This window comes from Narcine bancroftii, chromosome 4, assembly GCF_036971445.1.
Source record: "Narcine bancroftii isolate sNarBan1 chromosome 4, sNarBan1.hap1, whole genome shotgun sequence".
In the NCBI taxonomy this organism is placed as follows: Eukaryota; Metazoa; Chordata; class Chondrichthyes; order Torpediniformes; family Narcinidae; genus Narcine; species Narcine bancroftii.
In genome coordinates this window covers 250668833-250813011 of record NC_091472.1, presented here as the reverse complement: position 1 = coordinate 250813011, position 144179 = coordinate 250668833, and the positions used below count along the sequence as shown (strand labels likewise).

Below are 144179 nucleotides of genomic sequence, written 5' to 3'. Positions count from 1 at the left end.
CATGTATAGAGAAACATCCTCAGCTCAATACACATTTGCATTGAATTAAAGGACAAAGCATCTACTTGATCCAGTTCAACAGCTTCATATGCACCCATAGCCTCTGTTCCCATCACAAATGTCAGATTGACTTCACCAAGTGTGAAGGTGTAGAAAGCAACTGCCCCCATGGAATCCCAGGTAGAGTTCAGAGAATCTGCATGGACCAAATGGCACAAGTATTCATGGAGATCTTTAACATCTCCCTGCTACAAGCTGAAGTTCCCACCTGTTTTAAAGACCACCATTATCTCAGTATCAAAGAAAAACCTCAATAACTACTGCCCATTTGCATGGACATCAATAAGTGATTCCAAAGACTGGTCTTGACTCAGATTAACTCCAGATTCAATCCACTAGGACTTGCTGAAAACTGCAACTGGCAGACATTAGACATTATCTCCCTAGCCCTGCATACAGCCCTGGATACCTTAATGGCAAGGACACCCATATCAAACTCCTATTTACTGAGTGCATCCCCGCTTTCCACACCATATTCCCAAATAAACTCCTGGACCCAAGTCACAGTATACCCCTCTGCAATTGATTCCTTGACTTCCTGACTGGAAGACCACAAGCAGTGAGGATAGGTGACAAAGCTTCCTCCACAAATCATCCTGGTCACAGGTGACTCATAAGTCTGTATGGCAGCCCTTTACTATAGCCCCTATACTTCAACTTCATTTATAAATATGCAGATAACATCACTAATGAAGTACAGATCTCAAAACAAAGTTACAGAGTAAAGGAGAGATGGAATCTGGTATCTTGGTGTCAAGACACTACCTCTCAAAAGCAACAAAATGAAGAAGCTGGTCATTGACTTTAGGAAGTGGTGCAAAGCACTTGTCCTGGCCCAACAACATTGATATAATGGCCAAGAAAGCTATCAATTATGTTGCAAGCCTAAGGAAATTTATCATGCCTCTTACAATTTTTAAGGCATACCAGGGAGAGGGAGTGACCATTGAGAGTGAAGAGGAAGAATAAAGGACAGGAGAAGCTAAAGAGTTGGAACAGTTATAAACCAGCTAGAAGTGGAGGTACCCAAAATTAGAAAAATCAATTTTCATCACTTAGGGTTTAAGGATGTACCAGAAAAATAATAGTTTAATCAAGTTTATGTTTAGCCTCACCCTGGCAATTGAGGAGATGGAGAACAGACATGTCTGTACGGGAATGCTGCAAGGAATTGAAATGATTGACTCCTGGAAATTGAAGTTCAGACGGATAGGGAACACATGATTTGCAAAAGCAGTCTCCTAATGTTTTCTTGTAGAGGCCTCATAATCAGCACTCTGAATGTAGGAGATCATGTTGGACAGCATGCTCTGCCAAATCTGGCAGGTCGGTTTGTATCCCTGGATGTAGGCAGGGAATAGATATCTAGAGACATCACTTGCACTTTCTGCATTTTAGTATTTATCTTTAACAGAAGCTCAACACATTTACCTAGAAAATAATTTCAGAACATGCATTGAATCTTTAAGACAAGTTTCATTCCTGTATGCAAAACTATTTAGTTTGTTGGACATGGCAATGAAAATGGCCATTAAATTTCATGCTTGTGGATACTTTCCAAGCTGGAATAAAACCACAAAATAGTTTCTTTTATGTAAAAAAAAATTTTCAGCTCCAAGAAGCAGAGTAGTTACAGGTCCCTGGTGTCTCTTCTGCTCCTCAGTAAAATTGTACCTCAAGCATCCATTTCCTGCTCTATCCCTGCAGCCCTCAATTACTTCAGCTATCTCTACCTTGAATTTTCTTAACCACAAATTACTTGTGGCTCTCGGGGTACAGGGTTCCAAAAGTTTCAGATAACAAAGGGGAAAACACTTTCAGAACACAACTGGCCAGTCCTTTATGATGGCATTCCACTCATTGGTTCTAGATTTTCCCACAAGGAAGAAACATCCTCCCAGTATCTATTGCTTTAAATGTGATCATCTCATACTCCCAATTTGAGGGCAGACCTACCCTGCTCCATCCCTCATCCTGGGACATCTCCTCCCTTAATGATTGAGCCCAAAACTACACTCCAATCTCTTGGCATTGCTTCACTATAGCCTGCTACAGATACCAAGAGGTCTTACTCCTTTAACCCAGCCCTTACACTAGAAAAATCAACTTACAACTCAATAATTCTTATTGATCAAATTTTCTTTTCCCAAGACAAGGGAGTGGGATGAAGATCTATCCCAAGGCCTCTTTGTCGATGCAATCATGAAGGCTGCTTGCCAGCAGCTACACTTCATGAGTTTGAGAAGATTCAGTACATTTCCAAAGCTCTTATAAATTTCTACAGATGTACAATGGAGAGGACTCTGCTTGAATCACTGGTATGGAGGCCAATGCACAGAACAGGGAAATACTACACAGAGTTATGAACTCTGCCTGCACCATCATGGACATCAGTCTTCACTATCAAGTACATCTACAAGAGACAGGGTCTCAAGAAAGCAGCCTCTATCATCATCACCCAAGCCATGCCCTCCTATTGCTTCCATCAGCAATGAAGTACAGGAGCCTGAAGACAAACACCCATCAGAACAAAATCAGCTACTTCCCCTCTACAATCAGATTTCTGAATGGACTATGAACCACAGAGTCTACCTCACTTTTGTACTGATTTATATACAAATGTAATTTATAGCAATTGTGCATCTGTAATGCTGTTGCAAAACAATGAATTTCATCACTCATATTTATGACAATAAATTCCAATTTTAATTCTATCAATTAGGCAAGATAATGGCAAATAGCTACATTATTTTCAATGAATATTTATTGATACAGGAATAAAAATTGATTTAAAGATGCAATGCCAGTTCTGAAATGGTTTTGTGGGTAAATGTGTTGATGTATTCATGAGGGCAATGGAGTTGGTGCTGTCAGCAGGGATTTCAATAGACAGTAGACAATAGACAATAGGAGCTGGAGTAGGCCCTTCGGCCCGTCGAGCCAGCACCGCCACTTTACAGATCATGGCTGATCACTACCATCAGTACCCCTTTCCAGCCTTATCCCCATAATCCTCAACTCCTTTGCCCACTAGAGTCTTATCTAACTCTCTTTTGAACATAATCAGTGAATCTGCCTCTACCACCCTCTGTGGCAGAGCATTCCACAGATTCACACTTCTCTAGGTAAAAAAATGTTTTCTCATCTCTGTCCTAAAGGGCCTACCCTGTATTCTTAAACTATGCCCTCTAGTCCTCATCTCCCCCATCATTGGGAACAAGTAATCTGACTTCACCCTGTCTATCCCCCTGATAATTTTGTATACCTCAATCATGTCCCCCCTCATCCTTCTAAACTCCATCGGATACAAGTCCAGTTTTTCTAGCCTTTCAGCATATGTCAACCCCGCCATCCCTGGAACTAACCTTGTAAATCTGCGCTGCACACCCTCTATAGCTAGTATGTCCTTCCTCAAAATTGGAGACCAGAACTGGATGCAATACTCCAGGTGGGGTCTCACCAGGGCCCTGTACAACTGCAGAAGGGCGTCTCTTTTCCTATACTCCAATCCCCTCTTTATGAAAGCCAACATGCCATTTGCCTTCTTCACAGCTTTCTGAACCTGCATGCTAGTCTTCAGTGACCAGTGAACAAGTACTCCCAGATCCATTTGCTCCTCCCCACTCCCTAGCTTGTCTCCATTTAATACTCAACTTTCCTATTATTGCCCCCAAAATGGATAACCTCACATTTGCTTACATTGAACGTCATCTTCCATTCAGCAGCCCACTCCCCCAACCTGTCCAAGTCCCTCTGCATTTTCCTGACATCCTCCTCACACCCCACACCGCCACCCAGTTTCGTGTCATCTGTAAATTTGCTCGTTATTAATAATCCCCTCATCCAAATCATTTACATAAATCACAAACAACTGAGGACCCAATACCGATCCCTGCAGCACTCCACTCGTCACATCCTGCCATCCTGAAAAAGACCCGCCTACCCCAACCCTCTGTTTCCTATTTCTTAACCAATTTCCTATCCATGTCAGCACCTTACCTCCAATACCATGCTCCCTGATCTTGCCCACTAGTCTCCCGTGCAGTACCTTATCAAAGACCTCTGGAAGTCCAAATACACCACATCCACTGGCTCTCCCAAGTCCACCCTCAAGCTTTTGCCATGATCCCACTAAAAATTTTTTTTTTTAAAATTAGAGCTCCTAGGATCTAAGGCAAGCTGGTTATACCAGATTAAAATAAACTTGCTATCAAGAGGAAGATGGTGAAGGGTTATTTCTGTGATGAGCTCATTGGTGTCCAAGGTTTGGTACTTGGAAATCAGTAAAACAGATGAATGCAATAGTGAACACAGGGGCCATGTTTCTGAACTATAATCCAGTTGACCTTTTCATGCAACAGGACCAAAAAAAAAATCACCCAAAGGATACAAATCCATAATCTCTCGTTTAAAACATTACTTTCCACTTTAAACTATTTTTAAATCATAAAGTTTTCTTCCCTTTTTGAAAAAAAAGATGCCAGAATTTGGCAAGCCTTCCAAGGCAACTAACAAAGAAAACATTTGAAAACACAAATACTACAAGACTACATCTCTGCTTCACAATTATTGCAATGAACCAGAGATCCAGACCAAGTCATAATGGTATAAAAAGTTATTTAACCTATCAATTTCATGTCATCTCCCAGATAGCAATCCTGTCTTTATAGCCCACTAGTTTCCTTTGAAATTGTCAATTGCCTCTGCTTTCATCGCCTTTGCAGGAAGCAAGTTATTATCACGTCCTCAGACCTGAAATCTGTGCCCTCCTTCTATCCAAAAAAAGAGAAAGAATTGTTGACATTTCAGGCCGGAACTCAACTTTTTGGACCAGAACTCTTCATCAAGATTGAAAATTCTTTTTCTCACACTGATCCTGTGCAACCTATCGAGTTCCTCCAGCAGATTTTTATTACTCCAGGTGCTAGCATCTGCAGTTACTTCCCACAACCACAAGTCCTTGAAAGTGACATTGGAGCAGAAGTTCCTCATCTTTGGAATCATTCTGGCAATTCTCATTTACGCTCAAGAACCTTCACGTCATGCGGAAAGGGCAAGACGCAAGATTTGGATGCCAAATTCTAGATGCAACCAAAGCAGTTATAAAACTCCTTCGCTTTTTAGTTTTCATACTGTTATCTTATTTTTGAAGCCTAAAATCCATCACAAAACATCCTGCTACTCTCAAAAATCAGGCACAAACTTGATCCCTCAACAACCCCACCCCAAGATCCAGTGTTCCTGCATTCTTCAGAACCAGTGCTAATAGACTTGCCACTAACTCCAACAATTTTTATGGAATCCTTCTTAGTGGACCCAAGAAAGTAGCTATTCCACAGAAGCAATGCTTGATTTTTGCCTCTGGAACATCCAATGAAAGCAAATAACTGCAGAACATTTTTTTTTTAAAAAAGCATCAGGCATTGAATAATTTGGGGGGAATAAAACAGCATAGTGAAAAAATGTGAAGTTGACAATAATCACCACTGAACTGCAGCATTTAAAATGGAGCTCGATAAACATTGGAAAGTAAATAATTTGCAGGGTAGCAGGAAGATGCTGGTCAAATGGTACCAGGCTTTTTCAAAAAAATCAGACAAGACAAATTGCTTTCTAGGATTTATCTTCTCTACCAAAATAAACCTTTTCTTCAAATTACTTTGATATAGCAATTTTGAATACATTTGCAACTTATGTAATGTCTATTTAATATTTTAAGAAAATCTGCAATTCTGGGCCAGAACACCAGAAAGAACCTTTGTATAAAAGGTGGAATTGTTAGCGTAATGGCCAGCTCAACGCTGTTACAGCACCAGCCACCAGGGTTCATATCCAAGGAGCTTGTACCTTCTCTGTGTCTGCATGGGTTTCCTCCAGGCACTCTAGTTTCCTCCCACTGTTCAATGCATACTGGGAGCGCAAGTTATTTTTGGTGTAATTGGGTGGCATGGGTCCAAAAGGGCCCTGTTATCGTGCTGCACATCTAAAATCATCATTTAAAAATTTCATCCAGTTGAATCTTTGCATCAAAACAAATGGAAAGACAGAATTGGTGCTCAAGTGTTGATTGGAAAAAGAGTATCTATCTCTTCTTTAGTAAAGCAATAAAAATGTTCCAGTACAACTATAATTGTCATCTTTTCACAAGTGTGATCGGTTTGATTATTGTATTTCCTTAATTTTTTAATTGCTATTAAGCAATAAAAATCTTTAAATGCATTTTACCAAAAACATTAATTCTGTTTACATTTACAGTAACTCCAAATGCCATATATGCTGGCATACAAGTCGACCTCCTGAATTTCCACCTAAAATGTAGGTTGAGCTACACTTGCTGTACAAAACGATCTCAAGCCTAGCACTTACCACAGACCAGTGGAGTGCCGGGCAAACTTCATACACTAATTCACAATATTTTTAAAGCAAATTACCCAGTAAAGGATTAAATTTTATTAGCACATTTTAAAATAAACCATCATCAGCTCCTTTAACAAACCATTTCAAGCCTGTTCAGAGCCGACAGCAGTCGAGATGGGCAGATGGACCCTGTTGGGGAGCACTGACACTTTGATGTTAAAGGCTCAGATTATATAGTTGACACAAGGGAGCACTGAGATTTCACTGTAAAGATCTGAAAAAAGATGGTGCCTCACAGCAGCAACTCTTTGCAAGAAGCTCTGATGGGAATAATCAAATATTCCCGTTCAGAACTTCTAAAAGTCAAAAAACCAGAAACACAAAAATGTTAAAGTTAAAAATAAATCAAACTTGCCTGTTAGTAGCAATACAAGATCGCTGGCAGACCTCGGAACTGGTAGAATCAGCAGTCTGTCAGGCTGTGGGACATTTAAACAGCTAGTGCTCAGGCAAGTACAGCATCATGGGAGTTTAAAAACAGCCAGCCATCAGGCCATTTAAACTTTGTGGATGTTGCAAACAGCAGATGCTCAGTAGTTGTGGAAGTCAAGTAGTTTAGTTTATTTAAGAGAGAGATTGGTAGGTTCTTGATTAGCCAGAGCATCAAAGGATGTGGGGAGAAGGCCAGGCCACCCCCTTTACCATCTTAATTTGGTATTTGACTCTTCATCTTGCAAGGCATCTCTTGTATGTAGGTTAACATGGCATGTTTCTAAATAACATTCATTATTATATCTTTGACTAAATATTTAACTTCAATAATTTCCTTTCTTTGAATTAAGTTAACAATTTTTTTTTTTTTTTTTTTTAAATGTCTTTTGAATATATTTTCTTGTTTACTCGCTGGGTAAATGCAATTGATCTGTTTTATTTTAAGTAAACTTTTTCTCATCTTGCAATTTTAGTATATCAAAGATCTTGACTTGCAATTTCCCCATTGGTAACGTTTATTGGAATGCCTACTTTAAACAGAGCTCACCCATTGCACTGCAGGTGAGGCTGTAACAACAACACATCCTCAAGCCTCCCCTCTCCAGCATACTCCTGGTAAATGTCCAAGCCATCGAAAACAATCTAGACAAACTTTAGCCAAGATTGTTTCTACAGAAAGCAGAGGGACTGCTATGAGCTCTGCTTCACTGAGTCAGGCTCGTACCCTCCACTCTTGGCTGCGCTGTACAAACAGAGGGTTTCTCAGTTCATCAAATGGACTCCCAGCACCCTCAGGGAAGGCAAGAGGCAGAGGCATCTGCTTCTTAATCAACACCTCAAAGTGCTTTGACATGGCAGTCCTAGCCAGCTGTAGCACCACAGACCCAAAATGAAGAGCTGTCCCTACTATTTATCATGAGAATTCACATCTTTACAGTCAGTAGTCCACATGCCATCAGAGGCAAAGGTGAAAACTAGCACTAGATAATTTTTTCACCAAGATAAAATGTATATTGATTGCCCAATAATAGGACCTAAAATTCAGCAATGCCAAGGCTCCATTCCTTTTAGATCTCTGCAAGAGAAGCATATTCAACTGAAGTAGTTTGTTTTGCCAAATATAGGAAGAGATAATAGTCAAGGGAATCAAAAGACAATGGGGATGAAGACTGGAATTGCATAAAAAGGTACAAAAGTGTGGGTAAAATCATTTTAATAGAGTTAATATGACCAACTAAAGAACCACCTGGACAATGTCTGCTTAAATTGTTTTAATAAATCAAGAAATGTTTCCTTAAATAAATGATTGTGGCTTTTGGTGATTATAATTCCCAAGTTAAACTGATTCTTAACAACCTTAAAAAGGATATTGCCATAGATAGGTATTAGCATAGATACATGTTTTATATTGTTTTGGATTCAATATTTTAATATTGGACCACTCAGTTTGGATTTGAGGTCTGCTGAGCATTTTCTGTTATCTTTTATAGGAACAGCACTTCCTTTTTCTTTAGCTAAAGTTAACAGAATTATATACAACCCTGTAGTAAAACATTCCTTGCATATCTGGTTTCAATTCAGGAATTTTTTTTTTAATTTAAAAAATGTAGAGTGCGTCGAAAGAACCAAAGACTTGTTGATCAAATCGAGGGTTTTATTAACTAAAAGCCTGGAGCATATCACATGTAGGTCAATCAGTCCAGAATGACCTGTTTGGGTAGGAGCAATCCTTTAAGACCTGCCAGTAGGTGTGGCTATGCTCTCAGCCAATCACAGACATCCTACACTACCATCTGTACATATTCACATTGGTGATAGAATCTGTACAATCACAAAAAGGTTTTTACTTATCAAGTTTTATATCATCTAATTATGCATTTCCCCCTTCATATGATCCAATGTTTGTTAATTGGTGTGATAACAGTGTTCAGTATTTTCAAGACTTGTTTGTAAACAGTTGTCTCACGTCTTTTGAACAATTATCAGCCAAGTTTAACTTACCAAATTCACTTTTTAAAAAAAATACTTGCAGATCAGATTTTTTTTGTACAGGTTCAGTTACCAAATTTTCCCATGGCTTGTAAATCAAACATGCTAGATGCATTTTTCAAATTACAACCTTCCTAGAAGGGTTTAATAACCTTTGTGATTTGCTTTCAAAATCACACCAGGTTTCCCCTCAATAAGATTAAAAGAGCATGGGAGTATGATCGACAGTTTTCTGTCCCTGACAAAAAATTGGGATTGGATTCTTAAATTAGTTAACACTTCTTCACTATATGCTCAACATTCTCTTAATCAGTTCAAGGTTGTACATCAGATTTACATTTCTGAAGACGAATTATCCCATGCATTTCCTGATCTAAATCCCCAATGTAATGATGGAGGAGCAACCGTGATACACATGTTCTGGTCTTGTTGCAATCTTGAACCTTACTGAAGGGAGATTTTTGTGTTTTGTCAATAATATTACATTAATCTTGAACCAAATCCTTTAACAGCTTTGCTTGTAGTGTTAGATGATATTAACAAGCTAGTTTCGTCATCTGATCATGAAGTCATAGTATTTACAACTCTTATGGCACAAAGAGCTCTCCTACGTAGACAGAAAGATCCTACTATTACTCAATGGTTATGTCATGCCTCAATTTAGAAAAGGTCAGGTGTTCCACATTGTATGTTAATGCTAATTTTCATAAAACTTTCATGGACTATTTTCATGCTCTTTAAATCAGTCTTGATTATTGAATTTATTAATGTACATGGTTTTTCCTTCAGTTAGTAACATTTTATTGATTCAGTAGAACTATATTACCTTTAATTTTAGGACAAAACGTCCTTTTTTCCCTTTGGTAGGGGGGGTTGAGAGTTATTGTTTTTTTCTGTTACTTTGCTATTTATTTTTTAAATGTATTTATAGTCTTCATATTTGGTAGCCTTGTGTTCTCTATACAAGGTGTGCTTGTTATATAAAACTCAATGAAAAGATTGAAAGAGATAAATTTTCAATTTCACCAACAGCCTTGAAATGAAATATCTTGAATCATTGTTCATCATAGCCAAAGACTTTGATCAATCCAAAATCAGAAGTGTGTTATTAGAACACCATTAGCACACCACCTGTCCTGGGGGCTCCAACATCCTCAACCCCTGCTGCACAATCACATTCCACACCCACATCTTGTCAAGTCAGACCACCAGGCTCTACTTCTCTCCTATTTTACCACAAGAGGAGGCGCAAGGATTGTGGTGAAAGTTACACTTCACTGGTCTGAAAAGATGGATGGCATCCAAAGCAACAACTTTGAGTTGTCAAGCTGGTCTGCATTAAAGTACTTAGCAATCAACCTTGACAAATATACCACTGCCATCATTGATTTCATCAGCATGTGCATGGAAGACTGTACCAAAAAGGAAAATCCATTGTTTGCCAACTAGAAACCATAGTTGAACTGAGAGGTTGACACATTACTGAAGACCAGGACTGATGTGTTCAAGTCAACCAACCCACCTTAAGATATTTTGATATGACCTCTACACAGCCAGATACGCCAAGAGGCAGCATCAAATAGGAATCCAGACAAAACTTAGATATCCTGCAACAATGACAATACATGCACACCATCACAGGCTACAAAGCAAAATGAGATAGAACACTAGGCAATAGTACATGTTCCCTCAAGGACTCAACACATTCTACAATCGCTCCAAACAGGAGACCAATGAGTTTGCAATAGTCTCTACAACAATCTCATTGTTGAGAATGAAAACAGAAAGTGACTAGCTTATATTTTCCTTGTTAGTGGATTATTGAATAAACCTCTGATTAGTAACAAGGTGATACCTTTCACTTCAACACTATACCCTGCACTTTTGTTGTCACACCTTTTATTTTTGCATTACCTTCTTCACCACAGAGATTCACTTACCTGGATAGCACACAAAGCAAAGCTTTTCCCTACATCTCTTTGCACATGATAATAAATTGAAATTCATTTGGAAGAAATTAAGAACCGTAAGATCCTACTGCACTACACACATCTAATTATGCCAAGTATTATATATTTGGACAGAGTAACAGAACATATTCCATAACCAGCAATAGTGGAATAAGGATTCCAAAATTATACGATCATAGAAAACATTTCTTTTATAAGTCACCAAAACTGAGGAAATAATACCATTCTTAATATAGATTTGAAATTTTCAATGCATTAATAATATTTCTAATGAAGTGGTAGCTTCAAATAAAATCGAGAGCCGAATAGTAAAATTTCCAGATAGCAGTTTTCCAACCTAGTATTTTTTTTTTAAAAACCAATGCATTTTGACTCATAATCAATAAGTACTGAACTTGTTCATCAACTATTGCCAGTGGCTGTGTCATTGCAAGTTGTTTACATACACTTTACTAAAATTAAGAGTGAATCCAGCTACAGAACAAATCATTCATACCACAATATGTTATTAAAGCTACCAGACTTATTTGAAGTTACACCAATCTCCAAAAAAAAAAGCCATTTGTTAGGATGTTTCCTTCCTGTGGGCCTTTGATACAAAACACTATTTCTCTATTTTTGTGCCACAATCATTATCCTTAAAATTTCATTTCCACCTTAGACAAAATACCTTTTAAATTTTGAATAACTTACCTGAGAATCAGCAAACTATTTTCTCTAAACCTGTTAGTGCTGCATAGTTTTAACCTCAATGCTTTCATTGCACAATGTGCACCTCTCCTCGCTTGGTTACGCATCAGCTGTGATTCATTACTGATCATTATTAGAGATATAATTACTCTTAGTGCCGACATCACTCACTGAACTACAAAACATTTACTAATTGTGTCAACAATTGTTCCTCAATTGTTTCCCTTCATTAATTCATCCATCTCATTAATTATATGAACATTTTCACCAAGTGGAGATTCCAAAAGAAATGAAAACAAGGGACACCTGACGGCTGTGGCAGGGCCTAAATGCCATTACCTGCTAAAAAAAATCAAATCCAGTGAAGTAGCAGATAGCAAAGCTTCACTTGCAGAAGAACTTAATGCCTTCTACATCTGATTTGATGACATTAACAGCAAAGAACCACTCCTCTGCACCCCCCACATCCCCTAATGACCTCATCCTGTCTGTATCTGAGGATGGCCTGCGTGCTGATTTAGGAGAGTGAATCCAAGCGAAGCATCTGGCCCAGATGCAGTTACCTGTCTGGCCGAGAATTAAAAATCTGTGATGACCAGCTTACCAAATTATTCATGAATATCTTCAGAATCTCACTCCAGCAGGGTGTGGTACCCACCTGTTTCAAACAGGCATCAATCATTCTGGTGGCTAAGAAGAGTGCATTAACATGCCTTAATGACTATTGACCAGTAGCACTTACATCATCAGTGATGAAATGTTTTGAAAGACTGGTGTTGAAACATATCAGCTTCTTTTTGAGGGGTGACATTGATACATTCCAGCTTGCCTATTGTAGAAACAAGTCTATGGTGGATGCCATCTCATTGGCTCTACATAAAGCCCTAGAACACCTGGACTGTAAAGGTGCTTACATCAGAATGCTCTTTATTGACTACAGTTCAGCATTTACCATCATCCCCTCAAAATTGATCAGCAAACTCCAGCACCTGGGGATCAACACTGTGTTATTGGATCCTGGATTTCCTCACCTCCAGACCACAGTCAGTGAGGATTGGTAAGAACATATCCTCCACAATCTCCATCAGCACCAGAGCACCACAGGGCTGCCTTCTTAGCCCCCTGCTCTGCTCAGTATGACAATAACATCATCCACAAATTTGCCAACAATATCACGGTAGTGGGTTGTATAAAGGTGATGAAGCAGCATACAGGATGGAGAATGAAAACTTGGCTGAATGATGCAGCAACAACCTTGCACTCAATGTCAACAAAACTAAGGGGCTGATTGTTGACTTCAGGAAGGGAAAGCCAGAGGTGCACAATTGAATCAGAGGTGGAGAGGGAGAGCAAATTTCTTGGGAGTCACTATCTTGGAGGATCTTTCCTGGCATCGTGAAGAAAGACATCAGTACGTCTACTTCCTCAGGAGTTTGTGGACATTTGATATAACACCAGAAACCCTGGCAAATTTTGGCAGATGTGTGGTAGAAAGTGTGCTGACTGACTGCATTATGGTCTGGTATGGAGACACCAATACCCCTGAGCATAAAGCCCTCCAAAATGCAGTGGACATAGCCCAGGACATCACAGGCAAAACTCCCCACTATCGAAAACACTATCATCGGAGAGCAGCAGCATCAAGGATCCACACCACCCAGCACATGTTCTGTTCTTGCTGCTACCATCAGGAAAGAGGTATAGGTGCCACAAGACTCGTACCACCCCAGTTCAGGAACAGCTGCTACCCCTCCACCATCAGACTCCTCCACAACAAACTCAATCAGCGACTCTTACTTGTGCACTTTATTGATTTTCTTTTTGTTCTCTCTGTATTGCACAGTTTGTTTGCATTTGTAATCTGTTTACATATCTGCAGTCCACAGTTTTTTTTTTGCACTATCGGTAAGTGGTAATTCTGCCTGGCCCACAGAAAAAAAGAACCTCAAGATTGTATGTGACGTCATATGTACTCTGACCATAAATCTGATCTATTACTTTGTCTTCATCAGCTGTTTTATTTACTTGATTTCACCCTGTTAATCTCCTTGTCTCTGATTTCTAACCTAGAGTGTGGTTCCAGGCACTTCCTATGTAAAAATATCTTGTTATATTCCAATAGCATTTCAATGAATTGCCTTCCGATGTCAAGTCATAAAGAGTCACAACTTCTTGTTTCTTTCCCAACAACATGTTAAAATCCATTTGTTGCTTTTCAGAACTGATTGTCGAGACTCAAGGCTACAAATTAAAAGATTATATTGTTCAAAAATGAGGATTTCAACCCTCCTTTTAATTATATTATTTAACTTCATGAGAGCAATTTATACCCTTAAACAATTCCTAAACCTACCACTTTTCTGTATCTGGATCCTTTGAACCAGTTTTAAAAAAACCACAGAAGGTTTTATTTCATCCTTCAACAAAATTCCGAAATGAGATTTAAAACAAATAATGTTATTCCATATAACATCCTCCCTTGACTGCTATTTTGTTTCCATATCTGACTCACATGTTTGTGTTGGAATTTTATTTATTGTACCTTACTTCTTCAGTGGTGTTGACATATTGTTCTTGCCCATTCTCCCTGGGGCACAATGCTTATTGGCTGCACCTGGAGAAGTTTCTATCTAGCTCAGCTACAGGTGCAAGTTTATTAATTGAATACCAAGCATTGCCTTCCACTGGGGGATAAATGTAGTCAAGAAAACCCTGTGAGGAAATAGTTGAACCAGAATTCTCAATTCAAACTTATTCTATCTTTTTCCCTAATCTCACTGTAGTCTCCTCTAGCATAGTGAAGCATTGATACTGACTGCATTGCTTCATTACCACCCTTGTCTTTTCAAAGTCAATTTAAATATAGAATGCCACAAGACAAGCAGAATTACTTCTGTGTTTGACAAAACAAGCAGAATTACTTCTGTGTTTGACCTTGTGTAATGTTCATGTGTTGTCCCAACTCTTTCATCAAAGTGGCAAAAGAAAGTTGGAAGAAAATAACAACCAATACTGCTTTTGATGACTGATCACAACACTTAACTTCCCATTTTGGTGCAACCACTGTTTAACTATGTATTGTATGAGCTGGCCCTCCCCCGAATCTGTGTCTCCTCCCTCCTGTAAATCCCTATTAAAGGCTGTTACACTCAAACTCCTCCCTCAGTACCTGCCTTGGAACTGGGCCAGCAACATGTGAGATGTGTTGATGTCTTTGTGGTGGAACATGGTACTGGTGGCATGTCCTCATTGGGCTGGTCAGGCTGGCCCGCTTTCTGTACTTGTAGCCCTTCCCCATAAGATTCCCTAATAAAGGCCGAGAGCCCTAGTTTCCTCCCTTATACCTGCTGGATGTGAGCCAGTAGCATGTCTGGGTCTTCTGATCAATAAAGCCTTTGACTCTTGCTTCATGTCTGCGAGTGGTCATTGATCATGCCACAATTTATTGATCAGAATCTTAAAGTGCCATGGACAAGGCAATCCAACTGGAGAAGCTGAAGATCGGTCCAAAGGAACCAGAGGCCTCCGTAAAGTTTGATATGGCTACACTGTTTGAAGGCCAACCTGAGGTGCCACAAAATCACTGCCAATAGTGCTCTTCGCAGCGGAGGGCCACTGAGCGTATCAATTAATTTGCAACTGCACTAAATGCGAAGAGTCAATGGCCCTACTCTGACAGCTGTATGGAGTTCTGAGGAATGTGATGTACACACGCTTCCAGCTTGGCTCCCAATGCCAGGGTCCAGGTGAATCGGTCGACGATTTCGTGCGGGACATGACTGTGGTGACCTACCAGGAGGAGTTCATCTGCGACAGGCTAGTCACTGGATTCTTCCCCCATCAAATACAGGAATAACTACTGGAGAAAGGTAATCGGTCCCTACAGAAAGTGGTGCAGATGGCCTGAGCAACAGAGACTGATCAAACAAATGCAGAGGCCTACTCAGCAGGCCACGCAGCTTCCAGATGGGGAGAATGGGTGGGTGCCATCTTGGGACTCAGGGCCCCTGACTTCCTCTGCCACCACTGACCATGAGGTACAACCACTGCGGCCAAAGCAAGCACTCACAAAAATACTGTCCAGCCGTAGTGCAGCCCTGCTTGAACTGCTGGAGGAAAAGACACTAAGCCCTTTTCTAATAGAGATGCGTGTGGACCGTGACCCGCGTCACCATTTTGGGCCGATACACTTTCATTGTCATTTCCATTTGCTGGGAACCAGAACTTCAGACACGGCAACACAGAGGAACATCACATCTGGCTTCATTTCCAGACTCCAATACATGTGATCCATGGGGGCGGCCATATTGGTGGCAGCTGACCCACTGACTAGTTGTCTCTTTCTTCTGAAATAATCATAAAAAATTACTTTCCCCAGAGTAAATAGTAATATAAGCTAATTATCATTTAAATGCAAGCTGCAAAAACAGAATACATGTGGTGCACAGATTGTGGAGAGAAATTTGTTTTTGCACCTAAAATTAAACACAATCCATTTACTGCTGGCCAAATACATTCCCACCCCGATTTCTGTACACAATGAAAGTTGTTAGCTATGAATATGGTCATGGCTTAGTTCGACTCTGTTTACTGACTACAGGAAAAAAAGTAAAGCATTTACAAATGTTGAGTTGAAATGGCATGGGTGAGATTAATAAGCTTGTGGCATCTTCAATTTGCACATTCTGCAAAATATTTTGAGAACTTTTTATCATCTTGAAAGAATAATTCAGTAAGCGTGTTACATCGCAGATCAGCAGCTGTAGAAATTCACCAAGACAGTGTTATTGTCTTCTTTTAAAATATATTTATTAATAACTACTAATAATATAGCACATTAGTTCAATCAAAACCTACGATGTGCTAATATACTTGTGTGTGTGTGTGTGTGTGTGTGTGTGTGTGTGTGTGTGTGTGTGTGTGTGTGTGTGTGTGAGAGAGAGAGAGAGAGAGAGAGAGAGAGAGAGAGAGAGAGTGAGTGAGTGAGAAAGACACCCAAACCATTACAGCTTAGGCACAATTCTGGAAAGTCATTCCAAAGTTCAGCCTTAGAAATCCTCTGTTGAAACGCAGACTCTTAAACTGATGTCCAGAAGTAATCATGAAGGAGGTGGAAGGGACTGAGTGACCGACCGGACTACTGAAACCTCAGGAATCCTTGTCAAGTTTCTTGCTGAGAAATATCCTTTCAGATGAACAGTTGCCACAACTCCCCTTTCATTTCATAGAGGAAAGAAAATGTGTGACTTCCATGATGCTTCCACAACCCAGGCATGAGTCCATTGAAGTGTCCCTTCCTTTGGTCATGGTGTGGTTCAATAATTTCCCTGACAGGTAGAATCAGTCATATTGTCCATTTCAGTCACTCTACCTCAGTATCCCATGAAACGGCTGGTGGTCAATAATAAAAATGTTGTTTCCTTCAGTGTTCCACAGACATGACTCTCTCACCTTTGTGTCTTTGGATAAAGCAACAAATGTTCTTTCTCCAGAGTATCAACTTTGGATACAGTTTGTCCTAGATGTTGCCACCCAGTCTCTCCACAGCTGTGAATGGTTGCAGCCTGTACTAGCCCTTAAAGTGATATTCACACTAAATTTAATGGGAGCTCATAATAAGTGTCATAACTTTTCAAACCTTTGATTCTAAATGTTTACATGTGGCTAACATTTTCAGCCCATATTAATATAAAACTAAATAAATTTCGAATCAACGGACTTCTATCAAATTGTGAAGCCATTCAATGTATTTACAATCATTAGGACATCAGTAATGAGGTACATTGTATTCTAGTTCTTTATCATGTAAGTCATCAGTTCAGATCAACTCAAATTTGCAACACCACAAAAAATAAAATAGAAATATGGATTTCCAAGGCTTATTTTAGTTTCCAGCCAGCATCCGTTTTGGTTATTTATTCCCATTGAATAGTAAGGGGTCCGGCACTAAGACTCTGTCTTGAAGGAAGTGCCAACTTTTATCCATATTATAATAACACCAAAAGGAGCACTCTCCCACCCAGCCCCTTTGATTTGACATTGGCTTCATGGGTAGAGCCAGAGAGTGGTAGTAGATGATTACCTCTCAGACTGGAGGCCTGTCACTAGTGGCATGCCTCGGGGATCAGAGCTGGGACCATTGCCTGACCTGAGCTAGCATTTCCACTGACTCCATTGCCAACCATGGGCTGAACCTTTGCTGGATCACACTACCCCTTCTCCCCCACCATCACTCCACAACATTCCCAACAACACATTCATACTTCTCTCATACTCTTCATCTCCTTCTACTTCTCAACCTTTCATCTCACTTCCGACCTTCCTCAACTACTCTCCCTGATCTCCTCCAACCCACTGACCCCATTCTAACCCATGCATGGACTTCATTATCCCCTCTAACCTTCCCCTCTCTGAGACAGAATGCTCTGTCCTCAGAAGAGGCCTTACCTTCATACCCTTCACCCACATCTCAAAGAGTGCCATGCAAACCATGGACACAATAGAAGAAGCATTTGGTCTCCATGCCTACTTCTTCAAAGAGGATTCTCCACAAACCACCACCCCCTCTCCCAACCCTGCCACTGAGGATCCCTCTTCCTCCTCTTGGATGCCTCATTCTGGTCTTCTGCCCACTGTGGATCTTTTAATTTCCAACTGCCACTAGACTTCAACTGTGGCAGCTTCACCTATTGAAATCATATGATCTCAGAACACATTGCCGTTAATTCTCTCAGCACCAATTCCAATCTCTCTATCAAAGCTGCAGACAAGGATAGTGTGTTGTAGTCTGGCATACTGATCTCAACCTCACCAAGCCCCGACAGCTCTCAAACACCTCCTCTTACTTACCCCTTGAACAGGACCTCATAAAGAAACATCAAGCTACCATCTCCTGCAACATAACTGACCTTATTACTTCCAATCACCTCCCTCCTACAGCCTCGAACCTCATTGCTTCCTAATTCTGCACTGTCTGGTTCTACCTCCTACCCAAGATCCACAAACTCAATTGTCCCAATAGACCCAATGTCTTCATGTGCTCCTGCCCCACCTAACTGGTATCATCTTACCACTTCTCTGTTTTGTTCCCTTTGTGCAGATTTCAGATCCCTGAGCTTGGATGGCTTCATTTTCACCATGGTGTCTAGTCTCGAAACATAAATATTTCCCATAAAGTAGGCCTCAAGGCTCTCTACTTCCTTAATAATAGACTTCATCAGTCCTCCTCCTCCACCACCATCCTCTGCTTCTCAAACATATAATTGCCCTCAATAATTTCTCCTTTGGGTCATTTTAATTTCTCCAAGTCAAAGGTGTAGTTATGGGTACTCCGTGTAGCCCAGCGATGCCTGTCTTTCCATTGGAAAGGCTTCCTGATTCCATGATGAGCTCATCAACTTTATTCACTTTGCTGCTAATTTCCATTTTGACCACAATTCATTTGGTCCATCCTTGGTAAATGTCTCCCCTTTCTTGATCTCTCTGTTGCTATTTCAGGAGACAAACTATCTAAACACAGCTGTTGTAAACCCACAAACTCTCAGTTACCTTGACTACACCTCTTCCTAGTCTGTCTCCTGAAACGATTCTATTCTTGTCTCTCAATTCCTCCATCTCTTCCCCATCTGCTCCCAGGAAGAGGCCTTCCATTCCAGGTTATCTGAGATTATCTCCTTCAGAAAACATGGCTTCCCCTAGACTGCCGTTCACTCAACCCTCACTCTCATCTCCTTTATTTCCCACACATCTGCCGTGACCCCATAGACGTAAAAAAGACAGGATTTCCCTTGTCCTTACCTACCACCCACCAGCTTCTGTATCCAACATGTCATTCTCCAAAATTTCTTCTACCTTCAATCCCACCACCAGCAAACACATCTTCCCCTCCCCTCTCCACTTTCTGCAGGGATTATTCCCTCTGTGATTCCCTCATCCACACATCGCTTCCCAACCATCATCCCCTTGATACCTACCCTTGTGACCAAAACAAGTGCTACACTGCACTTACATCTCCTCTCTCACCACTATTCAGGGCCCAAAACAGTCCTTACAAGTGAAACGACAATTCACCTGTGAATCTTGGGAGTCATTCACTGCATCTGGTGCTCCAGATGCAGCATCTGTAAGGTTTTTCCTGTTACAGCATACAGAGTGAAGGTGCTCAATGAAGCAAAGATCTTACAGTGGCCAACCACTTCAATTCCATACATCACTGCCACATTGACACATCTGTCCATTCCCTCGTGTACTGCTAAGTTTCAGACACACTCAAATTGGAGAAACAGCTGGATTCAGTCTCCGCAGCACCAAACCAGATGGCATCAATAGTGATTTCTCCAATTTCCATTAACCTCCTACCTGAGTCTCTCTCTTTCCCTCATCTCATTGTCTCCCTCCAACTCCCCAGCCTCTTCATCGCTTATCAGATTTCAGATTCATTCTCAGAGTAGATAAATGACATCACATACAACCCTGAGATTCTTTTACCTGTAGGTGAGGCAGAATTACCACTTATTGGTAGTACAAAAAAAACTGTACACAATATACACATGTAAACAATTTAACAAATGTAAACAACTTACTGTGCAATACAGAGAGGAGAAACAAAACACAAAAGATTCCTTAAATGAGTCCTTGATTGAGTTTGTTGTTGAGGAGTCTGATGGTGGAGGGGTAGCAGCTGTTCCTGAACCTGGTGGGCTGAGCCTTGTACCACCTATACCTCTTTCATGAGGGTAGCAACAAGAACAGAAGTTGTGCTGAGTGGTGAGGGTCTTTGATGATTTCTGCTGCTCTCCGACTGCAGTGTTCCCCATAGATGTTCTCAATGGTGGGAAGGGGTTTGTCTGTGATGTCCATTACCTTTCACAGGATTGTACGCTCAGCTGTATTGGTGTCCCCATACCAGACCATGATGCACACTTTCCACCACACCTCTAGAAATTTGCCAGGGTGTCCTATGTCATACCAAACTTCTACAAACTCCTAAGAAAGCTGATGTGCTTTCTTCACGATGCCATTGGCATGATGGGTCCAAGAAAGGTCCTCCAAGAGAGTGACTCCCAAGATATTAAATTTGCTCACCCTCTCCAACTCTGATTCCCCCAATGATCACTTAGCTCTCTGCCCTCTACCTTCTCAGCTTCTTTCTCTTTGACCCTCCCACCTATATCCACCACTTACCTCTGAGCCTGTCCCCCGCCCCCATTTTTTTTTACTCAAGCGTCTGCCTGATTTTTGGTACTCCTTTAAGAGGGCTCATGCCCGAAACATTGACTGCCTTTTGGTTTCTTTGGAATGATAAATGACCTGTTGAGTTTTCCAAGCACATTTGAAAACTGAAGAAGTAGTCTGGCATGCTGGCCTTCATCAGATGGGTTATTGATTTGGGATGTCATGTTGCAGCTTTAGAGGACATTGGTAAAGCTGCAAATGGAATATCATGTGCAGTTCTTGTCATCTTATGATAAGAAGGATGTGATTACGCTGGAGAGAGTACAGGAAAAATTCACAAAGATGTTGAAAAGACCAGTGGGCTTGAGTTATTAGGAGAAACTGGGTAGGCTGGGATTGTTTTCCCAGGAACAAAAGAGACTAGGGTGCCTTGAAGAGGCTTACAAAATAACGAGACAAAATAAAGATTCATAATCTTTTTCTGAGGATAGAGCAGTCAAAAACTTCAGGCATAAATTTAAGGTGAGTGAGAAAAGATTAAAACAGCACCTGAGAAGCAAATTTTTCCACAGAAGGAGGTGGGTATTTGGAATGAGCTACCAGAGAAAGATTCAAGATTCTTTTAATGTCATGATGTAATACTGTGATAGTACAGAATACTATAACCAATGTACATTTGTATATATTTGCATATAGCTGTTGTGATTGGCTGAGAGATGTAGCCACACCCACTGGCAGGTCATAAAGGGCTGCTCCTAACCAGACCCAGGTCAGTCTGGACTGGTCGACCTTGGTGTAATACGCTCCAGTCTTTTGCTGATTAAAGCCTTGTTACCTGTTAACCAGACTGACCTGGGTCTGGTTAGAAGCAGCCCTTTATGACCTGCCAGTAGGCATGGCTACGTCTCTCAGACAATCACAACAATAGCTGAGCTGCAGCCTAAAGTGAATGTGGTATACTCCCGTTACCTGTTGGCGTCCAGAAAACAACAGCCTGGTGAGTCCACAGAAGAGTTCGTCCGGTCCCTGGTCACACTGGGAAAAGACTGTTCGGGGGTACCCACGGCCACTATATCCCTAACCCCGTGCGTGGAAGAACTGATTTGAGACACCTGTGAGTTGGGACTGAGGTCAGATTATATCTGGCAACGACTCCTCAAGGAGGATCCACTCCCACTCAAAAAGGCTATCGACTTGATCAGGACTTTAGACTTGGCCCAGCGCCATGCGGTGTCAATCACAGGCTATCTCCGTATGTTCCACCACGAGGGCCTTCGGACTGGGACTCAGCATCGGGCATTACCAACCCTACCACGGCTGCAATTACGCCGACAGCATTATCGAGATGCAACTTCTGAGGGCAGTCCAAGCATTTGCGATGCCTCTGCCCCATGAGGGGTCTGTGTGTTCGGGCTGAGGGAAGAGGGGCCATTACCAGAAGGTTTGCAGGTCCCAACCGCAGCATGCGTTCCAGAGGAGCTTCCGGCGCTGACTGCATGTGCAGTAAGGGGAGCGCCATCATTCCCAACCTCAGTACCTTGGCCTACTGCCCCGATGACATCACTTCTGACTGCAAACGACTCCACTTCCGCCTTCTTCCTCATCGAACACTGTGTTGTCAACATGGAGATCGCCATCTTGGGAAGGCCTCCCCACCGACGACGATGATGAAGGGATGCCTATTCTGGCATCGGTGACTCTGAATCAAGCCAGACCTCACCCGATCTTGAACTCCATGATGCGGATTGAGGTGAATGGGCATAAAATTAACTGTCTTTTTGATAGCGACAGCACGGAAAGGTTCGTGCACCCCGACGTGGTCCAGAGATTCTCCCTTCCAGTCCGACCCATGACCGGGATGGTTTCAATGGCTGCAAGGGACCAACAGACCAGTATCCGAGGGTATTGTGGATCGTCGCTGTCGGTGGGGGAGGGAATGTTATAACGGTTTGTATTGTTAATTATGCCTCGCCTCTGTGCACCAATCCTCCTGGGCGTCGACTTTCAGAGTCAGTTCAGGAGCGTGATGATGGTGTTTGAATGCCCCCAACCACCGCTGACCATCCACAACCACCAGTCCCCAGCACCATCTGGTGGTCGCAGCACTCAGCCTCTGGCACCATCCTGCGGTCTCAGCTCCCAGCCTCTGGCACCGTCCTGCAACCTCTCCACTCTACAGGTGCCCCCCGTCACTGTTCGCGAACTTCACCCTGGATTGCAAACCAATCACCACCAAGAGTAGGTGCTATAGTTCGGAGGACATGCAGTTCATCCGGGCTGAGGTTCAGCGACTCCTGTAGGAGGGCATCATAGCCCCTAACAGCAGTCCCTGGAGGGCGCAGGTCCTCATGGTCAGAGGTGCAGGCAAGCCTCGGATGGCAATTGATTATAGTCAGACCATCAACCGCTTCACCCAGTTGGATGCATACTGCTACACTGGATAGCCGACTTGGTCAATAAGGTCGCTAAGTACAGAATTTTTTCGATCATTGACCTTAAGTCGGCTTACCCCCAACTCCCCCTCCATCCAGCCAATCAAATCTATACGCGTTTTGAGGTGGACGGGAAACTTTTCCACTTCTTGTGGGTGCCCTTTGGGGTTACTAACGGTATTTCTGCTTTTCAGAGAGTGATGGTCCGGATAGTGGAGAACATAAGCTGATGGCGATGTTCCCCTACCTTGACAATGTCACCATCTGTGACCATGACCAGCAGGACCACGATGCAAATCTCGCAAAGTTCTTGCTATGGCCAAGTCCCTCAACTTGATGTACAACAAGGACAAGTGCATGTTCAACACGGAGCGCATGGCCCTTCTTGGATGCATTGTGGCAGCAGGTGTTATTGCCCCCGACCCAGACTGCATGCAACCCTTCATGGAGCTCCCTGTCCCAAACACCCTGAAGGTGCTTAAGAGATGCTTGGGGCTGTTCTCATATTATGCACAATGGGTGCCCAACGACGCCGACAAGGCCCACCCTATAATCCATACGACCACCTTCCCATTATTGGCGGAGACCCAAGCTGCTTTTGACCAAATTCGAGGAGACATCACTAAGGCCACGATGCATGCCATAGATGAAACTGTCCCCTTTCAGGTGGAAAGTGATGCTTCCAATTTCGCACTGGCTGCCACATTAAACCAGACAGGCAGGCCAGTAGCATTTTTTTCCTGCATTCTGCATGGTCCCGAACTCCGGCATTCCTCCGTCGAGAAGGAGGCTGAAGCTATCGTTGAGGCGGTGTACCACTGGCGGCACTACCTAGCCAGTAAGAGATTTACCCTGAGTGGCCTTCATGTTCAATGCCAAACAATAGGGTAAGATCAAGAACGACAAGATACTGAGGTGGAGGATTGAATTATCCACCTACAACTATGATATCTTGTACCGGCCAGGTAAGTTCAATGACCCCCCCCTCCCCCGTACGCCCTATCCAGAGGGATGTGTGCCAGTGCACATCTTGACCGTCTCCAGATCCTACACGACAATCTATGTCATCCCGGAGTCATGAGGTTGTACCATTTTGTCAAGACACGAAACCTCCCGTACTCCATAGAGGATGTCCTGTCCATGACCAGACGCTGCCAAATCTGCGCCGAGTTTAAGCCTCACTTCTACCGGCCTGAAAAGGCACACCTCATTAAAGCCACCCGCCATTTTGAACGACTTAGTGTCGATTTCAAGGGCCCCCTCCCGACCACAAATAGGAATGCCTACTTCCTGAGTTGGTGGACGAATTCTCCAGGTTGCCCTTTGCAATTCCCTGCCTGGATATGATCTTGGTTATGGTCATCAAGGCCCTGAGCAGTATCTTCACTCTGTTTGGGTACCTCGACTATATTCATTGTGACCGGGGGACCTCGTTCATGAGTGAGGAGCCTCGACAGTACTTTTTGGCCAGAGGCATAGCCACCAGCAGGACCACCAGCTATAACCCCAGAGGTAATGGCCAGGTGGAAAGGGAGAACGGCACTATCTGGAAGGCGATGCTCCCAGCCTTTGTCCTGCCAAAAGCTCTCCACGCCATCTGGTCATTACTGTACACAGCTACTAACACCACCCTGCATGAACGCCTCTTTGCTTTCCCTAGGAGATCGGTGAATGGTTCTTCCATCCCTCCCTGGCTGACAACCCCAGGGCCGGTTCTGCTTCGGAAGCAAGTCAGGGGGCCATAGGGCCATAAGACAGACCCACTGGTTGAAGCAGTGCACCTCATACATGCAAACCCTCAATATGCATTTGTGAGGTACCCGGATGGCCACAATAACACTGTGCCAATACGAGACCTGGCAAGGGCTTGAGACTCTGAGTCTGCCTTGCCGGCTGCTGACCCGATTGTGCTGCATCAGAGTTTGATCCTGTAGCCTGAGCTGCCTGCCTTGGAACCGGATGTCCAGGCATCTACTCTCCAGGCAGCAGTGGAGGACCCCCCAGCACTCCAGGAGTCCACCGCTAGCACCCAATCTCAGAGAGTCCCTACAATGGACGCTCCCCTGTTGGTCCCCTCTCTGGAGGAGCGCCACGACACGCTGGTTCCATGGCGGTGCAGCAGACAGAGGAAGCCGCCCGTGCAGCTCAACCTCTAGCCGGTGAGGACATCTGCTTCTCCCGCCCCTTGTAATAAGTGTTAATATTGCAGCTGTTGTCCTTACTGTATTGTTATTGTTATAGTTGCTGCTGTTATCACCCCTGGTTTTGTTGTCTGTTTTCCGGTGTGTTCCATTTTTTAAAAGAGGGGGTGAATGCAGTGATATGATTATATGTGCTGGTTGGCCCGCCCTCCGGGTGTCCTCTTACCTTGGCTCCACCCTTAGTCCTGCCCATGTGACCCCGGGCCATAAAGGTCGAGTCCCCTCTCCTTCCCGCTCATTCCTAGCCTTGGACCCGGGCCATCAGTCTCTAGTAGAATAAAGCCTATCATTCCCCTCAGCTTTTATCTGTGTCATTCTTGGGGCTACTGATAGCGCCCAACAATACAGGTCACACAAAAGCCAATACTATTTTTAATTTCCATGTCAGCGACAGGACCATTTATAGCACTCTTGCCTTCCAAGTCCATAGGTTGCAGATTCAAACTCCCAGAGATCTGTCTGCAAAATCCAGGCAGGAATGCAGTTACAGAAGTGAGGTAATGTTGGACTGTTGGAGGTGCTTTCTCTTTCAGAGATGTTAAATGGGGCCCCTAATCATGGTAGTAAATGGCCGGGGCACTATTTTGTTCTAGAACAAGGTTATTCTGCCAAATATCTTCTATCCTCATCACTGAAACTGATTATCCGATCATTATTTAATGATTATCTTGGGGATTTTGATCTGTAGAAATGGAGATCATTGTTCCCAAGACAACAATTCCAAAGCAGTTTGTAGAAAGACATAAAAAAAAGCTTTATAAACACAACTCCTTCTTCTCCACCAACAAGTCATCACCAGTTCATCAGTATCTGTGTAAGTAAAAACATGGGGCACCACTAAAGTCAAAACATATGTCTATTTGGCATTGTCAAAGTTCAGACAGTAAATGCACGAATCAGCAAAAATAAATGGAACAGATACTCAGGAATAACTTCCATAAACATTCTTTACCTTCAACAATTCTTCTAACAGCCAGGATAAACGTGCTGCAATTGATTTATTTTTTTAAAAGCGAGTAGGTAATATTTATACAGCTCAGCTGGCCGTTCCCTTCTGAAATATTTAGAGAAGGATTTCAACTTTGAGAGTTCCAATGTGTTTCAGCTTGTTACTTATTCAAAAGATGTTGATGCCATTGTAAACTCTTTACTCAATACTGGTGGGCATTGGGAACAAGGCCTAAAAATTATTTGCTTTCACTCACATTTTTTCCTTTGATTGCTTTGTTATAAATAATTAAATTCAACCATGCACGATAGTGTAAGATGTTAAAGTGATCGGATAAAATCCTGCCTATAATTTAATTAAATTTCTAGTGCAATGAAATGAAGAAAAAAAATCTCAGGCCACATCTTGGATCTTTTTCAAAGTAAATTATTTGACATTTTTTTAAAAATTATTCTCAGTTCTTGTTTAAAATGCAACTAAAATGGCCAAAATATGATGAATTTTCGTGTTTTTAAACTTGCCATCAAAATCTGTGCAAGGGGAAAATATTATCTTAACCATGCTTGCACATAGTCTGAAAAATTAATGAATTTACCAGATTTTAAACACAAGCCATCACCATACTAATTGAAACCCATTTAAAAATATTATAGTAAATGATCAAATTACTTCATCTGAGGTTCATTTGCTTGAAATGTCACATTTGAAATGTGAATTGCATTTGAACTACCTGTGCATTATTTCCTCTGTTAAAGACAATGAATAGAGCTAGTATGTACAGAAATGTCAATATTTGAACAGTGCAGCAACAAACAGAAGATGGCACATTTGGAAAACTTGGCTCTGGGTGGAGTTACAGGCTGTTTCCTTTTTAGAGACTTGTTGGCAGTAGTGAACAATAAAGTAATGACAACTGTATGGAGTTAGTCCATATTTATAAATACAAAGAAATGAATGCATCACCCCATGCTATCATCCTGGTCCTATAATCAATAAACAGGCAGTTCCAGACCATTTTTATGTTTAAATACAAAAAGTGAAAGTGATGGAAATAGTCACTGAGTCGGGCAGCATCTGTGGAGAGTGCAACACAATAGATTTTCAAGTCAAAACTCCTTTTTAAGAACTAGTAAAGAGAGAAAATCAATTAGTTTGCAGGGTGGAGTGATGGACAATGGTAATATTTGTAACAGAATGAGGTCAGGGTAATTATTAAGTTATCCAGTTGGGTTAATAAGAATTGTGTGAGAGAGAGAGAGAGAGAGAGAGAGATCGTAGATAAAGGAATATAAAAGTTGTGAAATGCTGATCTTGAGGACATAACCCAGCAGGTTGAGCTGTGCTGGAGGAGAGAGATACAAATTGAGACAATATTTCAAATGGGTGATCTGCAAGAGAAAGTTTCCCATGTTTGACCTTAAGGCATGAGACTTCATCGAGTCTGGAGACAATATAGTGGTCTTGTATACCCAGTTATTCTTGTGCTGAAGGAACCAGCCCAATGTCTGGAAGGAATGCTTCTATCACAAAGTAATAAAGCCTAGAAAGATCCCCTTGAACCTATCCAGTCCATGCCAACCTTCAACTGTCCATTTACACCAATCCCACACTCATTCTATTTTATTCTCCTCATGCTCCAATCAACAGCCCTCCTGCAGATTCTACCATTCTAAACATTTGACTGTAGATGTCTACAGATGTTTGTATGGAGGACTTTTCAAAGTCATCTAAAATGGGAGCAACATTGCTTGTCCAAGTTCAGTGTTCATGACAAACAAAGATAATGTCAGTGATAGAGTGCAAATTCTTTGTTCTCTCCAACTCTTCATCTTCTCTGCAACTAAAACTATCCACTTTCTAAATGTTCCCAATTTCAACAAAAGGCCATCAGTGTGGACTTGAGCCCTCATCAACTTTAATGAGTATATGAGCTCAGTGACCAGCTGCATAGGCAAGAGCATTGTGGATGTTAAAGTGATCAAACACTACATCACCAGGACAAATCAGAAACCATGGCCAGATGCAGAGGTTCAAGCTTTGCCCAGAGCTTGTGATGCTGCTTTCAGGTTGGGTAACAAGAAGGTATTATGATCAGCAAGGGCTGAACTCTTCCATGCAATCAGGAAAGCAAAGTAGGGGTACGCACAGATCTTCCAGACACTTGAGTGACACTGGCAAAATGACACACAGGTGGCATGGTGTTTAAACCATAAATGACCATTAGTCAACCCTGCAGGTCAGCAACAATGATGCCTCCCTTCCTTAGAGGTTGAATGCCTTTGACACACGCTTTGATGAGAAAAACAATGAGACCCTGCTTCCACTGAACTTTGAATAATAGAATCTCAAAGTCTCACGTCCATTTCCATCCCAATCAACAATCTATTAATTGTCAATTATTTGATTGATTTTGAGCTGAAAGCAAAAAAAAAAGTCAATTTTAGAATATGTAACAAATCTATTAGAATGAAAATAATATATATCTCTAGGTCATATCCTTCTCCATATATCAATCAAGTTTAAATCCTTCATTAAATATAACTAAGTTTTAGCTGCCTTAGATGTAACTATTGTTCTTGATGATTTATCCAATAAAGGATCCAAACAAAAATTAAAATCTCATCCTTTTAAAATATTTTCATGAGCATCTGCTAAATTCAAAAAAGTATCTTGTATAAAATTTTTATCATCTATATTTGGTAAAAATATATTTAAGAAAGTCCATTCCTCTGAAAATATTTGACAATTTACCATTATATCTCTACCTGCCGTCTGTAATCACATTTTGAATCTTAACTTGTAGACTTTTCTTAAATAAAATTACCACTCCTCTAGCTTTAGAATTAAATGAAGAAAAAAACTACCTGATCTGCCCAATATCTTTTTAATTTTAAGTGTTATTTTTCAGTTAAATAAGTCTCTTTCCAAAAAGCAATATCTACTCCCAATTTTGGAAATATATGACAAAAAAAAATATTTTTATTTTCCTGTTAATCCCATTAATATTAAAACACATAATCTTGTTTTTAAATTTATATTTAGTTATTTGTATCATTACACAAAAAAATGAATAAAATATTAATCAAATATCCATATCCAATGATACAAAAAACTTTTATATTTTTTCTCCCCAAGTCCCCTCCCACCCAAAAGAAAAAATAAGAAATACCTACCGTCTAATGTACAATAATACTAGCATATACAATCATTAATTATTATTAAAATTTCTGATTAAGAGGAGTGGATAAGTTAGAAGAGGAGAACAGAAAATTATTCATAAAATCTATATATGATTTCCAAATACTATAAAAATTTTCAACTTGATTCTTCAAACTAAATGCAATTTTTTTCCTGGAGAACCCTGAGCGGGAAAGTTTTTTCGGCAAGACACTGAAGTGGCTGGTTGTCCATCGTACAACAAATCTCTCTCTGAAAACCGACAAGAACTTTTCTGAGTGGTAACCATTTACCTTTCAAGCACCAAAGCCTGGTGAACTTTATAAATGTTAAATTCCGTGCAAAGTATAAGAATTGCCTGCAACCAGTGAACTTGGAGGAATGAGAAGTGAGATTGGACTGTGAACTAAAGAACTTTTCTGAACTTACACACACATTACATATATGTGTGCTTAGAATTAGAAGGGGGTTGAGTTAGGTTATGTCAATAGTGATAACTTAAAGTGTGATTCTATTTTCATGTTTAAAGATCATTCAAAGTAACTTTTGTTTAAGTAACCATTTGTCTTGGTGAATATCTATTGCTGCTGGGTTTTGGGGTCCTCTGGGCTTGTTACAGACCTCATGGAGATACGTCCCAACATGGTGCAGAACCCGAGTAAGTACCATGGATTTTGTTGTGGGGTGGCACCGCAGAAACCTCCCTCTTCCTGAGGGACAAGAGGGCTGACACAGCTGATCTCCTGAAATGGAAGTCTGGTCCACCAACCCATCATAGTCATAGTTAGTCCTGCCATTTTTGATTATTGATAGTGTTGCGTGGTCCCAATTCATTTTCATTTGAGAAGGACTGTCATTTTAAGAGAACAAATCAAGCTGAGTTTGATTGTTTGACTGTGAGCAAGCAGGCTGAAGACAGTATGTTCCTAAACTGGATACAGATGAAATGAGAAGAAACCCAGGTGCAGAGATTTGTACAGATTCAAGAGTCAGTATGCAGTTTGAGTAGGGGCCATTTTTTAAGGGGAGCAGCACAGAAGCAACAGCTCTTTGAGTTATATTGTGCTGAAGTGGCTTCGTGTGGCCAAAGGAAAAGTCACTTTGAAAGGGACTTGTTAAATCCCATTGTGGCAAAAAGAGACTTGTTGAATCTCATCATGGTAAAGGAAAAGTCATGGCTGAAGGGACTCTTTTAAGGAAGCACAGCTGTGGAGCAGAGCTCTTGGAAGTAATACAGTACTGAAGTGCCCTCATGTGTGGCTATAGACAATTTGTCTGATTTCTCCATGTTTTAGGGGAATGAGAATACCACTCTATGACCAAAGGTGAAGGTCACTGTGAATGGCTGACCCATGGAAAGGGTTCTGGAAGAAACACTGCAATTCGGCTGACCCATGAAAGGGTTCTGGAAGCTTTGTGTGCAACACTTGCTTCATGTCTCCTATTGCCAAAGTAGAGGGGAGATTTGGTTGCCACTTGTCTGAAAAGGACATTGGTCTGGAAGCACCCCGACAAGAATTTTGTGAACAATCTGTCACCCCAGTCTCTCTCACCTATTTGGTGAACTTCTTTGCATCCATCTAAAGCCTGCATGCTGCATTGATTAAAAACCTACATGTCAGCATTGGATATTCTGAGTCTATACTTTGAACTGCCTTTCCAGAATTAGGCCTGAGCTGTAATGGCAAAAGCATCACACACACACACACACACTCAAACACAAGTATATTCATGCATAGTTGGGGGTTAAGTGTAGAAAGTTTAGTTAAATTAGATAAGGAGTTATATTATTGTTAATTATTAATTAAATATATTATTTTAAATATATATTTAGGTTCATTTCTATACCTGCCATCTGGTATGTAACAAAAGTAAGGAAGATTTACAGCATTTTAATTTTGAGATGTCAGCAAATCTTGATTCATTCTAAATTCTTTCAGTTCATTTTGGAACAAAACAACCAATTCAATTTGGAGCAATATTTCACGGAGTCCATTACAGTCATGGAAACAGCCTGTCTGCTCATCAAATCTGAACCAGCATCAACAGGGAAAACGTGCGAACATAAATCATTAAAGCCAAAGGGAAACATCCAAATCAATAATACATTGTTACCCTGTAGTGCGCGTCGAAAGAACCAAAGACTTGTTGACCCAAACCAAGGCTTTTATTAACTAAAAGACTGGAGCATATCACAAGTAGGTTGACCAATCCAGAATGACCTGGTCTGGCTAGGAGCAATCCTTTAAGACCTCCCAGTAGGTCTGGCTACCTCTCAGCCAATCACAGTCATCCTACACTACAATCTGTACATATACACATTGGTGATAGAATCTGTACTATCACATACCCATTCAAATTTGTGTCACTTTAATCAGAAATAAGAAATTCAGCAAAGTTTTAGTCAATTTCATAGTCATTTTATTTTGAAATCTCACTATGCTACTAAGATTTCATGGTAAAGCAATGACATCATTCTGTGCATTAATCAAAAACAGGAAAGGTTTCACGTTGCATAAATCTATTAAACCTTCACTCAAAAGGAATCTGATGATAAGTGAGAAAATGTTATTTTCTAAGGTACCTTATCAGGTAACAATGGAAATCTGCCTGTGTTTTTGATGACCTTTGGAATGGTAAGATCCAGCGGTGAGAAGCATCAGTTATGAATCCTCAGCATCTGGGAAGACGTAGACACATCATAGAACCTCAGGCTTGCTGTCGTCATGAGAGAAAGACAAGTCTAATTGTGATAAAGTACAGAGAAATTCTTTGCAAGGGCAGCAGAAGCCAGTTAAATATATTTTTCCAAACTTCCTTAAGCCTTTGACTCTGTCAACCAGAAGGGCTCATTGAGCAAACTCAAATTGGCAACCTGCAGAAATTCATCCCTATTCTACCTTTGCTTCAGTGATGGCATGTAAATCATGAGGTTGACTGACAAACCACAATGGAGCCAATCTGAATGAAGACCAGTGTTAAGCAAGGCTGACTCATTTAGGCAGTAATTGATTTTCCATTTGGTTCTTGATGCACTTCACCTCTGATAATTTTCCTCTCAATATTCAGAACTGATGGAAAACTGTTCAATCCACCATAAGTACATTCCAGAACTATAGCCATCCCAACATCAATAGTCAGTCTGCAATCAACACTTGTTCGGAGGCCAAGCTCCAAGTCATTGTGGAGTCACTCCTTAAAACATACCAGAAGAAATAATGAAATTAGAGAGTACAATCTACAAATCCACTGAAGTTCTTGTTTGTTCCAACTACAAATGTACATAAAATTCATTAATAAACCATAACTATAGATTTATAAATAAATATGTAAGAGAACCGTACTCTCATTATCCTTAAAGGTTTTTTTGTACCTTCAAAAGAGAACTCTACCCTCCCAAAATAAAGATTTACAGTGGGTCTCATGGAAATTAGGACAACTTTCCTTTCCTCGGGACCCATTTTTCAGCTAAAGCAGACATCGATGATGAAATTCACATATTCAATGTATCAGAACAGCCAACTGAGAAGAAGGATGTCTGCAGATGAAAACATTCAAATTTATTGTCAGAGCACATACAAGGCATCACATACAGCCTGAGATTCTTTTCGGCATGCCAGACAGAATTTCTACTTATCAGTCACTGTAAGCTGTAGAGAGAAATGTAAACAAACTGACTGTGCAATATATAAAAAATAATGAGTCTTCTGTTTTGGAGTCTGGTGGTGGAGGGGTAACAACCGTTCCTGAACTTGTTGGTACAAGTCTTGTGGCAACTACGTCTCTTCTCAGATGGTAGCAGCGAGAACAGAGCAAGTTCTGGGTGGTGCGGATTCTTGATGATTGCTGCTTCATGCCCAGATGAACTCAATGCCTTCAATGCCTGATTTGACCACCAGAGCAAGGAAGAATAGCTGCACACCTCCATGACCCCTGATGACCCTCCACTGTCAGTATCTGAAGATGATGAACCGGCTGCCATCAAGAGAGTGGGGAAAAAAAAGTGACTCCAAGGAAATTATTCGGTCTACCTGGCCGAATACTGAAAACCTATGCTGACCAACTAGTGGATGTCTTCAGCATCTCACTCCAGCAGGGAGTGGTACCCACCTGTTTCAAACAGGCCTCAGTCATACCCAGTCCCCATGAACAGTGTGATAGCCTACCTAAATGATTACTCACCAGTGGCAATCACATCACAGTGATGAAGTGTTTTGAGAGGCTTATGTTGAAGCATATCACCTCCTGTCTGAATGCCAACATGGATGCCTTCAAATTTGCCTACATCAACATCAGGTCTATGGCAGATGTTGTCTCACAAAACCCTGAAACACCAGGACAATAAAAGTGCAAGCATCAGGACACTCTTTATTGATTACAGGTCAGCATTCAATCATCATTTCATCAAAATTGGTCAGCACACACCAAGAGGTGGCTATCAATACCGACTGTGTAATTGGATCCTGGATTTCTTCACCTCCAGACCCCAACTAGCATGGATTAACAAGAGCATCTCCTCCAAAATCTCCATCAGTACTGGAACACCACAGAGCTGCACATTTTGCCCCCTGCTCTACTCACTTTATAACTCTGACTGTGTGGCTCAGTAAAGTGAGAAGAGTAAGGGGCTAAGTACGCAACCCTGTGGTGTTCCAGTACTGATGGAGATTGTGGAGGAAATGTTCTTGCCAATCTGCACTAATTGTGATCTGGAGGTGAGGAGATCCATGATCCAATTACACAGAGGGGTGTTGAGTCCCAGGTCTTGGAGTTTGTTGATTAGTTTTGATACCTCAAACCAGACAGGCAGCAATTATCCCTGCTTTTCTTTATATTTCTGAAGCTTTGGCAACTTGAACCAGGCAGTTCAAGGAACTATAGAGACATTACTAACTCTTATTCTTCTCCAGAGAGTTGATGGTATCTTTCCAGAAACCACTGGAAAAATAGCAAATTGACATCACTGTCTTTTCCCAGGAAAATATCCCCAGCACTGAGGCCCTAACTACACTCATTTGCTTTCTTTAGGCAGGCCTTATTGTTCACATGCCAAACAGACTCTGGAAATAGGCAGTCTTTTCCAAGCTGAAATCACAGAGGCAGAGAAAAAAAAAAATCAAGGATGTTGTCACAGCCTCTCTGAAGATATGTAAAATTCTCCTTCCCTCTGGGAATTCCTGACCCATGACCACTCAAAATGGAGAAAGATTATTTGAGACACCACTGAGAATTACAAGTCTGTGCATATAGAGGCCAAGCATAAACAGCAGTAAGTGCATATCATTTCACTGGCTATCTCTCACCAATTCCATCAGTCACCTCTTGCACTGCATGTGGAATATTCTACAGCTCCCAGATGACCTCAGCTACCTCAGAACCCATAAAACCAGAGTGGAAGTAATTGATCCTCATGGAGAAAAATGTGACAAATACATAATAATCATTCACCAAACAGTGTTCTCTTGTAGGGCTGTTTAAGCTCTGCCCACATAATAGCTGGAAAAACAGCAGTGGTTTTAAGTTTAGTCTGCCTATCTCAGAAAATGCACGTTTCTGAATGTCCATGCCTTTTAGAAATAATTTAAAATGTTACAATTAAAGCGATTAAAAAAGTAAAAATGTTTTAACAAGTAAAAATTAAAGCATATAAATTCATTTGAAACACCAGTCAACAATTTAAGAAAACATTCAGTTAAATTCATTTTAATCATCCAACTCTTAACTTGGCCCCTGTTTCCACTTCACTGAAACAGATGTTACTGTTCCTGCACTTAGCCTTAACCTGACATGCTGGAGAGTGGAGCACATTTGCTGCCCTCTGCTGCAATCCATGAGAATTCATCTTTACAACAAATACGCAAACTCTGCAGGTCCAACAGTGTTTATCAGAGTCAAAGATATGTAACCAATGTTTCAGGCCTGAGCCCCTCATCGGGATATGAGCAAAAGGTAGGCAGGCACCTGAATAAAAAGATGGGGGAGAGGGGAAGAAGGGACAGGGGGAGGAGCACATGCAAACTGCCAAAAGGCCATAGGTGTGGACATGGAAGGCAGAAGAGAAAAGCTGAGATTTGATGGGGGCGGAAGGCTGTTACTCTGTGAAGGCAGAGCTGGGGGAAAGGATAGAGAGAAAGTGAGAGAGAAAGAAAGGGTGGGGAGCAGGAGGGAAGGAGACAAAAGTATAGGGAAAGAGAGATGGGGGTAGGGGAGCATAAGGTAAATAAGAGGAGTTGGTGTTAATGCCATCTGGTTGAAGTGACCAAAGAGAATATAGGTAGTTTCTTTAATTTGCAGGTGGTTCAGTTGGGCAATGCACAAGACCATGGACAGACCTTCTGGTATGGGAATGAGGTGGGTTGCCCTGGGAGATCTCTAGTATTACAGTGGACAGTTCGAATGTGATTAACAAAGCAATCTCCCAGTCTATGTCCAGTCTCTCCGAAGTAGAGGAGGCCACAGTGGAAGCACCAGATCCAGTAGATAAACCCCTGCAGATTCACAGATGAAGTGTTGCTTCACTTGGAAGGACTTCTTTGGACCCCAAATGGTGGTGAGGGAGGAAAGTAGGTGCATACAGTGTTTTCTGCAGTTACAGGAGCAGTTACAGGGTTAGGTACCAAGGGGACAAGTGGTGGGAAAGAAGGAGTGGATGAGGGAGTCAAAGAAGGAACAGTCCCTGCAGAAGGCAGAAAGGCGAGGATAGGGGAAGATGTATCTGGCAGTGAGATCATTTTGTCGGTAGCGGAAATTGCGGAGGTGATATCTTGGATGTGGAGGATGTTGGGGTGGCAGGTGAGGACAAGGGAAATCCTGTCCTTGTGCATCTGGTGGTGAGGGAGCCACGGTAGATGTGATGGAGGAAATGAGGGTGAGGGCTGAGATGATGGTAGTGGAGGGGAAGCCATGTTTTCTTTGAAGAAGGAAGGCATCTCAGATTATGGAAAACTTTGCCTGAGTCAAATGTGCAAAATATGGAGGAATTGTGAGAAAGAACTAGAATCCTTACAAGGAACAGGGTGTGAAGAAGTGTAGTTCAGTGGTACCAACTATGGTAGTTGGTGCATTTGTAGAAAATGTCTGCCAGGAGATTTTCCCTATCCCTCTGGCTCCTTTCTCCCAGCTCTACATTTGCAGAGCTACTCCAACCCTCCCAACTTCCTGATCAATTCTTAGCATTTTTTTTCTTACCCTCTTATCCAAGTCCACTGATGATCTCTTTACTATTGGCCTATGCTCCTCCCCTGCCTTTTTCTCTATCATTCCCCTAGCTTTTCATTTCAGATGCCTGCCTGCTTTTTGCTCATTCCTTGATGAAGGGCTCACACACAAAATTTTGGTTATATGTATATCTCTGCCTCCTCTGAATGCTGCAGGGCCTGTTGAGTTTCTCCAGTATTGTGTATTAACTACAATCAAAGCATCTGCAGACTTCCTTGCTTCACTCTCATCTTTACCACCCTCTGCTGTAATCCATGAGAACTCATCTTTAATCTCTCCCTACAACAGGACAAAGTCCCTACTTGCTTCAAGAAGGCCGCCATGATACCAGTACCGAAGATTTGCATAACAGACCAGAGCAATTACTGACTGGTGGCTTTGACATCCCTCACAATGAAGTCCTTTGAGAGGCTGGTCATGGTTCACATCAACTCTCGACGACCAGTCAGCCTTGACCCACTTCAGTTTGCCTCCTGGCCAAACAGATCCACAGCAGATGCCAATTCTCTAGCTTTCCACTCGGGTCCTGTGTTTATCAACCACAGCTCTGGCTTCAAAATTATAGTCCCCAGCAAACTCGTTTGCAAGCTTCAGACTCTAGACCTCAGACGTCCCCTTTGCAAAATCACAGTCAGTGAAGATACATCATAATCCATGATTACACTAAATGCCCCCTATCTCGTTGTCTCGTTGTCTCATTGTCAAGGAGATAGACAACAGACTCGCCAAGGCAAATAGCGCCTTAGGAAGACTACACAAAAGAGTCTGGAAAAACAACCAAATGAAAAACCTCACAAAGATAAGCATATACAGAGCCGTTGTCATACCCACACTCCTGTTCAGCTCCGAATCATGGGTTCTCTACCGGCATCACCTACGGTTCCTAGAACGCTTCCACCAGCGTTGTCTCCGCTCCATCCTCAACATTCATTGGAGCAACTTCATCCCTAACATCGAAGTACTCGAGATTGCAGAGGCCGACAGCATCGAATCTACGCTGTTGAAGATCCAACTGCGCTGGGTAGGTCACGTCTCCAGAATGGAGGACCATCGCCTTCCCAAGATTGTGTTATATGGCGAGCTCTCCACTGGCCATCGTGACAGAGGTGCACCAAAGAAGAGGTACCAGGACTGCCTAAAGAAATCTCTTGGTGCCTGCCACATTGACCACCGCCAGTGGGCTGATATCGCCTCAAACCGTGCATCTTGGTGCCTCACAGTTCGGCGGGCAGCAACCTCCTTTGAAGAAGACCGCAGAGCCCACCTCACTGACAAAAGACAAAGGAGGAAAAACCCAACACCCAACCCCAACCAACAAATTTTCCCCTGCAACCGCTGCAACCGTGTCTGCCTGTCCCGCATCAGACTTGTCAGCCACAAACGAGCCTGCAGCTGACGTGGACATTTACCCCTCCGTAAATCTTCGTCCGCGAAGCCAAGCCTCAAGAATGTGCAATCTGTCCCCTCATATACTTCGACTATCCCCATGACATCCCCACAGTTAAATACTCTTCCAACCATCTTCAAATTTGCAGATAATCCTGGGCCAGGAATCAAATAAAGACAAGATCGAATTCAGGCCCAAGACTATTACAATGCTAGCAACATGGGTTCATATCTGACACTGTCTGTAAGGAGTTTGTACATTCTCCTCATGACCACATGGGTTTACTCTGGGTGCTCCAGTTTTCTCTCGTGTAAAGGGTTTATAGGTTAATAAGTCACATGGATGTAACTGCGTGATGCAGGTCCATGGGCTTGAATGGCCTGTTACCATGCTCTACCTCAAAATTAAAATTAAATTTCAAAGAAAGAGAATGAAAATCTAGTGGCATGGTGCCAGGACAACAACTTCTCCCTCTATGAAGAAAATGAACACTAACTTCAAAGGAGGGTAAAGTCCACATCCTTAATGACACTGAAGTTGAAAGTGTAGACAGCTTCAAGCTCTTAGGAATAAATATTTCCAATAACCTAACCTGGGGAAAGCGCATTGATATGACAGTCAAGAAAGCACACTGATGTCTCTATTTTGAAGATTGAGGGAAGTCACTATCCCTCTTGTCCATCAAAAACTTCTACAGATGCACCACCGAGTGCAAACTTACTGGATGCATCACATGGTAGCTGCTCTGCTTAAGATGTGGGAGAAGCTACAGAAGAAATAGAATATAACACAAGCATCTCTCCCCTTTGTGGACTTCATCTGCATCTCCCATTGTCTACTTCTTAAGAAAGCTTAAAGATGGTGAAAATGTGCATCACCAAGCTTAAAAACAGGTTCTTCCCTGCTGTCATTAGCCTCTAAATGAATGTCATAATAGTGTTTTCATGTTGCCTTTTCTTGGTGCTAAATGATCTTCCTAATATGATCCTATACTCTGAAAATTATGCCCTTCATACAGCAATATAAAATCTTAAAGATAATCAGTTAGTCTGTTTACAGAAGAACCATTCTCACTGTACCAGGTATTTAATGACAAATAAAATTAAATTCCAAAGTAAGTTCAGCCAGCAAGATCAGGCTTCCACACCCAGAACCTGATTGTGCTTCACAACAGGTTTTGGTCCATTATATAAAGAGGGGAGATAAAGTGTGTAACGTGATTGATGGTATTTGGAGACTTGTGTGGAGCACAAACACATTTTTATTAGTTTAAAATTAACGTCTGGTATCTACGATGGTCTTCAGGTAAATTGGAGATAAGGCGGGAAAAAAGGGTTATTTGTGGGATCGATGGGGGCAGAGCCCAGAGGAGGAAGGACCAGTCATCTAAGCTACCCATAGCAAATTCCAGTTCACTGCATTAATCCCTTCCTTCAGAAGAGAACCTGTGGGTGAAAACAGAGACCACGTTCATCAACACGAGCTTTTAACAATTATTTACAAGTTGAGTCTGTCTGGGAGCCTGGTTATTCTGAACGAGCACCTTAGTACTGGTGGACTTTGCTCTTCCAGAACTTCCTGTGCTGTGTCTTGGACACTGGGAGACTTAAAGGGGAACTCGGGGGTCCTGGATCCAATAGCAGCTCCATTGGAATCATGTCATCTGGAACCCTGCATAGGGTATTTAGAAGCTTGAGGCCTATTGTGGGCATTGGGACCTCAGTTCCTGAAGGTCTCTGATCGAGACAGTGTCCTCTTTGCTGTCCGGGTATGCCACATAGGCATACATCGGGTTTGCCCGACAGACTTACACCCAGTGTCCCCTCTTACTACTTCCTGAACACATGGAATCCTTCACGGGGCATCTGGCCCGGGGGTGTTTGACCTGTCCACAGAAGTAGCATTCCTGGTTGCATGTGGCCACGGTAGTCAGTACCAGGGATAGCTGTGCTCCACAGACCTGGTCTTCCGAGAAGGCGTCGCTTTCGTTAGAGAAGATGTCTGCTCCCAGTTAGGGCCTGTTCAAGAGATTTCGCCAGATTGAGTGTACTGGCAAGGTCCTTCTTCCCCAATTCTAACAGTCACTGCCTCACCTTGATCTCACTCCTGCCACAAGTGTATCCCAGATTTGCTCTTCTTCTCTCACACAGGCTGAGACTGCTTCATAGTCTGCTGTGAATGTTAGATGAATTTAGGGGTAATTGATAATGCTTTAGTACCTGCCTGTCCCGCATTGGACTTGTCAGTCACCAACGAGCCTGCAGCAGACGTGCACATACCCCTCCATAAATCTTCGTCCGCGAAGCCAAGCCAAAGAAAAGAAAAGTATCACTGAAATTTGAAGTAAATTAGATGTTTTCTTTTATCCTCATGGAATATTCTGTCCTTTTGTTTGTCTAAAGGATTAGGACAGGAAACTGAATGATTTTTCAGATGATATTTCCAGCATCACAAAATGATTACAAAATTACAATTATTTGGCTGGTTAAAGTGACATTAATTAAGAAGGTCAGCATAATCTTCTATATTGAATTTGAAAAGTCACTTCACTTGCTGTTGGAGGGAATTTAAGGAAAATAAAACAAATTTGTCTCATTTAAAGTAAAAATAATTTATGACACACGTTTATACACAGCAGACAAGCAAAACAGCAGTAATAGCACATGAAAAGTGGGTGGGGGAGGGTATGTCAAAAATTCCCCAGCTGAAAATTGTAGTTCCCCATTGTTCAGGATCATTGTAATTTAAAGACTGTGATGCTATACCTATTTTCTGAAGTTCGTGGTGATCATCGATCTGCTGTGCTCAAAATATTTAAAGCAGTTTCACTTAAGAAGTTAATTTAAATTATTAACAGCATAGTGCCTTCCACATAACAGGGAATTATTTAATAATTCTGTCCATTGTTACTTCAGCAATAGAAATACAGAGCATGCCTCCGACACACAGAACACTGATTTTATGAATTATTACTCTCCCTGATTTACACAACAGATGTAATGATGTAAATTCAGCATTCAAGTTAGGATGAGATCAACTCCAAACACACTTAGCTTTGACAATATGCAACTGAATGGATATTCAGGACACATTGCACTCAATCATTCATTTTAGTTTTTCCTTTGAAATTCTATATTTAAATTTTCAGGCACAACATTTAATGTTCTTATTTGTCACTGCAATAATTGATTTTGCTTAAAGTAGCTGTTTATTTGATTGATATATGAAGTTTAATTGAAAAATTTACAATATGATTTGACTCAATATGTTCACACTTTAATAACTGCTTTCACCACTTGGTCATTGTTCGCTTCTTATTGGTACCTTTCACCAGAACTTGGTCTGCACTGCAAAATGTAAAGTAACACTGTGTCCTCGATGTCAGGTTCAATTTAAAATGCTAAATTCTGCCCCATATTTATAATTAACATAATTGCTTTGATAATATGGGATGCTTTCAAAACATATTTGAGAGGGCAGTTCATTAGTTAGACTGCTAGAATTAAAAAATAATATTTGATTGAAAGTCAGAATTTGAAAAAAGAAATTGAAAAGTTAGTAAAAGAATTTCAAAAGAACTCTATTGAAGATAATAAGATACATTTATCTAAATTAAAAATAATATATTATATTTTGCAATCATATAAATATGAAAAAAATTATTCAAAGATCGAAACTGTTATTATGAGTTAGATGCACATAAGGTTTTAGCTTGGCAATCAAAAATAGAACAAGCATCAAGAACAATTCAAAGATTTAGAGATTATTTCAAGAAATTAATGAGGAATTTTTTAGATTTTATAATGAACTTTATACATCTAAAAGTAGACAAAACACTGAGCAAATTGATTTGTTTTTGGCTAATTTCAACTTGCCATCATTGACTGGGAAGGATATTAATGACTTAGATAGTCTTTTTACGGAATTGGAATTAAAGGAAGCACTGCAATCAATGTCCCTGGGTGAAGATGGGTTTACAGTAGAATTTTATAAAGAATTTAATGATTTGTTGTTTATGGTTTATATGGAAGTTTTGAAGCAGGCAACTGAGATGGGTTCATTTCCAGAATTGTTTTCGAGGGCGTTCATTACTATTATTCCAAAGAAAGATAGAGATTCATTAAAAGTGTCTTCTTACCGACCAATATCATTATTAAATGTAGATTATAAAATTGTTCCAAAAGTATTAGCTGATAGATTGGCTAATTATTTGCCAAAATTAATACATTTTGTCCAAGCTGGATTTATAAAAGGTCAATATTCAGTTGATAATGTCACTAAATTGATTTCTATAATTAATGCTGCTAGACAACAAGTTAATCAACCAATGATAGTGTTGTTGATGCGGAAAAAGCTTTTGATAGGGTTGAGTAGAAATTTTTATTTAAGGTTTTAGAAAAATTTCAATTTGGACCATTCTTTACTACTTGGGTTAAAGCTTTATATACTAATCCTAAAGCACAAATAATGATGAATTGTCTGATTTCATCAGCTTTTAGATTATCTTGATCAACTAGACAAAGTTTTCCTCTTTCACCAGCATTGTTTGGTTTGGTAATAGAACCTTTAGCTCAAGCTATTAGGCAAAATTTGGACATTAAAGGTATCAAAGTAGGTGAACAAGAGTATAAGATTAATTTGTTTGCTAATTATATTTTAATATATTTAACATATCCTAAAGAATCTTTGAGGGTGTTGCAAAATTTATTAAATCAATATGGCAGACTGTCAGGTTATAAGGTTATCTGGGAGAAAAGTGAAATATTGCCGATATCAAGTGAGGATTATTTAGATTGTAGACAGATTACTAAATTTAAATGGTCTGATAAGATTAAATATTTAGTTGTTATAGTTAATAAAGAATATCAGGACATATATTTTGAATTATATACCTTTATTGAACAAGATTAAAACTGATTTAGAGAAATGGAAAGATTTGCCATTAACTTTAATTGGGAGAGTAAATTGTATAAAAATGAATATTTATCCTCAAATACAATATCTTTTTCAATCTATTCCATGTGTGATCCCGAAGAATTTTTTTAAAGAATTAACTAAAGTAATTCAATTATTTTTATGGAAGGGTAAATTATCTAGGGTTTCTATGCATAAATTAACATGGTGATATGAATGGGGAGGACTTCAATTACCACATTTTCAAAATTATTATGAAGTGACACAGTTGAAATTCATTAATAGGTTGTTTGATGTTCAACAACTACCTGTCTGGGCTAAAATTGAATTGGATCAAATTTCTGAAAAAGAAATGAGTCAATTTATTTATAAATGGAATCCCTTATTGTTACAAAAATATAAATTACCAATATTAAGACATATACTGGAAATTTGGTAATAAGCAGGATCAACTTATAGGCTCTAAAGGGAAAATTTCAATTAAATCATCATTGTATCAGAATAAACTAATTCCGTTTTCTTTAAATAATCCTTATTTGAAAAATTGGAAACTGAAAGGAATTAGTATTATACAAGATTGTTTTGAGGTGGGTAAATTTTCTGCATTTAATAGATTACAAGAGAAATTTGGCATTTCTGCAAATTCTATTTTTGCTTATTATCAAGTTTGAGATTTTTTGCGAACACAATTTGGTAAGGATTTAATTTTACCAAGTCAATCTAAATTTGAGATTTTAATGGTTGACAAGGAATCAAAAGGATTTATATCAGATGTGTATAGGTTGCTGCAAGAAAAGATGGATAAAGTTGGGCTATATAGGACAAAAGAGAAATGGGAGAAAGATTTAGATATTGAATTTTCTTGGGAGGAATGGTCAAATATGTGTATTGATAGTGTTACAAAATTAATTAATGTGAGCTATAGTATGGTTAATTATAATTTTATTCTTCAATTATATTTGACTCCTGAGAAGTTGAAGAAATATGGATTTAGTCTAACAGATTTGTGTTTTAGATGTGGAGAAAGATAGGTACTTTTATGCGTTGTGTATGGACATGTAAGAAAGTTAATTTTTTGGGGGGGAAAGTTATTAAATTTTTGAGAGATTTATTTACAGTCAATTTGCAAATGGATCCAATTATGTTTTTATTGGGTTATATGAATGCTGTTATTTTGGGATTGGCTGATAAACCACAATTGGCATTTTTGTGGTTAGGGTTAGCGGTTGCAAGAAAGTGCATAGCGATAACTTGGAAAAATGATGTGGAATTGAATATACAAAGATGGCATAATGAACTGCAATTGTGTTCATATTTGGAAAAAATAACTTATAATTTGTGAAATAATTATTGTTTTTTTGTTAAAATGTGAGGTTTATATTTGGATTGTATGGCTATTAATCTTAAATAAAAGTTATGTAAAGAGTTGGCATGTCGATTAATTAATTTTAAATGAATAATTTTTTAAGGCTCTGAGGGGTGGGGGAGGAAGTTAAGATGATGTAGTTAGTAGAGGGAGGGAGGGAGTGGGGGATATTGCCATCATTACCATTATTTTTTTATATATACTTTTCTTTCTTTATATATATGTATATATCGGTGTTTGTATCTTGTATTTTCTTATTTTGTAATATTTTGCAAAATTCTTAAATAAAATTTTCAAAAAAAAAGAACTGGTCCAGTTAACTCTTTATTGGACACCAAGTTCACATGAGAGAACCCTTACTGCTTTCAACCCTGAAAACAGTCTCCAGAGGTCTCTATTCAAGAAAGGGATTCATCAACTTTTATACACTCGAAAACAAGTTGAATTAAAAGATTACATCATTATTCTACATACAAGGTAAATTACCATTACATACAAGGTAAATCAGACCCCTTGTAGTCCCCTCCCCTGTATCCCTGTATCAAGGTTGAACAATAAGAACACCAAGTTACATTTACTCCACATAATGTCGGTTTCTTTTCTTGATTCTCCTCCTGTTCAGGCTGTTTCTCCAGTTTTTTTTACTTTCTCCTTCTGTCCCGAAAAGCTTCAGTATCCCCACCTCCTGCCCTCTCTTTCGTTCTCATATTTCAGATTTATCTTTAGGTTCATAATGTTTTTGTCAAAGGTACCTTCCTTTGGCCATTTTGTTAACAATTTTTTCATTCTCTTTTCCCATTTTTCAGATTTTTTATGATATAATTTTTAGATACTGGGAATTTTTCACTTAATATTTCAATTGTAGTTGCTTTATTCATTGCACAATTTTGTTCTTTTTTTTCTATTTTTTTATATTTAAAAAAACATAATATTTGCGCACACTCGTCCGCCCCCCCCCCATCCAGCCAATTGCAGAGCCTCTCGCTCTGCACTATTTTGCTCAACACACTTCATCAATTAGTCCAGTTGCGATCTTTGTTTCCGTCCTGTCCACTCTTGTAGTCACTGTGTTATATTTAATGCTACTTCTACTTTTTCCAGAACACTTTGTGGTTTTAAATTGACCAATTGATCCCAATTTTACCTAACTTGCCTGTTTTGCCCATGCAGACCCCTACTCACTTAGGGTGGTATCCGCACAATGCCTGGTCCATTCAGATCCCTACACATTTAGGTCTGTATCCACAAGGACTCACCAACACTACGTGTAATTTTTCCTTTAATCAAACTCTACCCCTTATGACTACTCACCCCACTGTGTAGTTTTCCTGGTCAATTTGTTAGCAGATTATTTGGATTGGAGAGACTCTCTGACTGTCATTTGGCACTTCTGTGTCCCCGGAGACCTCCCGTTTCCAACAGATTTTGTCCAAATTTAAAGCAAAAACCATTTACACTTTTTGCTGTTGGCCACCCTTTATCTGTTGGTTCTGAGAAGATTCCCAAGGGGCTGGGAAGCGCTCTTGACCAGCCACCTCTTTTCTGACAAGTCTCTTTCCAACTCTGCTTGCTGCACCAAATTCTGTTGTGCCTTTTTGATGTCCAAAATTTAGTCAGGAAATGCAGAGAATTCTTCAGAAAAGTTTAAGCCTTTATTTTGTCTCAAATTCAAAGCCTGGACTCTGAAATGCCTGTTGCTATGTGACACTGCCCTTTTTTTAATATTATAGTCCTGAATTAATCACATTTCTGGACTCAATCATGCATACCCTCCCATCTTAAAAGGACGTCAACCCTTGGCTCGCCACCATTTTCATTATTCTCCACCCATTAATCTAGAACCATGTGTTTCATCATATCCAGCCACCTGCTGCCTTCTATTCTTTATTGTGGCCTTGTGTCGTAAATACATAATGAATTATTACTTTTGTAACATAGTGTGTGTAAATATTTCCATAGTGATGGGTGGTAATTCATGTGGTAAATTTTCCATATATACAGGACATGAAAAAACTACAGAGTTGTGAACTCAGCCAGCGCCATCACGGGGATCAGTCTCCACTCCGTCAAGGACATCTACAAGAGGTGGAGTCTTAAGAAAGTAGCCTTTATCCTCAAGGACACTCCACACCCACGCTATGCCCTCTTCACACTGCGACCATCGGGAAGGATGTACAGGAGCTGGAGGACAAGCACACTGTGGCGGGCACAAGGAGAGCTTCTGTCCATTCAGAAATTTGATGGCAGAGGGAAAATGAACCACACTCTCTTATTTTTACACTAATTAAAATAAATTTAATTGTAATTTTATTGCAATATTTGCACTGTAACACAGCTGGAAAACAATGAATTTCATGATTGTACTGACAATAACCACACCAGCAGTGCGAGTATCAGACAGCTTTAATAAACTAATATGTACACTAAGAGGTCTTGTCTCTCTGCAAGACAAACCTGGAAGGCTAGACTGTAGCTCCGGACTGCTTTATATACAAGGCCACCGGGTTGACCCCTGGTGACCGAGTGGTGTAATTACATATCACCACAAAGACAATATTCATGACAATAAATTCTGATTCTGTTTTCTACCTTGTGGTGAAGATCAATAGGTGGTGGACATCAGTATAGTTTTCTATCTTGTGGTGGACATCAGTAGGTGGTGGACATCAGTATAGTTTTCTACCTTGTGGTGAACATCAGTAGGTGGTGGACATCAGTATAGTTTTCTACCTTGTGGTGAACATCAGTAGGTGGTGGACATCAGTATAGTATACCTTGTGGTGGACATCAGTATAGTTTTCTACCTTGTGGTGGACATCAGTATAGTTTTCTACCTTGTAGTGGACATCAGTAGGCTTTCCATTCCGTTCACAGAAAGGAACAGATATGGCTCTTTAGCAGTATATTTTGCACTGCTTTCACAAATAACTAGATGTGTTCAAATTTTAAAATACCCACATTATAATTACTACTCAAAACAAAAAGATCATATAAATTTCAAGATACATGTGTACAGTAAACAAGATGCAAAACAACATTATTAATACTCAATGACTGCAATTGAAACAGCATGGAAATGGCAGCACTACCAGAACTGCTATAATGGCAGTGCTGCCATGGATGCGGGCCTAGGAGAGTGGGGAGCGGAGACACAGCATTGCTCCACAAGGTCCTACTGACTGGTCCAAATACCAACAGCTCCATAAAGGCTTTAAATGGCCTGTTAAAGAACCTGATGGTATTTGTTTGTAAAATACTGCAACCACAGGATCTGTTCCCAAGATGGCAGAAACTGGGCAGCGTACCACAGGGATTACAGACTCCAGAGAAGCAGTGGACTAGCGCAGGAGACCAGAATCGGAGATAATACCCCCTGTGGGGAAGGAGAAGCATAGGATACAACTCTACAGGATGGTGACTATGGCAGTGGACCAGCAAGGGGCTCAGTGGCTGAAGGACCAACACAGCCTTTGGGCTGTTGGCAACTTGTGTTTGAAGGACCCTTCTACCCACCCAGGGAGTTCATAGCCTCGCTGATTACTGTAGTTAATGTTCTGCCTTTGGCTCATGAGGATGTTGCAATGAAGGAGCTATATGGAAAAACAGATGTCACACCCTGAGAATGCCATTACTGTAGTTGGTGAATTCAACCATGCCAGCCTGAAAGCAGTTCTATCAGAGTTTCAATAGCATGTCAACTTCACCACCAGAGGGAAGAACACACTAGATTGGGTGTACATCAACATTTCTGGTTCGTACAAGGCCGCTCCTCGCCCTCATCTTGTGGATACTCTGACCATAGATCAGTCCAACTAATCCCAGCATACAGACCACTGGCAAAAAGAATGAAGCTAGTTCACAGGGCGATCAGGATGTGGCCGGGGGTTGGGGGGAGGGTTAGGTCCCCACAGAGACACTATAGGACTGCTTTGAGTCTATAGACTGGAGCAGTTTCAGAAAGGTGGCAACCTACAACAGTCATGTAAACATGAAGAGCTCAGTGACTGGCTACATCAGAAAGTGATTGAGGATGTCATCGAGATCAAATGTTTCACAACCAGGACTAATCAAAAACCATGGTTGGATGAAGAGCTCCAGGCACTTCTCAGAGCTCATGATATTGCTTTCAGGACAGGAGACAAGTTGGTACTAAGATCAGCCAGGGCAGAAGTCTCTGGTGCAATCCAAAAGGCAAAGTGTAGGTACATAAAGAAAATTCACATCAGGATCAGTGCCAGAAAGTAAGTTAGAAGGGGACATTAGTGAGTTAGAGGGGTGGGGTTCATTCAGCTGGGAGGAGTGGTGCTGGCAGGATCAATTATTGACTGGGGAGGGGGGTTTGGTTGCAGGCACCTGCTTGTCATTAATGCCATCCACCCCTCCAATGTGGGACACAAACATGCTCTTTTTATTGCGTCAAGCGTAACTATATGCTACTGACGCATGACACATACTAGTGACTCAGCTGGGGGCAGGTGGGGTGTCACTAACGTGTGTCAACCTAGACACTACTAACGTGGGAGGGAGTGGGAATGGGTCTGATGGCCAGGAATGGCCGTGTCTATATTGAAGGGGGAACAGCACCTCATTTGGGAAGGCAATGCCCATGAATGCCCCCCTTTGGCGTCAACCCTGATTCACAGTCAGCTGTGTGACACTGGCAACATGAGACACATGTGTCAAGAGATCAAAACTATACAGACCACAGATGACCTTGCAAGTCAAAGACAATGACACCTCTCTTCTGGACAGATGAACAAATTCTATGCATGGGTTCGACGAGAAAAACAGGTTAATGACAAAAAAAGCTCCATGTCCCCCTGATGAACAGGTCCTCTGCATAATCGTGGCCAAGGTGAGAAGAACCCTATCCAAGTTGAACCTGCACAATGCAGTGGGATCAGACAATGTACCTGGTCAGCTACAGAAGGACTGCATACACCAAATAATGGAGGTTCTTACAGACATCTCTGGAGCAGTTCATCATCCCCATGGCTTTCAAGACAGATGTCATCATCCTTGTATCAAAAATGGCGACAGTAACAAATCTCAATGACTACCGCCCTGTGTCACTGACCTCCACAATTACAAAATGCTTTGAGTGTCTGGTGATGGAATGCAAAGTGGACCTCTCAGAGATGCTGGAACCATTTCAATTCACCTACAGATCTGTTCCCCAAATGATGCTATAGGCTTGTCCTTCCACACTGTCCTGACCCACTTGGAAAACGACGCCTCATATGCCAGGCTGCCATTTATCAACCTCAGCTCAGAGTTTAACATGATCATTCCCACAGACTGGTGGAGAAGCTGCCTCACTGGGAATAAAAATCCCTCTCTGTAACTGGATTCTGGTGTTCCGAACATAAAGACCACAATCAGTCTGGGTCGGTGGCAGAATGTCAATTGCTGGAGGGATTGTCTGAGCAGTTTGTCAGGGCTGTGTGTTCAGCCTGCTCCTGTTCACATTACTAACCCATGACTCCATCGCCAGATCCAGATCCAACAGAGTAGAGAGAACTAAGTTCCTTGGAGTCCACTTAACTAGTGAGTTATCTTGAACACATAACATCTCCTCACTTGTCAGGAAGGTACAACAGCAATGCACTTTCTGGAAAGACTGAGCAGGGCAAGGCTACTGGTCACCATTATGTCAACTTTATTCAGGAGGTCTATAGAAAGTGTCCTGGCCGGCTGCATCACACTGTGGTATGGTTCCTGTAGAGCATTAGATTGAAAGTCAATTCACAAGTCAATAAGAATGACAGAGAGGATTACTGGGGTCTCCCTCCCCCTAATCGACGTGATGTACCGGAATCATTGTCTAAAGAGGGCTCACAAAATCATTAAGGACCCCTAACAACCAGCACGTAGCATCTTCCAGCCACTCCCATTGGTAAAGAGATACAGGAGTATCAGAGCCAGAACCACCAGATTGAGGAACAGCTTCTTCCCACGGGCAGTGAGAGTGCTGAATGACTGACAAACTGCTCAGATAATCCCTCCAGCAATTGACTATTATTCAGCAATATTTATTATTTTTATTTATGTACTGCATATAAATCACTTGTAAATATGTGTGCTAATCTTCATGTTCATTTGCATGTTTTACACCAAGACTGAAGACTGCTGTTTCGTCGAGTTGTACTTTATAATTTTTTTTAAACTTTATTTATTTGTTCAAAAAACAAATAATATATGATGTATACAGCAATTAAACATGAACATTTTTTAAAATATATATATATAGAAAAAAAGAAAAAAGAAAAGAACTCCTCTTCAGCCAACTCTCCTAAGGAGAGCCATAAAAAAGAAAAAAGAAAGAATATTTAAAAAAAATTAAATATACATATTAAAATCTAATCAATATAAATTGAAATGTAAATATTCCGAGTATAACAGCCACTTATTAATAAAAAAATTATAATTATCATGTGAAACATACATAATTTTTTCCATTATTAAACAATATTTCATCTCATTATGCCATCTATTAATATCAATCATATTTGTATCTTTCCATGTACTAGCAATACATTTCTTCGCTACCGATAAAGCTAAATATACAAAAGCAAGCTGGAACTTATCTAATCCAAAACCTTTCAAAGATTGCAAACTACCCAATAAAAATCTTCTTCTTTGGCTTGGCTTCGCGGACCAAGATTTATGGAGGGGGTAAAAAGTCCACGTCAGCTGCAGGCTCGTTTGTGGCTGACAAGTCCGATGCGGGACAGGCAGACACGATTGCAGCGGTTGCAAGGGAAAATTGGTTGGTTGGGGTTGGGTGTTGGGTTTTTCCTCCTTTGCCTTTTGTCAGTGAGGTGGGCTCTGCGGTCTTCTTCAAAGGAGGTTGCTGCCCGCCAAACTGTGAGGCGCCAAGATGCACGGTTTGAGGCGTTATCAGCCCACTGGCGGTGGTCAATGTGGCAGGCACCAAGAGATTTCTTTAGGCAGTCCTTGTGCCTCTTCTTTGGTGCACCTCTGTCTCGGTGGCCAGTGGAGAGCTCGCCATATAACACGATCTTGGGAAGGCGATGGTCCTCCATTCTGGAGACGTGACCCATCCAGCGCAGCTGGATCTTCAGCAGCGTGGACTCCAATAAAAATACTGTTGGATCTAAAACTATTTTAATCTTATGCAGATATTCTAAAAACGATTGAATTTTCTTCCAAATAGATTGTATATGTATACATAACCAAACAGCATGAAAAAAAGTTCCAACCGTATCACCACATCTAAAACACAAATCTGATTCATTAAAACCATATTTTTTTAATTTTTCAGGTGTCAAATATAATTGATGTAAAAAGTTGTAATTAATCATTGCATAATGTGCATTTATCAATCTAGTTACACTATCATAACAGGTATCTAACCAATCCTCTTCAGAAAAAATAAAACCAATATCCACTTCCCATTTAATTTTAGATCTATCCCAACCCTTTTTATCCATACCATCCTGTAATATTTGATACATAAATGAAATATAACCCTTCTCTGGTACCTTCATTTGAATTTGAAAAGTCTCAAATTTAGTCATTTTAGGTAAAATCATATCTCTACCAAACATACATTTTACCAAAGACCAAATTTGATAATAAAGAAATAAAGAATTCTTATCAATACCAAAATCTTCCCTCATCTGATTAAAAGATAAAAACTTACCCTCTTTAAAACAATCTCTCAAACTTTTCACACCTTTAAATCTCCAATGCAATAAACTTTGATTATGTATTGAAAAAGAAATAAGTTGATTATTATACAATGGAGTCAAAGCCAATAATTTACCCCTAGAACCTATTTTATTTTTCTTTATCCATAACTTCATTAAATGTTTAAGTATTGGCACATTATATTGTTGTAACAAATTCATATTCCACCTCTTTACAATTGTATAATAATAAATTTGAATTTGTGGTTGAAGAACCCACACAGGCTGCAGGCTGCTGGAGACTCACTCATGGGAACCAGGTATCAGATCCAGGATTTCAGAGGGTACTGAGAGCAAGAAGGGCTCTCAAAGAACCTCAAGCGCTTCAGACTTCCTGATCACATCGGAGGTTTGACCCGAAGAACGGGTTGTGGCTGCTGGAGCACAGGAAGCGAATCCACATGCCTTAGTATATCTCAGGCACTTTCATTTGCTTCTCCTTCTATTTTTCCAGAGTGGCAGGTGATGCTCATGGTGATTCTTCATTTGTTTTATGACAGACAAAGGTTGAAGTATATTATGTATATTACATTTATAACATTTAATTATGTGCCAATAAAAGAAACCTTTGAATCTTTAAAAGCTGTCAAGACTCTTTGACTTTGTTTTAATTCTAGCAATGTACTTGCTATATGAACAGACAAGACAGAATCTTCAAATTTGTGGACTCAATCAGTCCATCCCTTCACTTCACGTGGATCTGCGGAAGTCATCTACTGTATCTGGTGCTCCCATTGTGGCCCTCTCTACATTGGATAGACTGGATGCAGACTGGGAGATCGCTTTGGTGAGCACCTTGGCTCACAGGGATCTACCAGTGGCCAACCACTTTAAATCTATGCTCCATTCCTGCACCAATGTCTGTCCATGGACTCATGCACTGCCAGAACAACCAGTAAATTGGAGAGCAACACCTAATATTCTTGCTGGGCACTCTCCAACCAGATAGCAATGACATCAACTTCTCCAGTTTCTGCTAGGCCGCTCCCAGTTCTCCCTCTCTTCCCCATTCCTCTGTCTCTTTTCCTCCAGTTCTCCACCCCCTTCCCTCTCCATTCACAAAGACATGCCCCTCTCCTGTTTGCTGTTGTGCCCTTTCTCCGTCATCCACCTATTGCCTCTTGCCTGTGGGCTTGTGCTGCTTCCCCTACCCCTCCCCCCTCTGATGTCTCCCTAGATTTTGCTCAAACCTTGATGGCTCATGCCTGAAATGTTAGTTATGTATCTATTTTTGCTACATAAAATACGCCATTTGACCTGCTGAGTTTCTCCACCATTGTTTTCACTTCAATCACAGTGTATGCAGACTTTAATGTTTTATTCCTCTCTTCGCTTCAAATTCACGCCAGTTTTAAAAACATCAAGATCTCTGACAATATTCAATTATTTTATGCAAGCATCCTTAAAAATTGTTCCATTGGAATATGTTAGATCAATTCCAGAAATTAGATAAATTAATTTGCTGCTTTAATAAAAATAGTAAAGTAAATGATAAATTGTGAAGCTGCACCGCCATACATCTTACTCCCATCTGTGTTCATTCCGAACAAGCAAACATTCCACCAGTATTTCTGGCAATACATCTAAAGACTGAGGTCATGTGTGTGGTGTGGAAACGAAACATTGATTCAAGCAAAATATGTATTGGTGTGGTTCATGTGGATCTTATGCCAACGAGGCAAACTTAAAACAGAGAAATGGACCAGAATATAGATATGCATCATTTCCAGTAAAGAAAGCAACTACATTTCCCTTGTGCCAGTCAAAAGCCCAAGACACTGCAAAGCTCCTTCCAACCACGTAAGTGTTTGTCAAGTGTAATCACCATTGGGAAGTCAGAAATACAACTGGTAGTTTACTCTCAGAAAACTCTCATAAAGGGTCATGATGTAGCAGGCTGTTTGTTTATGACACTTAACAATCTGTTTTATTTCTGTTGGTCCAGTGATACATTTTGACCATGGCACCAGCACTGTACTGTTTCAAATAGTGTAATGGGATCTTTATCCATCAAAATGATGGGCCAAACAAGGCCTTGGTTTAACACAGTGGTTTTTAAACTGTCCCCTAAACTCACATTCCTCCTTAAGTATTCCCTATGCCATGTGCTCTGTGATTAGTAAGGGATTGCTTAAAGTACTTTGTGAATGGGAAGGGAAAGTTGAGAATCATTGCTCTAGACCCAATTGTTACTGAAATATTTTGCTTGACAAAAATTGTCATTGGCCCATTTCCTTTGGAATTATGAAACTGTGCACATAACGAGTCAATTCGGTAGGATTAAAACAGCGGTTTTCAAACTTTTTCTTTCAAATCACATACCACCTTAAGCAATCCCTTACCAATCACAGAGCATTTATAGCATAGGGAATGTAAGTTCAGGGGGACAGTTTGAAAACCACTAGCATCTCATCTCAAATTTGACAATTGACAATCTGCTTATGGTGAACAGGAATGTCAGCCTTGATCAACTGCTAGAGTGATCCACAATCTCTAGGCTTTTTCCACTGTTGGCCTCCGCATAGAGACCAGCTAAAAGTCAAACAAAAAGATATTTCTTACCTTTTCATGCAGCCCCAGAAAAGCCTGCTCTGATGTCCCCTTTCAATCTGGAGCTGCTGGGGCAGTGATGTGGCTTTGAGGAGGCGTGGTTACTGGTGATATGACACCATACATACACACTGAGCAATAGCCGACTTCATTACCCCAAATCCCCCACTCAGCTGAAACCGCTCAGCATTTCCCAAAATGGTTCCAGCTGTGCGGGAGATTATGAGTTGGGTAGATGGCAATTGCTCTGCTGTGTATTGAGCCACTGGCACCATCAAGTGGCCCCGAAGGCCAAAGCAGCGCAGTGAAGTGCCAGAAGCCAGAGCGACCAGTGGAGATGTCACAGCCCGCCATGGCCACCCCTGCCCTGATGGTGCCCACTGGCCATCCCTGCCCTCATGGAATGAGAGGGGTGAGTGAGTGGGAAAGAGAAAAGTGGGATGGATCACAGGCTGATGGTGTCCCATGATGTCATCAGCCCACCCCTAGCCAGCTGCTTGCAGAGGCATTACATTCTTCCTAGGCGGCAAAGCTCAGCACTCCGCCGCTGACCCTTCACCCGAGAGGGATTGGAGCCGGCACTTTAGAGCCAGTTGGGGTGCATTCATAGAGGCAAGTCTCCTAATGTAAGGGCTGAGTATCTCCACTTTTATACTCAAACTTTTTTACTGCTTGAAAGGGCCTTTTGACTCAATCACGAGCCCGACCATTTAAGTCAGGGCTGACATTTGCAATGGAAAGGACCACAATATTTATCAGATCCAATGCCATGTTTGATTGTTGTCTCCGCTCCATCCTCAACATTCATTGGAGCGACTTCATCCCTAACATCGAAGTACTCGAGATGGCAGAGGTCGACAGCATCGAGTCCACGCTGCTGAAGATCCAGCTGCGCTGGGTGGGTCACGTCTCCAGAATGGAGGACCATCGCCTTCCCAAGATCATGTTATATGGCGAGCTCTCCACTGGCCACCGTGACAGAGGTGCACCAAAGAAGAGGTACAAGGACTGCCTAAAGAAATCTCTTGGTGCCTGCCACATTGACCATCGCCAGTGGGCTGATATCGCCACAAACCGTGCATCTTGGCGCCTCACAGTTCGGCGGGCAGCAACCTCCTTTGAAGAAGACCGCAGAGCCCACCTCACTGACAAAAGACAAAGGAGAAAAAACCCAACACCAACCCCAACCAACCAATTTTCCCCTGCAACCGCTGCAACCGTGTCTGCCTGTCCCACATCGGACTTGTCAGCCACAAACGAGCCTGCAGCTGACGTGGACATTTACCCCCTCCATAAATCTTCATCCGCGAAGCCAAGCCAAAGATAATTGATTGTATCAAAAGAGTTTTAAACTTGTCACTTTTTTCACAAAATAAATATATGCTCCCCTTAAATATTATCAAGCAAGTGAAACCTTTAATGTTTTTGGCTATGTATAATAAATGTAATAAAAATTGATATGTGAGCCTGATGTTAATGCAGACATACATATTATAGCCATCTTACAACATTACTATAAAAAAATAAAATAAAAATAATGACAGCAATAATATTGCACAGAAAGTAAGTCAGTGTCTTTGGTTCATTGATTATTCAGGAATCTGACAGCAGCAGGGAAGAAGGGAACCACTTCTTGTAGATGCCCTCAATGGAGTGAAGACTGGTGCCCATGATGTCGCAGACTAAGTTAACAACCCTGGAGTTTTTTTGTGTCTTGAGCCTTGGCACTTCCATACCAGACAGTGATGTTTTCGAGAGTCTTTGGTGACATACTGAATCTCCTCTAACTCCTCACAAATTAGAGCCACTGGCGAGTCTTCTTCATGATTGCATCAACATGGAGGCTCCAGGACAGATCCTCAGAGATATTGACACCCATGAATTTGAAAATAATTTTAAAACATTAATGCAGGACCATTCATGTCCAGGACATTCCAAACCACTTAAAATTCAATTAATTACACCTAAAGAGGAACTTGCAATGCACTATCAATAGAATTAACTTGCACTCACTTACAGATTAAAGACTAGAAAGAGGATCCTAGTCGACAGTGGAAAATTCTCAACAAGCTGACGTGTAGTTTCTTAAACTCTGACATTTAATGCATTGTTCTGAAAGAAAACTAATTATCACCATTACATCTTCATCCAAACTATAAGGGCTCAGCCTGTGACAATTCACATCTGTGAATAAATCTTTGAGAATTCCATCTTCTCAATGAAGAGCAAACAATTTTTTTGAACCAGGGCTCATTGATTTTACATGAAGAAAGCCATTGAACAAAATAAGGATAAAAATTCAAAAGGTAACAATTTAGTTATAGGTAGTCCTCAATTTACGACTGTAATTGGGACTGAAGGATTGTTTGTAACTTGGATCGGTCGCAAGTCAGATTCGCAAGTTTTAACGTGGTATTAAAGTAATTTTTTTTTAAAAATCAACAAATAATTTTTTGATGAAGAATCTCAGCATATGTGCAGTATTTTTTTAAATTTTGGGCATATGTCCAGGTGGATGTAACTCACGTAGGTCGTAAGTTGAGGACTATCTGTATTTGAATGGTTTTTGTGGTATGCCTTTGTTATGATGTATCAAATTAGCCTCAAAGAGAATGTTTAGGCAGAATGCAATTTGATGGTCTGTCACTTTTTAACAACATTGAGAAGCTACATTATAAAATTCAATCTAAACAGTTTCTACTCATTCTATTCAGTTGAAACTCATTTTCTACTGCTCAATGTGTTGTATCTTAGTGAATTTTTATACATTATTTTAATTGGCATAATAGTGTCAAGTTCTTTTGTAACTTATGCAAGCACCTAAAGGAAGGGTCTGCATTCTTACACGTATTATTCTAGTATTTCATCTGCACCGCACAGAAAAGATTGCTATGAAAATTCCTTTAATGAGGCATTATGTATAATTTTCTGGATGTCTTAATTCCAATCAGCAAAACTGAATACTTATTTTGCTGTAAGATTTTCTTCCTTCCTGTGAAGTTTTTCCAGTATTCATCTCACCCAAAGAAGAGCCACAGTAAGTGTAACTTCCAATGTTTGGCAGCAGATAGATTTGCAAACATTTTCTTTTACCGCTAGAGGAGAAAGAGCTTTTATTGACATTGAATACTCAACTTGAAAGTTATTTAGAGCCATCCACACAAACCTGCTTTCATTGGCAAAATGCTATACACCACACACTTGCAGGTCATTGCTGCTTGAATTTTCCTTACATCTTCAAACAATATATTGCAGTCAGCTGATTTACAATAGCAATTTGCACAGACATAACTGCTCCACGTGGATGATGTGGCATGCATTTGCCAAAGGAAACAACTATGCAGGAAGCAGACAAGAGCTCAACACATCAACACTTTCTTCATGGGCTTAATTGGGTCCTACACAGATATCTATGGTTCTTGAAGAAACAATGTCTATATCGTGATGAATTATGTTATATTTTATATTGTATATAGATATGTTTTTGGAAGATAGGTTGTGGGGTTTTTAGTTAGGTCACAAAAAGAAACAAACACTTCACAACACAGATCTCATTTAAAATGACAGAGCTCTGCAAAAGCTAGACAGTCAAGGCTCCCAGTTTCTTTGTAAAGACAGTGGAAACTGCTTTGCTGAAGGACTTCACAAATGGGTGTTAATTGGACTTGCTGTGGAGTAATGGATCATTGTTTTGGAAAGAAACAGATGAATGGACTGTCTGAATACAATTTGCTGTTTTAGGAAGGTCATGTGGTTTTGCAAGCAAAGAGGTTTTTTCTCTTAGTGTGACACACAGAGAGAGAGACACAGACAGCTGGTTTTCTGCAGTGGCTTTTGGAAGCTTGTTTGAAACCCCATTTTGGAAGGCGGGTTGTGAGTTCTGACTTCAACCTATTCTTTTTTTTTTGTAATTTTTTATTTATCACACTATGAACCATATCAACCAAAATATGTAGATATTTCTCTTTAAATATAAACAATGACATTTTCCCCCTTTTCTCCCTACTTCCCTCCCTACCCCCCTCCAAAAGCAATAAATATTAAGCACATAAAATATAATAAAACCATAAAACAACATCTTCAAACAAAGGAAAAGCAAACAAGAAAAATGTGTCATCTACTTTTGGACATTAAATCTAATCGTTTTTATCTTCTTATTATTTTAGGAGATGGAGGTCCAAGGCAAGCTCTTTCTGTTATGTTTTATGTATGGTTCCCAAATTTGTTCAAACAATGTTTTTTGGGTTTTTTTTAATTATATGTAATGACTTCAGCCTATTCAAAGCCCTTGTGGTCCATACAAGAAGAGATGGCTGGCTGTATGGTATTTCGCCTGAGATAAGAAAAACAGAAAAGGAACACTGTGGTGACCTGAAAGAAAGAGATTATTATCTGGAAAACCCTGATGGGGCAAGTTTCTTCATCAAGACACTTTAGTGGCTGATGGAAGTAAATCAGTTTGTATGTGTCCAACGAGCAATGAATCTCTCTCTGAAAACCGACAAGAACTTTCCTGAGCGGTAACCATTTACCTTTCAAGCACCAAAGCCTGGTGAAGATTCATAAATGTAAAATTCTGTGCACAGTATAAGAATTGCCTGATACCGATGAATTTGGAGGAGTGAGGTGAGATTGGACTGTGAATCAAATAACTTTTCTGAACTTACACACCTATTACATGCACGTGCGCTTAAAATTAGGAGGGGGTTAAGTTAATAGTAATAAGTTAAAGTTTGATCTTGTTTTTATATTTAAAGAAAATTAAAGTAATTTTTGTTTAAATAACCATTTATCTTGGTGAATTTCTGTTCCTGTTGGGTTTTGGGGTCATCTGGGCCCGTCACAATATAGACAATGGTTTCTCAAGATAATTATCTGTTACTGCATAACATCCCACATACAACCTTATGTTTGTACCAGTGCTGCTCTCACAGTGGAGCTCAAGGCCAGTCCATACTTGACCTAGTCTCAGGATCAATCTAGCCCAAACCTGATGCTCTTTCATGCTTCACAGTTTGCTGCATTAGGGAACTTATTCACTCCACAAAACCAGATTTCATTTACTTCTCCTTCATCCCACAGGCAGTGCTGATGCCCTTCAAGAGACTCCCTGGTATCTTCAATCAGTAGCACCTTTGCTGTTCCCAGGACAGTGTGTCAGGGTGACTAACAATTTCCCAACAGAAGACATGTTTAACCTTGCAATAGCAAATTGTCTGCCAATGTGCTAATAGCATCCCTTTACAAATGATGCTTGGCTTCGCAGACGAAGATTTATGGAGGGGGTAAAAAGTCCACGTCAGCTGCAGGCTCGTTTGTGGCTGACAAGTCCGATGCGGGACAGGCAGACACGATTGCAGCGGTTGCAGGGGAAAATTGGTTGGTTGGGGTTGGGTGTTGGGTTTTTCCTCCTTTGCCTTTTGTCAGTGAGGTGGGCTCTGCCGTCTTCTTCAAAGGAGGTTGCTGCCCGCCAAACTGTGAGGCACCAAGATGCACGGTTTGAGGCGTTATCAGCCCACTGGCGGTGGTCAATGTGGCAGGCACCAAGAGATTTCTTTAGGCAGTCCTTGTACCTTTTCTTTGGTGCACCTCTGTCACGGTGGCCAGTGGAGAGCTCGCCATATAACACGATCTTGGGAAGGCGATGGTCCTCCATTCTGGAGACGTGACCCATCCAGCGCAGCTGGATCTTCAGCAGCGTGGACTCGATGCTGTCGACCTCTGCCATCTCGAGTACTTCGACGTTAGGGGTGTAAGCGCTCCAATGGATGTTGAGGATGGAGCGGAGACAACGCTGGTGGAAGCGTTCTAGGAGCCGTAGGTGGTGCCGGTAGAGGACCCATGATTTGGAGCCGAACAGGTGTGTGGGTATGACAACGGCTCTGTATACGCTTATCTTTGTGAGGTTTTTCAGTTGGTTGTTTTTCCAGACTCTTTTGTGTAGTCTTCCAAAGGCGCTATTTGCCTTGGCGAGTCTGTTGTCTATCTCATTGTCTCCACTGGCCACCGTGACAGAGGTGCACCAAAGAAAAGGTACAAGGACTGCCTAAAGAAATCTCTTGGTGCCTGCCACATTGACCACCGCCAGTGGGCTGATAACGCCTCAAACCGTGCATCTTGGCGCCTCACAGTTTGGCGGGCAGCAACCTCCTTTGAAGAAGACGGCAGAGCCCACCTCACTGACAAAAGGCAAAGGAGGAAAAACCCAACACCCAACCCCAACCAACCAATTTTCCCCTGCAACCGCTGCAATCGTGTCTGCCTGTCCCGCATCGGACTTGTCAGCCACAAACGAGCCTGCAGCTGACGTGGACTTTTTACCCCCTCCATAAATCTTCGTCCGCGAAGCCAAGCCAAAGAAGAAGAAGAAGAAAGAACAAATGATGCAATGGCAACCATTGTCTCTGAAACCCCATTGAAAGAAGAGAACCTTCCTGCAGCCAAGGTTATCCATGAGCACAGAATAGTTCTTATCAGTGAACCTAGCACCCTGTTAACAGTCTCAGGAGTCATAGCAGCAGGCTTGAAATAGCTAGATTCTCGTAGATATAGCAGTATTCTGGTGTTGTCTGCACATGACTTTATAGGGTAGCGGAAGAGGTTTCAGATAGATGTTTAAGGACTGGCAAACTTGAGAAATTCAATCTGCTATTCCTGAAGTGAGTGGCAGTGATACACAAGAAATAGCACTCATGAATTCTACAGCTTTAAAGAGATTTTTGAGCATCCACAATAAGGCAATGATGCCTGAAAAAAAACAGCACAGCATATTTTCTAAGACAGAGTATTCAATGCACAGCATGCCTCCATTTATAACTCATGAGTTGCCATCATATTATTAGAGGGAAAAAATCTATAAAAGTGAAGTTAGTTAATAACAGATTTTATGATATACCCATAAATGGTATTAATTATATTCAATTTAGAGTAATATCATGCAAGTTAATTTTTCTTGCAAAAATGTCATATCTTTAACAAGATTGACATTCTACTGTCATATTTATTTGAAATAAGGCAATTTGGAGGTAACACAGCAAAACAAACCTTCTCTACTATGTGTGTTTCAGGATTTGTTTATACTAGCTGTAAGATTTGACTTCCTATGGTTTATGTACCATGACTGCCTCCTAGTGTAACATAAATACTGACAGTCAGAAAGAAATTTTAATCAACATGTTTCTCCCGCGCCCCCCCCACCCCTCCACCATCCCCCCCCCCCCACTACACAAATAAGGTTGCTCAAAGCTAAAATGGGTGGATACCAGTCCACAGCTCCATTCCTAGTGGATTTCCTCCTATCACAACCATGAATGTTTTTTCTTTAATGACAGCTGAGAAACCAAGTGACAGAACTAAGGTTTTGTATTTGAAAAGGTAAGATGATGCATCCTTTAAATCTAAAACATATCCTCACATTGATAGGAAGAACAGGATTTGAACAAAGTAGGTTTGGAGATTTGCAGTTGTTGAATTCCTCCTCCTACAATACCCATTGTCCTTTATCCTCCAACTGCACACCATCTATGCTACAGCCCCAAATGATCAATTCAGTGGTCACCATACAATGGAAAGCTTTGATAAAACTCTGCAACATTCCTGGGAAGTGGCAACATTGGAGCAGATGACTTCCTAAACTCCCCCATCATCCAATCTCTCTGTTGCCTTTTCAGCCACATTCCTGGAACATACCTGCAGGTTGCTTTCAACAATGAAACGGAAGTAAACTGAATAAAGGTGAAAGCAGGACACAGCAATTGAGCACTCAGGATTTTTTTTAAAAAGCAAAATCTTGCCATCGATTGCTGAGATCAAACATCTTGGGGAGAAACAATGGCATAGCTTCACAAATACTGTCTCAAAGTACCAGCGAACCAGCTTCAATCCTGACCTCCTGTGTCTGTGCAGTTTTCCTGACCTCCTGTTGTCTGTGTGGTCTTCCTATTTCTGCAAGCTTCCTCCAGATGTCCCAGTTTCTTCCAATGTCACAAAGATCTGCAGGTGGTAGGTTAATTGGCCACTGTAAAGTGCCCCTTTTGCGTAGGAGCTTGGTAGTAATGAGCTAATGAGCATAAGATTAACATATACAGTGTAAATGGTCAGCACAGGTTCATTGGGCCAAAGGACCTGTTCCCAACATGAATGATTCTAACTCTATCTGCTCAATTGCTTAAAAAAAAACAAATACTGAATAGAAACCAGCAATGGCTATTAATCTTGAAATGACAGAATATTCCCAGACAAAGCAAATTGACAAAATCAACCCATCTTATATGGCAATATATTGTACCTCTGGTGTGAAACAGATCAAGTGTAACTGCAGCACAGGCAACCCAATGGCTGGATGTAAGGAAGTTCATCCAATCATGCATCACTCTCAAAATCTATTTAATTAAAGTTTGTCGCACAGATTCACATCAGAAAGATCATGGAAAAACGTAAAAGTTTTCGGAAGATCAGGTATTAAATAAAATCACAAAAAGCAACATACCAAAAAATCCACAGATCTTTCTTCTAAGTAATACAAGAAGTAAAGAATTAGACCTCAAACTGGATGACGCACAAAAAAGATTTATTATGATAGCCTTAGCTGTAGCAAAAAAATGTATAATGTCAACTTGGAAATCAGAAGAGAGCCTAAGAGTACAGCAATGGTACATGGAAATGAATAAATGTATTCCACTGGAAAAAATAACATATAATTTAAAAAATAAAGTCACATTATTTGAACAAATTTGGGAACCGTACATGGAACACAACAGAAAGGGCCTACCGCAAATCTCCACCCCCTAAAATGACTGAATGAGTAGAAGACGAAATGAACTGACCCAGTGAGTAAAAGTAGATGACACAATTTTCTTGTTTATTTTCATGGTGTGATGACATTGTTTAATGGGTTTATTGTATTGTATATGTTGAACATTTAATGGGTTTGGAGGGGGTTGGGAAGGAGGGAGGGGGAGAAAGGGGAGAAAATTACACTGAGTATATTCAAGAGAGAAATGTTTGGGTGTATTTTGGTTAATATGGTTCATAGTGTGAAAATTTTTTTTTTAATTTAAAAAAAGAAAGATCATGGAAAAACGCAATGAAATGTAAAGAATAATCCATCAAGGTAGCACTGATCAAGTCCAGTCCAGTGGCTGCATGAAGGGAGTCAACTCAAAATTGAGTGTTATTTCATATATGTCCACATAAAGGGAGAATGCAGAATCATGATTTACAATGCAATAAGAGCAGATGTTGATGCAACGTGATGCCTTTGAGGAGATTTGGTATCTCACCAAAGACCCTGGCGAATTTCTACAAATGTACCATACAGAGCATTCTTACTCATTGCATCATTGTCTGGTGTGGAGGTGCCAATGCATAGGACATGAAAAGGCTGAAAAGAGTTGTGAACTCAGCCAGTGTCATCACGGCAATAATCTTCACTCCATTAAGAATATATACAAGAGGTGGTGTCTGAAGAAAGCAGCCTCTATCATAGACCCTCATCACCCAGACCATGCCATCTTCACAATGCAACCATCAAGGAGGTGGTACAGGAGTCTGAAGATAAACACCCAATGGTACAATAACAGCACTTCCCCTTTGTTAATTTTTTTTTTAATGTAATTTTACACCTGTGATCCTGCCACAAACAATGAATTTTGTGACACATGTTCAAGACAATAAATTCTGATTCTGATATCTTTTTTCAATAAATACATTGAATTGCAATAAGTACAAGAAGAAAAATACGAAAATCTGAAGACACCGGGGTTAAAGTGAAAACACAATGCTGGAAAAATTCAGCAGGTCCAACAGTGTACTTTTATAGCAAAGATAAAGGTACATAACCAATGCTTTGGGCTTGAGCCCTTCATCAAGGAATGGAAAAAATGTCAATAGGCCTTCGAACAAAAAGGTAAAATGGAGGGGTGGAGGGGGATGAGCATAGTCCCAAAGGCAGAAGGTAATAAGTGGAGAAGAAAGGGGTGGCACAGAAGTAAGCAGGGGGAGGAGGGTTGGCAAGGGTGAATAGAGAGGGAATGAGGTGGAGAGCTGAGGGAAAGAAGACAAGGGGAAGGGAAGGGAGGGAGAAAGGAGAGCAGGTTAGCAGAAACCAGAGAAGTTGATGCTAATGCCATCCAGTTGAATAGTGCCCAGGTGTTGTTCCTCCAATTTACAGGTAATCTTGGTGGGATAATACATGAGGCCATGGACAGACAAGTGAATATGGGAGTGGGACACAGAACTGACATGGTTGGCCACTGGGAGGTCCCTGCCACTGATGCAGACAGAATGAAGGTGCTCAGTGAAGCGATCTCCCAGTCTGTGCTCCGTCTCTCCAATGTAGAGAAGACTACAAAAGGAGTACCAGATGCAGTAGGTTACTCCTGTGGATACACAAGTGAAGCATTGCCTCACTTGAAAGGCCTTTTTGGGGCCCTGGACGGTGAGGGAGGAGGTATGAGCACAAGGGCGGCAACTCCTGCAGCTACAGGGGAAGGTGCCGGAGGGGCAAATGACAGGCAGGGATGAGTGCATGAGGGAGTCATGAAGGGAGTAATCCCAATAGAAGGCAGAGAGGGGAAGATATGTTTGGTAGTGGGGCAAATGAGCAGGAAATGGAGGAGATGCAGGTAAGGGCTGTGTTGATGGTGGTGGAGGGGAATCCACGTTTGTGGAAGAAGGCAGACATTTTAGATCTAGATTAGAAGACTGACCTCATCTTGTGAACAAATGTGGCAGAGATGGAGAAACTGCAAAAAGGGAATAGAATTCTTGAAGGGGAAAGGGTGTGAGGAAGTGTAATCAAGGAAGTTGTGGGAGTTGGTGGGTTTGTAAAATGTATCAATGGAAAGCTTCTCTCCCGAGATGGAGACAGAGAGATCCAGAAAGTGGAGAGTGTTGTCGGAGATGGACCAGGTGAATTTGAGATCATAGTGGAAGTTGTCATCAAAGTGAATGAAGTTGACGAGTTCTTCTCAGGTGCATGAAACAGCCCCAATGTATTCATCAATATAGCGGAGGAAAAGTTGAGGAGCCTTGCAGCTTGGATTGCTCCACAAAAACCATAAATAGATTTGAAGGAAATGTGATGAATCAAAGGAGAAGTTATTAAGAGTGAGAACAAGTTCTGCCAGGCAGAGGAGGGTGATGTTGGAGGGTTACTCATTGGGTCTCTTGTCAAGAAATAAATGAAATGCTTTGAGACCTTCAATGGGGGATGGAGGAGTAAAGGAATTGGACATCCATAATTCAATGATAATTCAGCAGAGAGATGATCATTTTTTCTCAATTCACTTCATTGGAACCATATTTTTTTTTAAAAATCACAATTAAATCTTTTTTACACTTTTCCACTTCAAGGGATATTTTCAACAAATTATCCTAATATCAGCATATTCTGATTCCTTACAACACACAAGAATTCTACACCACAGAATATCTGTGACTTTAATGTAGTTTGTGCGAAGTTATGGCGCAAATCGGCCTTGTACAACTTTTTCACATCTACTTTATCTATCAGTTTCATAATTTCATAATGTTATGCACTAGCTGGAAGCAAAATTATTAGATTAGAACAAGGGGAGCTTTCACAGTGTGAAACACATAGCTGAGCATCCTTCAAAATATGAAACAGCAAACACCATTTGTTTTGAGTACATAATCAGTATTAGTTGGGGTCACCAACAAACACAGCTATGGGATTCTTGTATTTGTTCCTCAGACAACTTAAACTCTTATTTGATAAATTGGTCCCAGCAAATGTTAATACTTTCAGGACCACATTATTGAAAGTTTTCACAAAGCCTTCCAATTGATTTTTAAACAGCAAATTGGGATATGCATTACCTATTTTGAAATTAAAATTAGTTTCATAGTTATGCAACACAGAAACAGACCCTTCAGCCCAACTTATCTATGCCAACAAAGGTGCCTTTCAGACCTAGTCCTATTTGTCTTCATTTGGCCCATATCCCTTGAAAGCTATTAACCTGCCAAATATTTTTTTTTAATTTGAATTTATATACACCTCTACCAATTCCTCTGGCAGCTCATTTCGTATACCCACCACCCTCTGTGTGAAAAACGTGCCTCTTAGGTCACTTCATATCTTTGTCTCCTCACCTTAACTCTTTGGACTCTGGCCATTTTTAACCTTTTATATGTTTATGGCTAAAAGGAGTCAGTTGATCTGTTCAGTCACTGATACCACATTATAACTAGCCAGTCACTGTCCTGTTCATACCCAACAGAGTCCTAGATACTCAAACAACAATTTTAAATGTTCTTACCTTTACTTCCAGTACTTTTCTTGTTGTGGAACTTGGTGAAGCAACTTTGCAAAAATACACTTTACATATCATGAACCAGTCTTGAAAAACCTGGACACGGAATATATGCACTTGTTGGTAGTCCTGGAAAACAGGGACATGGAGTCCAAAGGGTTAAACCAATTTTTTGGACTGCTCAACCCTGGGAAAAAGACAATGATCATCCATCTTATCTTGGTGTCTCATAATTTTATAAACTTCTATATCACCTTAATCCCCTTTGCTCCTGGGAAAACAATCCCAAGGTATCCAGCAATAAAATGTGCTTTGCTGATCGGAGTTAATTGATGATACAACTATAACTTTCCTCAATCTCTCTGGGTTATGGAGGGAGGGATAAAGATCATATACCTGTTCACATTTCCCTTTTTGTTCAAAAATGTATATTGGACAAGGATAAGAATGGGCATACTTATAAAACTTACCATGGTGGGATAACCTACCAAAATATCACAGTATACATTACAAAAAAAAATCCAAAAGGAGGAAGCATTGTTTAAGGAACCATTAATCAGTATTAAACTTAAGAAGCAAATAATTGTGCAAATTCAGATGGCAGATCAGAAGACAAAAAAGAATAGCTAAAAGATGAATGAGAGGAAAAATTTGGAATGAACTTGATGAGATATATAAAAAAAGATATTTTAGTTCTGTTATATGTGGTTCTCAACCTTTTTTCTTTCTACTCACATACCACTTTAAGTATTCCCTATGCCACAAGTGCTCTGTGATTAGTAAAGGATTGCTTAAGGTGGTATGTGAGTGGAAAGGAATACTTTGAAAAGCACCGTTTTAATCGTACCTAATTGGCTCATTATGTGCACGGTTTCATAACTCCAAAGGAAATGGGCCAATGACAATTTTTCTGAAGCAAAAGATTTCAGTAACAATTGGGTCTAGAGCAGCGATTTTCAACCTTCCCTTCCCACTCATATACCACCTTAAGCAATCCCTTACAAATCACAGAGCACAGATGGCATAGGGAATACTTAAAGTGGTATGTGAGTGGAAATAAAAAGGTTGAGAATCACTGTAGTAAAGGGACCCCAAGGTTGGAATTTAAAATCCCTGGGTGGACCAATGGCCATCTGGGGTTCAGCGATTTGGCAGCATGGCCGGCAAGCCACACCATGCTGGTCGTCTGGATCAATAAGCTAGACCACCATGGAGAGAAGATAGGGCACCACCTGGTCTCTCTCTTGGAGGAATCGGGGTTCACAAGGCAAGGGGAGTCGTGGGGAAGCCCTATGGTTACTGATATCCCTACTTTGATGCCAGTGGGGTATAAAGTCCGATTTAAGTAATCAAGGTGCCCAGAAAGATGAAAAGATTGAATCACTAAAGCTCCATCGTGGGTCCTAAAGGACACACTGGCATTGCCAGGGCACGTATCAAAAGCCTGGGGGCCCAGGTACACTGAAGCTGCCCGCCAGCTAGTCAAAGCGTGGCAGCTTCAGGTAGCCCACTAATCCAGCTGGCAAGTCGATCCTGTAAATATCAGAACTAACATCAGGCACGGGGAAAAAAGTGATGAATGGTCAGAAGATAAGAATGTGTGGCTGGACAATGATGACTTTGAGGAGGCTGAATCCAAGTACGGGCATTCCCGATAGCTTGCAAGCTTGGCCGGTAATTCACGGGACCCCATACCCTCCCGTCCACCTTCCACAATGGAGAAATTGCCTAGAATGGAGAGTGTCCAAGAGGACTAGCGAGGGACTGTTATGAGATTGTAGAGACTTGGGAATGCTCCACAAAGAAGTTGGCCAGGTGAGCATTTAGCTGCATGGCTATTCTGGCAGTGGGATGAGAGGGCCATAAATATTTACCTCTCCCACCTAGAGGCTGGCACTCTGAGTAGTCTTTCCACACAGCAGACAGTTAACAACTCCCTGTGGGTGCTGCCTGAAGGGATCGAGAAGGGGACCACACTGTGTGATCGGGTAGTGACTGTGGTGCGGATCACTTTCCCCATGCTTTTAGAGTGAACCTGAAGTGCTGACTGCAGTGGTCATGAGGATCATTATTACTAGCCTCTATGGTGGGGCTCCCAGGCACAACCTTCCTGAAGACACCCGTGTAATATCTGCTTTGTCGGGGAACTTTGTTATCACCGTCCACCCCGACCTCAGAGGGCTGATCTTGCACTTGATGGAACCAGCAACTGGCAAAAGCATCCAGGAAGCCATTGCCCTTCTAAAAGGGCTAGAATATTTGGAATAGGGAGCACCCACCCACGGGTTACCTGCACCACTGCATGGAAACAAGGCATGGTGATGGCAAGAATGGTGAGAGTGAACTCCACTTGTTCCGTAGGGACATGTACTATGCCCTAGCATGTGTCGGCATAGACTTTGCTTGCGTACATTTTTCCCTCCGCCATGTTTGCGATGTAGCAGGAGCACTGTGGGAAGAAGCTGTGAAAACCAATCCTACCCACCACACTGCCCCCAAGCACCCCCTACCACTATTCAGCCTTTTGCTCCTTCCTCAGCCGAGGTTGCCCCTGATGCCCTCAGGATAGAAATTTGCCAACAAGAACACTCAATCACACAAGACACCCTCCGCTGTGTGGAATAATTCCACTCTGACTCCATAGGATAGAGGCCAGGGACCCCATTCAGCGGTCCTGTCCCACCCAGGTGACCCAATGCCATTTATTTCAGTGGCTGTCACCTGGGAAAAGGGAAATTAGATGGTGCTGGTCGACACTGGGACAGAACTCACAATTATCCCCAGAAATCCCAAGGGGTGGAGGGGGTCTGAAGTTAGTATACAGGGGCTAGGGGACTCCATCCTCTCTGCCAGAGAGGTCAGTCTCTGCCTCTCCATAGGCGGCGAGCTTCCCCATCCCATCCCAGTCCTGGTAGCAGCCTCCCTGAGTGTATTCTTGAAATGAATGTGCTCAAGGGGCAGTCAGTATGTACCAACAAGGGAAAATTCACATTTGGGGTAGCCTAGGCAACCATCATAGTCAGGGTGACCAAATGGACTCCCCTTGTCATTCCCCCTCCCTCTCAAGTAGTCTGCACCAACCAGTATTGGGTGCCAGGAGGCAATGTGGAGATCGTGAAAGTGATTGATACCCTCCTCATTGAGGGGGTTGATCAGACCTGCATGTCCCCCTACAATAGCCCAATCTGGCCCAACCACTAGAAAAACAGCACAAGATGCATGCCAATAGATTACTACAAATTAAATAAATTCATCCCTACCCCTCACAATGTGTTCACAATGGTTGAGTATATCGTAGGCAAGGACAACCCTATTATGCCATTGTGGACCTCGTCAACAGTTTCTTCTCTATTCCTTTAAGTCCAGACTCCAAACATCAGTTTGTCTTCACATGGGTGGCACACAACACACCTTTTGTCACCTACCCTAGGGATATCTCCATAGTCCACACTCTGCTTTAGTTAATACACCACAACCTAAAAAAATTGCCCCCACCCCCACCCCAACATCGATGACATACTGATCCATGGCCCCACAGAGGAAGAGACAGTAGCACGGACACTGGATTCCCCCATCTCTGTACTCTGCACTCATGGCTGGGTAATCAATCAGGAGAAAATACAGGGTCCCAGTCAGACGGTCTTCTTCCTGGGAATCCAGTGGTACTTAAGCCAGAGGGATACCGGAGACAGCATGAAATAAAATTACTGCAGCAGCTCATCCCCTATCTTACCATGCTGGTGAGCCCACTGTATGCCATCTCCTAGAAGACCACCACATTTCACTATGGCCCTGAGCAGTAGCTAGCATTCGAAACAGCAAAATAAGCCACGGAGCAGGCACTGCCATTACCCTCCCTTTGAACTCCAGGTCTCATCCACTACCATAACAGCCAAGTGGAGCTTCTGGCAGAAAATTAATGGTCGCAGAGTTCCACTAGACTTCTGGACAAAGACCCTCCCCGAGCCTGTCTCCCACTACACCCCTTTCAAACATCAGCTCCTGGTGTGCTATTTAGCTCTCCTCACCACAGAGTACCAAACAGCCAATGAGAGCATCATACTCCAGCCTCAACTGTGCATTATGCAGTGGATTAAATCTTCTGATGCCTCCCACAAAGAGGGAGATGCGCAGCATTCCTTTATTGTTAAGTGGCGGTGGTATATTGCTAACCGGGCCAAGGCAGGGCCAGAAAAAGTCAGCAGGCTGCATGGGAAAATCATGTCCCTCCCTGAGAATCACAATCCCCTTCCTGAAGTCCCCGTCGTCAATCTTTCTTCTGGGGTCAGTCGTACGACTCCCTCACCAAAGAGGAACAGTAACAAATGTGCTTCAAAGATGGCTCCAGTCAATGGAAAAATGGGAAGCAGTTATGGTGAGCGGCGGCACAACATCCAGGCAGCAATAAGACCCTAATTCACAAAGGGATGGGAGTATCCAGCCAGCCCACACAATTGGCTGTGGTAGCACTCACAATTAAATAACGACGTCCGGTGTGTGCTTATTCTGACTCATGGACAGTGGCGAGCAGGATGGCTGTTTGGATGCCTTGTTGGCATGAGATGGGGTGGGAGATCCACAATTGCCCATGGTGGGGTCAGCAGCTCTGAAGGTACATTTGGGAGCAGGCTGGGCAGAAGGCGCTCACAGTCCACCATGTGGATGTCCACATAAACAGGGCCATAGTGGAGGGCATTCACAATGCCACTGTGGACCGTGCAGTGAAAATCTCCCAGCTTCCATCTGCTCCAATTATGTAAATTCCAGTGCCTTAGCAATTATGGGTCCACAGTAAGAATGATCACATGGGATCAGATAGAATGTGACATTTGTGCACATTGGCACACCAAAAGGTAGATGAGGTTGACCTCAGGACCCTGAGAAGTCTGGTAGACTATGGATGCAGCAGCCACAAGGTCCACTCAGAAAGGGGGAGGTAGTCGCTTGGGGACCGAGGAAGTGTCCCAGTAGAAATGTTGCTATCATGTTTCCACACCAACAAACTCTCCAAAAGGGAGTAAAGAAAATTCCCACCCCCCCCCCCCCCCCCCCCCACCTTTCAGGGTAAAGACAACTAAACATGATGGAAAACTACCCTGCAGGACAAATTCCACTTCAACACAACAGACTGCTGTGATTCTCCTCATTGATTTTTGCAGTATTCTAGCCATCAGCATCAGCTCATTTTAGCAGTAGGAGCTCCTGTCATGAACTATGCAGTAAACTTTAAGCATATGGCAAGAGCTGTTGCCATGGACATTCCCAAACAGGAAATTCCAGCTTAACAACATTCACAACCTGTTATGAACCTTTTTAATTGAACCCTGAACTGTGGTATATACTATTCACTTGTGTTTCAGCTCGGTTAACTAGTATCAATTTTTCGTAAAATATATGTATCTGTGTATATATACATTCATACATCTTTGGCTTGGCTTCGCGGATGAAGATTTATGGAGGGGGTAAAAGTCCACGTCAGCTGCAGGCTCGATTGTGGCTGACAAGTCCGATGTGGGACAGGCAGACACGGTTGTAGCGGTTGCAGGGGAAAATTGGTTGGTTGGGGATGGGTGTTTCCTCCTTTGTCTTTTGTCAGTGAGGTGGGCTCTGCGGTCTTCTTGTAGAGCTCGTCGAAAGAACCAAAGACTTGTTGATCCAAACCAAGGCTTTTATTAGCAAAAGACCGGAGCTCTTCACAGGTGGCCGACCAGTCCTGAATGATCCGACCTGGCTAGGGACACAACCCTTTAAGGCCCAGACAATAGGTGTGGCTTAGCTCTCAGCCAATCGCTGTAAGCACAGTCTAGATACAGTAACTATATACACTATGTACATTGGTGATAGATCTGTACTATCACATTCACCCCTTCTTGGAGAACTGACCCTGGGAAAAAAAAACAAAAACGAGGGAGAGAATGAAAGGAAGGGGTAGGTCGAGGACTGTAGCGGTCAGGGGGTCTGACCATCCGGCGTGACTGCCGTGGTGCCGGGATTGGGGTCGCTGGAGTGGTGTCGCCAGCGGGCTCATCGGGTGCGACTGCTCCGTCGCTCAATTCCCCAGTCGTGTTGTCGGCAGGGTAGCCCGGGTCATTGGGGTGCTGTTGGTCCTTCTGTTGCGGCACGGGGCCTGGAGAATAAAGAGTTGGGGAAGGTTGGGTTGGGGGGTTTGCTGGGTCTACCGCGTCCTGAGCTAGGTCCCGCTCCGAAACAGTGTCCTCCCGCCCATCTGGGAACTCAACGTAGGCGTAATGTGGGTTCGCGTGGAGTAGAGTCACTCGGTCAACCAAGGGGTCGTTCTTTGAGTGCCGGACGTGGCGTCGCAAAAGGACAGGGCCAGGGACGGTGAGCCATGCCGGTACAGTGGTTCCTGATTCGGATTTCCTTTTGTGGGGGGTGGCATTTGTTGCAGTACATAGGAGGGAGCAGATGGAGTGTAAGGCACTAGTGAGAACCTCCTGCCAGTGAGAGGTGGGGAGACCTTAACCACGGAAATTACAGTGACCCCCCCCCCTAACAGATACTAACTAATTCCACATGGGGTGGGTGCTTCAGGAGCATTTATTCAAAACCTACTAATTTAGTCAACTTTCTGACCTGACTCCTCTTGGATATCATGAACAGAGAACCAAAACAGGTATAATTGGCACCCATTTAAAGGGAAAGTGAGCAGGAATGGCATCCTGGTGTCAGATGACAGCCCAGAAAAATGGGGTGCTCCCACGAGAATTTGGGTACCCCTGGATAAACACCTGCCAGCCTGTCCCCTGCCTTTTTTTTGTGCTCATGCCTTCCTGTCCTCTCTCTCTCTCTCTCTCTCACACACACACCACACACACACAAAAACAGTCATTCTTGGGGACACGCACGACATGGGTACTCTTGGTGGTTTGCAGTGTAAGTGTGTCATCCACATAGAGTTCAGGGATGAACTGCTGCAAGACCAAGACTATGAGCCATTCAAGTGAGTTGGCCTGTCCCCTGCCTCATCACATTGATGGGCATCTGGGTTCTGTTGTAAGGGCGCATCCAAATGTGAAGCCAACGCGTGGGATGCACTAGCCAAGAGAGGGCTTTGGGACTTTATGGATGACCACACACTGCCTGCTCACAGATGTGGCTGGTAAAGGTGCACACATATGCCAGCTAAGCCAGATAAACCAGGTATGTGAGTCAGTGAACAGATGATTTTCTTTCTTTTCTGTTCCCTCTCATACTGGGGAGCACCTCGCACAGTATCCTCGCACAGAAACACAACGACCCTGTTTGATTGGGGGTGGTGGGGGGAGAGCTGGTGAGGTATTGTCATTGAGTCGATAATGTGCCTTATCCATCATACAGAAGGTATTTCTGTATATACCGATCCACTTGATTTGTGTCATTTTAGACACATTTTTATAGTTATAACATTTTACCTAGATTTTGCAGTTCAGAAACCCTTTATTCATTGTAGTGATTGGTGAGTGATGTGACTTCCGAGGGTTGGAATGTTATATGTGGATTATGGAGGAGCACGTGGCCACCATCTGGAACATTGTGGATTGCAGAGGATCACATGATCTCCCTGTCTGAAACCGATTCAGAAGTCGCATCACCTGCCAATCCGGCCACCCATTACTGTCGGCTTATTTAAATGATTCAGTGTCATAATTAGCCAGACACCCAGTTCAGACCAGTATAAACATTGATGCATATCATATTTCTCGCTCTCTCTGCTTCTTTGCCCAAGTCTCAGACTTTGCTCCACACCAGGTCACTACTGTGGGCATCTCTGGAGGAGTTGAGGGTATTGTGTGCACTACACTTAGTTAGCCCATAGTACTGTGATAGATCACTGCTTGCAGAGAGCCACAATCCCATTGGTATAGGGAACCAGGAGAGTGTTTGAATGTCTGTCTGTGAAGTGTGTACATGTGCAGGAGATTGTGGTAGTGTAAGTAGCCACCAGTATCGGAGTCCCTTGTGCCCAATGTGCCTGCTTGCATCATTATTGTTTTGTCTCATACTGTGTAGAAGACAGGTGGCCACTGATATCAGAATCCAATCAAGGTCCAATGTGACTGTCTATATGCATAGCTATTAGGTAGCAGATTAATTAAGTATCATTTGACATCCTCCCATTTGTTCAATAAAGTTACCTTTGATTGCAACACTTGTCTCCAGAATCATCCCTCTGTGAACCCATTGAACCTGATACTTACCAGAAACAAGTTCTTTTCAATATTTAAAAAAAAAGTAATAGTGCAAAAATGTTTTAGGAAGTGAATCTGTGAAATGAATGAAAAGGCTGGAAAGGAGCCAGATGAATGATAGGTATTTTGCATTAGCCTTCATTGTAAGTGATACAATAATATCCCAAAAATATATAATTTGGGAATTTGGTGAGAGGGGACTCGGGAAATCCACTATCATCAGGTAACAGGTAGTGAGGAAATTATAGGAGATGCAAGCAGACTGGTATTCAATCCTGATAGACTTCATCCTTGAATCTTAACAAGAATGCTGAGTAAAATGGTTGATGCTTAATTTTCCCAAAGGTTCCATTAGATGGAAAATTAGTTAACGTAATTCCTTTAATCAAATAGAAGAGACAGAAACAGAAATTTTTGATTGGCAAGGTGGATGAGTGGCATGCTTGTTGCTGGGTCCCCAAGGTTTTATGATTTATAAAAATGACTTATATTAAGCCATGAAATTTACTGATGACATAAAGATGAATAGGAAAGTAATTTGTGCAAAAAAAAACACACAGGGAAGCCATAAAGGCATATAATTGATTAAAGAAACTTGTGCCTCATTTGAAGATTTCCCGGAATTCCACTGCAAGCTTATGAACATTGACACAGGATGGTAGGAGTAAATATATCTTCACTGGAGCTTAAATAAATGTAATGCAATGTCAAGAGGAGACTCACAGCATTTTGAAATGACATTCAAATCTTGGCACAAGGACCCAATTAAAACCTCAACTTAATGATTTTTAATAAAAAAAAACCAAGACCAGCCAGAATGTTCTTAGAGTCCTCTCTAAGATGGCTTCGGTCTCCCACGATGTTCTGTGACTGCATCAGAAGGGTATTTTAAAATATCTTTTTAGGATAGCAATAGCAGCATCCATTATTCATTTATAATTGCCTTTGAACTGTAAAGGAATGTAAGAGTCAGCTAAAATGCTCGATGTTGAGTAACGCTCAAGTCAGCCAAGATAAAGACAGACAGGTATTCTTCCCTGAAGGGCAGGAGTGATCTACGTGGGTAATGGAGACCATTTGATTGTGTCATGGTCAATATTACAGAGATTATCTTTTTTATATAATTCTAGCTATATTTACTTCCTTGAAGTTAAATTATCCAGCTTCCATGATGCAATTCAGATTTCTAATTCTGGAAATAGTCCAGAAATCTGCTTTTGCATCTGCTAACTTAACACAACATATCCCTTTCCAGAAAATTGAAACTTGAGTCAAATAGTCGGGGAATGAAGCTCCATTGACAATGCCATCTTTTCAATAAAATGTTAAACAGAGACTTAATCTGCCCCTCAGTCAGAAGCAAATGATCCCAATGACTCAATATGATGAAAACCAAGGATCCTTCATTCAGTCTTCCCAAAATAAATCTCCATTGTTGTTTATAAGGGTTTGTTAATTGAAACTGGCTGTTGGGTTTCCAAAATCACGACAGCAACTTCACCTCCAATGGTTTTTTATACTTTGATTTATATGCATGATAGCATATGAGTGCGTGTTTCTTTCCTTTGTTGCATCCAGTACCCACACTATGCCTGTTAATTCCACCCACCCTGCTGCGACTTGCAGTGAAGATAAATCTATAATTCCCTCTATCTCATACTTCCTTCAAATTCATATTCTTGATCATTTCCCAATTAGTGAGTGTGCCAAACCTTTTTCTGCACACAAATGAAATTTCACACAATCATCTTTACACCAAAAGAAAAACTATCAACGAGCTTGGTCTTATAAAAGAAATATTAATCACATGTGACAAATTATAAAGGCAATGGTTCACATATATTTTCAAATATAATTTTAAGACTTCATAATTAATCACTAAATTTAACACTTACAGTTTTATTTCTACCAGTGTCAATCTTCTTAAATTCTTGACAGTGACGAGGTCTGACTTTGCAAATGAGTAAAAATCCAGCAAATTTTATGTTCTGGATTTAACACACATTGTTCTTGCCTAAAATAAATAGAATCAATTGATCCATCAGCAAATGTTGGTCTTTCCCTTTTCTTTATACGTTTGATAAATTTGTCTCTGTACCACTTGAATCTCAATTATGCCTTTGCCAAGATCTTTCAAATTCCAGTTTATTATCATGTATAGCAAAGTCCTGCGAGAAAGTTTGATTTGTGAGCAGTGCAGCTGGACATCCTTTACAGCAAGTGAAATACAGTATAGAAGTGCAGTTACAGAGGGACATGTTAGCATAGAGCAAGGGCAACATAATTTTACTAATGTAAGGTTCATTCCGTTGGGTATAAGTTTGTCCTGCTATACATCATATCGCCCACGTCATGATCTCACCCCTCCATAAATATATATATATATATATATATATATATATATCTACGTCAGTAGCCATGTTAGTCTGATGGTACTGAATGATAAAGCATTACGTTTCGAAGCCCTAATTGTGTAAGTGCATAAACAACAGTGGCGATGAGGAACTAAACAAACCTTATGTGTGCTCCATGCACCAACTAGGGGAAGGAAACGAAAGGATTGTAGAGTACGTCGAAAGAATCAAAGGCTTGTGGATCCAAACCAAGGCTTTTATTAACTAGAAGACTGGAGTGTATCACATGTAGGTCGACCAGTCCAGAATGACCTGGTCTGGCTAGGACCAACACTTTAAGACCTGCCAGAAGGCATGGCTACGCTCTCAGCCAATCACAGTCATCCTACACTACAATCTGTACATATACACATTGGTGATAGAATCTGTACTATCACAAGATTAAAGGTAAAAGGTGACTACCTAATGAGCTCCATGAGTTCCTATTAGAAGGTCAAAGCGAAAGCACACCAAGATGGCGGAGGGAAAGCTCGGAGAATTCAATGAAGCAGATGAAAGTTGGGGTAATTACGTAGAATGGTTTAATCACTACTGCGTAGCCCATAATATTAATGAAGCTCCAGTAAACCAAAAACGTGCCCTCTTCCTCAATATAATGGGCAGCAAAACATATGATCTCCTTAAAACCTTGCTGGCTCCAGAGGACCCAGGGATGAAGACATATTCCCATTTATGTACAGCACTGGGGAACCACAAGCCCCAGACCACCAATTATGGGAGAGAGAGGCAACAATTCTATGAAAGGAAACAAATGCCAGGGGAGGCAGTAAGTGAATACCTAACAGCGTTGTGTTAACTGTCCAAGCCCTGTCATTTCAAGCAGTTTCTAATCCAAACACTATGGAACAGATTGGTGATGGGGTTGGCAGATCACCAGGCAAATCAGAAATTACTGGCAATGGATGACAAAGTAACTCTCTCGATCACTTATAGAACTGCCCCTGCAGCTCAGAAGTGGATAGACAAAAATTTGGATGTGAGCTGACAAGACCTTCTGGTCAGGCGGTCTTCCATTGCAGGAAGTACAACCATTATCCAGAAAACCTTTTCTTCAAAAATTCCAAATGCCACCATTGCACAAAAGAAAATATCAAAGCTATACATATTAAAGAAACAGTAAATCCAGGTGGACTCCAAATCATAATAGGTACCCAGCTGAGGTCAAAGCACTGGCAGAGAGAGAGAAAACAGCCCTAGCAACAAGGATAGCAACAGCTCTGATGACTACAAAACAACAGCTGAAGTCTTACACATCCGAGAGATAAAAGGAAAAACCACAGCAATCTATATTCAGCTGAAAATAAACAATGAACCTCTGAAAACGGAGCTTGACACAGGAGCTGAAGTGTCTTTAATGTCATTACACTTAAAGCAATGCTTGCTACCACACCATCCAGTGAAAACAACTGGAGTAATACTGAAAAAAATACACAAATGCTGACAAAACTCAGCAATACCTTTATGTAGCAAAGGTAAAGATGCATCATTTTGGGCTTGAGCCTGAGCTTTGAATTTCCTTCACAACTTGATGAAGGGCTCAAGCCCAAAACAATGGTGATGAATCTTTACCTTTGCTACATAAAGGTATTGTTTGACTTGCTAAGTTTCTTGGGATTTACAATCGACAAGGAGGGTTTACGAATGGATCCAGCGGTCACAAAAGCCGGTCACAATGCCCCATATCCAACCAAAAAGTCAGAATTACAGTCCTTTCTAGGGCTTATAAATCACTAACAGAAACATATTCCTAACATGTCTGCACTATGCAGCCCCCTAAACCGTTTACTCAAGAAAGATCAGAAATAGTACAGGGATACGGAGACTAAAAACACAGTTGATCGACTAAAGGAAATATTCTGGTGATCTCGGTCTGTTTCCCGGTTTATTCTTTAAGTAGGTTTTCAGTTGATGGTATGCAAACATTGTACCATGAGTTATTCCATATTTGTACTTCATTTGTTCAAATGTTTTCCCAAAATTTTTTCCCAAAAAAAAAGAGGTTTTGAACCACTATGACCTGAACAAGGAAGTGATGCTTCACCAGTAAGAGTGGGAACTGAATTATCCCAAATCACAGAGAAGGGTGAGAAACCTGTGGCATACCTTTTGCAGACATTAACTACAAGCGAACACAATTACACACAACTGGAAAAAGGATTAGCAATAATTTTTTGTGTAAAAAAATGCCACCAATATCTCTATGGAAGAACTTTCACTCTAATCACTGACAACAAACCTCAGTTTAATTCTGGGCCCAACAGAGGGATACCAATATTAGCTGCAGCCAGAATTCAAAGAAGGGCCATGCTACTAGCCACATGTAACTGCGAGATAAAATATAAACCAGGATCACAACAGCCATGCAGATGCCTTATCACGCTTACCACGACCCGACACAGAACAAAAGGAAGAAATTATTAAATGGACAGTGGAAGCAGCAGCTAACAAGCAAAAACTACAGCAACTTCCCATTACAACTCAGATGATCAGCAAAGAAACCCAAAAGGAGGCAACGTTAAGTAAAGTCTTATTCTTCACTCTTAATGGATGGCCAGAATCTGAGGTCATACCAGAAGATCTGAATACTTACTTCACACTCCACCATGAACTATCAGTTGAAGAAGAATGTTTACTTTGAAGAACCCATACAATTATCCCGGCCAAATGGTAAAACACCATATTATCAGAGCTGTACCATAACCATCCAGGAATAGTACGAATGAAAGCACTGGCCTGGATGCATGTTTGGTGGCCATCAATAGACAGAGACATTGAAACAACAGTGAGAAAATGAAAAATATGTCAGTCAATACAGCCATAAATACCGCAGGCCGAGGCTAACCCATGGAAATGGCCTTCTAGACCCTGGCATTGGATTCACATAGACTTCGAGGGGCCATTCATGGGAAAGACTTTCCTTATAGTGGTGAACACACATTCCAAATGGCTAGTAGTGTCGCATATGAAAAACACCAAAGTTGATTCTACAAATGAACATCTACGGGCCATGCTTGTCACATACGATTACCTCATGAATTGGTCACAGACAATGGACCCCAGTTTACATCAGAACCTTCTCAGAGATTTATGAATGATAACAATATCAGACATATTTTAGCAACACCCTATCAACCAAGTACTAATGGGGAGGGAGAATGCTTTGTGCAAACATTCAAGAAAGCAATGAAAATCAAGAAACTTCTAAATGCCTTCTGGACTCACAAGATTGCAGATTTCCTATTGGATTACAGAAACACACCACATTCCACCACAAAATTCTCCCCAGCGGAATTAATGTTTGGCCACAACCTGTGGACCAGGCTGTCCACAGTTCACCTGGATCTGCCCTCCATTTAGAAAAAGCAACATCACCACATACTTTACTTAGAGCACTGGAAGTGGGCGAAAGAGTACTGGCACAAGATTACAGACAATACAAAGATCATGGATGCTAGGAGTGATCCTACAAAAGTTGAGCCCCTGCTCATACCATTCTAGTGGGCATGACACACTGACCAATTGTGACCATTGTCTAACACTAAAGTCCACGAACTAACTCACAACATGGAGGAGGTAAAACCAGACCTGCCGTGGCCTGCCACAGCAATCCAACCCCTTGGGGGGCAGAAATGGGTAGCCCAGTAACTGCAACAAGTAGTCCAGCACGTAGAACCCTGGAGGTCAGCAGTCACCATTGACCAGACTATATATGGGTCCCACCTAGAACGCCCTGGCCAAATACCGGTAGAGCATACCATGCCGAGGCAGTCCAAGAAAGAAAAAAGACCACCTGAGTGCCTTGACTATGTCCCATAAATATTATTAAGTGCCTTTCTGTATTATAATCACTCAGTATATGTACCCTAATTCTCATTAATAGAGATGGGCTCGATATAGTAATGGTAGAGGGGGCTCATTATCCCTATATATCTGTACGTCCGTAGCCATGTTAATCTGATGGCATTAAAGAATGAGATGAGAAAGCACTACATCTCTGAGTCCTAATTGTGTAAGTGCATACACAACACATTCACGGGTCTGATACAGCAGGAAATAAACCGTCCTTGAATCTAGTGGTGCATTATCTCACACTCATGATTCTTCTTCTGGAAGGGAGGACGGTGAAGAGAGTGTTTATGGTATGGCGTTTTTCTATATGTTGGCTGCTTTTCCAAGGCAGCGCGAAAGGGAATTTGTGTGATCGTGTGGGGCACGATGCTCTTCAGCTTCTTAGGTGAAGCAGTTCCCATACCATGCAGTGCTGCACACTGACAGGATCTTTTCAACAGCGTATCTGCAGAAGTTGAGGGATGATGCAGGTGTTGCGCCAAAGTTCCCCAGGCTTCAGAGGGAGGCGAAGTTCTGATGCACCTTCTCTTGGCTATCGTGCCCTCTGAATTGAAAGTTATCCACTACCTGTACCTCTGGGCATTATTGCTGACCTGGGAGTGAGGGCAGCACCTCTTCTGAGGGAGACATTATTGTCGTGGCACCAAGGCAACTAGTCCTATCTCTCCTCTATATTCTGGTTCATCATTGTAAGAGATTCTACCTTTGATGATTATGTCATCAATAAATTGAAACATGGTGTTAGTGCAGCATTTGCCCTAGAGTTATGAGTATGCAGGGCGTGCGTCACCTTGCAGGGATACCATGATCACAGAGGAGGTGTCATCACAATCCTCAATAATTACAACCTGCAGGCCAGGAAATCACAAAACCTAATGCAGAGGAAGGTATAGAGGCAGAGATCATGCATTTTGGGGGCATTTGTTTGGCACTATAGTATTGAATATCAATGGATAGTCGTCTGATTGTTGTCCAGATGTTCCAAGGCTAAGTGTAAGACCAGGGAAATAGCATCTGCCTTGGACAGTATATTAGCAGTATGCAAATTGAAGTGGGTCAGTTCTGGCTGGGAGGCTGGAGTTAACATCACCAATGAATGATCTCTTGATGGTGGATGTCAGAGCCATCGGCCAGTAGTTACCATATCCTTCAGCATGTGATTACTTCAGTCTGTAGCAGAGAGTTTGAAAATGTGTGAATACTCTTGCCAGCTGGTCTGCGCAAGTACAGAGGAGACATCCAGGAACTTAAACTGGACGAGTCGCTTTCAACAAGTTCATTCTACAGAATGTTCATTCTGTGGCAGTGACTGTGTATGCAGGTATGCCTGAGGATGGAAGGGCATGTATGGCTTGCCTCCTGTTCAAAGTAAACCCATGAAACTGGCCAAATATATGGCTTCAGGCAAGACCCAAGATATCAAACATTTGTTTAAAACATTCTTCAAAGCAGAGCCATCAATAAATACATCTTCTAACTTGCCAAATACTTCAACATTGGGAGTTTTTGTGCACACTCCTTGGCTTTGCACTAGGTCACATGAGGTTGTAACAGGCATTAATATACAATCTAAATACTTAGGTGAAAAACATATCAGCCAGCAAAGAAAATAAATGATGGGCTATATAATGGCATTTCTCAGCATTTTTTCACGAGATATTGTGTTCATTGGCAAAAGAATGGTTGATGTTTAGAATCAGACTGGCATTTGAAAAAGTTTCAAGATTGTGGAGACAAATTGCAACTGAAGATCCTGGTTAACAAAGATCAGAGAAACACTCAGGATGGTTTTTCATGATCATAAACAGAATTTGTCACACAAATAATTAGAAAGAGGAGTAAATTAAGTGCCTTTGTTAGGAACCCAAATGAATTGCGCTGAAATGGAACAGGAAATTTGATGCAGAGATCAGCATAATCCATTCCAAGGAACTGTAACATGTGGTTCAAGATGCAAAGCTCAGAAAATAAGAACATAATTATTTGGCTAGTTTTATAAAATAATCTTTAACAAATATAATTAATAAAGGTCTAAATCCCCAAATTTTAGAATATATACATTTCACAAAAGACAGTCTGAAATTAGAAAATAGTTTTTCATTTTTAATCATAGCACCCCATTATTTTTCTCACATATCTATTTTATTTGTTTAAGAAAGCACCTAAACTATTTCCTTGAGAGGGTCAGTCAGGGAGGAGGGGGAGGGAGGGAGGGAGGCAAGGGTCAGAGGGGGCTGAAGAGCACAGGCCGGGCGGGGGAAGGAAGACACGAGAGTCAGCAGAGGTGGAAGAAAGGAGAGGGCTGTGGAGGTCAGTGGGAGAGTCAGTAGAGACAAGGCGAAGGGGAATCACCGGGAGACAGAGGGCGGACAGTGAGGGAGGGCGAGGGGGTCTTAGGGGGAAGAGGAATGGGGCACAGAGGGTCGGCAGGGAAAAAAAAAAGGTGGGATCAGCAGGGTCCACTGTGCTGGGATGGAGTTAGCGGGGATGCTCGGTACCTACATCAGCAGTAGCATTTTAGAGGAAGCTGGTGGTTCAAGCCCCTGCTTTCTCTGGATGCTGCGTGGCTGGCTGACCATCTCCAACCCTCTTGCCCATCCCTCTGACCATCTCCAACCCTCTTGCCCATCCCTCTGACCATCTCCAACCCTCTTGCCCATCCCTCTGACCATCTCCAACCCTCTTGCCCATCCCTCTGACTATCTCCAAAACACTTGCCCATCGCTCTGACCATCTCCAACCCTCTTGCCCATCCCTCTAACCATCTCCAACACTCTTGCCCGTCGCTCTGACCATCTCCAACACTCTTGCCCATCCCTCTGACCATCTCCAACCCTCTTGCCCATCCCTCTGACCATCTCCAACCCTCTTGCCCATCCCTCTGACCATCTCCAACCCTCTTGCCCATCCCTCTGACCATCTCCAACCCTTTTGCCCAACCCTCTGACCATCTCCAACCCTCTTGCCCATCCCTCTGACCATCTCCAACCCTCTTGCCCATCCCTATGACCATCTCCAACACTCTTGCCCATCCCTCTGACCATCTCCAACCCTCTTGCCCATCCCTCTGACCATCTCCAACCCACGCCCATCGCTCTGACCATCTCCAACCCTCTTGCCCATCCCTCTGACCATATCCAACCCTCTTGCCCATTCCTCTGACCATCTCCAACCCTCTTGCCCATCCCTCTGACCATCTCCAACCCTCTTGCCCATCCCTCTGACCATCTCCAACTCTCTTGCCCATCGCTCTGACCATCTCCAACCCTCTTGCCCATCCCTCTGACCATCTCCAACACTCTTGCCCATCACTCTGACCATCTCCAATACTCTTGCCCATCCCTCTGACCATCTCCAACCCTCTTGCCCATCCCTCTGACCATCTCCAACCCTCTTGCCCATCCCTCTGACCATCTCCAACCCTCTTGCCCATCCCTCTGACCATCTCCAACCCTCTTGCCCATCCATCTGACCATCTCCAACCCTCTTGCCCATCCCTCTGACTATCTCCAACACACTTGCCCATCGCTCTGACCATCTCCAACCCTCTTGCCCATCCCTCTGACCATCTCCAACACTCTTGCCCATCCCTCTGACCATGTCCAACACTCTTGCCCATCCCTCTGACCATCTCCAACCCTCTTGCCCATCCCTCTGACCATCTCCAACTCTCTTGCCCATCCCTCTGACCATCTCCAACCCTCTTGCCCATACCTCTGACCATCTCCAACCCTCTTGCCCAACCCTCTGACCATCTCCAACCCTCTTGCCCATCCCTCTGACCATCTCCAACACTCTTGCCCATCCTTCTGACCATCTCCAACCCTCTTGCCCATCCCTCTGACCATCTCCAACCCTCTTGCCCATCGCTCTGACCATCTCCAACCCTCTTGCCCATCCCTCTGACCATCTCCAACCCTCTTGCCCATCCCTCTGACCATCTCCAACCCTCTTGCCCATCCCTCTGACCATCTCCAACCCTCTTGCCCATCCCTCTGACCATCTCCAACCCTCTTGCCCAACCCTCTGACCATCTCTAACCCTCTTGCCCATCCCTCTGACCATCTCCAACACTCTTGCCCATCCCTCTGACCATCTCCAACCCTCTTGCCCATTCCTCTGACCATCTCCAACCCTCTTGCCCATCCCTCTGACCATCTCCAACCCTCTTGCCCATCGCTCTGACCATCTCCAACCCTCTTGCCCATCCCCCTGACCATCTCCAACACTCTTGCCCATCCCCCTGACCATCTCCAACACTCTTGCCCATCCCTCTGACCATCTCCAACACTCTTGCCCATCCCTCTGACCATCTCCAACACTCTTGCCCATCCCTCTGATCCGCATCTTCCTACTCCTCCAATCGTTTTCTTTCGTTCAGAACAATTGGCGCAGTGACGTCACCGGTCGAAGGTCAAGCAAGATGGTGGAAACAGTGGTCCCGTTGCCGCCGCCGCTTCGCTTGGTTCATTACGGCGGCAATAAAATCACTTACCGCAGGCCGGTGTTCTCGACTGACAGCAAGTAAGTGCCGAATCCACTTGGTGGGGCGGGCGGGGATGGGGTAGTTGGCGATCGAGCGGCCCTGGTGAGTGATTGCCCTGGCCACGCGGGCCGCCATGCTGGAGAGTGGTGGAGGGCGGGTGTGCTGCAGATCCGCGCGGGGGGGGGGGATTCACAGCGATGGAATGGTTTCAAGCGTGGCTTCTGTTTTAGGAATGTTACTGGCCAATATTTGAAGAGCAAGATCCCACTTGCGTTGTTGCCGAATCTTGTTGGTTAGGGCAAGATTAGTGGTCATGTGGAATAATGTGCCTAGTGTTAAATTTATATTTATTTTACCCTTACATCCTATGTATCATGACTTTTTAGATGGGAAACCTTGTGAAATGCCTTACTAAAATCCATATATATCCACTGATTGCACATTTTTGGAAAAACTCAATAAACCTCGTGAGGCACGACCTGCCCCTCACATAGCTAAGTTTTTCCAAATGCTCATAAATCCTAGTTCTAAGAATCCTCTTCAATCATTTACTTAATGCTAATGAAAGACTCTCTGCTGAATAAGTCAAGTTTATTGTCATCTGATTGCACAACTTGATGAAACAGTGGTCTCCAGTCCTTGGTGTGAAACATACAGACGCACTACCAGACATAACACACATACAGACAAACATTACATATGCAGGACAAGTATTTCATCCATACAAATAAATATCCTTTTGTACATATGAGAGACTCGGATGGTTAGGGTGACCAGTTCCTTTGGTCTTTCACCATTATCACTGCCTGTGAGAAGATGCTATTCCTCCGCCTAGTGGTGCTGGCTCTGATACTCTTGTATCCGTTCCGTGACAGGAGCAGAGGAAGGATGCTGTGTTCAGGATGTAAGGGGTCCTCCGTGATCCTGTGAGCCCTCTTTAGACAATGATCCCGGTAGATCTCATCGATGGGAGGAAGGAGATTATCCCTGTTATCCCAAGAGAAGAATATTTGCCATCCTGTCATGCTCTGGTTCCACTCATATGGTCAGAGAGGTCAAAAAGATCGTTGACAACGACACAGCATTCTTTTCCATTGCTTCTTGTACTAACCTGGGATATATCACAATTGGCCCTTGGGACCTTTCTATGCAAATATTTTTCAGAAGCTTAAACACAGCCTGAGCACACCTGGGATTGTCTGATCTTAGAAGCTAAGCAGGCACAGGACTGGCCAGTACTTGGAGGAGAGACTGCCGAGGAACACCAAGTGCTGTAGGTTTCTGTGAGGGGTGCTGGACGAAGTAGTGACTCTCTGTCTGCTGTATGGAAGACAAAGGTTAAAGAATTTCATGCATGTTACATTCTAAATGTAATATTACGTGACAATAATGGAATCTTTATCTTTCACTTCCTCTTTCTTAACCTTGAAGTGGTCTACAGTGGCCTTTGATTCTTCAAGGTCCTCTCCCTGGTGAACACTGAACCAAAGTATTTATTAGAGAGCTCCCTTAATGTGTTATCTCCATTTATCCCTAAGTAGTCTTGCCCTCGCTCTTAACCTGTAGAGTTTGTTGGAGTTGTCTTTAATCCTGATCTTGAGGAAAGCAACTCTCTTACCAGCAAGTATGCTTTCAATGGCGCACCTATCAAAGTAGTTGAGGGACAGGGGAACATGCTGAACGAACTTCTTTGGTCTTCTCAGAAAGTAGACATATTGGTGTACTTCCTTGATCGTCTCATCAATGAGCTTGTCCTATGTCATTGGAGATATTAATTCCTAAGATGTCTGCTCTTTTTGACATCACTGCCATCAATGTGGATAGGGGAGTTGACTCTGCTCCCTTTCCTGAGGTCAGTGATTGTCTCCTTCATCTTATTGATATTGAGAGAGATGTTGTTTCTCTATGCTACTAGACTTGTATCTTTTTTCTGCCTTTCATTTCACTGTTAATTGATACCCGGTCTGTCTCTTTGATGGTGTTGGCAGATTTGAAGATGAAGTTGGAAGAGCATTTAGCTGTCCAGTCGTCTTGTGAAGAGGAAGTGTAGTAGAGGACTGAGTACACATCCTTAAGGATCACTGAGATTGAATGTGATGGCAGAGACGTCGTTACCAATTTTCACTAATTGCTATCTGTTAAACAGAAAGTCAAATATCCTGTTTTTACACTTCAAGTTTATTATCTGACTGAACATAGACAACCTGATGAAACAGCATTTTTCCAAACCATGGTGCACCCATATGCACAAACAATACACAGTTCATAATAATCATACATATACATAAAAATGTAATTTAAAATGAATATATATATAAATATTTTGGGATGATTTACTCAGTTACAGGATGCTGATCACACAGCATGTGTGTAGAAGCTATTTCCCAGCCTGGCTGTCCTGATTTTGATGCTCCTGTACCCCCTTCTTGATGGCAGTATATCAAAGATATTGTGTGCTGGAAAGAAAGTCTCTTCTATAATCTTTGAGCCCTATTTAAGCAGCTCTCCTGGCAAATGTTAATAGAGGAAAAGGAGACCTTAGTGATCTTGGCCATTTTGATGAGTTATTGACTTTTGGTCCAATGTTTTGCAGCTACCATACAATGATACAGCCAGCCAGACAGGGCACTCTCAATTGTGCTCTGTAAGAAGTTGTCAAGATAGGGGCTGGTAGCCTTGATCTTCTCAGTCTCCTAAGAAGAGTGGGCACTGCTACACCTTCCTGACTAATAAGGAGGTGTGGTGAGTCAAGAATAGTCTGTTCTTTATATCACATGAAGGAACTTTGGTGCTCTCCACTCTCTCCATGACGGAACCATTGATGTGTTATGGAGAATTGTTGACCTTAATCCTATTGAAGTCCACAATCATCTCCTTTATCTTGTCCAAGTTGAGACTTGGCTTGTTGTGCTCACATTATTTTATGAGCTTTCCTACCTCCTCTCTGCAAACTAATGTGGCATCATCTGCAAACTTGATGATTCTGTTTGAACTGAATCTGCCAGTGCAGTCAAAATCATCAGCCTGAACACAGCAGCAAACTGAGCACACAACCCTGAGGTGCGCAGTGTTCAGCGCGATGGGACGTGAGAATTCGCTGCCAGACTGACTGGTCTTTTGGTAAAGAAGTCCAGAATCCAGTTGCAAAGAGGAGTGTTGAGTCCCAAGGAGGACAGTGTATCCACCAGCCTCTGAGGTATGATGGATATTGAACGCTGAGCTGGCCTCGTGTGTGGGGTGGGGGGGGGGGGAAACTGAGTTGTTGATCCTGGATTGGGTGTAAGTTGCTGGGAACTATGATATTGAAGACAGCATAATCCATGAATAGTAGACTGATGTAGGTGTCCTCGGCATCCAAATGTACCAGGGATGAGTGGAGAGCTGGGGAGATGGCATCTGCTGTGGATCTCTTTGGCCTAAAGGCAGATTGAACTGGATCAGTGTTGGCTGATAGGCTAGAATTGATGTGAGCCATGACCAGCTCCTTAAAGCATCTGACCTATTCTGGGGAGAGATTAAGGATGTCTGTAAATGTGTCCACTAGCTGATCTGCATAGGCTCTCAGGATTTGTTCCAGGGCTCCATCTGCTTTCTGCAGATACACCTGCTGAAGGCTTCCCTGACTTCACCAGCAGTGACTGGTGCAACATAGCTTGTAATAGTTGATGTCATCTGATTGAGCCACAAATTGAATATAACAGAGCAGCACCTGGAGCAAGTTAGCACAGCATTTCAAGGCAAGCCCTCAAAATCTTGGTTGTATCACACTTGTAACTGAAAGTTACTTTATCTGCTATTCCTGATCAAGATGGACTGAATTACAACTGCATATTTGTCAGACATATTGGTAACTTTATATTATTCTGCATGGACACACAAGTCACCTGTGGGTAATATACTAACAATGTGTTGTGTATTGTGTATTGTTTTCCTCAAGTTGATGTGGAATTTATTGAAGTTCCCCACTCTTATGCACAAAATGCAAAAATCAAGGTTTAAAATGGGTAATGTTGAAGTTCAGAGAATTATGAGTATCCTTGCTTTTAAGTTAATTAATGCCAACAATGGTGCAACAAGTAATTAGAAAGGGAAATTGTTTCCTGGCATTATTATTAAAGAATATGAGCACTGACTAAAGATGTCTTGCTGCAAATATGCAAGTAGTGCATACAATTTTAGAGCATAGAGTAGTACAGCACAGGAACAGTCTTTTTGACCAACAACATCTGCACCAATGCAGCACTGGATTAAGCAAAATCTCTTTTCCTTACACATGATCAATTCCCTGCATATTCATGGGTCTATCTAAACAGCTTCTTAAATGCTACAATCAGATCTGCTTCAAACTTTACCCTGAGCAAACCTGTTTCAAGCTCCTGACTCTATGTAAAAAAAAAAAGTGGCTGTCTCGCACTTTAAACTTTTCCCCTCTCTTAAATGCATATTCTCTAGTGTTTCATATTTCTACCCTGGAAAAAAAGATTCTGAATGGTTACCCTATCTCGTAATTTTATAAAATTCCAAAACCCCAAATTGTCCAAACTCTGCTTATAGCATATGCCCTCTATTCTAGGCAGTATCCTGGTAAACCTTTTCTGTACAGTTTCCAAATCTGCCTCATCCTTCCTTCAATTATGTAATCAGAGTTGCACATTGTACTTCAAGTGTAGCCTAACCGGTGTTTTGTATAGCTCCAACATCACTTCCTCACTTGTTGGCCTGATCTATTTATTTGTGTACCCACTTTCAGAAAGCGGCTTGGACCTCCACATTCCTCTAAAGCAGGGGTGTCAAACTCAAATTCACGGAGGGCCAAAATTAAAAACTTGGACTAAGTCGAGGGCCGAACTAAATATTTATTGAAATTTTTCAACAACATCTGCATGTTTTCTCTTCTTTCAACATATGTAATGTTAAATTTTTTCTTATTAAAATAAATGTTTAATAATAGTTTTGGATAAACTCTTTCCAGAAGCATTAACAAATGAGAAATAAAATATTCAATAAATAATATTTCTCTATAGAGGATTTGTCAAATGTTGCTAGTGTGCTGTCGAATAGTAAAATCTGAGGGCTATTGAGAATGTGGGAGAATAACATGATTCCTGAAACAATCAAATGGGTGACTGATTGTGGGCATGAACTCTAGCAGGGTTATTTGCCATGCCCTTTTTCCATTGGTACAGATATCCTTTGATTTACACTTGAAAAGTTTTATGCCTAATGAGCTTGTATCCAGGTGCAGGACCATTTTTAACCAAGAATATATTTATCACTGTGACATGAAACTATTGGAAGATCGTTTTATCCTGAGATTAAAGTTCATAATACTTACTCAGGCCTGTGTGCGGGAGGGCGGGGTTTGCGGGCGATCGGGTTGGACAACAACAGTGCGGGGGCATCGGCTCTCGCTGCAGGGCGGCATCTCGGCGGATCAGCGGCCCCGTCACCGTGAGTCGCGGATCGGCCTGCGGCAGGGCGGGGGAGTGGGCAACGGTCCTGGCGAGGTCAGACCCCCCCTGAGTTTCTGCCGGACCCCCCTTGACCTGCTGAGTTTCTGCCGGACCCCCCTTGACCTGCTGAGTTTCTGCCGGACCCCCCTTGACCTGCTGAGTTTCTGCCGGACCCCCCTTGACCTGCTGAGTTTCTGCCGGACCCCCCTTGACCTGCTGAGTTTCTACCGGACCCCCCTTGACCTGCTGAGTTTCTCCTGCACCCCCCTTGACCTGCTGAGTTTCTCCTGGACCCCCCTTGACCTGCTGAGTTTCTCCTGGACCCCCCTTGACCTGCTGAGTTTCTCCTGGACCCCCCTTGACCTGCTGAGTTTCTCCCGGACCCCCTCCCCTTGACCTTCTGAGTTTCTCTCAGACCCCCCTTTGACCTGCTGAGTTTCTCCTGGATCCCCCTTTGACCTGCTGAGTTTCTCCTGGACCCCCTTTGACCTGCTGAGTTTCTCCCTTCTGGTGTTTTTACGAGAACCACAGACTTTCGCTCATACGTTGATGAGGGGGTCAAGAGCCAAACATTGTCAGGTACCTCTCTGCTGGATAAAGGATACGGTTTAACCCGCTGAGTTTCTCCAGTGTTGGGTTTTCACGAGGTAGAGTCAAAGGGCCGAAGGGCCTGTTTCTGATCTGTAATGTTCTACGGACCCTGCTCTTCTTTCCGTGCCGGTGTCCCAGGACCTTTCCAGGGCAGTCTCCGCGCTCAGGACCGCGTTGGGATCCCGGTCAGCGGTGGAGGAGCAGGTGAGCGCGGCTAATCCTGATCCAGCCCACGCCACTCCCGAGATTGGCGGGGGGGGTTCCACCCTACCTGCCCGACCAGCCTCGCTCTCCACTTGTACTCCGGGCACCCTCCAGTGGGAAGGCGTAGGGTGGCCGGCGCCCCCATCGCCCGGAGGGGAGCCCCAATCTTCCCTTTGGCGTCCTGACTCCATCTGCAGCTCCAAGAAACGCTGTGCCACTGGGTTCCGGGCACTGGGAAGCGGCCTTGGCTTCCCCTGATACCGGCCAGGCTGCGCTGCGGTGGGGGGGTGGGCGGGGGGACATGACAGCGTGTTTATAAAACCACCCACCACTACTTTTCAAGGACCAGGATATTTCTCTCTCTCTCTCTCACCCTGGGACACAGCGGTTACTGTGCATGCGCTATACTGGCGCGGCGGCCAGCGGGCCACCTCTAATACATTTTTGATATGATATTGCGGGCCAAATATAATTATATCGCGGGCCAAATTTGGCCCGCGGGCCTGAGTTTGACATGTGTGCTCTAAAGCAATGGTTCTCAACCTTTTTCTTTCCACTACATACCATTTTAAATAACCCTTATTCCATAAGTGCTCTGTGATTAGTAAGGAATTACTTAAGGTGGTATGTGAGAGGGAAGGGAAGGTTGAGAATCACTGCTCTAGACCCAATTGTTACTGAAATATTTTGCTTCAGAAGAATTGTCATTGGCCCATTTCCTTTGGAGTTATGAAACCGTGCACATAACGAGTCAATTAGGTACGATTAAAACAGTGGTTTTCAAACTTTTTCTTTCCACCCACATACCACCTTAAGCAATCCGTTACTAATCACAGAGCACTATGGCAGAGGGAATACTTAAAGTAGTATGTGAATGGAAAGAAAAAGGTTGAGAGCCATTGCTCTAAAAACAGCAATGTTAATGACATGGCCGTTAAAGTATGCCTTCCTGTTGCATTTGATTTCCCAAAGTGCAACATCTCACATTTGCTCAGATTGAACTCTATTTGAGATTTTTTTTTCCCTTTTCATTTCTTTAATTGAACAAGGGTGCCATTCCCGTTCCAACATTTTACCTCCTAGACCCCTAGTCATTTTCTTAGAATGCCTGCAGTTAAAGTGCACTGCAGGCATTCCAGGACCAACTCAGGTCAAAGCATATTGTGTACTGTAATTTTCTTAGTATATTCACAGTTTTTGGGGGGGCTGCTTGCTCTCTATACTAGCCCGCACATTCATTAATTCCTTTAATATCTAAAAATATCTTTATCATTCTTCTGTGCAGAGACTTTTCAGCCATTTCAATTGCAAGTTCGAAATAATTACATTTTGAATTTTAACAATTTGTTATGTTCTTCTTGAATGGAAGACCTTTATTTTAAGGCATTGGTTCCTGATTATATCACAAGGGGAAAACATCGTTTGTGTCCACTCTTGTCAAGGCCTTTAGTAATTGTGTTGATGTAATAACCAAAAATCAAAATGGTATCAGCCTAGTATGATAAATCTTACCTCTGATAACAATCCTGCAGCTACAGGAATCAATCTGGTCAATCTTAACTAAATGTCCTCAATTATAGTTGTATCCTTTTGGGGTAAGAAAACCAGATTTATACACAAATTCCAGATATCTGTTAAATTCCCAAGAGCTCATCCCAGTTCTCCAGAAACCTAAAATACTTTTGGCCTTTTACTTGTATCTTCTGTTAAAAGCAATTTATTTTTTGTCTTTCTAATTGCTGGAGATGGCTCTGGTCCCTTTGCAACCCACCATCTTTCAACTTCTCACCATTTTAAAAATATATACTTTATATTTTTCCAGTACATTACAATATATTTGATTTTTTTATTCACTATTGGAATTTTCCTACTTAATTTGGTGAACAGTGGTAAAATGGTTTAAGATAACTAAAACCTTGTATATAAAAATAATATAATAGTACACCATGGCCTGTCGTTAAACCATTATTTCTTGTGGTGAAATATCAGCTGGATTTCTAGCCTGCAAGTTTCTCCTAAGTGTCTGAACTATTGTGAATATTTGTCTGCCTCAGGAAGACCTTATCGCAATAGCATCAAAATTGAAGTTCATCAATTTTTAAATTTAAGACGTATTTTTTTCTATCCTTCATGATCAATTACCTTCTCAATTTCAACTGTTCAAATTGCAGTTGTCCATATTTAAATCTCAACTCCTTACTGTACTATCTGTGTACTTGATAATTGCTACAATATTCCAAATTCCCTGCAAAGATTTAAAGAATTCCTACTTCACATTAAACCATTCTAAGTCTCTTCGCCCGATAAGAGCGCTCTAGCTTCTTGAACTTCCTTTAATTTCTATGCATGCTTTTGTCTTTACAAACTTGTACTGATAAGTAATACATGATGGATCTTGGTCTGGAGTTGCTTCCTTAAAGAACTTTGCCCCTGCTCTTTGTTTTCCATTTTTTTTCTAAAAAATTATCTTTTTAAAGTTTCATTGGATTCAGAATTCAACCATGGTTGAAAATGTGTATTAAATTTGTGCTTTTTCTCTGGAACAATGAATTGTAATTCCTGCATTCAGTACTATATACACACAGGGTTACACTTTTCCATTGGTCACTGTGGACATTTGATGTGTACTTTTCCTTCTCGAACTTAGTGATTGTAATTATGGTATAATCCGATATCTATCTTTATGCCCATGGATACAGAAAAAAACAAAGCAGATTAGATGAATGGAACTTTTGTTTTACTCCTAATTAATTTTCCTCATCTTAAAAAGGAATATAATGTTTTGCAGGTATTTGTTTTGTGCATCAGGAGATCTTGTGAAAGTATATAGTACCACCACAGAAGAATGTATACATGTTTTGCAAGGGCACAAGGATTTAGTTACAGGCATTCAACTAAATCCACAAAATCATTTGCAGGTAAGGAAGTTTCTGTTTGTGATTCACTATTGGTTAACCTTAGAGTAATGTATGTGGGAAACCATATAATGTATGTTGTGCATTATGAAGTGGGGCATGAAGTACAAGTAAGGTTGATCCTTTTACAGGGATATAAAAAAAAACTCCTGGAAAGTAATTCCTTTTTTTGGCTAAAGGATAATTAAATGAAACAAAAGGCTTGCATTTATATTGTGCTTCTCAAGTTCCTATTGGATTACAGTCATTATGTTACTGTATGAGCTGCATTCACAATTGGAACACAGGATATGAACACTGGTTTGCACATGATGAACTCTGTACATTACATTTAACTCATTGCCAAAAAACAAACTGCAGGTGGAACTCTGCATTAGGCAGCATCAGTAAAAGCAAAGGGGTCTTTGATGTTTTGGATCGAGAAGCTGCATCAGGACTGGTGCCCTGATTGACGGCCACTTGTAACTCAAGGAAACCATCTCAAGCCAAAGGTAAAAGACAAATTTTAAGCCTACATTTATTTTCCTCATACCCAAAGAAAAGCTGTCCAAATCAGTGGCAGATTAACCATGAGGCTGAGTAAGCTGAAGCCTAATGGTCCAGAATGTAAGGGGGCCCATTACAACCACTGGTACACCAGTGTAACCATTTGTCACTATGTTTTGTCAATTTGTCAATATGGGATCATCAAGGCTCCAAATTGTCAAACTATACTCAGAAAACCTGGGGCGCTTGGTCTTTTGAAAAGTGACTGGGGCGAACATCACAGAACACCAAACAGCACAGTGGCTAGTTTCATGGCTCCCAGAACTACCCAGAAACCCCATGGAGAGAATGTACCTGATCTCCACTGAAGGAGCTGAGGTCGCAGTCAGGATTCGGAAGTGACTTAAGGAGCACATGCAGTGTTCTCCCAACACCCCAATTGGCAGCGGTGGGAATGGAGCTGCATGGTTGTGGGGGGAGTGTCACGCTGGATTCATCAGTGCAGAGGTGGGGATCCGCATCCCAAAGAGCAGCCACCATCTGGGGGCGAAGAACCGGGATTTAACAGACGGCTGCATGGGTCTGAGACTGTGCCCTGCCCTTCGCCTGTGCAAAGTTAGGCGCCAAAGGCTTGGGGCGGGGGTGGGGGTGTGCCTTGGCCTGCGGATGCCTACCCCATGACGCCGGCCATGAACTGGTGTAGTCGCAGCACATACCCGGCGGATAAATTTAGAATATGTGAGGACATCACACCCAAAGGCTAATAAATGGAACAGTTTCACTTTTTGCCTATTATGCTAATAGACTTTGACAAATTAATCAATGAAAGCAGGCCACCTTGAAGTTGATTTGAGGGTAAAAAATCCTAACTATGTCAATTCTAAAGTGGAATATTTTAAATAACTGAAAGAGAAGTTTGAACATAGATCAAAAATCACTTCATTATTCACTACACAAACTACAGCCTTGAAGCTAGCTATGAAATTTCTCTGCTGATTGCAAAACATGGGAAGTATATGATTGGGGAGGAACTGATAAAATCCACAATATCATTGTTTCTCAAAACAGTTCTCAAAAAGGATGACCAAGATGTCTGAGCAATGCCATTGAGTAATAGTTCTGTCTGCAATAGAATAGATGACCTGGGTTAAGATGTTGAAAATCAGCTTATTGAGAAGTGGAAATCACAAAAGTTCTCAATACAACTGGATGAATCCACTATATGGTACAGTGAGGCTCTGTTATTGGGATACGTGAGATATTGATCAAGAAGAGTTTTAAGAAGAGACGTTGTTTTGTGAATCATTGAAAACAATCACTGCTGCAGTTGATATCTCAAAAATTATTTGGATGAAAATGAAATACCAAAAGGAAACATTGTATCTTGTGCTGCAGACGATGCTCCTGCTATGATGGGTTAAAAAAACAAGATGTTTAAAATTAATGAGGGATGAAAATCCAAGCCAATAAAATTTCCCCTGTTCTATACGAGATATTGCATTCTGTGATTAAGTGTATCAATGACATCAAAGCTTATGCCACATGTGAACGTCTGTTTAGTGTCAATAAAAATGCAGAACATAAAAGATTATGGCTGCACACTGAAGTAAGGTGGTAGGCAGAGGGAAACTGCTTCAAAAGGTTTATGGAACTGTTTGACCTCCTCAGCGAATTTTTGAAGGACAAACCTGAAATGAATCTCTTGCTAACAACAGATGGCAAAGCTCATGTGAGTTACTTGATGGACATTTTTGAGAAACTAAGTACATTAAACAAAAAACTCCCAAGTAGCAAATATGACGCTCGTTGATGCAAAAACAAAGATATTTGGGTTCATGACACTTCTAGAATTATGCCAAAGGAATATTTCTGCAAGAAATTTCAGCCAATTCTATTGGTTGAATAAGTGTGAGGTAACTAATGCTGCAACAAACGTCATTGTTGACCATTTGAGGAGAGATTTGATGAAAGTCTGATGAGTGGTCCAAACAGAGTGGAAAATGAGAAAGTAAAGGATTGAAAGTAGCATGTATAGAATGAAAGGGAAGATAATTAAGAATGATACGAGAACATTTTTTAAACGGTTGCATCCAGAATGACTGATCAGAGTGGCCTTCAAGAGGGATTGGCTGGAAATGTTTCGGGGTATGGAGAAGGGACCAGTGGGTAGAACTTCACCTGTACAATATTCAATCTGTGATTCTCAGAGTGTTGATGTTTTAAAAACTTTTTTTTGTAATGTAAGCATTCTTAACAGGGTATCTCTTCAAATGCCACCCAGGCGTCCCATTAGCCTAGCTATCTCCTCGTCAATTTTGGATATTTTATTTCATGTTTCGATTACTACATTATTAAGCCTCCATTAACTAATGCTCTGCTATAGATCTTTGATCATAATGGATCTTGGTGCCATTTTTTTGCCTCTTGCTTTTCAGCAGGAGAAATGACCCCATCATTCATACATCAAGTGAAGTTCCCTCATTGAACATGCGAGTATCATTAATCTACACAATATATCCTTTGTAGAAATTTATTTTAAATTTGTAACCAATAATTTAATTATTTATTAACAGCTGTATTCTGCATCATTGGATGGTACCATTAAGCTGTGGGACTTCACTGATGAAATCTTAATAAAAGTAAGTGGTGCAGCATTTTGAATCATAAAATGAAGATTTTTTTTTGAAAAGATGCATAGTAATTTTTTTGTCTCCTCTCCAGACATTTTTGGTGAATGCTAAACTGCTTGCATTCTACACGCCTGTTGTTGATGGTAACACCGTCTTTGCAATTATTCCAAGAGATAAAGGTCAGCTTACAGCAAAATATGCAAATTAGTTCTGAAACTGGTTTCATTTGGGTTTTTTTTTACTAACATTCCCTTGTACATGCAGCTCCAAGATATCTCACCTGATGAAGTCAAACATGAGATAATTTTGATCCAACGCCAGTGCTTATACATGTCAATACAAAAGTTATAAATGAGTTGTAAGTTAGAATATCTGTCACTGGACTCTGAAGGAAGAGTGCAAATGTTCTGAACTGTGCTGGATGCACTTGTCTCTCTCCCTACAACCTTGACTGAAAATATAAATGCATACTATATAAAGCTTTAATCCAACCAATAAAAAAAGGACCAAACTTAAATTTCTCCAGAACTTTGAACAGAAAATTCCACTCAATTATAAAGTGAAAAAAATGAAGAAAAAAGCTTTAAATTCATCTGAATAAATTATAAACAACCGCGTACAAAATCAGTGAACCGGTAGGGACTCGAAAGGCCAACATGGCCTGTTTCCGCTCCGTAAATGGTTATATATTTGAGTTTTGATTTTTTTTTTATCTATTATTTTCCAGATGTTTTAAATAAATTAAATTGTTTAAATCCTTCTGAATTGTATCCAACACCAATGAATTGTCCAAAGAAAAATACAGTAATTTCTCCTCTGAGGACCAGTCAGCCCCTTGGTTTGCTGTAAAATATTGTGGTAGCAATCCATTGGTCAAACAGTATTATCGCTGTTATCTTGTGGACATTTAGAATGTACAGTGAAGTATGTTTTATTTTTATTCAACTTGTAATAAATTTAGCACCATTCTTTTTCTGATCAAATTAAAATAGATTGTGTCTCAACAAATAATCTAATTGTCATTAGTGGGATGTTTTTGATGTCCAAAGTTGAATTACAAGTTTACCCTTCTATGATGTGTTTAGTGATTGGTTTGCAATCTATATTAAATAGGATTATTTCAATTGGTATCCATCAATTTGCCCAAGTCAACTGCCCACGAAGTTGATGCAAAAGACTTTTCTGTCATTTTGGATGACGTGTGCCAGTCACCAAAGTCGATCTCTTTTGGAAGAGAGGTACAATTCTTTGATTGTCCAGTTTGAAAAAGTATTCTTTTAATGTAAAATAAAGGTATGAATTTGAAATGCAATTATTGATTTGCCATGATTTTTATGGTAGTCTTCAAGAACTGGTGTTTACGTTTATGAAGTAATCTGATTTTTATTTGTTGCTTCTTTTCCCACTGGAGAATTTCTCAAACAGGATGATTAGCAAAAATAACATTTTATCCCTTTATAGTTTATTGTGAGTAAATTGCAAGTTATCTGCAGCATCTTGGTTTGCTGAGTGGCAAAATTGAAAAATAAAGTGCCAGAGTTGAGGAACTTTCTGGTCCTCGTACATAATCAAATGTTGTCCTTGCCAACTAGGTTTTCTACCCGAGGTAGTCCCAGTAGACTACATTTGGCTCATATCCTTCTGAACCTTTCACATCTAAATGTCTTTTAAACCTTACAATTGTACCTGTCGCTACCACTGCCTCTTGCAGCTTGTTTCATATACTAATTAACCTTTATGTGAAAAGATACTCCTCTGGTCCCTTTTAAGTCTTTAACCTCTCTCCTTTAAACCTAGTTTTGGACTCCCCTACCCTGGCTGAAAGACTGATCATCTATCTTGTCGATGCTACTCATGATTTTATAAACCTCTACCAGGTTCCCTTTCAGCCTACTCTCCAGCATCTTTTTGTATTTCAAGCCTTCCAGTTCCTGTATTATTCTTGTTGATCGTTTCTGTGCCCTTTCCAGTCCAATGATAACTTTTGTACAACTGGGTGATCGGAACTGCACATAATTGATAGTTGTTCTACCTTTGGTAAAGTTGTAGGTATAAATAAGATAGATGTATTGATGTAGAAATGTGCGTTTCTAAACAAATTTTACTCAGCAAATTGAACTTGTTTAAGCTGGTCCGAACATAAATATTGGCTGATTGGCAAATGAAGAAGTCCATGCCTCCATGCAACATGATCATAGAACATATTAAGCTAAAAAGTGGCAATTATTTGTGGCAGAGAGGTACAAGGGAGAACCTGATCATATTGATATCTGTGGGTAACTACTGACTGCAAACTCAAATGGAGCAGCTCCATAAATACCATAGCTAAAAGAGTAGCTGAAATGCTGGGTACCCTGCAGCAATTGACTGATACTCCAAAATCTTTCCACTATCTATGGTGCAAGTTGAAGTGACATCAAATACTCTCCACTTGCCCTGATTATTGTAGTGCCAGCAGTACACAAAATAGCACCACATTCTCTAGGACAAAGCCAGTTTTACGATCTAAGTACTGATGCATAGCAGATGCAGTGTTTACTGTTGACAGAACGCATTACATCTACTCATCTAGGCTACTGAAATATCATTTCCTAATGTATTAAATAGTAAGAAGGACCAGGGCAATAGGCACGTCATAACATCTTTATCTGCAAGTTCCCCTCTTAAGTTGCACCCCATCTTAACCTGGAAATGTATCAGTGTTATTTCATCATCACTGAGTTCAAATCCTATATAGTCATTTCTTAAACTTTGCAGGGATTCAAGAAGGCAGCTTGCCATCCATCTTCTCCATGACAATTAGCAATGCACAGTAAAACATACTTTTAATGGAAAGGTCTTGATTCCATTATGTAAATAATTTCATTTCCATTTGTATTCATAGACTGAATATGTTGCTTCAGTTAAAGCTCTTGAGCTCCAAGTGTTTTTCTTCAAGAAGAAAAAGCATTTAAGGTAATCTTGAGTTTGCATGCATATTATTTCTGTTAAGCCTGATTAAATTTGCAAAACAGTATTTTGCAGTTGAGTAAACAGCGTAATTCTTCTGTTTTGTTTTAAGGTTTCCCTTGAGTTTCAAACAATCCAAAGGAGCTAATAATACATTCACTTGTGTAGCTTGTCATCCAAAGGAAGACTGTATCGCAACAGGTCACAAAGATGGCAAAATCCGTCTCTGGTATGATAGCCTTTTCACTTAAATTGAATTCATTCATTAATTCTTTTACGATCGGCATAGAACTAATATGCTTTAGGTTCCTGACCTTCGATAAGGCCTTTATGAAATTGAAATAACTATTTTTGATTTTATGATGCATTGCATATTGAGGAACTTTCTGATCCTCGTACATAATCAAATGTGAACATAATAAAATAGAATTCATTTTGTGTGATCTTGGTTTTGGCAAATGGATTTGAACAGTCAGGAACTTAGGAAGTTGCATGCAAGCTCAAACATTTGGCTTTGAAAATTATGGAAAGAGGTAAATTGGACTGAAATTGAATTTTGTAAATTTGTAATGAATGTGGCCAATCTTTTCTTTTCCTTTCTCATAAAGAAATGTTCTAATGGCCATTTGGAATCCATTACAGCACAGTACCTACTTCCGAAATGCATGTTTTTTTGGTTTTGGGGTTTTATTTTCCATTTTTCGTAACAATGGAACTAAGCACAGTAGCATCAGCAGAATATCTGTCAGCGGTTAAACACTTTTTCCAAAAGTGGAAAATTCACATGAAATAATGTTTAGTACTTAACAAAAAAGAACTTTATCTCTGCTTACAAAAGAGATAAATGCAACACCAAACAATAGAAACTCTCCTCGATGGTTTTTTTTTTCAAATGTTTCCTCCAGTGTAATTTCCAGTGCTAGTCCCAACACCTCCCCACCGCTGGTCCCTGACCACGGTCCCTGCTCCTGCCCGGGTGCCCAGAGCGACTTCCTTGATGTGGATGGCGCCGTGTCCGATGTTGAGAATGGAGTCGCTGACTCCGGCTACAACCGATGCTGAAGACTTGAATCCAGCTCCATTTGAAATCTTCCCGAATTAAAGATTTTGTGGGGTTTTTTTTAAAATAGTTATTGTAATCAAACTGGCACCAACAAAGCGTCAGAGCCCCACATGGGTAAATCAGGTGTTGACATTTTTTCCGCTTATGATGTCATGTTGGCGCTTAAAAAAAAAGTTTGACTTTTGGATCTTTCAGTTTTCAGAACTTCGGATATGGGGTACTCAACCTGTATTAACTCATGGTGCACCACCGTTTTTTACAATTTATAAACATGACAGAACACATATTACACATAATGCATGATTAATAGAACAAAAAGATGTTAAATGGTGATAGCTAAATAGCAAGTGCTCGGACACTAATAAATGGAGATATCAAATTGGGAAAACTTGCTTGTTGAAACTAGAAATAGAGGTTCCTCAAATGATTTGAACATGAAAGTATAATAGAACTAAAAAGAAAAATGTCCATATTTTTCTACAAACTTAATTGAGAAAACATAATTCATTGATCTCACCTGCAGTGCTCTGAATAATAAGGCATGTTGGTCTTCAGAACAGCACTGCATTAGAATAAATAGGCCACGGTGCTAGTGACCTGAATTTTTTTTTAAAAGTAGTCTAACATTTTGTGTTATGAAGTATTTTAAAAATTCATCATATAAATTATCATGTTATTTTATGATTATACTCACTTCAAACTGTTTCTGATTGTCATTGTTCAATGTGATAGATTTAATAAGAGAAAAATTAGATTCCTCCTCTCTAGACAGATTAAAGGTTCTGAAGCTTGCTTGTCTTGATATATAATTCTCAGGTGGAAATTTAATCACAAAAAGGAGTATACATATTCATCGCAACATTGGCACTGTGAAGCTGTCAATGACTTGATCTTCTCCACAGAAGGTAGGAAAGTAACAGTTTCATTCCTAGCCTGAGTTTCTTTAATATACCTAAATTTTTGAAGCTTGTTTTTGTACAGAAACAGAGCAAGGTCACATGGCAACTTAAATGATGCCATTCTTCAAGGTCGTGTGCACTATCCACTTATCCCATTACTTCCTTAACGGCCAGAGATCTAGTAATCTCTCTTTTAAACAATGTGTGATCCTTCACTACCTTCTTCACTACCATATACTTGACAAAATTTCTGGCCTCACTTAAAATTTCTATCTCTTATTTGGTGATAGTGAGCCCTATTCCTGCAATCTGGAGCTGAGGAAAATATCCTTCCTAAATCCAAATTTTCTCTTATTCCTCCAGACTTTAGTAAATACAAATCTAGTACACCCAATCTCTCCTTGTAGGGGAAATCTGCCATTCCTGGAACCAGACTAGTGAATTGATGGCTGACAGACTACACTCCCTCTGCCTTTTCCAATAAGGTGCCTATAATTCCTTTTATAGTTGCAGCAAGATCTCTTTACTCATGTACTCAAGGACATAATAAAGATCAATGTTTCCATTTCCTAACCTAATCCATCTGCTGCACCTGTATATTGATCTTCAGTTACCCATTTTCCTGCCATTTAAAATGTTCTCTGCATTAAATTAACTGCAGAAAGTATTTTTTTAAATGATCTTTTATCTCATCAATACCAAATAGATGACCCATCAACAAGGATTTTATTGAAACAAATTTAGTGCTGCACTTGAAATGTTAAAGGTACTTTTTTACAGCTGTTGGCATTGTGTGAAAGCATCAACAGATAATTTCATGAAAATTTTGCCTGCTTTTATCAGTCAAGATTTTTACATGCATTTGACCTCAACTATAAAAAAAACTATTAGACTTCAGTGGATCGTGTTACATTCATGTCACTTATCTGAAAAATTATATGTAAGCACAGTTGAGATTAATGGAAGCTATTACTTTGTATGAGGACAATTTGAGAAAGCATCTTTATTGTATTACAAAATGCAGTAAAACACAGAGTTTTATAAGAAACATGATAATCATTTAATTTACTTCACGAGAGGAAATACAACATTTACTGAAAGACCGTACTGCCAGCAATGTAGTATTCATAGAATCATAGAGAAATACAACACTGAGCCAGTGCTTTTTGGCTCACCAAGTCTGTGACAATCATCACCCATTTACTTACACTAATCCCACTATTCCCATCTCAGGAGCAGAGGTACAACTGAAAACCTGATTCACATGAGTATTGCCAACTGAGCCATCACAGGCCATTGTTACTGGTTTTGTGTGTGAGGAAGGCTCCACTGCATAACTGCTACTCCATCCACAATTCATTTGGATGGCTCTGCAGGAATATTCTGTCAGGAGGTCTGGCTATCACGACAAAATTGCAAAACAGATTGGTCAGCAATCTATGATCAGGCCCTTCCCTGGAACACCTTGCCTATTAAGATCATGCTGCTTAATATCAGAGCTAGTTACAAATATTGTTCAAATAAATTTAAATAATTGAGCTTTACTAAAATCATATTTAATCATAATGATAAAGGAAAACCCATTGCTTGGACTTGCATTCATTCCATTCATGAATAGAGTGAATCAATTTAAGCCATATAAGGCTGGTGGAAATTGGAATGGCATAAACTGGTACACTTGTGTTAAATCCAGTAGCAGGGCAAGAGGTCAGATGCACTGTCACCAGACCTCCAGGTCATCTGTGTTTTTATTACGAGTGTGCAGGTTGGATGTCAACAATGAGCTGATCTGCCAAAACAGAAGGTATAATTGGTGCTTATTGACTAGCAGGTCCTTAGTAAGTACAATGCAATGCTATTATGTTCTTGGAAGATAGCCTTAAGTTGCACATTTTTGAGAAGCAGAATAGAAGAGTAGCTGTAGTGAGTGAACGATCTGATTCTAATCTTTTCCCCCCCCCGGTTCACAAGTTTTTGCAAAGTTTTGTTGCAATGTGTTCTTTTTGTTGTGGTTGTTTGGGGGGAAAAAAAAACCCTCTTCTGGTATTTGTTTCAATAGGTACCAACCTACTGAGTGGTGGAATAGAAGGGGTGTTGGTTCAGTGGCGGTTTGGATATGAATCAAAGAAAGAATTCCTGCCACGTCTTGGAGAGGCCATTGAGCACATTGCAACCTCTCCTGATGGTGTCCTCCATTCCACATCCCATAGTGATAACAGTAAGGGCATATAACTTGTTTTTCAAAGTAAATATGGAAGTCTATGATCAGTTTTGCATTATTTATAACATTGATCAACAACCTTAAGATTTTTCAAGAAGTGGTACTCAAGCATTTTTCGTTTAAAGTATATTTTCTTGCTTTAAATTGCTTTAGCGATAACTGATTTTTTATTGCCTTGAGTTGTAATTGTGAACCTTTCCTAACTGGACATAAAACTACATTCAATTAATATCCTGTGTAGGTTTTTAATCCAAAGCCATTTACCTTTAAACATGCTATTGTAACAGAGTATATGTTTTTGGGAGATAAATTGGGAAAGGTTTGTTAGAGTTGGTCAAATACAAACACTTTTAAACAGATCTTATTTGAAATACTGGAGCTCTGCTAATGCTAGACATATCGGCCCTACAGCTTTTGCAAGAGCTTTGAATAGTGCCTAAGAGTCTTCACAAATGATTGTTGTTTACAAAAAGGCAACAGATGAAAGATCTTGTCAGAGCCGCAGATTGTCTGGAGCTGTTCTAGGAGGGTCATGTGGTTTGGTAAGCAGAGAGAGTCAAACAGGTTTTCTCTCAGAGAGAGAGAGAGAGAGACAGACACACAGATCAGTTCTACAGTGTTACAGTCAGCAACAGCTGCTGGGACTGGAACAGGACAAGCTGGGAAGCTTGTGGAAAACCCCATTTGGAAGACAGGTTCTTATTTCAGCCTGGTCAATGCCCTTGTGGTTCATGCAAGAGGAGAGGACTGGCTGTCCAATGTTTCTCTTGGAATAAGGGAAACAAAAAGGAACTCTGTAGTGACCTGAAAGAAAGAGGTTATCATCTGGAGAACCCTGAGGAGGCAAGTTTCATCAGCAAGACACTGGAGTAGCTGATTAAAAAGGAATCACTGTGGATGTCCTGGAACAACAAATCTGTCTCTGAAAACTGACAGGAACCTTCCTGAACAATAACCATTTACCTTTCAAGCACCAAAGCCTGGTGAACTTTATAAATGTTAAATTCTGTGCACGGTGTAAGAATTGCCTGCAACCAATGAACTTGGAAGAATGAGAAGTGAGATTGGACTGTAAACCAAAGAACCTTTCTGAACTTACGTACACACATTACATACACGTGCGCTTAGAATTAGAAAGGGGTTAAGTTAGGTTAGTTAAATCAATAGCGATAAGTTAAAGTGTGATTCTATTTTCATGTTTAAAGATAATTAAAAGCAACTTTTGTTTAAGTAGCCATTTGTCTTGGGGAATATCTATTGCTGCTGGGTTTTGGGGTCCTCTGGGCTCGTAACACTATTTTCTGTTTTTATCATTAATTTACAAACTAGGCAGATATTTTTAAGATAAACGCTGCTTTTTGAAAATACTCAGTCAGGCACTATTGGTAGGGAGAGAAACATTCACAACTTAGGTCACTGATCTTTGAGAACTGACAAAAGTCTATCAGCCTGATACATTGCCTTTATTTTTCTCTCCACATACGCTGCTTTAAGTGTTGAGTGTTTCCAGCATTTCACCAGTATTTTTGTTTTTGTTTCATCATCTTCATGCACACATTAACAGGCACATGTTGTTTAAATTTGTTCTCTAAAGTTATGTTCAATAATTGCTTTAAATTTCAGTACTGTTGATGGTCTTTTTTTTTGTCCTATGTTCTGTGTTGCTATTTCATGAAGAATAATTGTCAGCTCGGTCACATGATTGTTTTCTTTTAAAATTTAAAGTAATGCTATGTATGTTCAGAGCTATGAATGTAAAATGTTGTGTTTATGTTTCACTGCCAAATATTTTACATGTATCTTTTCTCTTCAACAAGCTGATGAGTAACAGGTTACGGCATTTGGGGAGGTAATTCTAAAAACATGTGGGTCCCAAGTTTTGATTCTGTTGGTCTGAAGGCCTACCTCCACCCCACTCCTTCCCCCTCCACATTAATTTGAATTAACTTTAACCTTCACTGCCTATTCCCTCTTTCATTTCCTGTCTTCATCGATTGTACCTAAGTGTAAGGGGTTTGTGGAATTCTTGTACAGGTTCTGCTTCTCCCCTAAACAAGCCAGCATGATCCTATATTTTTACTCATCTCACCTCATCGCCTCTGACAAACTCTTCTCATTCATGAGGACCAACCTCTATGAACCCAATTTCCTTGCTATTTGTTCTCTCTTGCACCTCTTGGCTTGGGATTTTTCCAATCAGAATTTCACCTCAATTTTTTTGAAATTGTATTTTATCCTATCTGTGTTCATGCCACTGTCTTTTTGGAATCCATTGCTAGCTTTTTTTTAAATTCCCTACATTATGTTTTGTTAATAGCAAATATAATCATTTTGCCCTGCACCACAAATCCAAATCATTGTGTACAATTGTAGTATCTGTCCTGAATCGTGTGACTCCTTCCAACACTATGACTGACATTCATTGCAATTTTCATTCCCTTACCTAGTTTCATTTCTGTGCATCTGCTGTTCCTTTCATTCACTGGGCTACAATTTTGCTAACAAAGGCTGGACATTCTTTATTACATTTCTAATTGACAGCCTTTGTGGTTAATAAAATTAACCTTCAGCCATGCACTAAATATAACAGATAGTAGCAAATGGATAATGTATTCTGCCTCAGAAATTTTGTTCCTTTGTCTTCAGTGGAACTGAATTTTGGAAATAAAGAATAATGATTAGCTGTTACCTTCCTTCATTTCTTAGTGGAAAACCTCGTACCCTAGAATATTTAAGATTCAGTTTTACCAACCACACTCCCCACCACCACTACCACCACCCTTCAATATGCCTGTGTTCTGAACCTGTTATCAGTTGACATTATAGCATAATATTCCCATGTGGTTTATAAACTTCTTTGTTCATATATACATCAGTAGTTCAATCCTAATTACTTTCTACAATTCCTAACCTTATTGATTTATTTCTTAATGGTTACCCAGCTCTTTGTGAGCGTTTTACCTTCATTTTAATACAGCTTCTTGATTTTTCTTTCAGAAATAATGATTATACAAAGCAATCTGGAACTTTCTGCGATAATTCAGGGTTTAGTTAAAGGTATGTATGTATGCATGAAATTTGGATTGTTTATTTGTACTGCAGTTTGATTAATACGATATATCTGAATTATTTTTTGTTTGTTTTTTCCATAGGTCAAGAGATTATGACTGGTTTGATGATTGATCCGAGGAGCAAAGCTTTGGTTCTAAATGGAAAGCCTGGGCATTTGCAATTTTTTTCGCTTCAAACTGACAAGCAATTATACAATGTAAGTGCTTAAAATCATGTTAAAAAGAAAGCTGCCATGTGTTAAATTAAACTAGTTCCAATGGGTATGCCAGTGGTAGACATATAAATTAATTGTAAGAAATTTTCATTTTTCAATTTCCCATCTTGCTATTTATAAAGTTTTCTTCTCAAAAACAAAATGGCATATGCATTTCATGTCTTTAAATTTCAAAGTAATTTTGTGTGGCAAATCTGGGTGGTTTTAAGGTGATATGTTTATTCTTTGCAAGGCATTGTTACATTTATGATTTGTGCACAAACATGTTCAGAAACATAAAATGTATTTTGTCATGCCATTAAACTGTAGGGTTATAGATTGTCTTGAAGTTGAGCTAAACTGTGAAAGTGTTTTTGTTCAACAATGCATGAGTATTGTAGCAGTTACTGAATTATGAATTTACAGTAATCTAAGATTGATATGTTGCATTAAATTGTCCTTGGTTATATTCAGTCAAGCATTACAGTCCCAAGTAATTTCAAGGGAACTTTTTTGTATCCAGAATTTTGATGTCAAATTGCTAGGATTTGTGCAGCATTGGTTTTGTACAGTGATTGCATAGTTGAAAAAATTGAGGATTTTTTGTAGTTTCTCAGATTCCTATTTACTTGAGGTGTGTGTCTTGTACCTTATAAGCTCAATGTTCATCCAGAATAACTTGTAGAGGTAATTTCATATTTAGGTTGCAGTATAAAAGTCGAAGACCCCTCCCCCCCCCATAAAAAAAGCAAATTTTAAATTGAAATGTGTTGAAATGGTGTACCATCTTTTATGTTTTAACATTCAATCATTCTAATTTCACTGTGGTGATGGAGGCTACTATGTAACATCTTGCATGCATTTAAATAGATTTCTGGAGCTTGGTCTCATCTTGTTTCACATTGCCACAACTCAGTTCTTTTCTATTTAAATAAGATGAGTTTTGCCAAGGATGCCATCTTGGAATCAGTGGTGTCATTTTTACCTGTTAGTAGTCCCATAACCCTATGGTTTTTCACTGGAGACCCACATCCAATTGGGCAGGAGATATCACATACCATGTGATCTCAATCTTCCATCTTCATCCCACCTCGGTTTTTCATCCAATTTTTATTGTCTCACTTTTTATGCTTTTCAGAAGTGTTGTTTCTCAGGTACTTCATTGATTTCAAGATGGTGCCTTACAGCAAGCAATGACTCTGCACGCAGCTCTGATGGGAATAATCAAATATTCCTTCTCAGAACTCACAAAAATGTACCAAAACAGGAGACACACAAAAATAAATTTAACTGACTTCGTGGATTTCCTAAGATCGCTACAAAACTTGGGAATTGGCAGTTGCAGCAGAGGCAGGAACTGTTACTACAGCATGGAAGCTTTAAACTGATCACCCAGGCACTGCAAAAGCAACAAAACTGCCCACATAGTTACAAATGCAACATCACAGGAGCTTTAAACTCACACAGACAATGCTACAATGTGGAAGCTTTAAACTGCAACATCTCCAGAGCTTTTAAACTCGTAAATGTTACAATGTGGAAGCTTTAAACTGCAACATCTCCGGAGCTTTTAAACTCGTACAATGCTACAATGTGGAAGCTTTAAACTGCAACATCTCCGGAGCTTTTAAACTCGTACAATGTTACAATGTGGAAGCTTTAAACTGCAACATCTCCGGAGCTTTTAAACTCGTACAATGCTACAATGTGGAAGCTTTAAACTGCAACATCTCCGGAGCTTTTAAACTCGTACAATGTTACAATGTGGAAGCTTTAAACTGCAACATCTCCGGAGCTTTTAAACTCGTACAATGCCACAATGTGGAAGCTTTAAACTGCAACATCTCCGGAGCTTTTAAACTCGTACAATGTTACAATGTGGAAGCTTTAAACTGCAACATCTCCGGAGCTTTTAAACTCGTACAATGTTACAATGTGGAAGCTTTAAACTGCAACATCTCCGGAGCTTTTAAACTCGTACAATGCTACAATGTGGAAGCTTTAAACTGCAACATCTCCGGAGCTTTTAAACTCGTACAATGTTACAATGTGGAAGCTTTAAACTGCAACATCTCCGGAGCTTTTAAACTCGTACAATGCTACAATGTGGAAGCTTTAAACTGCAACATCTCCGGAGCTTTTAAACTCGTACAATGCTACAATGTGGAAGCTTTAAACTGCAACATTGCCAGGGCTTTTAAACTCACAAACAATGTTATAATTGGAAGCTTTGAACTGCAACATTGCCAGAGCTTTTAAACACACAAGGTTACAATGTGGAAGCTTTAAACTCACACAATGTGGAAGTTTTAAACAGCAACATCGTGGGAGCTTTTAAATTCACACAGACAATGTTACAATGTGGAAGTTTTAAACTGCTCACAGTTTGCATTGCAATATCACTGGAGTTTTAAAACACCAGCGATTAGGCCAGCCAAACATCAAGAAGGATTTAAAAGGATGGGGCTCAGACAATACAACTACCAACAGCAGACCCACAGGCCAGGTATAGAAGACCCGACCACAAGGGCGCAGAGGGGGGCTACAGGTTAAGGTGAGACGCCGGGATCTGAGGTTTCCGCTTGCTGCTATCCTTCTGGCAACGTAGAGTCCTTGGAGAACAAACTGGATGAACACCAAGCCAGTCTACAACATCAGGGAGTCATTAGGGAGTGCTGCGTGATGTGCTTCGCAGAGACTTGGTTAAACAAGGATATTCCGGACATGGCGCTGCAGCCTAAGGGCTACACTCCCATCACGCCAACCGAACAGCAGCATCTGGAAAAACCAGGAGGCATCAATTCATCGTGGGACACAGACGTGACAGTCACGTCCCAATCCTGCTCCCCTGACCTGGAACATCTGGCGATGAAATGTCACCCATTCTACCTGACGAGGGAATTCACTGCCATCATCCTGGTAGCAGTGTACATTCTGCCCCAGGTCAGTGTCAGGCGGGCACTGGAGGGGCTGAGATATAACAGCCATCAGACAGCACCTCCTGATGCCTTCCTGATCATTGTGGGAGACTTCAATCAGGCCAAACTGAAGAAGTCTCTGACAAACTATCACTAAGTCGTCACATACGAGACCAGGGGAACCAACACATTTGACCATTGCTGCCCCACCATGAAAAGTGCATACTGAGCCATACCACGACCATACTTTGGCAAGTCTGATCACCTAGCTGTACTCCTACTCCCGGTGTGCAAGCAGAGACTGAGGACCAGAGCACCAGTGGTGAAGACAGTAAAAGGCAGAGGAGCATCTGCAGGTCTGTTTTGAATTGATGGACTGGAACATATTCAAAAACTCATCCATAGACTTGAATGAATATGAAACAGGTGTCATTGACTTCATCAAGACTTGTGTGATTGAGTGTGTGCCCATGTGTACGTTCCAGGTGTTCCCCAACCAGAAGCCCAGGATAAATCAGAGAATCTGCAGCCTGCTGAGCGAGAGAACAAGGATGTTTAAGGCCGAGGATCAAGATCTTTATAAGGTCCAGGTATGACCTGTGGAAGGCCATTGCCAAAGCAAAGTGGCAATTCCAAAGGAGGTTGGAGACAGATACACACCAGCTATGGCAGGGAGTGCAGGCCATTATAGCCTACAAAGCAAAGACAAATGCTATAAATGACTGTGAAAAGAAGAACCAAACAATGCCTACCAGGATCCCTGAAAAAGCTGAGGACCCTATGGTATCCATCTCTGAGAGTGAACCGGGATGATGTACCTGGCAGGAAATTGAAAACCTGCACCAACCAACTAGCCGGAGTGTTCACAGACATGTTCAACCTCTCATTATGACAGTCTGATGTTCCCAACCAGCTTCCAAGGGGCATCAAGCAACCCGGTACCAAAGAAGAGTAGTGTGAGCTGCCTCAACGACTAACGCTCAGTAGCACAAATTTTTGTGGTGATGAAAAGCTTTGAGAGGCTGGTCATGGACAGAATTAACACATACCTAAGCAAAGATCTGGACCCACTGCAGTTTGCCTATTGTCACAATTGCTTCACAGCAGATGCAATATCACTGGCCTTCTGAGCAGATCTGGACCACCTCGAAAACAGTAATTCATCAACTACAGCTCAGCCTTCAATACCATTATTCCCTCAGTGCTGGTCAAAACTCCAGGCCTCTGTACCCCACCACTTTCAACTGCATCCTTGACTTTCTCATCGAAAGACCACAGTCAATAAGAATTGGAAACAGCGTCTCTTCCTCACTGATTATCAACCCATGGCTGTGTGCCCAGGCACAATTCCAAAACTATCTACAAGTTTGCCATTGCCACCACAGTGGTTGGCAGAATCACAGATGGCAATGAAGAGGTGTGCAGGAGGGAGATCAGCTCGTTGAATGGTGCACTCAACATCAGCAAAACCAAGGAGATGATTATGGACTTCAGAAGGAAGTCAGGGAAACATGACCCAGTCTTCATCGAGGGCTCAGTAGTTGAGAGGGTCAAGACCTTCAAATTCCTGGGTGTTAATATATCCAAAGGTCTGTCCTGGAGCCATCATGTTGGTGCAATCACAAAGAAGTCTCGCCAGCGGCTATACTTGGTTAGTCCCCTGAGGAGATTTGGCATGTCACCGAAGACTCTTGTAAACTTCTATAGGTGTACCGGAAAGACTTCTGACCAGTTGCATCACAGCCTGATATGGAGGCGCCACCTCTCAAGATGAGAATAAACTGCAGAGAGTTATTAACTCGCCTGCAGCATCACTCCATTGAGGACATCTACACAAGGAGGTATCTTAAGAAAGCAGCCTCTATCCTCAAAAGCCCCCACCACCAAAGGTACAGGAGCCTAAAGACGAGCACCCAATGGCACAAGGACTGCTTCTTCCCTGCTGCCATCAGATTCCTGAATAATCTATAATTTTATGAACTGAAGACCTTGTCTTACTTCTCGTGCAACACTTCCGGTCATCTCCAGTCCATGGTCTTCAACCTCCATGTTTCCCAGTTCTACCTCCTACCCAAGATCCACAAACCCAATTATCCAGGCAGACCTCTTGTTTCCACATGCTCTTTCCCCACCAAAGTGGTATCTGCTTCCTCTACTCCATTTTGTCCTCTGGTTCATTCCCTCCCAACCTACATTTGTGATGCTTCACGTACCCTACATAACTTCAACAACCACCTCAAACCAAAGACTTCAAAGCCTTTCATATTTTCCTCGATAACAGACCCCCAGTTCCCCCCACCACCTCCCTCCTCCAGCTGGCAGAACTTGTCCTCTCCCTCAATAACTTCTCCTTTGATTCATCCCATTTCTTCCTAATCATGGGCCCCAGCTATGCCTACCTTTTTATTGGCTATGTAAAGCAATCTATGCTCCAAGCTTACACAGGCAAAGTTCTTCAACTCTTTCTCCACTTCATTGACAACTACATTGGTGTTGCCTTATGCACCCATAATGAGCTCATCGACATTATCTACTTTGCTGCCATATTCCACTCTGACCTCAAATTCACTTGGTTCTTCTCTAATAATTCTCTCCCTTTCTCGATCACTTTGTCTCCTTTGCAGAATCAAACCCATGACAGATATTTTCTACAAACCCACCAACTCCCATAGCTACCTCGACTAGATTTATTCGCACCATCCCCTGTAAGGATTCCATTTCTTTATTGCAATTCGTCTGTCTTCATTGCATCTGCCCCAAGGATGAGGTCTTCCATGCTAGGTGATCTGATATGTCCTCATTCTTCAAAAAAAACATTGGTTTCCCCTCCACTACCATCAACTTGGCCCTCACCTGCATATCCTCCATTACCCGTACATCCGCCCTGGCCCCCTTTTGTCCCCATGCTCAACCAGGACAGGATTCCCCTTGTCCTCACCTACCACCCCACCAGCCTCTGCATCCGACTTATCATCCTCTGCTATTTCCACCACCTATATGATCCCACCACTAGACACATCTTCCCTTCTCCCCTCTCTGCCCTTCATAGGGACTGCTCCCTCTGTAACTATCTTGTCCACTCCTTCCTTCCAATCACCCCCTGTGACTGCAGGAGGTTCTCTACCTGCATCCACTTCTCCCTCCCTCACCAGCATTTGGGCCTCAAACAGTCCTTCCAAGTGAAGCAACACGTCACTTGTAAATCTGCAGGGGTCATATTCTGCATCTGGTGCTCCCTTTGTGGTTGCCTCTACATTAGAGAAACTGGACCCTGAATGGGAGATCACTTCATTCACCACCTTGGCTCGGTCCTCCACAATAGCAAGGATCTCCCAGTGGCCACCCATTTCAATTCCTTGTACCATTTCCTTGCTGACATGTTTATCCATGGTTTCGTAGACTGCCAGACTGAGACCACCCACAAAATGGAGGAACAAACTTATAATCCATCTGAGCACCCTCCAATCAGATGGAATTAACATCGACTTCTCTGAAACCTCACCACTTCCACAATCTATCCCTATGTCTCCTTTCCTCTAGCTCTCTTCTTTTTACCATCTCTCCTTTCCCCCAGCAATGCATTCACAGAGCCAACCTCCCCCCAGCCCCGTCTATGCCTTCTGCAAGGACCGTTCCCTTCATGACTCCCTTGTCCGCTCCTTCCCTCCCTCAATAGCCTATTTACATGTGACCACAGGAAATGCTATACATTGCCTACACTTCCCCCTATCTCTCTTCCCCTATCCCTATGTATCCTTCTCTGTTTCTCTTCCCCTCACCCTCCCACCCCTCACCCCCAGTTCTACATTGGAGCCACACCTGTTTGCCGATCAATTCTCTCCCTTCCTCCATTCCAATTATCACTTTTTGCCTGTTGACTTGTGCTCTTCCTTCCCCCAGCCTTTTTGCTTGTATCTTAATGAAGGGCTCAGGCCCAAAACAATGATTATATATTTTTACCTCCTTTGGACGCTCTGAGACCTGCTGAGTTCTAGCATTTTTATGTTTTTATCACAAAGAGGTCTTCACATTTGATGATTCATGAAGGTTTTGTGTTTTGGATGATATTTAAACACTACTTTAGATTTTATTAGTTCATGAATATGGAGGCTCATATTTTGCAAGAGTGTTTATAGGTATTGAGCTGAATAAAATAATTAGTGTTATCTAAGTTACTTTGATCTGCAGCTTTCAACTTATTCTGTTATAATGAAAAATTACAAAACACATCTTTTGTAATGTTAGATACCAGGAGCAAATGAAACAAATGGGTTGTGAGATATTCTATTAATTTCATCACTTGTAAAGATAAATGCTTCGGTAACTTGGAATTCAAATGGATATTCAGTACACGTAGTATTTCTGGGCACTTATTAAAAATAAAATAACGCCAACTTACTAAAATTAAGTGTAGATAAAGTTTATATTTTTTGGTTTCTTTCACAGCTGGATATTGTGCAACAAGAAAACATCAATCAATCAGGATTAAACCTGACCAAAGTTGTCAAGGCAGCATTTGATTGTCAGGGTACATGGTTAGTCACTGTGGAAGAAAGAATGGATGATGAAACTGCACTTGAATTGCAGATGAAGTTTTGGACCTATGATAAGAAAAATCAGAGGTGAGGATTTCCTCAGCCATAGACAGGTGAAATACAGTAACTCACCAAATTTGGAACAAAGTGTACATCCTGGATTGAGAGGAGCGGTCTCTTTATCATGACTATTTAAGCATCAGTTGCTTTTTTAATTCTCTGACAATACCAGAGCACTTGATTAGCATGAGTCAAATTATGGGCATTTCCCACTGTAAGTATCCACAGTCATCTGAAAAGTTGGATTGTGCTTTAAACAAAAAGAAAACGGTTTAACATCGTCCAATTCCGTCTCTGGGTTTATAAACACCCATTCAAAATCAAAATATTGGGTCTAAAATGGGAGCTCCCAGAACCAAGCTCAACAAGAAACATTTAAGTGAGATTATCTATAAATGAAGGTGTTCTTTCATTGACTCCTGCAAGTCCAGAGGTAAAATAACTAAAATAGTAAATAGCCACATACCAAGGAAAGTTGCCCACTGAAACTACAGTTGGAATTGCTCAATTAGTTTATATGTATTAATATCATTTACTGTGTTGAGCAAAGCAACATTAAATATTGTTTTTTATAAAATTTAAGATGAATCATCAATAAAGAAAGCATGTAAAAGAATCACCTAAACATGCCGTTGGATTTTTTAAAAATCGCATTAAGATCAAATTATAAATCCATGCTAGGTTTGTTACCCGGAGCTGAAATTTGCTTGTGTCCAGCAATTCCATGGAAATAAAATGATGCACCAAATATTACAGTAAATTAAGATGCATACATCTGATTTTTTTTTAAATATTTTTCCCTTTCCATAGTTTTGTCCTCAATACCACAATTTGCACGCCTCATGAAAACCATATTTCAGCCCTCTGTTTTCAGAATTTGAATGGTTCCAGAAGTCCACCTACTTTAGTAACAGCGAGCTTGGACTGTTGTTTTAAAGTCTGGATTCTGGGGGATGATTCGGATATATATAGTAAGTACCTATCTTTGTATTCAGGTCTTCAGTGCAACTTTTAGAAAGCATCATCTGAGCAACGCACGACACTGAGTAAATGAACCGTGAATGTGAGAGATGGGGCTATTTAGATATTGGCTCTCTTTCATGGTTAAAGCAGTTGACTTGGGCATCTTTAAAATGGATATTTTCCATTTGATCAGTATTGTGGTTGATATGCTATTGGAAATCCAGACTGAATTGAGAACACAATTTTAAACCACACATCTGTCAGTGAGTTTCTAAGGTTTGGCATCAGTACATTTATGACATGTTTAAAGTCCATGGAAAAGAGGATCACTTAATGCCATCTTATTGTTGTAAGTAATAAGTTATCTTCAAATCTGGATGTGTAATGAATACTGAGCCATAGGCAGAGAATTGGTACATCCTGATGTAGTGGTGGATAAATGCATCTGATTTAACAGTAGAAGGTGCTGTTGTGTAGCTTCACATTTTGAGAAATTGCCATATCCTACTGGACATAATTTCAATCATGAGAACATTTTGTTAAGTAATATTTGTACCAAATTTGTTGACTGTTTGACTTAGTGAGCATTCTTACTGCTTGGTTAATTGCAAACCATTTGTTGATAATTGGCAAAGAAATATTGTCTGTGTTTTGCATTTTCATGTTTGTGAAGAATTACCATGAGTATCAAATTGCAGTGCTGATTGTTGGAATGTAAAGTTCAAAATTTGTAGCCCAATGTTTCTAATGATTGATTTTAGCAGGTTGTACTTCCATGCTTTCTTCTTACCTTGTTCTCTGAAAATTAATTACCAGGAGAAAGCGTATCATGGATGTGTGACTTTGTGGGAACGTATCATAGCCTCCAGGCCACAAATTGTAATTTCTCTGAGGATGGTTCCCTTCTTGCCGTCAGTTTTGAACAAATCATCACTCTGTGGGATGCAAATACGTGGGACCTGAAATGTACTTTTTGTCAGCCACCCGGCAAAATACGGTAAAGAAATTATGAAATCAGTATCTGATGTTGAAATTTCAGGAATAATGTTTTGCTCTTTGCCGATGACTGTCAAGTTACCCAATAATGAAACAAATTTGCACACATTTCAACCTCATGTTTCCCTTATTGATGTTCACTCAGTGTCATAATCCTTGCATAAATCAGCATAATAAGGTTTTATTTCTGTAAAGCAGTGAAGAGAAACTTCAGTTCAGAAAGCCCCTGAGAGAGAAAAAAATTAATGTGTATGTTAGACATGGTAAAAAATAAATCTTTGATTCTTGAGATTGCGCAATTGTTATCAATGGATTCATGAAAATTTTCTCAGTTCTATTTTCCATCAGATGATTGAGTTATGTCCTGGATAGTTTTAGTGATCTTTGATGAATGTGATCATTTACAAGCATTTATATAAAGTGCCACTTGCTCTGTAAACACTTACTTTGTCCCTTCATTACCACAAATGATCATCGCTGAGGCATAACCAACCATCATTAACTCATTGTTCTTTTTGTTTTAAACTTTATTTAAGATTTTTATAACATGAATAAAATAGAAAGTTACAGTAAAAAGATTAAACATAAGATAATAAAAATTACAATACTACATCGGCAGACTAAATAAACTAAACCCCCCCCCCCCCAAATTAGTACACAACACTAATGACCTAGCTTAAAGTTAGTCCAACCCTCCCAAAATAAAGAGTGAAGAGTTAATAAAATGAACAATAATTATATATAAAAAAACCCTTACACAAAAAAAGATAAAACATAAATAAAGATACTAACATCAAAAAAATTTAAAAAAAATTATCAATACTAAAATATCAAACTTAAAAACATATTTAAATCAAACTTAAATGAATATATTTAGCAAACGGAGTCCACTTCAACCTATAAAAAGACATCCTATCCTGAATTGAAAAAGATATCCTTTCCATAGTCAAACAGAACTTCATCTCCAAATACCACCTATCTAAAATTAATATATTTCTATCTTTCCAAGTAAGATCTATACATTTCTTGGCCACAGCTAAAGCTAAATAGATAAAAGAAATCTGATAATCTTGTAGGCCCAAATCAATTAATGATTGCATATTCCCTAATAAAAATATACCAGGATCTAATACAAGACATATTATATAAACTATTAAATATAGATTGAATACCCTTCCAAAACTGTTGCAATCGGTCACCAAACAGTATGCAAAAAAGTATTAGCCGTCTGGTCACAACGAAAACAGCAATCCGACTTACTAAGACCAAACTTTTTTAGTTTCTCCGGTGTTAAATATAACTGATGTATAAAATTGTAATTAATCATCGCTAATCTAGCATTAACCAATTTCCTAATACTATTCTGACAAATTTCCATCCAAGCTTCTTCAGCTATTGTAAGACTTAAATCTTTTTCCTATTTCAACTTATCCTTATCCCAATCTTTTTTACTATTAATTTCTTGTAAAATACAATACAAATCAGATATATATCCCTTTTGTGGTATTGAAAGTACATATTCCTCAAAATTAGAATCAGGCAATAAAATCATATGTCGACCACATATCTGTTTTACAAAAGATCTTAATTGATAATACACAAATACAGAGTTTCCACTAATACCGAATTTCCTTTGTAATTCATCAAAAGAACAAAAACATCCCTCAGAAAAACAATCGGATAAATTTTTTATTCCCTTCCTTTCCCACTGTTTCAAAGTAATATTGGAGACTGTAAAAGGAACAAGTTGATTGTTATATAATGGCAATCATCCAGACCATTTATTTTTGAGCCCCAATTTATTAAGTTTTCTTGTCCATAAGTTTAATAAATGCTTCAATATTGGGACATCATAAGTTCATAATAAATTTTTATTCCATCGAAACAAAAACTCATGTAAAACTTTTCTGAAATAACCGCCATTTCTATCTTTGCCCAACTGGGCGGATCATCCATATTCATTAATGCACTAAGAAATTTAAATTGTGCTGCTTCATAATAATGTTGAAAATTCGGTAATCTTAAACCTCCAAATTGAAAATCCCACATCAGCTTTCTCATCGCTACCCTCGGAAATTTTCCCTTCCATAAAAAATCTCTATTTGCTTTATATAAATCCTTAAAAAAACTTTTATTTAAAAAACAAGGAATTGATTGAAACAAATATTGTATTCGGAGGGGAAAAATATTCATTTTTATAGTATTAATCCTCCCTAATAGACCCAAAGGCAAATCCTTCCACTTAATCAAATCTAATTTAATCCTTTTTATTAAAGGAAGATAATTAATTGAATATAAATCTTGAAATTCCGTATTAACATTAATTCCTAAATATTTAATTTGTGTGGTCCACTTCAAATTAGTAATACTTTTTAACATTGAATAATCATTTTTACAAATTGTTAAAATTTCACTTTTAGTCCAATTTACTTTATAACCAGATAATTGACCATAAATTTCTAAACATTCTTGAATTGCTGGTAAAGAAATACCCGGATTCACCAAATATAATAAAACATCATCAGCAAATAGATTAATCTTATATTCCTCATTCAAAACTCTCATACCTTTAACATTTTCATTTTGACGTATTAATTGTGCCAAAGGCTCAATAACTATAGCAAATAAAGCAGGTGACAATGGGCATCCTTGTCTAGTAGACCTTGTTAAATTAAAAGAATCTGAAATCTGCCCATTGACAGCAATTCTGGCCTTCGGACTATTATATAAAGCCTTTATCAATCCAATAAATGAAGAACCAAAACAAAATTCCTCAAGTACTTTAAACAAAAACTTCCATTCCACGCTATCAAAAGCCTTTTCTGCATCCAGCAAAACCACTATTGGATAATTCATCTGAGATTTAGATTTATTTATCAAAGTTATTAAACGCAAAATATTATCTGACGCATATCTATTTTTTATAAATCCCGTTTGATCACTATGTATTATTTTAGGCAAATATTGAGCCAATCGATTAGTCATAGCTTTTGCTACAATTTTATAATCTACATTTAACAGCAATATTGCTCTATAAGAAGAAACCTGTAAAGGATTTTTATCTTTTTTTGGTATAACTGTAATTATTGCATTGGAACAAGACTCGAGTAATCGAAAAGTATCATAAATTTGTTGGAGAACATCCTTATATATAGGAAATGTATCAGCATAAAAAGTTTTATAAAACTATAGAAAATCCATCTTCACCAGGTGCCTTTCCATTTGGCATATCTCTTATCGCTGTTTCTATTTCCTTTTCTGTAAAGGATTTATCTAACTCCTGTCTATCTTCTTGATTCAACTGTGGCAATTTAATATTTTTCAAAAAAGAATCTATAGCATCCTCAGTTACATCTTTACATTCCGAAGTATATAATTTTTTATAAAAATTACAAAATTCCTCATTAATTTCCTTTTGATTAAAAGTAATACCCAATTTCTTTCTAATTACTGGTATAATTCTAGATAATTGTTCCTTTTTTAACTGCCATGACAAAACTTTATGAGCTTTCTCACCCCATTCATAAAATTTATGTTTAGTTCGATTCATTAAACATTCAAACCGATAAGTTTGTAATTCATTATATTTAAATTTTAAATTAGTTAACAGATTCTTTTGCGTTTCAGTAGCATTTTTTTGAAATTCTTTTTCAGTAACAGTTATCTTTTTCTCTAAATCTTCAATCTCTTTAATTCTCTCTTTCTTTACTTTAGAAGCATAACTAATAATTTGACCTTGTAAAAAAGCTTTCATTGCATCCAATAAAACAAAATGACTAGAAACAGAATTACTATTATTACTAATAAAAACCTCAATTTGTTGATTTAAATAACTAATAAATTCCGGTTTTTGCAGTAACATAGTATTAAATCTCCATCTTGGAGCTCTCTGAACATCCTGTAAACTCTGATATTCTAATAATAATAATGAATGATCCAAAACCAATCTTGCCTTATAATCCACAGATGTAACCTTATCCTGCAAATGTGTTGAAATTAAAAAATAATCAATTCTAGAAAAAGAATTATGTCGTGACGAATAAAAAGAAAAATCTTTCTCTGTAGGATTAAATCTTCGCGAAATATCAACTAAATTCAAATCTGACATCATATTAGTTACTTGAACTGCCATCTTCGATTTTTTAATTACTCTTGGATACTTGTCCAATAAAGGCTCCAACACCACATTCAAATCTCCCCCAATCATCACATTAGAATTTGATTGTCCAAGTAATAAAGACATATCGACAACAAAAGCTGTATCTTCAACATTCGGAGCATAAACGTCAAGCAAAGTCCAAGCTTCATTAAAAATTATACAGTTCAATTTTAATAATCTTCCACCATTTTTCTCTTCACTTTGTAACTGAAATGGTAAATTCTTGTGCACCAAAGTTGCCACTCCTTTTGCTTTTGAATTAAATTAAGAATAAAAAACTTGTCCAACCCATTCACATTTGAGTTTCAAATCTTCCTTATCTGTCAAATGAGTTTCCTGTAAAACAGCCACATCAACTTTTAATTTTTTTAAGTAAGCAAGTACTTTCTTATGTTTAATGGGATTATTTAAACCCTGGACATTAAAAGAAGCAAACTTCAATTTAGACATTCCTTACAACTCAACACAAGAAAAAAAAGAAAAAAAAGGAGAAAAAAAACCCCAAAACAAAAGAAAAACCCTTTCTCTTATTCCCTCTTAAAATTACAATCAGAAACAAATTAAAAAAAGAGAATTTTTTTTTATTTAAAAAAAAAGTAATAAAAAAAACTTCACTTCTTAACCCAAAAATTAAGAAAAAAAACAGGCAGGAGGTTACTACTACCCCCTCCTGTTTAAACCACACAATTCGGTAACTCCCACAAAATACTGGGTGTGAGATAACACACACGTAGCTGACGACTTCTGGAAAATAGTGCCCACCCAGTTCCCTCTCCCAACTCCCATTTCATATTAAACTATCATCAATGATTAAGATCTTCCAAAAAAAATGTATATTTTTTTAAATCAATTTTATCACTTCGACCACCATTGTTTCCATTTCTTCTTGAAATCTGATTCCCATCTTGTATCTCCACTCTCTTTGGAGACCGAGGAGGACTACGTCGTTCTTGAAATTGCGTGATCAGTAAAGATTGAGCAAAGTCCATAGCTTCTTTAGGATTGTCAAAAAACTTTGCCTGATATCCATCCTGAAAAATCTTCAATACTCCAGGGTACCTAAAAGTTGCCTTGCATCCTTTTTTCCACAGCAACTCTTTCACAGAATTAAATTCATGTCGTTGAAACATAATTTCTTGACTCAAATCCGGATTTAAAAAAACACGGTTATTCTGGACCATCAAAGGAGATCTATTTTGCTGAACGTTTCTAATAGCCACATGTAAAATTGTCTCTCTATCACAATAATTTAAACAACGGACCAGAACGGGTCTCGGATTCTGTCCTGAAAAAGATTTCCTTCTTAAAGCTCTGTGAGCACGTTCCAATATTAAACCTTCAGGGAACTTATCTTGCCCTAACACTTGTGGAATCCATTCGGTAAAAAATTTTCTTGGATCTGGCCCTTCTATACCTTCTGGCAAACCAACAATTTTTACATTGTTCCGTCTAGATTGGTTCTCCAAATAATCATCTTTTTTTGCTAGATTTTTATTCTGAATCTGCAATGTTTCAATTGTTTTGTTTACATCTTGCAGTTGATCTTGTACATCAACTAAACCTTGATCACACATATCAAGTCCTTCAGTGATTTCAAGTTTAAATGCTCCATAGTCAGCCATCTGTTGACTATTGATATTCACCAATTCATTAAACTTAGAATGGACGTGGGTTATAGAGCTACCGAGCTGTTTCATTGAAGAATACATCTTAAATTCAAGTTTCTTAACAATCATATCAGCAAAAGTAGATTCAGACATAGTAGGATCCTGCTGTTTCTGAGAAACCAAAGGGTCTTCTGTCCCTTCCCTTGGTTTAGCAGCCTTTCTTGCAGTATGACTCCATGTAGAAACTCCTGCCACAGCCCCCTCAGCAACATCAGGAGGCTGATAGTCAGGGTTATCCTTAAGCCATATTTCATCAAAAGCTTCCATTATATCCATACCTGGGAAAAATGTCATGACTGGGGGTGCATTTCGCAGCGCCACCGCTATGTCAATCGGAGGTCGGCTCTTTAACTCTCCAGCTGGCGGCGCCCCAGCTGATTCAGCTGTCAAAGTCTCGGTGACAGCGCTCACAGCGGTTGCTGTTTGAAATACACGCACCCGGCCAGCCCTTTGTTCTAAAGGCTGCCGAGTGCCATCTTTAGAGAGCCCTACCGGTACAGAGCAGAGCTCCAATGCCGAATCCTGCGCTTCTTCTCCTGGATCCATTCCACGCTGAGTCCTGGCTTCTTGTAAACAGGTAGGCTCACATAATTTCGGGAAATGTAATTTTTTAGCAATCTGTTGGTATTTTCTTTTACTTTTTTTTAACAAATGTACCATTAGGCATGAATTCAACTACTCTTACTATTTTTAAACTTTTTAAAGAATTTTAACAGGCACTTAAAAACAAAACATTAAATCAGAGTCAGGGGAGGACTGGAAGGCACGTCTGTTCCTTACGCCATCTTGCCACGCACCCCATTAACTCATTGTTCCACTTTAATCTTTTAGACACCTTGCCTTTGGAAGACTTAGTTGTTCAAAGTACCTCCTGGCCACAACTGATAATGGATTTCTTTGCTGCTGGAACCTTCTGTGTTGTTCCTGTGAGTATGACATTTCCGCTGACAGATAAAGTTGCTTTATTGACAATTATCAAGCATGTTTTAAGTTTCTTTGTAAACTCGTGCTTTGCTTTACAGTGGAATGGAGCACACAACTGAATGTAATGGTATTGGAAGTTGATCCTCTCTCTGAGAATGTAGCTGCTTTTTCTGAACTTTACAGGACTGTAGATTGTAAGTATAATGGTTATTTGCCATGCAAGTTCTGATGTATTTTATTGAAGTAAGAGCAAACTAATATATTTAATTTAGTACTTGAAAAGATTGGAATTTCTTTAAATTTACATTTCCTTTTTCAACTGATGGGGTTACAGTCATTGTTTTTTGTTCATTTACAGCTTAAATCTAGCTTTGTTACTGACTTTTTAAGTTTTGAAGTGTGTTCAAAGCCATTGTATCAGCATGGTTTCTAGAATATTCCCTTAGAAACACATGGGAGATAAACTGATAGTATTAATTTTTTTGTTTAATTTTATGGCATGACACTACGTTTTTTTTAAATTTTATTGTCTTTCATTTACTGCTTCTCATTTTCCTTCATGGACAGTCACATTAAAAAGCACTAACCTTCCCACCTAGAGCCTTGACAGAGACTGAAGGAATCAGTCATTCTTGTTAGCAATAAGGTTGGGTTACCAGCATGGATACTAAGTTCCAGGATGAAGCTGCATGGGAGTAAAAGCATTCCACCTGCCAGTTTGTGATTTTTTTTTTGATTCAAATTGTTTTGCTCAGCAGTGAACTTCCCATTTATTCTCTTACCTACGAGGAAGGTTCCCATTTACCTGTACAGTTCCCTGGCTTAATTTAAGGAAGAAGCAGCTTGAGCCTGCAGGGTGACATTAATGGCATCACTTGTAGGGGTTGGGGTGGGCGGGTTGCAAAATAATCCCCACTCAACCTGAGAAACTGCTTAAAATTAATCACTGCTGCCAAAGTACCTGGTAGAGTCAGCTGTCAAAACTGTTTATTAAATTAGAACATTTCTCATATCCAGAAGCTAATTCAACTAATTTTTGAAATTACTATAGTTTTCAAAATTGCCACCCAAAAAACGCCAATGTTTATGGATGTCCCTCATAGCTTTGCACGTTCATTGAAATAAGTGTGATATTCAAATTCCTCGTCAAAAGTGATCTTTTCATTCAATGCTAGACTCCACTAGATAGACCATGGGAAGGGGCAAGGAAACCTGTGAATTATCGTCTATCACTCTCCCCTAGCCAATAACTTAATATTCCACTGAGTTGAACACTGTGTTCAATTCCCAACCCATTGATACTTTCCCCAGTAACCACAGAAGATGTGTCTCTTACTTTTACACCTACTCCCTCACCATAGGGACCTAAACAACAGATTCATGTTTACCTCCTCCAACCTCGCTCTGTCCACATTGGCCATCCTGTGCACTTGGTTGTATTCCATTTCAACTCCCCCTTCCATTCCAACACCAATTTGTCCATCCTTGGCCTTCTCCAATGCCAAAATGAGGCTCACTGTAAACTAGAAAATATTTTCTAATTCGCCAGGGTAGTCTGCACCTCAATGGTATGAACATTATCTTTCCTAATGTCAGGTAACGAGTCCTCTCTTTTTCCCTGCTAAACACTGCCCTGGTTTCCTTCTCCCCCTTTTTTTTTAGGTCCATCTGGTCCTATCTCTTCTTCCGTAACTGCTCTTTCCCAACACTTCTCATTATACCAATGTCAGCTTTTATTTTTTTATCAGATTGAAGAACTGGCAGCCTTTGCATTTACATATCACTGCTCAACACTGTATGATTCATCTTCCATCTTTTGTTTCCTCATCCCTCTCTCCCTTTGTCTGGCACCTGCCAATTACCTGCTTCTATCAACCTTCAGTCTTCCCTGGTTCAGCAATCCCTCCCCCACCCCTCCCCCGTATTCATTATACCAAGTTTTCTCCCTTCTGCACTCTGTCTTTTTCCTGCCCACAACTTTGACAACTTAATTTCTTTCGCTGAAGCTGCTCAACCTATTGATTTCCTCCAGAAGATTTACTCCAGATCCCAGAATCTGCAGTCTTTCATGGGTCACAATATTCAATTTTTTTTCCCCAACTATTTATTTCATTAGAACAAGTCTGCAATAGGTAGCCACAATCATAGTGGAAATGCCAGTTCGTTGTCTTTTTAAAATTTGTCCTCTTTTATTTCCATTAAGATTTACTTTTGTCAGTTACAATATTGTCAACAACTGAATTTTGTCTCTCTTTTCAGTGTTTATTTTTAAGCCTGATGAACCACGACCCTTATACATGCAGAAGAATGTGTGTAATGTTCAAGTTAAATGGGCTCTCTTTGTTCCCAGAGAACTGGCTGAGGACTGTGGTTCAGGCAGCCAGCCATGGTTGGCCAGATCACAGCTCTATTTCCTCTCAGATTCCCAGGTAAAGTAAATCTAACTCCTACTGAAGTGACCCAGCACTTCTAAATTATCATGGTTTTAATATGTTGGTAAACATTTTATTTTCCCTTTGCAGGACTTGATGACATTCAGTACAAAATCAGTAGAAGAAAGACAAACATTATCCAGCAAGCAGGTACTTATAATGTGGCCGGTACCAATCTGGCCAAAGGAAGTAATGTTTACTTTTATATGATGCCCAAGAATTCCCATGGAATTACTTGCCACCTGCATTTGCCATACATCTAACCTAAACCTGCTCTTAAATAGGGCATCATACTTGATAGAAACATAATGAGAAAAGCAAGCTTTGATCTGAAGAATGAGGTATTGAGCAACACGGTGCATTGAAAATTGTCAGTTCCACAGAAATTGATGAAATTACACCACATACTGAGTCTGTCACAAAGCTTGAATGTCTTATTTTTTTTAAAAAATCCACTCTTTTAAAATTGCAAAACATTAAAACTAGGAAACAAGTCATTAAATACATTTATATTAACCTGATTTAGTCAATAAAATGAATATATTTGTCATTAGACTCTTTCCCTCACAACCTTTGTATGTATCTTCTACAATTATAAACATCAGGGTGAGTATAGAGCATTTAACCCTTGACACTGCTCACCATTCAACAAGATAATATCAGATACAGTATACTATCAATTTTTTTTCTGCCCTATACCTGCATACTTTTATTCTATTATCCAGAAATCTTTTGACCTCTGCTTTGAATGAAATTGTTAACTGATCCCCAGAGCTCTCAGATGGAAACTTCCAAAGATTCAGTATTCGGAAATATCTCTTCATCTTGGCCCATAAGGGCCAACCTCTTATTTTGATCCCTAGTTCTCGTGTCTTCACCCAAAGGAAACGCCCTTCTTGCATCAACTCTGCCAAGCCATCTAGAAAATCTGTATGTCCCTGAAGTCATTGATCATTACACTTAGAGTGAAACATGAAAACCTTGCAGGTTTTTCAAGGTCCATAGGAGGTAAAAATATATAACCGACATTTCAGGCCTGAGGCCTTCGTTACCCTAAATCTGGGGAACCACTATCTCCTTGTAAATCAGACTCATTGTCCCAAGAACACGTTTTTTAGGTAAAGTTGTATTTGTTTCAAAGGGAATGCCACAATAGTTTTGGTATTATTATTGTAGGGCATCTTTAAACGTATTCAAATCCTCTTACCGCAAAGGCCATTTCATTCTTCATTAAAGAATGAACCTGCATATAGGCTTTCAATGTTTATACAGAGCCGTTGTCATACCCACACTCCTGTTCGGCTCTGAATCATGGGTCCTCTACCGGCACCACCTACAGCTCCTAGAACGCTTCCACCAGCGCTGTCTCCGCTCCATCCTCAACATCCATTGGAGCGCTTTCATCCCTAACGTCGAAGTACTCGAGATGGCAGAGGTCGACAGCATCGAGTCCACGCTGCTGAAGATCCAGCTGCGCTGGATGGGTCACGTCTCCAGAATGGAGGACCATCGCCTTCCCAAGATCGTGTTATATGGCGAGCTCTCCACTGGCCACCGTGACAGAGGTGCACCAAAGAAAAGGTACAAGGACTGCCTAAAGAAATCTCTTGGTGCCTGCCACATTGACCACCGCCAGTGGGCTGATAACGCCTCCAACCGTGCATCTTGGTGCCTCACAGTTCAGCGGGCAGCAACCTCCTTTGATGAAGACTGCAGAGCCCACCTCACTGACAAAAGACAAAGGAGGAAAAACCCAACCCCAATCCACCAATTTTCCCCTGCAACGGCTGCAACCGTGTCTGCCTGTCCCGCATCAGACTTGTCAGCCACAAACGAGCCTGCAGCTGACGTGGACTTTTTACCCCTCCATAAATCTTCGTCCGCGAAGCCAAGCCAAAGAAAGAAAGAATGAACCTGCATATAGGCTTTCAATGTTTTTTTTTAATACAGTCATCAGATCTCTGAACATCAATATTTACCACTTTTTAACATTGTACTCCTGCCATGTTGTTGCCCGTTCACTTTTCCTTGTCTCTGCATCCTCATCACTTAGTTTTGTGTCATGAGCAATCTTGGGTTTAGTCCCTGTAATAGGTTGCCTTCCATCTTTGTTTTTCATCTGTTGACCAGCTCTCAATCCAAACTGGTATGGTATTCTGTGTTCTTTAACCTTGTTCACCTACTTCCTTTTCAATGTCTTCTTGTTACTCATTTCAGTGGGGAAAAAAAAATATTGGTCAAGAACTGTTAAATTTACTTTTGATTCTGGTAAGAATTTGACTCTGGAAAGTCATCAGCCTTGTAACATGATTCTATTTGCTTTAAGCTGGTGGCAGAAGAAAATGTTGCCATGACTCCTTTCCATATCCTGCTTGGGAAACATAGACAACATCAAACAAAATCTTGGCAAGAAGTAGAGCAAACTGCATTGCCTGAAGGCTCTGCTGCAATTAATGAGGTAATTATTTGAATGATGTGTATATAAAAATTAGAATTCTAAACTTGAATGGCAAAAATTTTTATTTAAAAACACTTGTTATTTTGTTTAGATGCTTCATACACCAGCTCACGTTCTACCAAATGCTTCATTTCTGTGTCTGATGTTTATTAATTCTTTACTGATTCCAAAGACGGACGAAAGGTAAGATTGTGAATTGGTACTTTGGATATGTTTGTTCCGTTAGGTAAAACTAGATAACGTTTTTTAAATTTGGGCAACTTTTGAATGAAATACAGTTTCATCAATTCAATAACTGGTAAAAAGATAAATTGATGTGTAAAACAATACATTGTATCTGTGTGTACACAAGGATTAGTGTGCATTTTCGGGTTTCCAGCATTCCATTAAATGAGAGGGAAAGGACACCATAATACAGGATCAGCCATTTCACATTCCTCAGATCTGAGAAATAGTCCAAACCATTACAGAAAAAATACAAAAACAAAACTGGGTGTTTTTCTTTTAATTCAAAAGGCTTGTTAAGCAGCGGCTGGAGTAAAACTACATGAATGAGTTCAGGTTGCAGTTGGGTCAGCTGTAATCTTATTAAATAGTGGAACAGGCTGAAAGGTCAAGGCCCTATAATTCGCATATTTGCAAAACCTATTCACACACTTTAATTTCAGAAGGCAAATCATTCCCTTAAAGCCAGGAATTTGGTGCTTTTCCTCCCTCCATCTTCAAATCCCTCAATTTGCTGATGCTGCTTCTGCCAGGTATAATATCTAGAGAAGGAACTCAAAGAATCTCACAGTCCATTGCAATGAGGCCATATGGTAGTATAGCGGATAGTACTACTACCTCACTGCTCCAGCAGCTCTTGTGCTCCCTGTGAGGGGATTGCATGTCCTCTCTGATTGTGTGGGCACTTCAGTTTCCTTTAATGTCTTAAAGATATTATCTGGTCTGTTAATTGGGTACTGTAAGCCATCCCAAGAATCAGAAAGCTGGGCAGTATATGAGAAAGAATAGGGGACAGAGAAATAAGGGGCTAAGGAGGGATTGCTTTGAGATCTGGCATGGAATGGACTCAATTGACTAAATGGCATCCTCCAATATCAAGGAAATAGCAGCCCTTTAAAAGAGCTCTTTAATATCGGGGTGGCATGGTTAGGACAATGCTTTTATGATGCCAGCAACATGGGTTCCAATCTCCAGTGTGTACAAGCAGTTTCTATGTTCTCCCTGTAACCTCGTGGATTTTCTCTGGGACCTCTCTTATTCCAAAGGCGTACAGGGTAAGTAAGAACGGCTTGTTACTGTGCTCCATTTCTAAATTAAATGAAACTTTTTAAAAATTAAAATTGCAGTTAGTGCCCAGGCTGGTGGCCTGATGCTTTGACCCCACTGGACCTGTGTTCTGAGCTTCAGACTGATAGCTGGGTACTTCTGTTAAGGAGTGGGAGCTGCTTTGGAAAATTCCAGACCAGAAAAGACTACCGATACTTTCCTTCAGACAAGTGAAGTCCTATAGAACAAAGGACTTGTATCATTACAGAATAAATTAACAGGATTCCTTCAGTTTTTACAGCATATTTTAGAGTTGGTGTATTAATCTTTAAATGGTGCATTGGATTGATGCTTTTCCATAACAATACTACTGTAGTTAGCCAAAAACAACTGCCTTCACTTGTCAGCAATTTTGTTGCACAGACCTCACGAGGGTCAGGAAAAAGAAGTAAACTCACATAAGCAGAAACAAAAAAGGAAGTAACTAATAAGAATTAGAGAAAAACACGATTAGAATGTTTTGTTTGACTTGGTTGCTCATCAGTCCAAGTAAAACCTAAATTAAAAGCTTGAGACTTAGAGTTGTAAGTAGCATTAAGATAAAGAGAGCAATGGAGATAAATAAGGTATGAAAAATTTTAAACAGATGGACATGTGATAGGTTATATTAAGTTAAATTCAACAAATGAAACTGATGTCACTCAAAGAGTGAGTAATAGTTTTTAATTGTCAAATACGAAGGTAGCCATCGAATACAGTACAGCACTAATTATCTATTGGGCCTATGTCAGTTATTTTTTTTTCAGATAACTGGAGCATTTTGGAAAAAAACAGTCTAGTAGCAACAACAAATCACACGTATCAATGTTTGAACAACAACAAGCAACAAGGGAAGGCTTTTTGAGCATTAAAATAATGTTTAACTCTCACCAAAAAAGTGCTGGTCACAATGCTGGTGCCATTTACCGATTCCCGACACATTCCCAACCCCTGCCGTTGATCCCCGGGGAGGCTTCCCGGGCCAGTGGAATACTCACTGGTGAGTCGGTAGGCTCCTATCTCCCCGGTCACTGGAGATCCCGACGCTGAGTCCTAACTCCGAATCTTCCCCGAGGCCTGCTGCACGCCCGCACGAGTCCAACCGCTTGAGGCTGGGTGACAATGACACGCAAGAGATGGAGAGAAAAGTCCACAATCAAGAAGAAATGGAAAGAGGATAGGGAGTTAACTGAAAGAAGGACAATTGTCATTATAATTTCATAGCGTCAAGTTTTTTTCAACCTGTGAGATCAGTTCAGCTTTGGAAAAAATGCAGATAAATGTGGATTTCTGATTTGTTTCGAATATCCTCATTTAACCAATTTTTTTTAAAAATTTGGATAAATAAGGATTTCAGAGAATCCAATTTCAGATAATCGGAGTTTGGTTTTGTTGTCTTTGAAGATGGGAACGATTTTAAAAACTGAGATTATTTAAAATATATGATTAAAAATAGCACAGGAATTTCACGGGTCAAACGAGAATAAGCTATAGAAGGTGATAGTAGGATAGGTTACTTAAATTAAAGGGAATATTTTTAACTGTGTAGAGGGTGTTAAATTTAGAAGAGATCATTTAAATGTTGTTGATTCACTTCCTTCTGGTCCAGGCTAGTTTTCATCTCAACTCCAATGAGTGCATTTTTGCCAAATGTATTTCTCTCCTTTGGTCTACTACAGTGGTTCTCAATCTTTTTCTTTCCACTCATATATCACTTTAAGTATTCCCTATGCCATTGGTGCTCTGTGATTAGTAAAGGATTGCTTAAGATGGTATGTGAGTGGAAAGGAATACTTTGAAAAGCACCGTTTTAATCGTACCTAATTGGCTCATTATGTGCACGGTTTCATAACTCCAAAGGAAATGGGCCAATGACAATTTTTCTGAAGCAAAAGATTTCAGTAAGAATTGGGTCTAGAGCAGTGATTCTCAACCTTCCCTTCCCACTCACATACCACCCAAAACTAATAATTGCCAAATGGAGGAAAGGATACTTCCCCTTACTAATCACAGAGCACTTATGGCATAGGGATTACTTAAAGTGGTATGTGAGTGGAAAGAAAAAGGTTGAGAACCACTGGACTAGTAAATAATTAATAGTGACCATAGGATTGGGTATTTAGTAGAAAAAACAGTTTAGGATGATCAGTGGAGAGGATAGAACATATTAAATGAGATAACAAGCAAAACTAATTTACTATTTCAAATCTTACAACAAAAGTAAGAAAAATTGACACAAATAGTTATTTTTAAAGAGAGGAAGAATTCTATGTTCAGTGCAATAAATGAGTAATATTTTCAGTTTATTTAAGTTAGAGACAAAATTGTTGTTTGACCAAACTGAATTGGACTTTATAAGGGAAGAGCTGAAATTTCAGAAATACACCAGAATTTCAGACAAAATGGCCATTTATCTATCATCAATTTTTCTGACAACTCAGTCACTTTGATCATCATTTGGAGATCTAGCCTCTTCATTTATTTATTTTTTTACAAGATTTACAAATCATATCAAGTGTTATAAAAATGATTTCCAGTGCTTTCTTTTAATTTCTTTCACATTTCCAGCTTTTGCAATTTATTGATTCCCATATTTAAATTGATGTTGAGTTTTACTTTGGGACTGCAGTGTCTCTTCAATGTTTTTTTTAATGAATTTGACTCCAGCTAATGTACCACATTCCATTTTCTAGCTCAAGTACTCAATGAAAGAAGGAAGACTTAATGCATATCCCTTTATCTTTGTGACCTTTAAAATTAGGTCAGAGGAAGAGGAGGAAGAAGAAATAGAGAGTGAAAAAGAGGAAAGTGAATCCGACACCGAGATGAATGTCATTAAAGATAAGCAAGAGGAACAGAATGTGCACTTACCAGAAGAGCTGGTACCTAAACTGACCAAATCTGAGGAAAAAGAACTGAAAAAACTTCATAGGACAAATTACAGGTGGCTATTTTCAGAGTGTTCTGAAGAAATTGATATTGATTGATGATCTGAAGAAATGCAATTTTATGTAAAATATTTTTAAACAAAAATCTAGTTATGATCAACTATAAAGTTTGTTTTTAAAAAAAAATGCATATCTATTTTTTATAATTAACCATTTGGAAGACGGGAGAGGTAGTAACAGGGGATATCACCCTTTTGCCAGTGGGTCTCTCGGTTCAGATACATTCCTCTCCTCTATTAAAATTAAGTGCAACCTCAAAGCATTGAAGCATCGTCACAGTCTGCTGGGAATTCCTGGCCCATAACCACTCAGAGTGGTGAAGGTGCATTGTTATTGACACTGAGAAACCAAAATCCACACATCAGGAGAGCTCACAGCCCAGCAGAAAAGATGGAAACAGCAAATCATCTCACAAACCCATCCATTCTGCCAACAGCTCACTCCTCCTGCAACAAAGCTGTCAGGTCCTCATGCCTCATTTGATGTGCAAAACTGGAATTTAAGCTTGTAATCCTTGGTGCCTAAGAAGTACAGTGGTACAATGCATCTAATAATTGCAATTGAATGTCAATGTAAAATTACTGGAGTCTACCCTTTCCATTTCTTCTATTTCACATCACCCTTGTTAGATCCACTTGCTCCTGACATATTCCCTTTTTGAATTTTGCCACTTTTTTGCTCATAATTGGCAAGAATGAGGCTGTTGTGTGCTTTTCTTCCATAGTGGTAATTTTCCCTCTCTTTTTGTCAATAATTTTGCCAAATGGAGGAAAGGATACTTCCCCTGAAGTTTGTGAGCTTGTTCTATAGCATCAAGCCTTGTGCAACTGTCTGTGTTAAATGAACAATGATAGAAGCATCTCCAGATCAGCCTAATTTTATAAATTATTGATTGTATGAGTAATTCCTGTTTTATTTTCCTTGATAATTATGGGGGGGGGATTTTAAATTAAATATATTGTTATGGCCATATTTGGAATGGTAATTTTGCTTTAGGAAGAATGTGATTTTACTGGAAAGGGTCCAAACAGTATTCACAAGGATGTTACTGGGTCTGAAGAATTGACCATAGGAGCCTGAGGGTGTCCTTGTATAATTATAAGGGCATAGATAAGATGAATAGACTTTTCCCCAAGGTAGAGTAGTCCAAAGTAGAGAGCATATGTTTAGTATTATAACCTTCTCTAGTTCCAGTATTCTGAAACTCACCTATCTATCTAATGTAAAGCATTTATGCACATTTAATGACGACTGAATAACATTTTCATCCCTTTGGTAAATTGATTGATTTATTGGGTTCATTATACTGCTAAGGCAGTGAGTGTTTCCTGCTTGGACTCCAGTTCTGTATGTCAAGTGAGGCGTTGGGGAACTGAGGGCCATCTTTTCGACACCAGGTGGTCGTACGTACATGGAAAAGCTACCATTGAAAGTGGTGAAGGCAAGTACATCTCCCAACATTTAAGGCATTTCTGTGAACAAGAAAGGTGAGAGGGTTATGGACCAAGCTCAGGATAATGAGACTTGGTCAGAATGGAGGCATTGCATAACTCATGCTATCAATGAACCTTGGAACTGTGAAATGTTTACAATATTCACCTACATCACAAATATCATTTGCCATGATTTGTTTTTTTTTACTTTGTACCTCATGTTTCATGTGTGCAAGACTTAAACTATTCTTTGTTGTGTTTTCATTCCAAATGCTCCATCAATGCACACGATCAGGTATTTTCACTACATAAAGCAATATGAGGAAGTGACAACCTCTACTATTAACTGATTTTTTTTTTTTCTGAGCTGCCTTGTTAGCTACTCTCCAGCTCGTTTTTCAGTTAGCCTCTGGCAAGATTTTGTTTGTACTGAATTTTTGTTGGACGTTATTCATCACCATGTGTGCTACTGGATGACTTCCTGCTAGGTTGTGTATAAGTAGATTACATTTTGGCAGACCACAGGGTAAGTAAGAGTTTAGAGCAGTGGGGGTTGCATAGTTGCAAATCTTTGCAGTGTATTAGCAAACAGGAAGAGAAAGTTGTCCGTGATTTGCATTTGAGATTCTTATTTTCACTGGTAATTGGCATGCTGATGACATTCATTCTCAACTGCCAGATTAAGTTGGCAGGTTGGGGCCAGATAATTCCAACCCCTTTTAACCTTACTTGAGACACTTGTCTAATGGCAAGGGCCTTTAAACGTAGAGCTACCACAATGAAGTGAATGAAATGAGCTCAACGTGTCATTATCCATAAGCTCTTTTATTTAGCCCACTCCACCCCACCAAAGAGATGTTGCTGGAGCAATTATTTAAAACTGGGTTTGAGGACTTTGGGATGAATAAAAGTATAAAATGAACGAATGGCAGAAAAATCTATATTGAGTTGTACCTAAGGCTGATGTAAATATAATCCCAAACTTTCTGGTGCTGAAGGAAAGACTTTTCTTGGAAAAGTGCTTTCAGTGTTCATCGGAATAAACTGAGTACAAGTTCATAGTTCTCTGAAAGAGGTCACACCGGTAGACGGAGTGGTAAAGAACAGATTTGACATGCTTGCCTTCTTTGGACATGGCACTGACAAGAGAAGGTGGGATGTCATGTGGCAAGGCGTGGATAGCTCAACCCTATTACAGCACCAGTGATGTGGGTTCACATTTGGCACTATCTGTAAAGGTCCATTGAACAACAACAGTTAATTGGAGTAATGCCAATGAGCATCAAGGGTAAATGTATATGCAATGTCTTTGTCCTACTGATAGTGTAAGGATGTTCTGCTCGTATCAGCAACTACAATTTTTCTTTGAATCGTGTTTTGCACATCTAATAGATTTGAAAAATAAGCTAAATTAGGAACATTGTGAAATACGAGTATGCACTGCTTAATGTTACTATATGTTCTGTGAAATTGGGTGTTATGCAATGTGGATATACTGAATATACTTCGCAAAGCTAAATTAAACTGTTTAAATTTTTCACTTTTTTAAACTTTTATGTAAACAGTTTAGCCTTCATTACACACGCTGTAACAGAGGATCAGGATAATCCACATCACTGTTCTCAAATTCCTCAGTGTTCCACTGGAAGAGTTTCAGGTCGAATAACCTCCATCAATGAACTGCCATTCTGTGATGCCTGAAGGACCTGGCTGAGGCTCCTCGTGGGGAGATGTTGGCTTCTTCGGGAATATGTCCAGTGTTGTTTGCCGACTTTGCTTTTTCTTCATCATTTCCTTTATATGCAGCAAACACTGTATGAGTGCATCAGTAAAAAGCGTACAGTGCCTGGATCCATCTCTTCATCAAGTTGTTAAGGTCCACGAAGAATTTGCCGCTTCTGCACCTGTTCTTCTTCTCCTTCTGCAGTTTCCGTTTCCCTTGCCTCTTCTTCAGCTAATCTCTCTTGCTCTAGCTCCAGCAACTCTTCAATTTTCTGTTCCTCCGGAACCACCTCTAGGAGTTCTTCAATGTCCTCCTCATCTATGTCTAGGTTCAGTTTGTTGTTTACCATGTCAACAACAGCTCTACTAATCCTTGCAATCTCATCATCTTTTTCAAATATCTTAAAAGTCATGCGCATACAACTTCAGTATATTTTTCCATATGCCATTCATGGACTCTTTGGTCACATCATCCCAGGCCCAAGCAAGGTTCTTCATGCAATGGAAAATGTACTTCTTCCAGAACTGCATCAGTGTCTTGCCAGTTGCAGCAACCTGGCAAAGGTAATAGACCTTGAATGCTGCAATAACCCCTTGGACCATTGGCTGGATTAAAGAGGTGATGTTTGGTGGGAGGAACACTACTTTGATGTTAGGGTGGAGGTCACCAATGAAAGGAGGATGTCCTGGAGCATTGTCTACAATTAGCAAAATCTTGAAGGGTACGCCTTCTTCCAAGCAGTAATTCTCCATTTCACTGGCATAAAAATCGAGAAGGGCATCCTCAAACTTTTTATTGCTCCTGCAATAAACTGGTAAGTTATGTTTTTTAATGTCCTTGAAAGCCCTAGAGTTTTCACTGTGCCAAATAAGAAATGGCTTTAACTTGTAGCCAGCAACATTGCCTTCTAACAACTACTTACTCTATCTTTAAAAGCCTGTCGTTGACTTGACCTCCTTCTGGATCAAGGTCCTTTTAGGCATTTGATTCCAGAATAAGGAGGTTTCATCCATATTAAAAATTTGCTGGGGCAAATAACCTTCCTCTACAATTAGTATATCTAAGATTTCAACAAATTCTTCTGCTGCCTTCACATCAGCACTCACAGATCCTCCACCCACTTTCACATTATGCAGCGAAAAACGTTTCAAGCACCTGAACCACCTGGAGCTAGAACTAAACTCAATATCGTAGTCTGGTCCTGCTTTTACTTTAAGCATTTGGAACAAGCTTTGTGTCATAGCAGTGATCATCAACGTGCTGAGAGGGACTCACTTTTGTGTTTGGTCCTCAATTCACATCATTAGCGATTTCTCCATATCCAATGCAAGTCCCTCTCGCAATTTTCATTACCCTTGTAGCTTTCATTGGAGCTGATCCTTTAACAGCTTGGAGAATTTTTTCTTTGTGTTTGAAAATTACGATTGTCGAGTGCACCATGCCTAAATCGTGAGCAATAGCATTCACTGTTTTTCCACCTTTGTGTTATTTAATAACCTTTTGTATCACTTCCAAATCAATACTTATCTTTGCCTCTTGCTGCTGCTATCACTAGCACTGGTTTTGCAACGCGTGGGATACAAAAGACATGAGATACCCGGTTGCGTGTGGGAAGTTGTTGCGTACATTTGCTATAATCGGGATTTCGGTACCTTATAATTGGCATTATAAGCTTATGAGACCACGGACGTATATGCGGTCGTTCAGATGTTACACGACTCTATTGGAATAGGTTACAGCCATCGCAATTAATTCAGAAGTTATGGTTTAGTTCAGCAATTTATTTTTTAATTCAAGAAACCTCCATCCTTTTACCCAAGGCCCAGTTTCTGGATTCATTTTGTACTTAATCTCACATTGAAACTAATTGTTTTCTATCTTTTTTCTTCTGTTTAAAATTGCTGGCATCAAAACAAAATATCACAAAGTGAACAACTGATCATTTTTGTTTTGTAATCTTGCCAAACTAACCACATTTTGAAATCCTAAAACTTGGGAGTAAACAATAATAATGATAATGAGACCTTGTCATCATGTCCACCAAAATTCTTCAATGTTGCACCTGAACAGGGGGAAAATAAGCAGCCACAATAGGATAAATTACATTTTTTTAAATTGTGCAAAAAATAGATAATCAATGTTTCTAGTTACCCTGCTGCAGGCAGTACTTTTGTGGTGATTAGTTTAACAAGCAAGTTTCATGAACCTGATAGCTGTTGGAAAGAAACTGAAATGTGAACCTCGAGGCTGTTGCGCTGACTTGAGCTTGATTTATGAGGATAGGCTGGGACCTTTCTTGCTGGACATGGGAAACTGAGGGATGACCTTCTAGAGGTTTCTAACAATGAGGGGCATGGTCTTCTTCCCAGGGTAGGGGAGTCCTAACCTAGATGGCAATGATTACTTGGGAGCAGGGAATGATTTAAAAGGGGTCTGAAGGGCACTGTTTTTGCACAAAGGGTAATGGGTATAATTGTAACAATTGATAAATATTTGGACGAGTACGTGGATAGGAAAGTGATGTGTCCAAACACAGACAACTGAGTAGCATGGGGGCTAACTTGATTGGCATAGACTTTTCTGTGCTGTGAAAATTCTATGACTGAAGACAACCAGAAACTCATGGTTACACTTATGGACCAAATGAATGTCTTCCACAAACCACTCACTGAATCAACATTTGGAGTCCCAATGTAGTGGAGGCCACATCAGAATGAGTGAATTCAGCTTGTTTAATTAAAAAGATTGGAAGGTAAGGAATAGAGACTTGGGCATTTAGCCCCTCATTCCTGCTCCACCACCTTCCAGCATACCTCCTTGATACCATTAACACTTGAAAACCTGTCAGCCTCTTTCTCAAATATACTCAACAGATGAACTCCTGTTGCCCATTTGAGTGGAGAATTCCACTGATTCACTGCCCTCTTATGTCGAAGTGCAAGGAAATTGCTATTGCCCCTGGGCTGAGTACATGGGACCTTATAATGATGAAAAATGGGTGTATTACAAAGTGGCTCGCTCGCTGTGAGGGACTGGGGGGAGAAAAAAATCAGTGCCTGCAGAGAAATTATCAAGCAACGGACAATTGACCAAAAATGTATTTGGTCAGTGGTTCTCTAGAGAACTCTAAGTGATCTACAAGCTGATTCAATCAAAGAGGAACATTAATAGTTATGGTGCCATTCTCATGTTGCACACTTTATTATCTAATATTTGATACCTTCCTGTACAGTACTGTAACCTTTGATGGCTTTTAAAATTAATGCTTCTGTTAATTAAACAGAAAAGCGAAAGTTAGTCTTTTTCTTCAATCGCTAACTATGAATGGATGGAGGGCTTCTCCCAAAGCCAAATAAATTTCTGGGTCACGCTACTCCAAAAACATTTATCCACAAAGCTGCTGGAAAAGTAAACAGATAACACAGTGTCAGGGAATCAGACACTGAAGAAACAGGGGGAACTACTCAGCAAAAATGACGGAATCTGGGATGCAGTGAAGAACAGAAGGAAATACACAGAATTGGGGACACTGAAGAACAGGAGGACCAGCACAACCTCGGATTTAAGGATTTTCAGATAAACAGAAAAGATTGAAATGAAGGATAAATGTTAAAAAATTGTGTGGGTAATGAGGAAGGATAAAGAAAGATTGGATTAAAAGAGTAAAAGAGACTTTCAGTTTATAATTTTGACAATTACAAGAATGAAGTAATGGAAATACCACACGTAAGTCATTTGTTTTCTAAGTATGGGTTTGATTGACAGATTAATGATTATCAGCTTATCAATAGAGTGTGTGCGTGATTCATTACTTCTCATTGTGAGTTCAATAGTTAATTAAAATGCTTACAGGGGAAGTGTGGAAATTATGGGGAAGCTGTAGCAGGATGGTATTTTTGCTAAGTGATAATGTCCAAATGGCCCATAATTATCTTAATGATATTTTCCTCAAAGTTATTTGGTCTCTAAAGTGATTTTTCCAATGTTATTTCATTTGGGATTATGAATTCACAAATTTTGGGCTATTCATTCATTATTGAAAATGAAATAACACTATTCTTTTTTAACTACACATAAAGCACCAAGATAATACCCCACAACATTCAGGACAATATCTTGGTGCTTTATATGTGTGTGGCGGCCCGTCCCCGTGGCGATCAAGTTGACACTCCAGGCGGCGAACACAACCAAAGGCCAGCAGCCCGTGCAGCGGCACTGGCCCCAATAGGTGAACTGGCGGGTGAACAGCAAGTGCAGCTTAAAGCCGAGTGACCCCAAAATGGCACTGGGCTTTCTGCGCAGCCAACAGACAGGGTCAACGCACAAAGAAGGGGATTGTTAAGCAGGAAAGTTCCCACATGCGGGAAGCCTGCTTTTGTTATGCATGTTGTGATATTAGCCAAGGGGGGACACGGCAGGCCTGAGCCCGAATAAAACTCAGAGCTCAACCTGTCTATATTATGTGTGTGTGTCTTCTTTCGAGTAGCGGGCAGCTACGTTTGGTGACCCAGACTGTTTAGACAGCATCTAAACGCAGCAAACGGGCAGCCATCAGTGTGGTCGCTCTCAAGCTGGTGACCTTCTAGACAAATCAACCATGTATGTGGTTTGACCAGGCTGAGGTGCAGTTCCAGATCCAGCAGATCATAGTAGAATCCACCCGGTACTACCACATGGTGAGCGCCCTGAACCAGGATACAGCAGGCCGAGTGGCCAAATTCATCCAGGAGCCCCCATCAGAAGACGTGTACAAGGACTTGCTGACCAAGACCTCAGGGCTCTCACGGCATGAGAGAGGGGCACTTCTGCTTCACCTGGACAAGCAAGGGGACAGGCCCCCCTCAGCCCTCAAGAACAAGATGCTGGCCTTCCTGGGCAAACACGAGCGCTGCATCATGTTTGAGCAGGCAATCCTGGAGCAACTGCCCGAGGACTTTCAACTCCTGGCTGACACAGGTTTCAGTGACCCCACCCCCACCGCAGAAAGTTGCAGCACGAGTGGATGTTCTGTGGAAACACAAGAGAGTGCTTGGCGTTCATGGTTCTCGTTGCTAAACCCCGCAACCCCATGCAGAGCTGCCGAGGGAACAGTAACACCCCAGAGGAGGTGATCCAGACAACAGTATTTCTACCACCAGAGATGGGGCACCAGAGCCCACTGGTGCAGGCCGCCATGCACATTTGGGACCGCCAGTCTGGACAACACTTCCTCGTGGACACAGGAGCAGAGGTCAGTGTCCTGCCGCTGTCGGGACACAACACCAGGAACAGGCAGTCAGCCCCCACAATGAGGGCTACCAACAACAGCACAATTCGGACCTACGGTACCCACAAGGTCCAACTGCAGTTGGGAGGCAGCCTCTTCTCGTGAGTGTTCATGCTGGCCACTGTGGAACAGCTGCTCCTCGGGGCGTGCCCACAGCCTGCTAGAGGACCTCAAGGGAAGGAGATTGGTCCACGCCAAGACTTTTCATACCTTCCCCCTCAAAGGTGCCAGGCTCCCAGCACTCCACTGGACAGTGTACAGAGATTGGACAAGTATGCCAGGGTCCTGGCCGAGTTCCCTGCAGTGCTCAACCCCCAATTCATGTAGTTAATTATCTCCTTGTATTAAATATAGTCAAGTAAATTGTACAAACTGTGTTCAAGAGACAATGGGAGTATGACAACCAAACCATCTGCAAGGTCCTCTTTGCACACAATGGACAACCCAGCCTCAGAAATGTATCACTTGACTGTGGATGTAATGGTATGATTTGAATGTCATGTACTTTGTACTTCTCCATTTTTTATTGTGTATTCTTACATATTCTGTATTTTTTTTTGACATGGATTTTTAAAAATTTCAATAAAAATGTTGAAAGTGGAAATGTATCACTGCTCCCCCATCGTCACTGGTGCAGATCCTGTAGTTTCCCGTCAAATAACTCTGTGACATTTTGACTGAAATGATTTTTCAAAGTGGCGGCTCACCCCCTTCCCAAGAGTGGTCAGGGACGTGCAACAAACGCTGCCCTTCTGGGAAATCCCATGTGCCATAAGAAAATCTAAAAATACTACAATGAACATCTGTACAATGTACAAATTTGTAGATTGTACACTGAAACTGTACAAATTGAAATTGTGGCATTTACATATGTTGTTATTTCTTGGTGTTCTTGTACTTCAAATGAGTATGTTAATGTAATCTCTGCATTTTTAAATTCTACACAGCCATTATAATGATCAACCACTGTTTGGAAAGTAATTTGTTGTTTTGTGGTGATCTTTATAGAAAATGAACCTGGAGTTTTTCTTCAGTATGTTTGATTTTTAATTACTTTAGAAAGTTCATGTGACTTCAGATTACTGATCTTGTACTTTTTTGTAATGCTGAATAAGACAAGTCCTGAGTAATTCAGTGAGGGTCGCCTCCATAAAACTCTGCCCAGCTCATTCACTGTACTGTACTTTGTCTTCTGAGTGGGAGCCCAGTAACACAGGTTAACATCAGTTACATTGGAAGAACTGCAAAGCATTATAGAAACTGAAACAAGCTGTCTAACCAGTTCACAACTTGGAATAAAGTGTGCAATTTGATCTGTCACATTCAAATATTTATTTTGCGTGTAATAAAACATCAATTTGTATACTGGAATTTTTTTTTTAATTGATGCCAAAATAATGAATAGCAATTCTCAGAGAATTGAGGTGTTGGAAGAGGTTTCAGAAATGAAGTCATGAAGGGATTTGGAAACTACCTTGAAAACAGTTCAACAGGGAGTGAGGATGGCGTAGCTTAGTGATGGATTGATGATAATAGGACAACTGGTGTGTATTGGAACTGCACTGCTCTGTCAAGAGTCGAAATCCTGATTGGAGACAGGATGGGCACAGTTTTGAGAGGAAACAACATTAATTATGCATCTCTTTCCGCAGATATTTTCAGCATCTAATATTTTTAGAGAGCATTGAAGGATTTGGGGAAGGAAATGTGTAATAGTGGGGTGACATTGAGATGAGGCTTTAGTTTGAGGCAAAGACCAATGATGGGAGTGGGTCAGCATGCGAGGGGAGGAAACTGTTAATGACATCAATTAAATGATCAGCTTGTGGAAATTGAGTCACAAGTGCATGCTGTGG

General features: G+C 40.6%; 1 protein-coding gene and 1 long non-coding RNA gene across 4 annotated transcripts; one reads left to right on the top strand and one right to left on the bottom strand.

Annotated features, from left to right (window-relative positions):
* Positions 1-28081: 28081 nt before the first annotated feature.
* On the bottom strand, positions 28082-77112 carry LOC138761853 (uncharacterized). 2 transcript variants are annotated; one of them, XR_011356542.1, is made up of 5 exons: positions 77001-77112; positions 66923-67045; positions 33674-33816; positions 32076-32209; positions 28082-28729 (listed from the first exon to the last, which is right to left on the bottom strand). It is a non-coding gene; the product is annotated as an uncharacterized lncRNA (long non-coding RNA). The 2 variants fall into 2 exon arrangements; XR_011356543.1 differs by lacking the exons at positions 66923-67045; positions 77001-77112 and adding an exon at positions 54651-54731.
* Positions 77113-85751: 8639 nt separating this feature from the next.
* Positions 85752-136820, top strand: wdr75 (WD repeat domain 75). Of its 2 annotated transcripts, XM_069934728.1 has the most exons (21): positions 85752-85892; positions 94891-95020; positions 98077-98142; positions 98225-98312; positions 99247-99371; positions 101018-101088; positions 101195-101311; positions 102962-103050; positions 105104-105262; positions 108263-108322; positions 108418-108533; positions 115895-116070; positions 116854-117014; positions 117823-118003; positions 124660-124754; positions 124851-124946; positions 127012-127181; positions 127275-127334; positions 129511-129642; positions 129734-129825; positions 133715-136820. In XM_069934728.1, exons 1-21 carry the CDS (start codon positions 85792-85794, stop codon positions 133938-133940), a joined length of 2511 nt encoding a protein of 836 aa, XP_069790829.1. In that variant the 5' UTR covers positions 85752-85791; the 3' UTR covers positions 133941-136820. The 2 variants fall into 2 exon arrangements, with proteins under 2 accessions (XP_069790829.1, XP_069790830.1); XM_069934729.1 differs by lacking the exons at positions 85752-85892; positions 94891-95020 and adding an exon at positions 97464-97511.
* Positions 136821-144179: the final 7359 nt, after the last annotated feature.

What these genes read in the sequence shown, in the direction of transcription:
- wdr75 (XM_069934728.1), top strand. Translation starts at nt 85,792, where the DNA reads ATGGTGGAAACAGTGGTCCCGTTGCCGCCGCCGCTTCGCTTGGTTCAT. An exon ending in GTGTTCTCGACTGACAGCAA is followed by an intron (nt 85,893 to 94,890) that starts GTAAGTGCCGAA and finishes AATGTTTTGCAG; the next exon opens with GTATTTGTTTTGTGCATCAG. An exon ending in AATTCAGGGTTTAGTTAAAG is followed by an intron (nt 108,323 to 108,417) that starts GTATGTATGTAT and finishes TTTTTTCCATAG; the next exon opens with GTCAAGAGATTATGACTGGT.